This window comes from Choristoneura fumiferana, chromosome 18 (assembly GCF_025370935.1).
Source record: "Choristoneura fumiferana chromosome 18, NRCan_CFum_1, whole genome shotgun sequence".
Taxonomy (NCBI): domain Eukaryota; kingdom Metazoa; phylum Arthropoda; class Insecta; order Lepidoptera; family Tortricidae; genus Choristoneura; species Choristoneura fumiferana.
In genome coordinates this window covers 12,854,030-12,982,235 of record NC_133489.1, presented here as the reverse complement: position 1 = coordinate 12,982,235, position 128,206 = coordinate 12,854,030, and the positions used below count along the sequence as shown (strand labels likewise).

At 37.7% G+C, this 128,206-nt stretch overlaps 4 protein-coding genes across 6 annotated transcripts; 3 read left to right on the top strand and 1 right to left on the bottom strand.

Annotated features, from left to right (window-relative positions):
• Window positions 1-5,878: 5,878 nt before the first annotated feature.
• On the top strand, window positions 5,879-27,328 carry LOC141437944 (uncharacterized). The gene is made up of 5 exons (XM_074101544.1): window positions 5,879-6,162; window positions 17,382-17,548; window positions 17,970-18,805; window positions 21,003-21,147; window positions 25,290-27,328. Exons 2-5 carry the CDS (start codon window positions 17,395-17,397, stop codon window positions 25,424-25,426), a joined length of 1,272 nt encoding a protein of 423 aa, XP_073957645.1. The 5' UTR covers window positions 5,879-6,162; window positions 17,382-17,394; the 3' UTR covers window positions 25,427-27,328.
• A 4,517-nt stretch (window positions 27,329-31,845) lies between these two features.
• Window positions 31,846-85,380, bottom strand: LOC141437574 (uncharacterized). Its single transcript, XM_074101005.1, has 8 exons — window positions 85,123-85,380; window positions 72,806-74,594; window positions 46,908-46,975; window positions 36,057-38,383; window positions 35,719-35,844; window positions 35,553-35,637; window positions 34,729-34,899; window positions 31,846-32,651 (listed from the first exon to the last, which is right to left on the bottom strand). The coding sequence occupies exons 2-8, from the start codon at window positions 74,539-74,541 to the stop codon at window positions 32,488-32,490; spliced, it is 4,677 nt and encodes a 1,558-aa protein (XP_073957106.1). The 5' UTR covers window positions 74,542-74,594; window positions 85,123-85,380; the 3' UTR covers window positions 31,846-32,487.
• Window positions 85,381-100,101: 14,721 nt separating this feature from the next.
• On the top strand, window positions 100,102-115,543 carry nAChRalpha7 (nicotinic Acetylcholine Receptor alpha7). 2 transcript variants are annotated; one of them, XM_074101145.1, is made up of 11 exons: window positions 100,102-100,207; window positions 103,466-103,605; window positions 104,959-105,003; window positions 106,291-106,400; window positions 107,922-108,102; window positions 109,174-109,249; window positions 110,297-110,491; window positions 111,996-112,192; window positions 112,774-112,985; window positions 113,256-113,361; window positions 113,528-115,543. In XM_074101145.1, the coding sequence occupies exons 1-11, from the start codon at window positions 100,129-100,131 to the stop codon at window positions 113,678-113,680; spliced, it is 1,494 nt and encodes a 497-aa protein (XP_073957246.1). In that variant the 5' UTR covers window positions 100,102-100,128; the 3' UTR covers window positions 113,681-115,543. The 2 variants fall into 2 exon arrangements, with proteins under 2 accessions (XP_073957246.1, XP_073957245.1); XM_074101144.1 differs by having other exon boundaries at window positions 112,774-113,021.
• A 5,352-nt stretch (window positions 115,544-120,895) lies between these two features.
• nAChRbeta1 (nicotinic acetylcholine receptor beta1) lies at window positions 120,896-126,652 on the top strand. 2 transcript variants are annotated; one of them, XM_074101142.1, is made up of 9 exons: window positions 120,896-120,971; window positions 121,570-121,706; window positions 122,188-122,342; window positions 123,110-123,200; window positions 123,287-123,634; window positions 123,713-123,906; window positions 124,413-124,571; window positions 124,645-124,909; window positions 125,187-126,652. In XM_074101142.1, the coding sequence occupies exons 1-9, from the start codon at window positions 120,911-120,913 to the stop codon at window positions 125,349-125,351; spliced, it is 1,575 nt and encodes a 524-aa protein (XP_073957243.1). In that variant the 5' UTR covers window positions 120,896-120,910; the 3' UTR covers window positions 125,352-126,652. The 2 variants fall into 2 exon arrangements, with proteins under 2 accessions (XP_073957243.1, XP_073957242.1); XM_074101141.1 differs by having other exon boundaries at window positions 120,900-120,971; window positions 124,666-124,909.
• The last annotated feature ends 1,554 nt before the right edge of the window (window positions 126,653-128,206 follow it).

Here is a 128,206-nt window from a genome sequence, read left to right as displayed (position 1 = left end):
AATTTAAAATCCTAATAGTCCCCGTTTGCAATCCACTCATTCTTCATCCCATTTACCTGTAGAATGTTGTCAAAGGTCAGCCATAGCGTTTAACCTTGAATACAGACGCACTTCTTCGTAACAAATGATACAATACAACGTATACACAGACACTTGCTTTATGAGTTGGACCACACAATGCATCGTCCCGTGCTGAGCAAAAATGACCCTAACCAGATACCCTACTTCAACATCAAAGACACATAAAAGAACACTTACCGTAGGTCATATGTAACCTGACGCAGATACACCCTTTTAAATATATTTTTAGAACCTCTATGCTAATGTTCCTCGCTTCATTTACGACAAAAAGAGTGTTTGTACTTAACGAGAGGTGACAATGTACAACAAGGTGAAAAACAGATACTTAAGTAGTTAAAAAAATACTTACATTTTATGGCTCACTTAACAAAATTAGAGAGAACATTATTAGAACTCAATAGCTTCTTAAAAAATAAATAAATAACAGTTACGTGAGAATGATAGTGGTAATGTATTCGTAAGTAAAGCGGATGTAAGATGTGATACCTACCGTTTAAATTAATGCGGTGGTAGACCTATCTTAACGACGTCGCGTCGGTGTCGTATAGATTAAAATTAACGTCGTCTCTGTCACCAGGTTTGTTCGGGTTTTCGAAGACGTAACATTTTATGATACTAAGAATATATATCTAGGTAGCTAGAAAATTGCCTAAAAACATAACCTATTATTTTGGCAATAACTTAATAAAAAATCAATTTGCCGCCATATTACGCCATAAATGCTGTTTAGGCACATTCTACAAGAACTACGTAGAAAAAAGTTCTTTATTTGATTTTTTGAACATAGGTTCCTTTATTTTTTTTTGAAAAATCACTCGAGCGTAAATAATAAAAAAAAAGAAAGTAAAACCGACTCCAATAAAAAGTTGTAACTTGAAAATGTTTTTCTACTAGCTTGAAGTCGGTGCCTCAGCACGAGCCAGCAGGAGTCATTGAAGCCCAATATACAGTACGAAGGTGAGGTAGACTACTATAGTTCCCACCGACTTCAAGCTAGTAGAAAAATATTTTCGTTTTTTGTAGTTGGTTCTTTTTTTGTTATTTTTTTAAAATCTGTTTTACTTTTTAAACATTTTCTTTATTTCTTACTTTTTAGTGATTTGTTGTCAAAGTACATCTCACAACGATTCCATTAAGCGCAAACACGGTTTAGGTAGTTACATTGCAGCATTATTTTATGACAGAGTTCCGTTTTTTTAAATCGGTTAAAAAAGATCCTTAACTCTGACGTAGTAGTACTTGTTTTTCTTCCGATGAACTGTAAAACACCTTATATAGATACATACATACATACATACATATATTGTTTTAGAGTTCATTCGGAATATTTCAGCAGTTAGTTGAGTTAGATTTTATTACTCAAGTTTGACACACCCCGTAAATACCTTTTCAGATTTTTTTTTTTAATTTTCAATAATTTTTTAAAGCGTTGGCTCATATTAAATTACGAATCAAAAATTTTGATGTACTTAAATCCTTTACTTGTTCAGTCAAATTAACCCAGCCATCTACTGAAATATTCAGGATTCATTTGATAAAAATGCAAATACTTTTCGTCAGTCACAATAGCGACACAATTCCCGTGCTAGACTAGTGCACGGTACAGCAGAGGCATTTCATTCCAAGGGAGTGGCAGCGCTAGAATTCGTGGAACTGACGGCTGTGCGAGATGTTTATTTGACGTATCTTTTGTTACACTCCAAGACCGTGGGCGTCAGTTCGAGTGCTTCAAAGAGCGTGGACAAGATGGTTCTTCTTATTTTAAGTGGTGGAAACAAACAACCTTTATGCGATTTTGCTACGTTTAAAAATAACTGAACGAAAGTTGAGAAGGTTAAAAAGTGCAACTACGCGATATGCATATGAGGTGAAACCGTTAATTTGATTGATGGCTGTTGACGCTTAACCAATCGAGCTGACGGATTCGGGTTGCATGCAAATCATGTCACATTTGCGTCGAACATAATATGTATTGGTAAAAGACTTGAGTAAGTTTCCCCTTCCATGTTGTACCTAGTAGCGTAGGACAGTAACCAGCGTACCTATCCGTACAAACAAGTGGACATACTAAGTTTTATATCAATTCTGAACAGTAATTATGTGCACAGGTCCGTTCACAAGAGCTTGCACGAATGGATTGAACGAAAGTACTGTCACGTTACATTTTTGTTTGAAAATGACAGATGTATGACACACAGATACTTTCATTCACTCATTCAATCCATTCTTGCCAGCTCTTGTGAATTGACTATGTACTCGCATAAAAGAAAGGCTTTTAAGTTTTCTTATAGCATATTGCAGTAACGAAAATTTTCACAAGTCCCGCTGACGCTTTACGAGTAAATGGGAGATCTCATTGAAAACGTGCTGTGATTACCTACTACTTGTAGATAAATGGATATTTTGATGAGCTCAAATTTGACCAGTTATGTTTTATTTAATGACTAGTAAAATTCATCACGCTCAAACCTTTTTTTTACAAAACGAAACAAGGTTTAACCAGAACCAAACCAGGCTCAACAGAAAGTTTACCATAATACGTTTTCTATTTTAAACCTATACAAAATATTTATACTAGTTTAACGTCCGCTACGTGACCACGTGGGGTCGTTTACGTTACCGGCGCGATTACGGTCTAACGGCCCGGCCACGACATGCGTAAGTGACGGCGCTACGAGATAATTTCTTATACATTGCGTGTATTAATCATGAACCAGTCTTTCATTAGCCAATCGACTCCGCTATGAACACAAACATGTGCTCGCTGCGACACCAAATCGCACATTCGTGGTGTTGAGGTCTCATTACAACCGGCCTGCGCCGGCGCACGCGCCGGAACAATAACACGCAGAAACAAAGCTCCTTGTAATAACTGCCCTAAATCGGAATGCATAACGAAAACTTATTATTCTGAACAAATTCATGCCTTAGCAAGGAAGTGAGTTCTGAGGTCATTGTAGCGTAAGGGCACGGAAGGGTAGGCGGAGAATAATTTTCATTCGAGGTGTTTTTTTCCGCTAGTAATCAATGCAGTTTAAGAAGTACCTAACTACTCATAATCGAGATCGAAATAAGTTTCCTTTTAAATATACACATACTTCGTTTTTTTCTATCGATTTATTAAGAAAATCTTCTTAATCTTCTTAAAAGTCTTCTTCGGTTATACCACTGGCTGTTCTTTGTCGCCAAGTAGCAAAATTACCCTGTGCCACCATCAATATAATATAGTTAGCAACGTATAAACTAATCTTCGATGCACGGCTGCGGTGAGATAAATAACCTATGCTTCCCACAAAGTGATCCGTTTTTGAACCAAATTGAGCAGAAACACCGCTTTGATTGACACTTCTTAACTACTGGAGGGACTACGAAATACGAAAATCGAAGTTTGTATCGTATACCATCCCTCTCACTCTCGTATTAAATAATATAAGCGTCGGCGGAACGGCACGATACGAACTTCGATTTTCGAACTTCGTCGTCCTACCTGATCGTCTTACCACAACAAGTCTATTCTACACCGCACGTGATCCACCCAGGAGCTGTTCAATAAAACTTTAATGTCTTCTATTTACCTAGCAATCGATAAAAGCTAGTACATTTTATGAGAACGCCTGCGCTTAAAAGCTGTTTGAAGGGATACACACATAAATAATACACCACCCACACTTCCCAATCGTATTCATAAACCACAACATTATACAGCCTGATTAAATCTTAGAGATGAAGTAGTAGCGCGTGACTAAGAAGGGCACGGGAAGTGAATTGAACTCGTCGACTTAGCAACTTAGTAGATATTAGGTATTTTTCTTTTAAAGAAAAGTAGTTTGAGTCATACATCGGTCGTCTACTTTCAACGCATCCACCAAGTACCTATTGAGTACTACTAGTACCCACTAGCAACTCCGCATTCAATTCACGTCAACGGTGATCAACACTTATTTTGTCCTAAATTGGGTTTATTCCCAGTTCCCAGTAGTTTTATTGTCGTTGAAAATGCAAAGTTTAATATAATACCTAAACGTATGTAACTGGTAAAAATCCAACTGGGAATAGAACGTAAAGTACGTAGAAACGTTAATGTAATAATGAGTTTTCTTCAAACATGTCCGTAAACAGTTTTGACTATTATATTTAAAATATATGTTACGAGATCCCTTCGTGGCATTATCTATTAGTGTTCTGTGCGTAATTAATTCAACTTGTGAACAAGTGTTGTTGTCTACATAACCTCATTCAAGAGTCGTGACCTTTGCATAGGATTACGGCCCGTTTCTTTCGCAAGCAGCTGTCATTTCGATAAACGACCCACGGTCTCGTAAACGTTATCGCGTCTGGAGCACGCTGTATTTGGAACGCAATTACTTACCCAGTTCTACATGACACGCATTCTGGAAGTCGTGTTTGAGCTCCGTGGGGCTAGCACAGCAAAGTTCCTAGTTAGAAGTAGGTTTTTAATTATTCAGGATTGAAGGTGGGTTCTGGTCGTGCTGGCCCTACGTCGTGTCGTGCTCGCAGGAAGCACGCGCCGCTAACCGACCCACGGACGTTATGTTTTCCTTGCCTTAATAAACAAGGTGCGTTGCATTCGTGATTCATAACTTTAACACTGACTCGTGAAATCAAAACAGATACTTTTTACTTATTTTTATGTGTAATTAAATTACATACTATCAAAATAGCAATAAAATTTAATGTTGTGTCTCCCAAAGTTGGTATAAGGTAAGTGCAACCTTGCAGACGCGCTGGCGAGAGATAGTGTGTAGGCATTCGTCCTACACGAAACAAATGAAGGTGTTACATTCCCAAAAAGGTAGTCTTGTTGAACGAGTCGAAGAATAATAATAAAATGAAGTATAAGGTGTCTATTATCCTATAAAAGTAGGTATAAGTTAGGTTAACTCTCAATGAATTCAGGTTTAACGTGGTTTTACAATGGTACAAGTATAAATAGACAAAATGCAGATTTGTTTATATAACATTTATCATAATTCTAATTATGTAGATTACAAAACCTTAACATTAACAACCACTAGAACAGCAATACAAAGAGTAGCTAGGATTTATTGACGGTTTTGTTAGCGGCTGTTTAAAATCATTCATTCTTCACGCTTGAATGGTTTCTTTGGAAGGGCGGACCCCTGGGAGACGTGCAGGTACGTCTGCACAAACAGTTGACGCTCTTACATTTTTTTTATCTTCAACTTGTCTGTATTGTATATTCAAGTAGAGTCAAGTGAAGGAAATGTTTTGATATTTAATCTTTTGCGTTTATTTACATTGCACACGGACCCACGATATCCTAGTGAGTAGGTACCCTTCTCTGTTTGATATGGTGCGTAAAATATGTTTAAATTGCACTACAGTTACAAGTAGCACTTGCATATCTAACGATTGAATAAACAGTTATAAATTTTTCTCAGTAAATTTTGTTTATTTTTCAAGCATTACCTATTCGCTTCCATTATCGCGTTCGTACAATTCTTATCATAATAGGCGCGGCGGCACTGTGTTCAGCTATAAGAAATGTTAACCATGTGTAATGTGGATATTAACATTTTACAAAACACCGTTCATTTCCGTTATTGTTATTAACTGATATGCAAACATAACATAGGCGGTGCGAGAACTCTACGACTGCTTATTTTTGTTGATGGCCCCTATGGCTAGACAGCAACGGCAACTTTATCGTGGTACTGGGGCTCCCCACGCACCTTTGACAATCTTCGTTCTTTGTCGTTCATGGGGTTTTTCGTATTTCCTTCTTCTTCTTTACTGAACCCCATTACGGCGTACAGACAGCATAAAGCAATTTCTCGAGCGGCGCGCGCGTAATTTTGTTTGAGGTTATGTTAGTATTAATTCGTCATTCGCCTGAAGCGAACGTGCCGCGGTGTGCAAGTTACCGGCTGCATCTGAGTGCATCAGCTGCGTAACGATCGATATGTTTTAAGTGTAGTGCCAACCCGTGATTGAATGAATTTTTACAATAATCTAACGACTTTTAACATGATCGCGACCTTTGAAGTAAAGTGCCAAACGATCGCCAATCTCTACATGACTTGGATAAATTAAGACGAGGTTTGTGTTTATTATAAATTTTGAAATTAACGGTCACTTGGAATATTCAATACCAACTGGACCTCCAACTTCATCAATTGAGTGAAATTTTATTGACATTGGAGTTTGTAAAGCAAAATGAAGTGTTATTCGTGAGTTAAAGAACGTAGAATTTATATTAAAAGTAATAATAGGGTTTTAATTATTGGTATAAACATAAATACCTACGTAATAACTTATCTACTCGATTAAATTAGTTTTTTTTCCAAAGTTAGTCCGTTAGGTTTGCTGTAGGTATTATTTAACCCCCGACGTAAAAAGAGATGTGTTATAAGTTTGACCGCTATGTGTGTCTGTGTGTCTGTCTGTGGCACCGTAGCTCTTAAACGGGTAGACCGATTTGAATGCGGTTTGTTTATATTTGAAATCAGGTTTAAAGGTTTTCTAGCGTCGTTTTTAGAGATGTTTAAATCGGTTAAGCCGTTTCCAACTTTTTGTTGGTTAGGTTATTAATAATATGTTTTTACAATAAAAAACCAGCTGGAAAATTATAGCATCTGTTGAAATAAAATAAGAGATGGATAACTCTGCAGTCATAATAGATAGTAATTAAAAAAAACTTAATTATAAACACTCGGATGCATTACACAGCTATTGTTCAATTTTCGTCCCTCTGCATTACTAAGCTACCCCTTACCTTCGTTAGACCCCCGTCACACCGTCTGCTTTTTCACTCTATTTTTCGCCACTTCTGTGATCCTTAATAAAAGGTCTATAAGGTTCACATTGACTGCTATGGAACTTTAGGTACCTTATATGCAGGCGTCGTCGGCGTCATGCATTCAGCCACCCTCCGTAATGTCTATACCGTATGCATATTGCGGTATTGTGGATTGCGTCTATCCATTAGACGATTAATCCGACGTATTGTTATGCCGTTTATTGTTGTGTAAATCATGACTTAGCACAACATTTGTAATGAATAAACAGCGTTTGGTCGTGTTTTTGGCCGCCTGGCATAGCATTTGTGCTGTAAACAGGATAGAGTCGCCATCATAAATTTAGGAACTGTCTAGGTGCTCAAAATACCTCAACGTGCATTTATGCGTTTAACATAGACAATTCGGTCATATTCTGATAAGTACTTATATGAGCAATGATACATACAAGATGTCTTTAAATTCTTCCGGAATATTACAGCTCGATTATTATTATATTTCGATTAGTTTGACTGAACAACCATTAAAAAAATCACATAAAAAAACCTATAGAGAGGCGTTTAATCCAACTAACTCAATAACCATCTTGAATATAGACGACTAGGTAGTAAATATATTAAAAGAGATAGATATGTTGTTATCGCACCGAAAATTAAGCGTGAAAAGGCAAATTGGGAACTCTATGGCCTTATGTGACATCAAAGAAAGTGACAGCCGGGCGTTTTTTCATAACGGGAACAAATTAGGACATAAAGCGTGTACTCGTATTGTGTGTGTGCTGCAGCTGTGTTGGGAGCATATTTTTCGCTTGTTTTGTGAGCGTTTGACGTATATACTCATAAAATCATTGCTTTATGAGCATCTAAGCAGCTCTATGTTAATGATGGCGACTGTACCTAGAAGCTGATCCAGCACATATGCGGATACAAGAATATCAATATACACATAAAATGTATTTCAAAATTTAGACAAAAGTTTAAAAAAGCCGTCTTTACATTAATGTTAGTTACGTTATTAAAAATATTAAATCAATAAATGGAATAAAAACTTGCGAGAAATTTTGTTTCTAAGCATGATTGTTCTGGAATATTTAAATACAACAGCGACATTCGTCTGAGCAGCTACAGCAGTGCCTGATTTGCAAATAAGGTTTACCTTCAGTTTAACGCCCGCTTCTTCTGCCTGCCCTTTATCCAAGCTAATGACCGTTGGCACTAATTTATTGATGCTATTATTCTCCAGTCATAAAAGCACTTTCGCAATATTCGTCAAAATTATGTCCCAAAGTTCATTAACAGCGAGCCCGGTTTTAAGCCTTCAAATGACTTGAAATTTTAATATCTTCACCAAAATCTAACAACGTCGGTGCGCCTTTTAAGGCAACTGGTCTTATTAATATGATGCTCCAGTTATGGCCCGAGTCAAGTGTGGGCTTAAAGGATTGGTTTCCTAATCTAACTAACTACCTTCTTTGTTTCTTGGTTTGAAGGAGCTAAGTCCTTTGTTTGAGCACTAACTGAAGTTTATGTTTAGAAAGTTTTCAAGCACCTACTTTACTACATAAATGCTAATTTAATAATACTAGTTTACCTAATAATAAATCAATATTCATTAAGAATTTAAAATAAAACATTCAGGCCCAATTAGGAAATAGATAATCACTTATTAGTATAATTGTGTCAGGGAAGGAAGGTGATCACAACATTTTTCGTGTAGATCTGTTCATTTACAGTAATTTATTGTAAAAAAAAATCTCACGCCACGTAAGAGCATTTTATGTCTTACCTCACAATATTAGCAGCACAGGAAACGTTAAAGTTCAAGTGACTTTCGTAACGAGTTCACTGTATTGTAGATTGTCAGTACCTAAGCAGTGCAATGCGGCGGATGATTGAAATTATCCTTGATCTATATGAACAAACGCAGACACAATACTCTGATGTACCTAGGTTTTCAACCTTTGACGTTCAAAACATTTAAAAGATTACAAAGTATCGGCAGTATTCTTTGACACAGAACGCGGTGTAATTATTACGGATCACGATATAATCCACATAATTATTCCGGATCTCCCACGCGTAAGATAATGAAGTTGCTGGACAATGGCGTCTTGTAACGGGCGGCATGTGAGGGCTCAAAGACTCCTACTTGTAGATGAGGAATGCTTCTCTGATGGCCGACACAGGCGTCTTTGTTGGACTATAAAAACATTAATCGTACAACCAGCTACTACAGTACGCACTGCAAGTTAGACAGATTTTAATTCATAAAGTACCATAAAGAAATAGAGAATAGGAATAGACAAACAAAACTTGATGTAAGCAATACTTTACAGGCGAGCTCTGATAGTTTTTTAGCTTCAGGTTTCCGTCATCACTTTGAAATATTACATTCATTTTTATGGTGCCTTTTGCGAACATTTTGACTGAGTGTTTCGTACGAATTACTACTTACTATTTCTAGCCAGCCGACCGTTTAATGACATCCGCCGCAAAGACCGCCATAACAAAAGTAGTTAGTCACGGAACGTCCACGTTTCTGACGTTGCGAATCTGAGCGATAACCTTCTTCGATGTAATGCAATTTTGTAATATAGTTGACATATTATTGGTTCATATGTTAACACTTTGTATGACATGAATATACTAAAGACCACCAGTACAGTGGTAAGCAATCATCTCTTTATGAAGTAAAGTTATTTCCATTTAAGAAGTTGTCTGTTTAGTCACAGTCAAATTCACATCATTACTTTTAGAATTATTTGAACAACTGTTATTGTTCAAAACCTGGCCTTGAGTGATTTGGTTTGTTTTTAACACGTATATGTGTAGGCGTGATTGAATAATGGTTTTGTATTTTTTACAAAGTGCTCGTTTGGTAGTTAAAGTTATAATGCATTCCCACAGGTTGCTCACAATACACTTTTAGTTACATCATGGCGACGCCAAAGGATTTAAGTATTTTCACACGATCAAGTACTTCCATTGTTCATGAACTTTAACGCTGCTGACACGTAGTATTTCAGATTAAATGCCCCTTTTGCGAACGCTATTTTTATCTGCACTTCAGAATGAATACTTATAAATTACAAAGATAGCATCAGACATTAACAAGGTTGTTGAAATTTCACATGAAGAATCGCCATAGAATATGTGACTCTACCTTCCCGCTTGGTGCGCGGAGCACAATGATATAATTTGAGAGTTGCTTTAACACTTATAATGGAACCAGAACAAACCGATTTCTCCTGAGAAAAAATCTAAGAAAGGAGACTGAACATAATAGCAACGACGAGAAGTAATTTCCCAGATTCATTCGATGAGCTCGGATCTAGAGCAACGCTGATGGGTAGTTTCTTAATTCGATGGTGAACAACGAGCTGACGACAGCTGAGAACCGTGACTGCAGTAATGTACTGAAAGGCGACCTACTTCTCTATATTAATCATAAAATTGCTTTATAAATCTAAATTGGCTGAACCATCACTGTTTGTATACCCGTTAAAATGCCTCTATCTAATGTATTCTCCTAACTGCAAAATAAACGGCTCAGTTTCGTAGCCACACGCTTAATTCTTACGACGTAGATATCAGCTAGATAAACATAAGCCTAACGAATGAGTGTTGGGGCACATTCCGTAGGGCCCATTGTGCTACTATCGCTCTCATAGCTGCGCATAAATCCAAGTTTTGTTAATAAGTGTGGGCGCAACATGGGCACGAACCCGTTACCCGCGTCATAAATTCCTTACATTATGCCCTAGCAGCATACATTTTATAGTTTTTACTAGAATACTGAAACCTTTCCACACCTAAATACCTCCTTAGTCATTTAACCAAAATCAATGAGATGTTCGATTTAGTGAACTACACTGTCAGTCATTTCAAATCATCCTATTTAACTTTTTGATAGCAAACAATGGTTATTTATGCACTTGGCACAAATTTAATTTCGAGAGACAATAGGACTTATGACAGCAATAATCACAACAAATCTGAAGAATGCGTGAGTCGAACCAGCGAAATGAACTACTTACTGTGTTTACACAACAAAAATGTACTGGAAGATACTAGGTACTACATAATAGTACTAACTACTATACTGACAATTCGTTCTCTTCTTAATTGCAATTAATTGAAGCCGTAAAGGTTTCTCGTGATTCCCAAGTGATTTAGTGACGCTCTATTTGGACCTGTTAATTGATCCGCTGACAGCGGATACTGAGAAAAAGTCTTTCTGCTTCTCACGTGTCATTGTGTCGACCGAAGCACTTGAGAACATGCATGTGCTCGAGCTGAACTTTCCTGCTTTAATGGGGAGCCACTTGATCACAAAGCGGGGCCGCGGGGTGAGGACCTTTGAAGCACCTCTTCACTGATGCTACATAATGTGCATTTATTACTAGGTATGATAATGTAGCGCATTTTTTTCAATATTTCAAAGAGATCAGTGCACTTTTAATGATGCGTGGTATTGTAAGTTGGCAAAAGTGCCTGAGCGTTTGTTTTTTTTTTATCCGACTACATCATTCCTAATTTTATGATTTACAACGTTTCTGAAATGAAGATAAATATAGGATTCGAATTCCTGGTACCGTTCCGAAAAAACTACCACACGCGAACAAAACCACGAGCAAGCTTATAATACGTCCTAAGTAAATTAAAATTCATTGACGTTTATTTAACTTGCAGTGTTGGTATGTAAGTAGGTAAAAAAATGTCGTCCTGTTTCAATCTTGTAAGTTAATTTTGACCCACTTCTAGAATTCAGATAGATATCAATATCAATTATCAATATAGAAATAGAGATCTGATGAATGCAAAAAATAATGAACTTCATTTTGTAATACAACTGCAGTAAATACAATTAATACTTAGGTACTGTTTTTCTAACACAACTTTGTATAAAAGCATAGGTTGTCGGTTCTTGTTCGTTTTGCGTTCTTGTTATAAATAGAAACTCAATATAAACACTCATAAAGAGCTTCAGAAAGACCGCAACATGACAAATTTGTCTGAGTCATATACATATAATTCGAAACTAAGCTAGTATGTAGGTAGGTAGCTAGGTATTCTTTCAATTTGCAACGTACCAACTGTTTTTTTAGATCATCGCTAAAGTAAAATAAACAAATTAGGTATATACGTTTATTTTTGTTTCTTTAGTCTACTAGAAAGAGACTACTTTTACAGACGTGTTATTTTCAATCTAGATTCTAGACGGAATGTCTGTGATCTGCGTATTCAATTATGATGCATCTCCCTCAATTTGCATACAATCATGACTGCCAAGTGGTGCTTGTTGTGTGCTGGGAACTTCCGCTCTTGCCCTTTTATTGATAACTTTGATAAGAATGGAGAAGCTTTGCAAAAGTTTTAACAAAAAAAAACGATCGGAACTACTTTATTTCATGTTACTATGATTAGAGATAGTTCAATATAAACATCAAAGTTTAGAAATGTTGCTGTTGTCTCAGGCATGATAATCCTTTAAAATAATTGACATAAATCATGTAAATTTAGGACGAAAACAAATAGGTTCAATCATCCCATCATCATCATCCCAGCCTATATACGTCCCACTGCTGGGCACAGGCCTCCTCTCAGAACAAGAGGGCTTGGGCCATAGTTCCCACGCGGGCCCAGTGCGGATGGGGAACTTCACACGCACCATTAAATTGCTTCGCAGGTTTGTGCTGGTTTCCTCACGATGTTTTCCTTCACCGAAAAGCTCGTGGTAAATTTCAAATGTAGGTAATTAATTCCGCACATGAATTTCGAAAAACTCAGAGGTGCAAGCCGGGGTTTAAACCCACGACCCTCTGCTTGAGAGGCGTTAGGTCAAACCACTAGGCCACGGCTTCGTAAATAGGTTCAATAAGTCTATAAAATTTATTTGGTATCCAATGACGCCTTTGTTTTACAAAATGTCATGATATCTACCGTTAGAGTGCAATCGATACACGATTGGTCCGCAGAACGGAAGAGCAGTGACCACGGTCGCCGAATTCAGCGCGCAACGGGACCCGCCGGCCGCCGCGAATTAGCGCCAGCTTCCGACCAGTACAGCTAGACGAACTGTTTCACTCATTGTTAGCAAAATGGAACCATCAAACAAATTGTTCTTCATTATAGCTTGTGACACTATAAGTAACACGCAACTAATGAGCACAATAACAAACGGGTGACCTGTAACGCTATGACAATGCTTATTAAGATATGTTTAAATTCAAGCCGCAATTAATGTGTTCTGCGAATTTTTATATTGTTTATACAAAGCACAATTAGGTACAGCGACATCTATAATTCAGTCAAAATTTAATTATTGTCAACGCTGACGAAACACGCTCACAAAACGAGGTATAACTGGCAATTGACGTTTAAGTAAAGTTTTAGGTAAACCCAAATGAAACTCCCCTTTGTTTTTATATTGTCCTGAGATCGTTTATCAGCAATAAACATCGCCCCGGCTCGTAGGAACTCGGAATTTAATTACTCCCTAGTGTCCACACCGAAATACTTGCTCCCTAGAGATTAATGCTCTCCCGTCCTGCGGTCGACAACCACGCTCCCTATAAAATTACTGACCATTTATATCCTCCACGAATAGCCTGTGCGTCGTTACCAAATTTACGGTATCCCCAGCTACAAAATTTACGGTATTTCGAGCGATATATGTCAAGAGTGAGCATGATAATGGACTTGCGTGGAGTTGTAACGTAATACCAGTGCATTATGGCATTCTAGCGGTAAGATTAGTCCCAGCACGCAAGCATTTAATGCTTGCGCTTGATTAAGTGGTTGCAACTTTTTTCATGGCCAAAAGAAAACGTATGATAAGCATTAGAATGTACTAAATGTAAGGTACTTTGTATGAGGAATATGTTCGTTCGGGCGTCCGAGCGGATATCCGCAACGGTACCGGCCGGGGCGCATCGAATCGGACACATGTCTGCTTCTAATTATAACGAGATGCACCCGTGCTGCATTGACGACCGAGCTATCTTTATTACAGGTTGCGCATATACAAAATCCTAATATGTAATTATGTAGTAGGTACGTCTGGCAGTCTGGCCACAACGGTACGTCTAGAATTTCAACGACGTATTGTGGACATTTGGTTGAGGGAAAAAGGTGATCATGCTGAGTTCAAAATATTTCTAACTTAGAGTGAAATTTCTTAATCAAGTCTAATTATTGTACTTCTAGAATTTTTCCTCACAATTGGCATTACATAGATACACCTAATTATAATTGAGTAAATGAAGCATTCGTATTTTTTTTTGTTTGCTGCAACGAATCTAATTGTACTAGCAATATCTTTAAAAACCAGTATTTAATAACGACCTGTTTTATTTTTCCGGAAATCATAAAAAAAAATCATAAATCATTAATCGTTAAATACGATGAGGATTAAGTAATACACCTACTTATGTTATTTACAAACATTTAAAACTACGTATATGGTGAAAAAGTAAGTAAAGTACTTAATAAATTAAGATGATTGGAGAATGGATTTACCTACATTGATGATACTTAATAACTTATAGTGATATTTTTTCTGGCGACCTGAGGCCGTATTGTCTAACGTTTTTGACGCTCGTGATCGCAATCAAATGACAGTTTTTGTATGCGAAATCTGTCATTTCATTGCGATCGCGAGCGTCAGAAACATTAGGCAATACGGCCTCAGCTCTATCTACTTACTAAATGACAATCTGATGAAAACTACCTGGGGGCCTACCACGCTCTCTTAATACGATTCAGTTTAGGCTCTAAACTGAACTGCATCGCTATTTCGTGCCACGACGTTACTTTTGCGATTCAGTTCGAGCAAGGTTCAGCGACAGCGATACAGACATTTTCATTCACTCACTTCAAGCGGTTTTGGTACCATGACGCTTAACTTGAGTGGGAATTGAATCACTTCAGTGTCAAACTGTCAGGTGAACACTATTTTCACTTTGATTGCGAGAAAATAATAGTCAGCTTAGTACAAAAAGATCTAGATTTCGGCGGCAAAAGATTATCAATTATGGCTTTTGCTCTTTGCTCGACATCATAATTTTCACTATCACTTGACGACATTGTGAGAATAATCAATTTATTTTAATCGTTTACGATTTACGCTCTACAACAATTTCAAAGTTTTCGCGGTAAGTATTTTTTCCAACTAGACACAGATATAACAAAATCGCATCGTTGAAATGGTCCATACACTAACTGGAGAAAATAGAATGGCGCCACCTTCTATGCGGAAAAAGCATAGAACTAAGACAACGTAGACTAAGAACATAACATTTTCGTCACGAAAATGATCCACACACAATCTTATTTTTTTGCAAGTACTGGCTGTTTGAGTTTATCTAAGTCAAACAAAGTAAATCAAAAAATTAGTTACTTTTACTTCATAGGGACTAAAGTACTCAGTTTAGTCCCGCCTCGTAAGGCTATATTGACCTACTTTTAGAGCATGAGAAGTGAAAAATCGTTTTAGCAACCCCCTAACGGTTTTAAAAGACCTACATTATAAGATTGGATGAGAAAAAAAACACCCCTATTTAACGTCTATGGAAGGTACCTACTCTAAAAAAAGTTTTCTTTAAATTTTTTATTGTTTCAATTTGTCGGCATAGTTTACATAGATATTCGTGCAAAATTACAGCTTTCTAGCATTGATAGTCCTTGAGGAAAGCCGCGGATGGTCAGTCAGACAGACAGAGAGACATACATGGCGAAATTATAAGGGTTCCTTTTTTGCCAAATTGGCTACGGAACCCTAAAAACAGAAAAGTTGCTGACCCTTAGATTTAGAATTGGTTTTTAAACCTCTGTAATGAGGCCCTTCCTTGTGGACGCTTCGGGGCTGTAGCCCCGGATGCTATCTCCTAATTCCGGCTCCGTTCAGTTGTTGCAAACAGTGTGTTTATCCTGCATCTAATTCAAGCAAAACTGCAATTTGCGAACGGACGTAGCGGAAGTCGTGTATTTGTTGATCTAACTAAACCCATCCATGGCTAATGCCGTGTGGGTGTTAATGTCATCTGTAAACCTGTGGCCTTAAAACGTTTTGAATTTTGTTTTCAAACAATGTAAGTACTTCGGCAACATATTTTCGGATTGTGATGTCATTTTTTATTTAGACACAAGCACAACACAAGAAGCTACTGCCGAGCATCTTGTTAGATTTTAAACCATTTGGTAGTACTTACAGAATCACCATATCACCAGAGATTTAATTATTTGAAGATAGAGGTTTCGTTAGTTAGAACCGTTCTTGTTTTTAAATACAGTCTTATCTTATGATTCCGCCGTACCGGTTACGGGAGAAATTTTTCGATTCTCAATAAGGTTGAATACTAAATTAACGGAGATGTTTACCTCATAACATTACCGCTACTCGCAACTGCTTTTAATAAACACTTCAAATCATACCTAATTATGCCGTCAAGCTTCACATGCGCGTAAGCTGTTCCTATATTTAGCGATGCGTGATAAGTGTTGAGGGTATTGTACTGTAGATTAAAGGATGACGTACTTAAGTAGTTAGTTAAACTGTAACCGCTAAATCTAACTACATAATGTAGTTTTAATCTGCTCTGAATAGGCTGATGGTAAGAATTGGTGAATGTGATTTCAGTGCTAATTTTACATTGTAACTTCCAGTGCGGTGCGAGAGATAAATACTCAAAGGTGCGAGTAATTTGTTCATATAGAAAAGTAAATTCATATTTCATACTATTTTTAATAGCCTATTCGGTGTCCCAATTCTGGGCAAAGGCCTCCCCTTTCTCCTTCCACTCGTCTCTGGCTTCGGCAAAATGTTGCCAGTCCAGCGGGAACCGCTCCAAATCGTCCCGCCACCTACATATGATAACTGACAAATAAAATTTATTTGACATTTAAATATTGATTTTGGGAATTAACCTAAGACCCTTAGTAAAATGTAGCAAATTGTTGACAGTAGAATAGGAAAAAAAATATTTTCTTTGATAAATCTACAAATCAATCTTTGTTCAATTTTTTACTATGAATCAAAATTAAATCTCAGTTAGAAAATTAATTACCTAGTTGATCAATTATTTAATAAATTTTGTAATCATGTCGGCTTTATTGCCAACAATCACGCTAATTCGTCCGATCCCTTAAGAAGCCTTGTTTTTTTTATGAACGGATTAATAGTCAGTTTAATTTTTTTTTTCCCAGCGCTGGTCTCTTTTTCTGGTTTATCTGTGCATCCATGTCTTAGTTTGTATTTTCGTTATGGTTTCACGGAATACCCGTAAAAGTAACAAATTTGGAGTTGAAATAAAAAATACAAAAAGACTCCAAAAAACAAATCATATTTTTTTATAATTGACACACAACTAACACAACACACTCCTAATGGTCACATTGACCTGAATTTTTGGTGTTAGGTACATTATGTAAGGTGAATGGAAATGTATGTACAGTAGGTACAATCAAAAACTTATTTCTTTGCCCTATTTGTTTACATTAGTACGTGTGTACGTGTTTACAGTGTGTTAGCAGCGATGGGCGCGCCGGCGTGGGGCTCCCGCGGCAGCGACCGGCCGCGCCTCCTGCGCATGACGCCGCTGCGGCACAGCTTCGCCGCGCCCGCCTCGCCGCCCGCGCAGCCGCCGCGCTCCCACGACTACGCCTCCGACGCCGACACTAACAAGAAAGGTAACTTACTATACTCACGCCATGGAACGTAGGAAGTGTTAACCATAAGCGTACACTTTAAAAATTAGCTAACTCTTTCCTTCCCCACAAGTATCATCATCTCTAGCCTTTATACATTTCACTGGTGGACACAGACCTCCTCTTAAAACGAGAAGGCTAACTAAGGAACTACACTCACACCTTCGTGGTGTGTGCAATCTTTGGGCAAGCTCGTGGTACATTTCAAACGTAATTTTGCATAATATGCATTCCGAACAACACAGAGCTTCGAGCTGGGGTCTGAATACACGGTCCTCTGCTTGAGAGGCCATAGGTCAATCCACTAGGTTACCACAGATATAACATAAAAATACTGGAGATAAATCATTCGTAATTTCTGATGCAAATGACACAAATTAAAAACATAAAAATAACTTTTCAGAAGAAAGTTGGAATGCGAACCTGTCACAAAGGTGGAGAAAGTTGCGCCGGCGTTGCTCGCGGCTACGGCCTGGATCTGGCAACCGCGAGGCGAGCCCGGTGCGGTGCTCGCCGTCCCCGCCGCGCCCGCCGCCACACTGCTCACCGGCGCCGCCGTCCAAGCTCTCCTTCAGGCACCGAGGGAAAGTGTACACCACGGCATCTCTACGTGTCACTAATGGAGCGCCTGACATCCTCCGCGCCCTGGGCAAGCTCGGCGGCGGATTGCGACGCCGCGCACTCTCCGCGCATGACGTCCTCGCGCCACAACAGCAACAACCCCCAACATTCTACGTTCCTAGCCCAACGGCAGTCAGACAATCGGGCTCGCCGTCACCCACGCGACAAACTACCTTGCGCCGACGCTGTAGCTCGCCAAACGTGTATCGCGCTAAAGCTTCTCCCGCTCCACGTGATCGTGCGCCCCTGATCTGTCAAGACGATGAAAATAGGGACACTGTAGATTTTTCTTATATACCGGAACGAAGAAAGAACAGTAGTGAAACGAAAACTCGAAGACCTTATAGTGAAAATGTGGAATTTGATGCTCCTGTTTATAGAAATGGGTACAGTCGTTTAACACCCGAGCCAACTCAAAGATTGTGGGAAGAGCCTTACCGGCTGCCTCGAGTGCAAGCTCGGCAGGAACCAATGCAACAGCTGCGAAATGGTGTTGCTGAGCTACGGGTGAGCGCCACTCCGCGGGGTGCGCGGCCGCCGCCCGGGCCGCCCGCTGCTCAACCAATCAGCAAGCGACCGCCACCACCTGAACCTCGTGATGGAGTACATTCCTTTGAGGTCAGTATATAATAAGAAACCGGCCAAAAGCGTGTTGAACACGCCCAAGATAGGGTTCCGTAGCCATTACGAACAAATCAAGTAATATTTTTCTAAGGATTTCGTATTGCGTACGGAATCTTCAAGTTTAGGTAAGTATATTTTATAACTTAGGCTGTTATTTACTCTTAGGGGCTGTTTCATCATCCATTGATTAGCGTTAACCAACGGTTAAATGTGATGCCGTCTCCGTCTATTCGAACAAAACAAATAGAGACGGCATCACATTCAACCGTCAGTTAACACTAATCAATGGATGGTGAAACGTCCCCTTAAACTAGTAATAATTCTCATGCAATCTTAGCGGTTATAATTTTCCTTGAAAATTTGATATACTTACTAGCATCTCGAATTTTTTCAAATTTTTCCTCCCAGCAGTTTAGATTTTAGAGGGGGGAGGGGACACTCAATTTTAATGAAAATTTGCACTTTAAAGATGAATATTTCGCAAACAGATCAGATCATTGAATTGAACGTCATGGCAACCCCTGGTTTTAAAAGACCTATCCAATGATACCCCACACTATAGGGTGTCGAAAAAACAAAAACACCCCCACCGTACGTCTATGGGAGGTACCCTACAATTTTTTTTATTTTCTTTTATTTTACCACTTTATCGGCGTGACTGATATGTATCTTCATGTCTTGCTAGTATATACTAACGGTCTCTGAGCTAAGCCGCGAACGGACAGACAGACAGACAGACGGACAGACATGGCGAAACTATAAGGGTTCATAGTTGACTACGGAACCCTAAAAAAAATATTCCGACGAATTGAGAACTTCTTCCTTATTTGAAGTCTTTTAAAAAGCCGACCAAATGTGAGTCGGGACGGATCACTCAAGTGTCGCTCAAATTTAAAATATTAATTAAACTTTATAACTTTCATTTTTGCCAAGTTAGTAAATAACTTGCGTTGTTCATAGGTATAAACACAGTGTTAAATTCATCATCATAATTAGTTGTCAAGGGGAAGTACTCCAGAGGTATTTTAATGCGTATGATTTTATTGATCACCTAATAAATACGTTTTCGGCGACCTAATAAATAATATTTGTTCCTAAAATAGTAGATCTGTCACCTATGTAAATTGAATCACCAAATAATATTAAAACGGTTACCTAAATATTATTTAAAAATTACTCTGAAATAATACTGATCATCAAATAATTATATTGGGTTCCAAAATAATAGATGTGTCACTAAAACTGAATCACCAAACAATATTGAAATGGCTTCCTAAAAATTAATTATAATCACTGGAAAATAATATTGATCATCAAATAATTTTATTGAACTGAAATTTGACGATAATGATATACAATGAATGAAATAATAATAATAATAATATCTTCTCACAAATTACACCAATTGACCTGGGTGGGCCTGGCCCCAAACTAAGCAAAGTTTATGCTATGGGTGCTAAACAACGGGTAGACATACATAATAATAATATATCCCTACTTATATATACACAAACATACAAGACTCAAGTATCTACTACAAACATTTATATTCATCATACAAGTATTAGCAAAAAATGTTCCGTTCTGGCACTTCGCCGGCCGCTATCGCAGCACGCTCGCTTCGCTCGCTCGGCTCGTGCACTACCTAACACTCCTCCTCGCTTCGCTCGTCGTCGTATCTAACCAGACCTGCCTTAGTAGAATAGGTAGAAGCATCGAATTAAAAAACTGATCTATTTATTAGGTGACAGATCTATTATTTTGGTGATCGAATTTTGATGATCAAATTATAATTTAGGATACAGGTTTACATTAATCTGATGACTCATACTTAGAGACAGATTTGATTAATTTGATGACAATTATTATTTCTTAGGGATAGATATAATAATTAGGGTATCGCAGGTTAGTGATAAATCTAAATTTAAGTGACAGAAATTATAGTTCCCTTTTTTAATATACTAGATTGTCATATGAAAACACTTTCAGAATGTTATTTATTTCGATGTGTGTGGATTTATAAATTAATTATTTGTAAATAAAAATAATTATGTATTTCGATTTGATAGTATGTACCTTTACTTTCTGAAGATACTTGTGACGACGGGCGCATGAATTAATGAATGAAAATGCATTATTATACTTGTACTTACCTACGCATTATTGTAACAAAATATTGTCTGACTTTCAGGTTCGATTTACTAAGTCAGCTGGAGGGAAAGGCCTCGGTTTCAGCATCGTGGGTGGGCGGGATTCACCGCGTGGCAATATGGGCATATTCGTCAAGACCATCTTCAACAATGGACAGGCCGCGGAATCTGGTTTACTGCGAGAAGGTTAGTAACGGTGCTAAGAATCTAACTGTCCCTTAAGTGGTGCAAAAAATCGCATTTAAATTAATGATGCGAAGCGCGATACTCAGTATGGGGTACTAGCATTCCTGTGCAACGGTTAATCGGCAGCTGCAATTTATTGGTGTTTCTTGCCCCTTTGGCTTACAGCTGACTGTTTTGCGCTGTGTCCTACATGCACCTGCCTTTCGTAATAGCTCGATAAATGCCAATTTAAAGGTTACGTCATTATTTGAAAATGAGGATAAATTGAATGAAGCAAACCAGTAGAATTTTCCGAAGGTTTACCAGTAATTAAATATGCTCACGGTTAACTCGTAACTTTATTCTTAATTAAGTAGGTGTGACTACGGTGCTCCCAATAAATAAAGGATCTTGATTTATTACTTTTAAATGTTACAGATAATGTGATGCCGTCTCTGTTTATTTAGACCAAACAGACAAAGACGGCATCACAGATATCTGTCGAATAAAATTTATCAATTGAGTGCTGAAACAGGGCCTAAATATTTTTATTTTTAGCTGGTAGAATGACCTTTTTCAATGTCCGCCCGGATCGTTACCACCATCTTGCTCACTCTGGCAGCCGGTAGATGTACCTACTGATTGAGTTTTCTATCTTAGCCCTCCAAGCTGACAACACACCTGTACGTTCTAGTGTTGCAAGAGTCTAGGAATTAAAAAAATAGTTGTGCCCATTTACCCTTCATTTACCACTCATTCATCACTCTGTCATAAAAACTGGCCAAGTGTGAGTCGGGCTCGCACACCGATTGTTCTGTACATCTCTAAATAATAGGAAAAATAATACATTATTTGAATGGAGACCCCTTAGTGTTTTTATTTTAGTTTATTTCTATTATATTTGTTGTTATAGCGACAATATAAATACACATTATGTGTACATTTTAGGTGTCTATCTATTACGGTTGTCAAGATACAGCCCTTTGACAGACAAACCGACAACGAAGCGACAGTAATAGGGTCCCTTTTGTCACCCTTCGGGTATGGAACCCTAATATACACTCTTAAGCTAAGCTGTGTACTTTTGACCTTGTTTTTAGGTCAGCAAATAACAGATTGAAAACACCCACGCCCTTATTCCTAAACAGCAAATATATTGTATCTCCATATTTGTATGACTAAGACATGCTATACCTACATAATAGTGATGTAACAGATCTTTGTTATAGATAGGTACAAAATTCACGAATATGAAAGTTAATTTGGCGTCAACTAAAAGTTTAAAGCAGTTTGTAGTCATCACGTCTTAGTTATAGATTAATTTATTACGCCTTATTTACAAATTTGGCACTTTACGTCGCAAAATATTTTCACAATCTATAGCGATTGCCAATTATTCGTTGTATCAATAAATTGAAAGTAACATTTCATATACTCTTACTTATTTTACGAGTATGTGAGTAACCACATCACTAAGATCTTAATTTAGGTAGCCGATTACTCTTTGAGTCTTTACAAGTGTGATTAATGGAAAAGCAGTAGGTGTTTCCTTTAATATGCACGTAGGTGTAGTTCGTGATGTACTCGTACATAAGGTCACTCGGACAATCGAAATAATTGCTGTCAGCCTGTTTCCAAGGCCACCAATGAGGGCTATCGTTTTTTGTCTCACTAGATGGCGCACTGTTGCGTAAGGTTTTTAAGTATGGTTTTTAAAGTCTGTTATTACGGGCGTGGAAACAAAGTTTAGATTAAAATCATATTTAATACACCTTAAAACCGTACCACATAAATATCGAGCATGCCACAGTGTTGCATAGTCCCCGTTTTGTTCGGAAAAAAGGGAGGACAAAGGTTTCCGAAAGACAAAACTGTCTCAAAACACAGACATTCATTGCCCCGGAACGCATATTTGCCATAGTTAATTACAGATATTGCAAAATATTTACAAAATTATTCTAATTCTAAATAAACCCGCGTAGCTCACCCAAAAAGTATGAGATTTGACATTTCGGAGACCTCACGCTACACTAGCGCCTCTAGCGGCGAATTCATTCGCCCTCATTCTAGCCCTGATTCTTTTTATTTACTTAGGTTGTTTAAGTTTATTCGGATGCTTACTTGCACGATAACTGTTAACCTAGTGTGGCCTAGTTAACCTGGTATTTAATTTAAGATATCATCATATTATATAATTACTGCCGTTGCCCGCGACTCCGTACGCGTAGAAGTATGAAAAATGTTTACGTCCGATCCTATTCTCAGAACTACCGAATATGCACAAAAAAAAATATAAAAATCGGTCAAGCCGTTTCGGAGGAGTTTGGTTACAAACATTGTGGCCCGAGAATTTTATGTATGTATGTAAACTCTTTATTGTACAAATTAAGTAACAAACACAATTGACAGATATTGAGATATATGTACAAAGGCGAACTTATCCCTTTAAGGGATCTCTACCAGTCAACCTTTGAGTGGATGAGAGGAGCATTCAGCTAAGCACAGACAAAAAGTGAGTTTAAAGTTAAAATAGCTAGTGGAAGCTACAATACAATGCCTTAAATAATATAATATAATACACAAATCTATAATAGAGATAGGTTCTTACATAGAAATTTTATATATTAGATAATTAAAAATGTTTCGTTAGACGGTTAGACTTTCTCGTAACTATTACGTTTAATATAAATGCGTGTAGAATGCATTTATATAAAACGTAATCACTATAGGTAGAGTCATTCACGATGACGCGTGCCGTGGTTCTTATTACAATGTCATTAATGTCTAATTTTGACAAAATCACGCGTCTTCGTGGATAGCACTAGATATAGGTACCTAAGTATTTAGCCACTCGCCGACTTTGGCTTGTCTTCGTTGCAAAAACATGAAAAATAACAACTATATGTACATAGATAATGGTTTATCGTACCTACTAATATCAATAATGCGAAAGTTTATGAGTGTGCGTCTGTAACTCTTTCACGTTAAGACGTGAACAGATCTAGATGAAATTTGGTATAAAGCTTGGTATTCAACATGCGGCATAGATAAATAAATTACTTAATTATGTCTATAAATTAGTCAAATATAAGTGAGATGCTCAATTATATCGGGCCATGCTCTATAACGCCATTACTATCCCAGTAATATTTTAATATTATAAATGGGAAAGCTTGTAAGTATGTTTGTTTGTTACGTCATCAGGTCTAAACCATTGAACCGATTTAGATGAAATTCGGTATACAGATAGTTCGAGTCCCGGGGAAGGACATAGGATAGTTTTTATGCCAGAAAATTTCATAGTTACCGCGGGATAGCGATAAACGAATTCCACGCGGATGAATGTCTACTGGGCTCAAACTATCTGCATACTCACTTGACGCTGACTACACATTATGCTTAATGAAGCGTAGTCGTAGATAAATGGGACCATAAACAAGAGTAGCATCTGGTGCTAAGCAGCACTACTTTGTAAAAACCGGCCAAGAGCGTGTCGTACACGCCCAGGATAGGGTTCCGTAGCCATTACGAAAAAATCAAATAATATTTTTCTAAGGATTTCGTATTGTGTACTGAATCTTCCAAGTTTAGGTATATTTTATACCTTAGGCTGCTATTTACTCTTAAACTACTAGTTCTCAAGCAATCTTAGCCGCTATAATTTTCCTGGTAAATTTGATATAGGTATTTACTACCATTCTGAATTTTTTAAAAAAATTCCATCCAACATTTTAGATTTTAGACGGGGGGGGGACGCTCGATTTCAATGAAAATTTTCACTTTAAAATTGAATATTTCGTAAACAGATTACTGAACAGAAAAATTGTCTTAGCAACCCCCCATGTTTTTAAGGACCTATTCAACGATACTCCACAATATAGGATAAGTCGAGAAAATAAATCATCACCCCCATTAAAAGTCTATGCGAGGTACTAAAATATTTTTTTTTTACTTTTGTTTTATTGTACCACTTTGTCGGCGTGACTGATATATATTCATGTCAAATTACAGCTTTCTAGTACTAACGGTGTCTGAGCTTACCCGCGGGCGGACAGACAGACAGACAGACATGGCGAAACTAGAAGGGTTCCTAGTTGACTACGGAACCCTAATAAAAAAAAAGATAAATAACGATGCCTAATCAATGAATCTTCTCATTCCAGGTGACGAGATAGTCTCAGTGAACGGACGTGGGACGGCCGGCCTAACACACGGCGAAGCCATCCGGTTATTTAAGGACGTACGTGCCGGGCCGGTACTGCTGCGGGTCGCGCGCCGTGCGCCCGCGCCTCCGCGCTGACTGCCCTGCGCCTGCTGCGGCCCTGAGTCGCATCAGGCGCACTATCCCGACTCTTACTCCACTTTGTAAACCATAAAAGAGAGCGAACGTGCCTAATGGACAGGTGTTAATACTGGTACGCATGGCAAACCCATCTGGCAGCTCAAAGAAATACGCACCAAGACGACCACTACGCTGAGTGGTCTGCGTCTGCATTAAGTATCCTAAATCTTACTCAACTTTGTAAACCATAGAAGAGCACTGACCTGATAAATGGAAGGATTCTAAAAGACTTCCCACGGTGACGCCATCCGGCCGTTCAAATAGAGATGCACGCTGGACCGTCATTGCTGCACCTCTGAGGCATACTCTGTGACTCTTACTCCACTTTATATTGACTGTTGAAAAATAGATGAACTGGCCTATAAAGTATACACTAAGAACATACTCATTTTTGAGCCCGGCCTTTTCCGTTTTAGAACGATAATGTGATGAGAGGACCAAGAAAAAGAGCTGTTTACGTAATGAAATGATTATGGCGCGAATATAACGAATACAATACAATGCCAGTAAAGTTTTCAATTTGAAAGCTGACTAAGCTGTAAATTAAGTCAAAGAAAATTAAAATCTCGTGTGATATAAATCTACGGACATCTTTAAGGTTCGAGAATGTAACACCGTAGTAAAAAATAAAAATCAGTCTACGTGGATTTGTAATCTTAATGACTTTTTCTAACAATCATCCACGAAATACATTTTGATCAGGTTAATCATCTGATTGTAGAAAAACACTAACTACATTTTGTCTATCTTAATTACTGCCTGTCAGTTTGACCTAGGCAATTGGTGAAAGAACATTTAAAAAGTGGCGAGCACTTCCGGTCGATCCTCAAAACCATCTGTAACAGGTCGAACACGAATGCAATATTTAATCTAGATATCTATTGCTTATTTCACGCTACATTACGACGGGTAATAAAAAATATGAGCATAGCATTTGATACTTACTACAATGTTCCGGGCAACACTTTAAATTAAGAAAACTGTTTCTAAAAAGCAGCTTTGGTTTTTTTACATAATTATTATTAGGGCAGCTTTGTTAATTTATTCATCACAAATCATAGCAAAGTCCAGCTAGTGACTTTTTAAACCACTTCTTACCTTTATTATTTAAGTACGCTTAGGAGCAAAATGCAGTTCTAGTTATAGCTGTTAATTTTACTAACTTTTACTTATTCTTCAGTTTTAAATGTTGGTATGATATAAAGGTAAAGATCGCATACAAGTGAATTAACATTTACAATACAAATACTAGCACAGCGCAATTTAGATGTTTTGAACACTTGAGAAGTTTGCATGAATAATAACGCACTTATAAAAGTGCGTTATCAAACCTATCAATCCACTTTTATAAAGACAGTTCTAATTGTTTAAATGCGACCTTATCTGTTTCATTTAGTTTTCTTCCAAAGATATCAACAATGAGACAATTTAGACGTACGCCTTAAAAATGTTTAAACTTAAATATTATACCCAGTTATACTCGTAAAAGTAGACTAACTTTTTATACTAAAGATATGAAATTAAACAAAGAACTGTGCCGAAAATATTGATACAATTTCTAAAATTGTCTGTGATATTGCAATTATAAGCCAGGTTGCACAATGAATCATGAACATTGATATTTTACTGCATAACTTATTTTTATAGTTACTGTTTATAGTTGGGTAGATTAGTATATAAGTTTTTGTATGAAATATACCTATTTATATGAAATTTTAAACGTAGATTCTAATACATAAAAGTTTAACACGTAGGTATACCCGCAATAACAGTATATTATAAGAGATATTTTTTGTAAATCGTAGCATATAAGATGCGATATGCTTTATTACGAATAAAATACTTACTGGATATCACCAACGTTTTGTTTTGAATGTTGGGTAGTTCTTCTGGCGTTTGAATTGCTAACAGTTTCCTGTTGCATTAAAAATATTAAAGAAATGAGCCACACCCAAGGGAAGGTTTTTATAAAACGATACAGCGTGCTTGCAGTATAATTTTAATTTATTAAAATTTCTTTTTAGAGGCTTATTTGTTTAATACATGCAATTAGAAATTGATAACGTTGGAAACGCTCATAAAATTGCCCTGTTCCAACCTCAAAAAATCATTAAATATGTTTTCGAAATTCGACGTACGTATGTCGTCATGCGGCCGCTTGGCAAAAGTTATCGTGATTTTTGTTTCAAGTTTTTGTGCGTAGATTTTCTCACTTATATAGAGTCATGTGGGGTAAATTTACGCAGTGGATACGTGTACACAATCACATACATTACTGACTGAAATTGTATGGGATTGCGTACACTTACGCACTGCGTACGTTTACCCCACATGACTCTATCTTAACCAAGCGACCAAATAAGGTTAGTTCGAGAATACGGGTGCCAGTACTAATTGTAATCAAGTGACTGAAACGTCGAGGTAATCATTTCCTACTCGTTTTGCTAGCGTGATAGATCCCGGGTGCTGTAATAGCTATGACTTATGAACCTTCTTCTCTACGTATGTAATATTTGAACAGTTGTTACACAATATCAAATTTAGTAAAGGCAATGTAGCTTTTTTTAAAGTAGTTACTACTAAATAGTATTAGAAAGAATCAAACTTTGAATACCATTGAAAGAAAGCGCAATAATTCAAGCAATATAGACAAGCAAAATATCGCTAGATGGCGTTAGTATCGAGTGGTCCAGTGGGTTACAGTCATGCGATTAACTAATAATTTATGTAGATGTAGTTTTGAACATGAAACTACCGTGAGACTCACTCATATTAAATATAATGACCCGGATAACTTACGTCTTAAATCGACAAACATGTCGAGCTAAACTCGATTTAAGACGTGAGTTATCCGGGTCATTATATTTAATATGTAGATGTAGTTATTCGAACAATCACAAACGTGTCGCAAACTTCAAAGTTGTCGAACGAACCTCACCATCACCATGCTAGCGTCAACTAGCCTGTCATAGAAACCTTCATTGCGATCGATGGCATAATGCTACAAACAAACCGCCTGGAAAAGCGTTAATATTCCAGTTTCAGAACATTATAAATGCAACAGCAGTTTGAATCCAGTGCCAAACCCAATAGATAGTATGTAATTACATACTAGGAGTCCTAACTCATCATCGCCTAGCTGAAACTACTGGAGCCAGAGAGCTGGAATTTGGCAGACCTCGATTTGGATTTGGCCTCGAGGGTCTTATAAGTTACTATGAACCCTACAAAAAGATAAGTATACGCTTTAATGAATGAAGCCGTGGTGGCCGAGTGGTTTGACATATGGCCTCTCAAGCAGAGGGTCGTGGGTTCAAACCCCGGCTCGCACCTCTGAGTTTTTCGGAATCCATGTGAGGAATTACATTTGAAATTTACCACGAGCTTTACGGTGAAGGAAAACATCGTGAGGAAACCTGCACAAACCTGCGAAGCAATTCAATGGTATGTGTGAAGTTCCCAATCCGCACTGGGCCCGCGTGGGAACTACTGCCCAAGCCCTCTCATTCTGAGGGGAGGCCTGTGCCCTGCAGTGGGACGTATATAGGCTGGGATGATGACGCGATAAATGAAATCAATGTGGAGGAAGTCGCAAAAGTGTTCGTATTTTATGAAATACTAGCCGTTACCCGCAACTCCGTCCGCGTAGAATTTTGCTATCGCTATCCCACAGGAACTATGCAATTTTCCTGGTTTAAAACTATCCTATGTCCTTCCCCGGGACTCAAAGTATCTGTATACCAAATTTCATCTTAATCTGTTCAGCAGTTTAAACTTGATGAAGTAACAGACTTACAAACTTTCGCATTTATAATATTGGTGGCATCGGTTTTAGATGCAGGGCCTTTAATGTTGATAGGGAGCCCTCGTGATTCGTTAACATTTAGTTCCACTTCATCAGACGCATTGCGACGAGTTTCCTTAACAACTACCTAACCCGTGAAATACTTGTTATGGAGAAGTTCCGGTGGCTATCTGTGGCCATTCTCAATAATTCCACTTCAACAAATAGTAATTTCCAAAAGTAAGAGTCACACAAAATAATATGCTAATATATTATATTATACGTGATTTCTCCAGCATCTCATAGTGAGACCCTGATGTGGTAAAGGTATCCTAATTTATGGGTGTCAGTTTAGTCAAGTTTTGGCTTTGTTTTCTTACGAGGTTGCAAAAAAACTCCCATAATTTAGATACGAAACTAAAAAATAATCAAGAAAATAGTCAAAACACAGCTATTTAGAACCAACTTGTTGACGTCTAAATGAGTTGCATAACAATGACGACCAGATGGCCTAGTGGTTAGAGAACCTGACTACGAAGCTTGAGGTCCCGGGTTCGATTCCCGTGTCGGGGCAGATATTTGTATGAAAATACGAATGTTTGTTCTCGGGTCTTGGGTGTTTAATATGTATTTAAGTATGTATCTATCTATATAATTATATTTATCCGTTGCTTAGTACCCATAACACAAGCTTTGCTAAGCTTACTTTGGGACTAGGTCAATTGGTGTGAATTGTCCCTTGATATTTATTTATTTATTTTATTTAATGAGAAGGGCATTTTGTACAATAATATCGGTTACGTAGGTACGTGTTAACCTTACAAAAATTTACGGTAGTAAGTACCAACAGCCAAATACGTGGTCAACCACCCTAAAGCTGATAATCGTTTGCATGTCATAAAACAATAATGCCAATAGACGTGTCTGTCAACTTGAAAGTTCGACATATTCATTTGATAGGAACTTGTTTAAAAATTGGTAAACCACTTATTTGGCTGCCGGTACGCAACTTAGGTGTAAATAAAAATGTTATGGCAAATATAGACACCAATGTAAAGTTGTAATTTGACAGCTGGACGGATGGCAGACGAACTTGGTTGAATTACAATGGTGGTTTGCTTACGTAATCCCGAAAACCTCTCACGTTCTGCATAATGAATGGCACTTAATGACATTACATTAGCCTAATATTACATAAATTTAAACAGCTTCGATCGCGGTGGATGCGGAAAGCACAAGACCGGTCTGAGTGGAGAGCCTGGGGGAAGGCCTATGTCCAGCAGTGGACGTCTTTCGGCTGACATGATGATGATGATGATGATGACATAAATTTATTAAAGCGTCTATTTTTATTTTTTATTTTTTATAGTATTATAAGTATGTGATTTACATAATAAATGTTTTTAAACTATTAAAACTTAATAATAATAATTACAAACTAATATAAATCTAAAAAAGGCTCCTGCGGCATGGTTCCAAGAATGCTGGCAGCATTTCCTCGCTATATGACGATGCCAAGACGCAGTGCGAGGATGCTGCTAGCCCTCTTGTCTCCAGTGGCGTCGACCAGTCTCTTTGCCAGTTGGCTGAAGAGTTGCCTTGCTTCAGGGCCCCAAGGACCGAGCGTCTCGACGCCGAAGGCAATGAAGTAGTATCCGGCGTCAAGACGACTATATTAGCGCTTCTTGACAACTTCGGCCGCTTCGGCCGCTGCGCCGGCCCTGTGTATTGTACCGTGGAGATGAGACGGGGCTAAAGTGTCCACATAAATTATTTAAAACATTCAATTTAAATATTGCATTAGCGGGAAATTAGATTCGTCGAAATAATACGCAGACTTTGAATGAAAATAAGTTTATTACTTCAATACAAGAAAATAATAACATATTTAGGTACAAATATAAATATCCTTCTGATACAGCTCCATTGTCTATAACTGAAATATTTTAAGGAGATACCCTTGACATACTGTTACCTGATCTTGACGAATGTAATTGTAGCGGATACAAGTACGACAAAGTCAATATGCAATATCATTGCATACTTACTCTCTGTCTACGATGCACCACTTTTACCAGATCATTCTCAACAAACTGCAAAATAAATTGAAAGTAGCCTCCTTAAAATACTTCAAAAACCTATTCTACAACTTCTTTTCCCTACGATTACTATAAATTAAATAGGGCAATCAAGGCATTAGTAACGAACGAACAGTGAATAGAAATATATGAAGAGTATACAACGGATCATTATCTCGAATGAAGATAGTTAAATAGGCGTGACAACAATTGATAAAGATATATTTATAATGATGTATGTACATGCTTAATGTCTACAAGTAATTTCTATAAATTAGTGGTAAGGTAAGGGTTAAAAGATAGGCAAAAGGTTAGGTATAAGTACCTTATTTTTCATGGCAAGTATCTGCTATGAGTAATTACAAAAAACAGTCAAATCATGCGTGCATTAAATAAAATCTATGTAGTATAATTATAATTCACTATTTATAAATAGAAAAATTATAGTATCAAATATAGGATTTTATATTGCTAACATGTACTAACTGAAGACTGGAATATATATTTTTTCATTAGATGGTGATAATTTTCTAGACACAAAAGATGGCTCTCAACAAAATTGTGAATGCTCTTTTGCACATACTTTTAAGTACGGGCGCCAAATTGCAGGCAGTAAGCATCTCCGTTCGCCATTTCGCTGTCTAGACTAGCTGCTCGTAAAGGTGAATACAGTCCTTTCAACTACATCCGATCTGATTAAATTAATATTTTAAAACAATGAAACAGTCTTCGAGAGTTCCTAAAACGATAAAATGTAATCTTTCCATTAAGATAAAGTGACAAATTGGCACAACGTTATGTACATCGAATCTACTGACTAAATGAAGGGAGTAAATTGTGTTTGTACAAGTAGCGGGGCGCGCGGGCCCGGGGCTCACATCCGACGCACTTCGCTAAATTGAATGGAGTCAGTTAGCATCTTTTTATTCTCTCGTTCAGTAAACGTTCAGATAAACGGCTCTCGTTAGGCTGAGTGCTAACCGGATCCCGGGTGGCGTGCACGCGTCTCCGAATTAATTCAGCCCAAGGCCCTCCAATTACCTCGCGCCGACTATTCCAAACAAAATACTCGAATAGGGAATTTAAATAGGCCGCAAGTCTCATTCTCTTACGTATTTGCTTAATCACGTAGTAATCTTAATGTAACACCTTAAAGACTATTTCCCCACAGGGTTTCTTAATACTAAAGTAACAGGTCCGGCTGGAAGCGCTTTAAGTGCCGCCCAGGCTTGAGTTCGTGTGAATCCCTCCATCGACGTTCCTCCAGCTGAGAGAAGTTCAGCACCGACTAGAATACGCCCGCTTTGTGCTGCCGCACCACCTGAAAACGATTTTTTTTTATCTGAAACCTGAACTTCCAATTACATGGTTTAAGAACATGAAACTACCGTGAGAACTAATATTAAATTATATTGTAACGGATAACTCACGTCGTAAACCGAGTTTAGCTCGACATGTCTCGAGTTAAGTCGCGTGCTCCTGAGAAGAAGGGAATAGCCCGAAACATGTCGATCTAAACGCGGTTTAAGACGTGAGTTATCCGTTACAATACCATTTAATACATGGTTTAAGGTTTAACGTATATAAGACGTGGTAAACTATACTTGGTTTTGGATAGTAATTAACTAAATGTAAACAAAACAACGTCAATTGGTGTCTTAAATCTAAACATTTACATTTCTGTATTGAAATACACTAGACTGGTTTGAATTACAATTATAGATAAGTAAAATATTTAAAATCCTTAAATGTGCGAAATCTGGTAGCTGAAGTTTGTTTACATTTAGTTAATTACCTTAACGTTTGAAGCATAGTGGTTATACTTAATGGCCTCTCAAGCAGAGCATTATGTTATTTGGAACCCCGGCTTGCACTTTCGACTTTTTTTTTCTTCTTTTTTTTCATTTTTGATTTTTTTGTGCAAACTTACGTTTAAAATGACACACACACACACACACACACAAACATCACGCCTGTTTTCCCAAATGGGGTAGGCAGAGCATACGAAACGTTACCGCTTCGGAGCCACTTTTAGCAATTTTAGGTTTAAAGTTAGACAAAAAAGGTACAATAGTGACAGGTTGCTAGCCTGTCGCCTACGGTATACCTTAACCTTTATCCTTTTTATATATATTTATATCACACATTTCGCTTAAGAGCAGGGCTCCGCTAACACTGGATATTCATAGATATTTATAAATTGTACGGAATCCTCGGTGCGCGAATCAAGTTCGCATTTGTTACTAATTACTAATATAAATGTTAGATTATGAGAAAATATTGGACACGTAGTTTTTCTTTTATCAATTAAAAAAATATAAGAAAATAATATAGCCAAGCCAGTTAAAATTCCGTGTGTGCTAACAAGTGACGCACGGCGTGACGTCAAGGGCCTCCCGCTCCCAAACTTTGGCGCGCTTTATCTTAGTAATTTTTTTCACTTCTCATGCTTGTAAAGTTGGAATTTATGCTGGATCTAAAATTATGGACTAAAGTAAAATCTTCGTCTAAGACCAAGGTAATCAGATGTGTTGACAGCCACAAACAGAAAAGTTTATATATATTTTTTTAATAATTTTTATTTTACGTAAAACTAAAAATCAATCAAATCAATCAAAATAAATACACTAACACTAGAAAATCCATAAAAAATAAAAGATACCTAGCAAGTGAACAATTGTTTCCACTGTTGCTATTTAATTTCCTCTCAATCGAAGTGAAAAGCAGAGTATAAAACTCGACCATTAAACTCATTTTCCCCTCGACGTGTCTCTATCCATCCTTGCCGTACCAGCTCGGGTCACTATATGAACGCCTCGGGTAAAATGGCTCGTTTTATGCTCTTGTTGTCTCTACTATAATAGTATATTGTTTGATTAATAAAAAAATAAGTGTCCAATATTTTTTGATATGTAAGTAACGGACGATTTGAAATTTATCACGAGCTTTGCGGTGAAGGAAAACATCGTGAGGAAACCTGCACAAACCTGCGAAGCAATTCAATGGTGCGTGTGAAGTTCCCAATCCGCACTGGGCCCGCGTGGGAACTATGGCCCAAGCCCTCTTGTTCTGAGAGGAGGCCTGTGCCCAGCAGTGGGACGTATATAGGCTGGGATGAAGTAACGGACGGACCAAATATAATAATATTTTTTTACCCATGACACTACCCAATTCTCTTAACTATGTTAAAGCTAGCAAAACAAACTGTAAGACATAATACGTAATACGTATGTTCCAGTCGTCAGTATGGTTCCAACGGAAGACCAGTGTCGGCTGCAAGGTTGACATTATACTGAGTTGGGACCATTTCGAGACAATATTTGTCTCGCTTTACATTTTTCTTTTTATAAAAATGTCACGAATAAATATATTTCTTTCTTCTTTTAGTCTAATCGTACCTGCAAACAGTTTCTTGACAGTGAGCGGGCGGTCGCCTTGCGGCGAGTCCCGGCCGCCGTCGAGGCCGAAGCCAAGCCCAGCGCCGCCGCCGGCTTTGTCCACCAACACGCTCACCACAGACCCTCGGGCCGCGCCTGGTTCTGTGTTCTCATCATAAGCCTTCGACTCCGCTGTGCAATCAAAAAAATATCTTAAAAAAATCATTTAAGTAAGCTTTTTTACTGTTACTTAGGCAGTAGGTAATTTTAAACCCCCAACGCAAAAAGAGGGGTGTTATAAGTTTGACGTCAATGTTTGTTTGTCTGTCTGTCTGCCGGTCTGTGGTATTGTAGCTCTCAAACGGATGAATCGATTTCGAAGTGTTTCATTAGAATCGGTTTAGCCATTTTAGAGATATTGAACTTTGAAATGACCTTAGATGAATGATTGGTCTCGCGCGCTCGCTCGACTAGATACTGCCGGCGTACTTGTCAAATGCGGCAACAAATAGTTCGCCGAATTCGGCGTACCCGAGCCCGAGAGCGAGAGCGAGAGCGAGCGCGCGAGACCAATCATTCATCTAAGGAAATGACAATAAGTTTTCTGAGTTGAATGGGTTGGTATGTAAGTAACAAATTTCAGATTTGATTTGAACCAAATCCTACTCAAATCAACTACTAAATCTAATAAATTATGCGGGTAAACCCGTGAGTAAAATCTAGTAAACAACCTATGTTAAAGTCATACAGCGGTCGTAAGTACAATCCGAGTGAAATTAAATAAAAGCTTGCAAAAAGTTTATACTAATTTTGAAAACAAATGAAATACATATCTATTTACGTACCATTGTCAGAGCCGCATGTAATACTACTACTTGCATTGTCTTGGGTATCGTTCTCAATTTCAATTACTACCTCCAAGCGTTGTTCCTAAAGAAAAAAAAAATTAACAAAATGGCAAGATGCAACAGAACGAAATCTCTGAAGGTAGTTTTAATTATTTTAGCATACCTTAAGTATAGTTACAGTCTGCGCATGTGTCAAGCCTGCCATACTGCAGCTGTTAATGCTTCGGACTTTTGCGCCTCGTTTTAAACCGGCTTTGGCAGCCACGCTATCAGCTAATACTCGATGTACCTAAACAAATGAAAACTAAACTATAGTTATGAAATATACGATTAAAATATAATTAATTAATTTGACGCAATACTAAAACATCGATACTTATATAAACGTAAGAGTGCTGGTCACTGGCCCAATTAATATGCCGAACACTCGGACGCTTACCTTAGATACATACATATTCTTATATATTCTTATTTAAAGTTTTAAACACATGTGTTACGTACTGTGACATCCTTTGCTTCACAATCAATGCCGCCTGCCAGAATAACGCCTACACCTGAGCCGGAGCCTCTTTGCAGTCGAATAATCTGTGTTGATATTTTCGTCTCTTCTAATGAACTCAGGTCACTTTTGTCGCTCAGGAATCCGTTTCCATTACTAATAGTGGTAGCAGATTTTTCTTCTTTTGGGGAAATAGCCATAATTTGTACTGGAGGAGATGAAACTTTTGATATTAAATTTTCACTTACTCGCGTAGTGGCTACTTTATCGACTTTATTTTCTTGTGAACTAAGTTTTTCAACTGATGATAGGACTTTATCATGATTATATCTATGATTTCCAGGTTTCTTTATTTCTCTGACTATTGTTTCTGAAACAACTTTTGGTGGATCTTCTACTTTTACAGTTTCTACTACAATATCGTTAGCTTTTGATTTATTTGCGGAACTCGAATTTCTCTTCAGCCTTGAGTTTTTAAAGTCAGTCTTACGTTGCCGCACGTTGACTTCAGGATCACTGTCAGAATCGGTTTCAGCGATTACCTTGTTTCGACGTCTACTATCGCCTTTATTCGAAATAGCACTCACGGAAGACGTGAGTGTAGAAAGGCGATCAGACGCATTACGTGGTGGACTAGGTGACCTTTCGTGCGATTCGTGTGAGAATTTAGTTTCAACTACGGGTGACTTCAGCTTAGCATCTCGACCGCTCCTGCATTTGGCCGAAGCCAAAATGTTTCGTCTATTTATGCTATCTATATTACTGGCTTTTGGAACTCTTCTCTTGTCTGTGTCAGCGACAGAACTCTCTAAAGAGCTGCAGCTAGCTTGCGAGCCAGAAGTAGCTGCCGAACCCGCTGAAGAACTGAGTGAAACATTCGTGTCAGAGGATACCGATCGACACACATTACGCTTTACGTATTCTTCACAACTTTTCTCTAAAATGGAAGATTTTGGAGGAGTCGCAGTTTTTACGAGTGCACACGAGGTGTAATGTGAAATTCTGGGTGAGAGTCGGGAACTGTCCGATTCTATGCTGTCTAAATTGTGTAAAGGTGATGAAGCTGATGAACGATAACTGGACTGTGTGGAACTCATTGCAGAGTCGTTGTCACTATCTACAATATCAGTCATAGTGCATATTTTTATTTCTACATTTTTGTAGTCTATATTATTCAGAACATCTTTGTATTCAGTTGTGGAACTTTTGTTATTGGACGTGGAAAATTTAGGCGGCAGAGTAGATGTACCATTATTAAGATCCAATAAACTATGAGCAGGTCTCGAAGTAAAAGTTTTACTATTTAGTTTGTTCAGAGTATCCACTTTCTCATAGAATTTGCGTTCAGGTGTAGATTCTTTTGACAATGAAGAGGGTGTATAAACTTGTAGAGATTTTCGTTTAAAAGCTGGTGAATATTTCGGGATATTATTAGGTAAGAGATTTGTTTTCCATTTAGTTTCACTTAAATCAATAATTTGTTTTCGATTTGTAGAATTATCTGTAGGACTGTTCACGTTTGTATTTTGGTTTGATTTAAACAAATAGGATTTTGAAATTGTATCCTGCACTTTGATTGCTGGTAAATCTATTATTGGTGATTGTACTTCTGGTATTACCAATCCTCTCAGTTTTGACAAAGACTTTTTTCTTTGTTCAATTAAATACTCCAAGTTCGATTTGTGCACACTTTTATCTCCATTGTCATCACTAACACTGCGCGCATGAAACACTGGTTGACTAAAGGTTTTGTCCTTGATTGAAGGTAAAGTAGTTGTACTTCCATAAAATATTGGTTTCACATCAGTTTGTCTAGGAGCCATCATCTGGGTTCCTGCTAAACTCGTGGTAACCTTATTTTCTAACGCCCCTAAAACTTCCGGTCGCTCAGAATGTCTCTTATATGAACGGGGCACTTCATCAAGGTTATCTTGTGACTTAGTTAGACGCCTGTCTAACGATGAAACTTCGGGATAGTTTGTGTACGAAGCTGTAGTCTTTCTGGTGAGCGATATATTTTTCGGGAGTGTCCCGCAGCTATCCAACTGGTCTGAAGACGGTGCACGGTCATTTGAAAACATGGCTATTTTGTCTTTGACACTGGCTTCGCTTCTAGCATCTTGGGTCCTCGAGGTATAAGAGAAACGCGTCCGTGTTGTCGGCCAGCCAGCAGGCAGGCGCGGAGGCAAGCGTGTCGGCAGTTCCGGAGGCTTCTCCACGGCATCAGACGGAGTCTCTACCCCATCAGGTGGCTGTCGGGGACAGGACGGCAGAGGAGTCTCATCGTTTGAGAGACTTTTGTCTTCAGCATCGCTTTTAGTCACCCGATCTGCAAAAATAAAACGTTAAACATTATAATAGCTTATTATTTTTCCTTGAATATTCTGCGTAAGGAAAAATATGAAAGCAAAACTTTTTAATGATTATATTTCAAGCATGGAATAAAAAGTTGCTTTTAAATCTATTAAAACAGGCACGCTTTACGAATCGCTTCTGTTTGAAGAAAAGCTATTACGGACACGCAATCCTCTCCGCTGACATATCAGCTGTTTCTTCAAGCATTTTCCCTGCAGGTACTGTTCAACTTGACAGTCAATGCATATATTAAACTACAATGAGCAAAAATACACTGTTAGTATGCTATATAGGTACACTTACGACAAGACCTTGGAAGTGTCGTATGTAAAGACTAACAAAGAATGGAAAACCAGTCAGATAAGATGAATCACCGCTGGTGTCACTTTACAGTTGACCAACTTATTAGCTAAGATGATGCGTCACCAATTCTATTACATTTAGCGATAAAATTCAATAATTTTATTCGTTGAAGTTTTGTCATTAGCAGGACGGAACCAGCTCGTCGACTTTGTATGAACGATCACTAAATCATGCTACCTTCTCTTTCTTCTTCGATAGGATGTAGACACCGGGAATGACGAATTTTTACAACACTGTATGACTTCGTATCGAACACTATTACTCTTTGTGTGTACATCACGCAAAGTAACAAATATAGGTAAATTATTTTTCAAGCATGTGCGTACATATTGAAGTTCATGTTTCAACTGATGTTTTTCCAATATATACGTAAAAGCATAAAATACGTAAACGCAATTTATGTCTACATTTATTATTTATTTTGCGGATGGCACGCTTCAAGTTGTTTGAACAGATGTTATATGGTCACTGAAATTCAGCATTTTGGACCACTTTAAAGCCTTCTCTACAAGTGTTGGTTGGTTTCGTCATTACACCGGAACAAAGAGATTCGTTGATTCAATTTAATCAGTTGTGCAGAATTAGTGTAAAGTACTGAAAGTATAAGTAGAGTAAGCAAAGGCAGTGCAGGCGGCCGCATGCACGCACATAATTTGTAGGTAGGTACTGGCTCAGTTTACCATTGCATTGCAAACGTGCGCACACACATATACGTACAGAAATATTCATAGCCCAATATTCACTATATACCTACTTATTACTTTTGTTTTGTTATGTAAAACATAAAATTATTTACCTAGGTACATAATTTTTATTGAGGAAATTATGCAATGTCAACTAGAATAAAATGTTTATGTTTGCACATTCCAACATGTTTCTATGTATGTCCTCAATTTCGTATATATTCAGGATCGAAACGTTATTGATAGTATAGGTACATAACGGAATTTATGCAAGATTCGGAGTCCTAATCACGTTAAAACTGTTTTACTCTAATTGATTCACATGCATCATCTTATGTACCTATCCAACTATCTAAAATGTAATACAAATTGCTACCTCATGGCCATTGATTATATGTACTTAGTTAATTATTTGTTATTATTTTGTTAAAATCATACTTTTCTCTCATAATAATAAACTGTTTCAGAACCTAAGGACATGTGTAGATTGGTATCCAATCATTTGGCAACAAACGTTTCAACAAATATTCATTTAACACACAACGTTTCGCAAACTCTGGTTTCACAAATTAATCGTTTTATAACACCATATTTCGCAAATTGATCATTTCACAAACTCTTTATTTGGCAAAACATCATAATTATAACAAATCATTATTTGGCAAACTCTTCATTTATTATTTTCGTCATTTGTCAAAACCATGTTTGTCTAATCAAAGTTTGTCAAAAAACGTTTAATAGAGTGCATCATTAGGTAAAAACTTTATTAAGAATAATTAGAGATGCCTGTAGATCAGGTTACCTTGGTTAAGAAATAGGTTATAGAAAAAACGAACTACTGCCAGTACAGTAGGTTAAGTTAGGTTAGAACTGCAACTCATAGAAAAACTAACTACGGTAAGTACCTATAATAGTTGATTAGGTTAGATTAGTTTAATTATCCTGTCCGCAGCGCCATGTAATATGTAAATAGTTTTGACAAGCCATCTTATATGCCATTTCATCTTAATGAATAGTATTATAAAGCATCTCGTACATGCACCTTATTGCACAGCTTGAGAGTAAAGCCTACTCTCATGAAAGTTAGGTTAGAACTGCGACCTTAAGGAATGCAAAACAAAAACGGGCCATGAGAACCGAATTCTGCTACCAATTTAAACATGTTATGTAAATAATTTGTCAAATTATCATTTATAAATTGACTAGCTTTTGCCCGCGGCTTTGCCCGCGTGGAATTCGGTTATCGCGCGCTGTTCCCTCGGCAACTGTGCATTTTTCCGGGATAAAAAGTAGCCTATGACACTCTCTGGTCCATTAACTATCTCTATGCCAAAAATCACGTCGATCCGTCTCTCCGTTTCGACGTGAAAGATGGACAAACATATACACAAATACACACACTTTCGCATTTATAATATTAGTATGGATGGATGTTTGTAAAATAACTAATTTGAAAAATGAGTTGTTTGGGTAACATATGAACATTTTTTAAATGATGATTTATCAAGATATGTTTGTAAAGTGACAAGTTTGTTAAAAGTATATTTATTAAATGATCGTTTGTGATATTAAGTGGTTGTGAAATGAATAGTTTGCGAAACGTTGTTTGTGAATTGATCATTTCATTTGTTAGACGTTGTTTGCCAAATGATAGTAAACCATGACAATGTAGGTTAGACACAACTCTGTTAATTATGTGGGCATTTAGTATTCTTAGTTCTATTTAGGTTTATATCAAGTCATATTTAATTAATTATGATTAGATTAATGAAAAAAGATTTTGGATACGAGTATAGACCGTATATGATATACCTATTTTAGAAAAGACTAACGGGCTTCACGTATCTAATTATGTAGTTATGGTAGGAATAAATAGTAAATCCGTAGATATTTTTCAAGAAAAGTGTACTGACCGTAGAGGGATATGGAGCGCCTCGGCAACTTCCTCATCTCCAACATCGCGGAAACGTTCAAATAACTTCAGCGCCGGTCAATTGAACCAAAATATAACCACACACTTTCATTTACTAAACCAGTTTAAGTTCCAGTTCATTCAGAAAATGTTACTTTCGTTGCACCAACAGGGAAAACCACAAAAAAAATACACCCACATCTCGCGAGTGGAGAACAAAAGGCTGTCCACTTTATTTATTCGGCGATAAAACAATGCCGCAAATCTCTCGGGCCGGCGAAAGAGGATCGAGTTAAGAATGCGGAACCAGCTCATTGACGACCGAAATAACAGTTATTTAACATAGGGCGGTGCGTGCAATGTGCGCCCACGACACTGTGCGCGGGCGCCGGTCAGCGCAGGGCGATGGAGCGGCGAGCACGAGCGGCGAGCGCGGTGCCGCCGCGGCGGGGCGAGATGCACTGAGTCGCGGCGGGCTTGCACAAATTTGCAGCGTCGCCGCCCTTGACGGGGGCGTTGCTCCGAGCCAGGGACGGACACCGAGCCGCGCACGCGACGCTGCCCCGCATCCCACCTCCCGCGACTGCATAAGCCTTGCTGTTGTCGCACACCACCGGTAACCCTTACCCTAGGTAAGGTAGGTAGGTAGGCTAGGTACCTACTGCATTACACCACACATACGTCAATCCTAAAGAAAAGACAAACCTAACCGAACAACAACTCGGCGCCATCGCATTAGAATTTATAAACACTCGCCGATGCTTTAGCTTTGAAGTAAGCATCAATCAGTAAATCTGTGCTATTTTTAGCAAGAAGAGGCATCAGAGGGCGGCGACCGTGAGCGCGTAGCCGGCGCTCGCACAACAGATGTCAGGGTCGCGCGCCCGCGCCGCGCTGCACCCTGGCCGCCGGCGCTCCACTTCCGATTATAACACATGCCTTTTTATATAGCAAAATGCGACTGCGGACTGGCTTCTGAAAATGCGGACAGAGCGATCTCACTACTGCACTTTCTTTTCATCAGTACTGGGAGAAGAGAGAATAAGTGGCATCGCGGAATGCGCCATGCCATCTAGGTAGGTACCTACATAGAGGTGACGTCGCCGTGGCCGCGGGAGGTTGGAATGCCGCCGGTGCTCTCCGCCGAGCCGCCACCGCCGCCCCTCGCAATCCGGACGCGGCCTTTAAACCGCTCCGACGTGTTTGCAGAGTTGTTTGCACATTTTTTTACATTCCCGTCCTTTTATTAAACTCTTTATAATAGCCTCGATATAGATCAGAACGAGTAAAATTACTATCGGTACGCATAGATACAATTGGTTCTTGCTAGCCTATGTTTAGCGATGCACATAAACCATCGAGCGTATATCTCTAGTTTGATTAACAGCTTACGTAAATATTATGTAATAGGACATTGATTGACATGAATGTTCTTCGAGATTGACATCGTGCTGCCGAAATATAGAGAAACTCTAAAAACAATAGTCGGGGTTCAGTAAAATGTGTTCAAGTATTTGAATGACTGATGGGTTCCAGCAGCGAACTTTGAAATAGATAGGTAAGTGAAAGAAAGTGTAATCGATTTCACTTTCAAAACTAAATTAACTTTCTCCAGTGACATGTTTTATGTAATCTCAACGAGGCAAGACTCATAACCGCAACATTTGTATCTCGCAAAGGTCGTCGGACGACTCTTTTATTCATTCAAAACACTCAGTTGTGTTTATTAGTCGGACATCCATCTGACATAACGATCTCGTACGGCACCAACAACAACTGTGAGTAATGGGCGGAATACAGCGGCTCGCTGCTCACAAGTTGGAGCTTGCAACGCGAGCAGTTTGTGGTTATTGAGTAGCACATTATATGCTCATCACATGTTATTGTATGCGTGTGTTTCGCGATTTTATTTGCAAGCAGATAACGTTGAGTAAAGGCAGTTCATTAAAAATTAATCGCAGAATGCAATTAAGTTACGGCATGTTTTGCTGCGAACGAGGGGAGCGGCGTTCGCGACATTTAAGTCGAATAAATAACGCTTCGATTGCGGTATGCGACCGGCGACCGAGCGAGCTGACTGCTGCGAATCAAACCGGGCACGCCAGGAATCCGCCAAACGTTACAACATCCTTTCCTTCACCTGTTTTCCCAACAAAGACTTTATTACCTACATGGGAAGGTCCAGTTACATTGCGTTTAAAATATAAATATTTTTTGTTAAAGCCTTCACTCGAGGAAATTCCAGGACTTCCAATTTAAAATGGCAACCGGATAAGTTAAGCCCATCAAAATTTTTTGGTTCAAGGTAGGTATTAATGGATTCCGGGGCTTAATCCTAAGAACCTTAATAAAATTAAGTGAAGTAACTCTTGGAATTATACGGTCACCGCAGTTAAAAGTCATCCTACGTGTAAGAGGAAATACAGTTTTTTTCAAGTATTTTCCCAAAAAAATCCAGCGCTAAAAACTTTAAATTTCAAACAGACTGATACTACCACGCAAGTCACAAACAAGTGTAGGTACGAAACGATCAGCGGTAAAAGGCTTGCTCAGGTGCACTATAAAACTGCTAACCTCTTTTCTATTGTGATCGTATCGATCTAAAGTATCGACAATGGCTATCAATCATATGCGATAAGCATTCGAAATCGAATCTCTGGGATGCAAAATGCCGGTTAACAATGAAAGTTGACGGGTGGATCGTGGTTGTCAATTTAATGATCAACCAGCGGGATGTCAGAACAACTTTCCTTATAAGCATACTAAACTTATAACAAAAAAGACTACCACAATGTACAGTCTTATCAGCACCACCATTTTGTTATAATAAAACCCACCCATGAAGCGTAATCACAAGTAAAACCAGTCAAGTGCGTGTAGGGGTTGGGCCATGCGCAATATTGGGTTTTATATTTCACACTATATTTCACTCAATAATTGAAATTTGATCGATCATTAATTTGTAAAGCCTGTACCGCTGTAATAGTTGCTCTTCAAAATTCATAATAATACATAAGATAACTTTGTAACACTATTTTGTCGTCGTGATTATTATGTACATTCACGACAAATTACAGCTTTCTGGTATCAAGTCTTTGAGCTAAACAGCGGACTGACAGACATGGCAAAACTAGTAAAATAATAGATCTTTACTGATTACGAAACTCGTAAAAATTGTATTCATTGTACTTGATCAATCAAATTTTAAAAATGTTTAAATGTTATATTTAAACATAGAGTGCAATTAGATTAAAACATCGATTTTGTAATAAACCAAACTTAGTGTTACGCATAATCTCGCAATTAAATTATGTACAAGCAGGTAAACAGCAGCTCACCTAACCGCAGTTTCAAGGAAACTTCCGCAATGTAGATAGCCTTCGTCCAATCTCTATCACACCCAAAACCTCGCAAGTAGGATAAACATAAAAAAACGAAGCTCAATAATAATTATCTCGAATGGTATCCAGTTTACCCCCAGTACTTATAAGGTTTGAAAGTCAGCGGCACGCTCGCAATGCAGTCCAAGCCTTGCACCGAAACTGCATTACGGCATGTGCAAAGAATGAGCAGGTGCGACAAAGCGACCGGCGCGGCGCGGCGCCCTCAAGGTGCGCTTTCTCGGCGCGGCACACGCAAGGATTCCTACACGGCTATATATAACATAATATGAAAATTATACAACCGCCAGGAATGCAATAAATATAAAATTTCTCTATGGGTTCAACAGCACGAGCGATTAAGAAATTTACATAAACACGCTTTTGCAATGATTATGTATTTGTTTAGACGCGTAGAGCACGCCGGGTAGGCGTAACACGTTAGTCCAATTTCAAGAAACAATATGTGGTGAAGCATTCTGAGCTATTACAATTTCAAAACTTATTGTATTTTTGCAGTAGGTATTATGTTAACTGCGTATGGAAGGAACAGGCCCTTTCACTTCGTGTTTTTTGGTTTCACGTCTGTGTTATTTTATTTGTGCCATTGGGGTGTATGTATAAGTTTAAAAATATTAAGGTTTTATGTTCACTGTACTTGTATTGTCCATCCATACTAAATTTTCGTACTAAATTTCAAGTCGATGACATTCATCGTTGAAGAGTTCCGTCCTGCAGAAACGATCCTAGCCGGACTACCAGCATTTCACTACCAAATTATTATATTGCACCGGATTCACATAAATTTGCCATATTTCACCTCGATCGGACATCAGGAAGAGATCGAAAAAGAGTTTGTTCATTTTCCGGACGTATGTACCTACATATTTACATACAACATAAGTACGGTCGAGGACTTTAATCATGAGCCACCATGTAACCATTTCACAGTAAACGTCATAGTGACATCGCATTAATTAACAAGGAAAATCGTAATGACTTTTCCTTTGAAAAGGTTCCATGGTAGCTCATGAATTAAAGTCTTTGACCGTACACGTTAAATTAAATAAAAGTTTGTAATATACTTTACTTTTAAAGTAATAAAGCAAGTGTGTATGTTTTCAGCTAAATAATCATCATTATCATCATCATCCAAGCCTATATACGTCCCACTGCTGGGCACAGGTTCCACTCAGAATGAGAATGAGAATGAACGGCTTACAGTTCCCACGCAAGCCCAGTGCGGATTGGGAACTTCACACACACACCTTTAATTTGCTTCGCAGGTGTGTGCAGGTTTCCTCGCGATGTTTTCCTTCACCGTAAAGCTCGTGATAAATTCCAAATGTAATTTCGCACATGAATTTCGAAAAACTCAGAGGTGCGAGTCGAGGTTTGAACCCACGATTCTCTGCTTGAGAGGCCGTAGGTCAAACCACTAGGTGCACCACGGCTTATTAAAACTAAAAACTAAAAAAAATGTGTAAAATAAAAAAATGTAACACTGTAGGCTTTGCAATGATAATCACTATAGTCACGCTCTATTATTCATGAGTTTGCAAGCCAACAAATCTACTTATGGTAATCCTTTGTCTCATTCCACTTAGCAACAAGTCCCTCTAACTAATTTCCTTCAAATCTAATAGAACAATAGGCAGTAATTCCTACTATATCTATCCAGCTATATTGTGGTCAAGTTGTTTTGTGTTAGTGGCCATAGTGGGCACGGTAATGAGCTTCTTCTGATACCTACACGAAAATAATTAGCACAGGGTAGGTATGTATAATATGTATGTATATAAACTCTTCATTGTACAAAAGAAACAAAATACAATTGACAAACTTTGAGATACTTGTACAAAGGCGGACTTATCCCTCCATTCTTTGTGAGTCAAAATTACGAGCTTTTCCCAATCGAATGGTATATTTGACTCAAAGACAATTTCGTATACTTCTCTCATCCTTTATAAAACCGTTGCGTTTTGTAGTTAATATGATCGCGAAGCGTACCTTAAGATACAATGATTTAGACTATCGCAGTCAGTACTCATTTTATGATTTAAATTCGCTTGATTAAAATCAAGGTACGCGGAACAAAACCCGAAAATCATAAAATTAGTACCTTAAGATGCAATAGATAATTATTTTGGCGGTGCTTACCTTCCCAAAAGCTGTTCTCAAAAGTTGCTTTTCGATCAATTGTTTCGTTTTCGATGACGATTGGTTTCCTGTAACAAGACAAATAAAATAATTATATAGAAATATGTCAATAAAGAAAAAGTCTGAAAGTTGCTCTTGGATGATCGAAAACAGAAAAGATAACCTTAAGAGCATATATTGATTGAATTTGATTAAAATAAAAGCATACTAAATCTTTTTCTGGATAAGGATAAGTTATAATGCCAATACCAAAGTTAACGAACCGAGCCAGCGCTGATTGCATCTACTTTATACATCACTGTGTTATACGTGACGAACAACGATTAAAATTAACACTGCAAATAAATTGTCAGTAGAATGTAATAATTTTAAAAAAATATAAGATTTTCTTGATTTACAGAGTCGTCGACATCGTCCACTTCAGTGTCTTTGGTTAACGGACAAAGTTAACAACAAGTTTGTCCAGGGTTAATGTTTCATAGAAACAACCAATTTATCTCAAGTATAGTTATTAAGATGCCTAATAGCTTAAACGTCAGAGGCGCGCTTTTAATCCTACAAGTGTAGTGATTTATAGCAATTGTGTATAAGTGTCCAATTTGTGTAATAGCGACAATTAGGTGGAGGCAGCGGCGCGCCTGCCGACTGTTGCGCCGCGGACACAATCACAGCAGAACCAGGATATGCTGCGTTAGGGATATTCGAGGCGGGTCAGTTTTCTTTAAAGGAAATTATAGCTCGTACCCGTTTGCAAAAGGCTGTTATGATAAGTGTCAATGGCGAATAAAAACAGTACGCTCGGGCTAAAAGTCGGTAACCAGCGTTTTTCCAGAGCCCCCTACATAACAAATTTCATCGAAATCCTTGGAGCCGTTTCCGAGATCCGCGAAATATGTATATGTATATACTTGCTCGTTTAAAGATACCTATTAGATTTTTAAAAACAAGCTTTTATTAGAAAAAAAGTGAACTAAAAAGGAAATAGGTAAACTTAAAATTAAGTAACATTTGTCGTTATGTATAAGTATGTAGGTAGTAATATATTTTAGGTTCAGAATAACCCCTTTTGTGGTTACTCGTCATTATAAGAAAGCGTGCGTAAATAGGTAAATTCTAGAGAGGTATATAAATATATACGTACTTTCAAAATGTGAAGCGGAGTGTTCAAAAATATCTGACACGTCCTTCCGGCCCTAGAAATAGAGTCGTATCAGATATTTATGCACGCTTGTTGTGTCAGATATTGGTGCTGGTGACTGTACTATATGTGATTCAGGTTTACTAGTATGCAATATTAGTGCCTAAAAAAGGGGTAATCCTCAACCTAAAATATATAACTACCTACATACGTACAAATGTTACTAATTTTATTTCCTTTTTAGTTCACTTATTTTTCTAATAAAAAAAATAACCTGCTTGCTAATATGCTGCTTGTTTTTAATTTTTTATTTAATTTTAAGTTTAATTTTTCTTTTTAGTTATTTTTCTGTAACGGCTAGTCTCAAATAAATAGGTACCAGTTCACGAGCCTTCTGTAGAATTGTATCTACCCCGCGGGCTGGTCGCCACACCGCCCTTCCATTATCCGCACTTCACCACCACTATTTACACATTTATTAGAGCTTCACAGAAACCATACTTTACAACGATTTACATTGCATCTAGCCTAAGAGCTTCATTACAGTGACAGGCGACTCCTTAATAAAGGCAGGTGCCTCTTGTAAGTTCGTAGAAAAGCCGGGATGATTTATTTTGCAAACGGAGGACCTTACTTGGTGGTTTACTTTATTTATGAGTAGTTTCTTCTATTTTTATACTGGCATTTATACCCTATTTCACTTTATTTTCCGTAGTGAAATATGTATAAAATGGCTCTCCGTAATGATGGAATATTTTTCTTTACATGTACCATCAGCCGAATATGTGGTCTACCACCCTAAAGTTGATAATAGTTTGCATGTCAAAAAACAATAATGCCAATAGACGTATCTGTCAACTTGAAAGTTCGACTTTACCGGCATATTAATTTGATAGGAACTTGTTTAAAAAGTGATAGACCACTTATTTGGCTAATGGTACCACCATGTACCAAGCCAAATATGTAGTCCCATCCTAACAACCTAACATCCTAACAATAATGTCGATAAGACCTGTCAATCTGTAAATTTGATAGTTCGAGTTAAACGAATGTCATTTGATAAGAAATTGATCAAAACTAATAGACCACTTATTTGGCTGCGTTTACGCAGCTTAATTTTTAAGAATTGAAATATTATATGATATGCCAATACTTTGTTGTTAACTGCTAGAAATTAAAAGGCTTTTTTTTCATTTTTTTTTATTTACCTGTAGTCGGTTAGCATCTAAAACCTACTTTAAGAATAATAACTGTGACTGGATTTCTTATATAATCCAGTCTCTTCAAACCTTTGATTTTGAAATGCAATAAGTTTGAATTGCTTTTGAATCCTATATATTTTCCTTAATTTAACAAACAAATGCAAAGCACCAAGAACAGTATTGCAATTACAATAACGAAGTCACGAAAATGTACTTAAAATTAGGTACCTATATTCCCACGAAATGAAATCAGGTAGGTATAGGTAATTATCGAACTGGACTCAAATTATCGACAGTTATACGCATCTCGGCCGCATTCTCGTCTGCGAATTACGATAAAACACTACATTATTCCAGTTAGGTTGTATTGCGAAATTACTCACGTTTTGATTTTGTGAAGGTCTAAATCAATGTGCTGGTTTCCGAAAGCGCTTAGACAGACGTGTTTGAGGTTTTTAGATCTGGTGGTCAGTCGTCGCCACGTTTGTCAATGAAATGCGATCGACTATAATTTATCTCAACATAGTTTTTGCATTTTGGTTGAAATACCTAACGTAATTGGGACTGGAACGATAATTAAGACAAAATCGGTATACATGTGCGAAAGTTTAATAACGCGGTTTTTGCGGCCCAATTTTTCAACGGACTTCGCAGGCAATGATATAGACAACATACTATTACATAGAATGTTTAGATACACCAGCTTTTAACGAAATGTCAGGGCCCGCGCCGCGCACGGTTAAGCCCGGCTAGTCTCAGAATGCCAATAGACTCCGGCGCAGCTCGGCAACGCGTGGCAAATGCCGCTCACCTTGTCTTGTGCTTACGCCGAGCCCGAGACGTGATAAAGCTAAATTTTGCTTTGAAAGCGACCAATTTTCAATGTTTTATTTTTTGACCACTGTTAGTGTAAACACGTTCATAGACCTATCCAGGTGGCATCATACAGAGAATGATTTACACCTTTGAAATCTAAAATTAAACACCCTCCTCCTCATGATATTTTTGATACAAGCGTTTACTCACGGCGTCGCTCGCGTGAACCATTAGATCTGGCCATCGAATCGGAATTTACTAAAATTGGGAATTCACAAATAATAACACCTATAGCCTTAATTTACATTGAATTAAGAACACTAGTGCAAAATTTAATGTCTCTAAAGTCAGTGGTCGAGATTTTGGGATTTAACAAGCGTACCTACATTTTGATACCGACAGAATATCATGTTATGAAAACAGTAGCCTTTCTGTTATTAATGATCCAAATCCTTTCGGCCGTTTTAACGTTAAGGGTAACGCCCACAGACACTCAAACTTTCGCGTTTACGATATTACCTGTAGTAGGATATCTGCTTTGCACAGAAGTAATGATTGCGTACATAATGGTTTTAAAAGCGTGAAAAAACCGTGAAACTTTTTTGCTATGCAGTTACACTGCAACGTGTTGGGCGAAGGACAAAAGGATTGTGTTATAACGTTGCGTTCTGCTCTACTTCGCTCGTGTTGATGCACATTAGAGGTATTCTTGGAACCTGCAGTTCTGCAGCCTGCCTCGAAATCAAACACCCACTTTTTAGGTGACCTTATGCCTTAAGGCATACCAGTTGTACCATAATTGAACATAGTTTAAATGTTGCTGATATTATACCTACCTAAGAGAGTCTTAGCTACCTACCTAAAGTCAGTTGGAGTGAGCTACGCTAAGTTACTAACTATAACGATATCCAATGTCCAATCTTCGCTTAATTGAATTTTGGGTTGCAAAATTTTTCTGAATGGGAATTTTACGGCTGTATTTAGGGTGACACTATATACCGAACGTACAATACCGACATGGAAATACCGACCTAATATTTCTTGTACACGCCCATAGAAACTCTATAGTATTTATTACGAACTTTTCTTTAGCTTGTCCTGTTTATTTATTTATTCATTTATTTATTTGTTTTGGGCCAAATTCCTTCCAAAGCTAAATTTGATCCACTTCCAGCAATCCAATTGACTAGAAATTTGACATACTCGTATAAATTTGGTGACAATACAATAATCTGGTAGTGACATCTTGGTGGTCCTGCCAGGATCGTCTCCGCAGGAGGGAACTCCTCAATGGTTAATAGTACCGACTATATAAATTTGGTACGGATATGCAGTTTAAGTGGCAATGCAAGTACTGTCAACAAAAAGTGCAGTCAGCAAAAAAGCTTGTATTAAAAATGTTTTTTAACAGAAACCTATTATTTAAAAACAGAGACAAATTATAAACTATTCACCGAAGTATGTTCCAATACAAACAATGCTACATACAAGCAGGGCGGCTACTAAACCGGTTTTGGCTAACAAGGTGTCATGTATGTACCAAGTCAGCAAATTCTAGGTGTGAATGTTTGTACGACCTACTACCTATTTGTTGACGAGTAGTCTATAAAGTCAACTTGATTAATACATTCATACTTGAAAACATGTTATTACTAATACAAAATACTATCAATAATCACTTTCCAAAACTCGTTGTTTATTTGATTGCGCATTCATTTCTTAGCTCATTTTATGTACCATCAGCCAAAGTGGTCTATCAATTTTTAAACAAGTTCCTATCGAATGAATTATGTCGCTACACACGACACGACTATTGGCATTATTGTTTTATGATATACAAATGATTATCAACTTTAGAGTGGTAGACCACATATTTGGCTGATGGTACACAAGAATGTACTGCAACCTGTAACCCAAATATACAGTCATGTTCAGCCACTGAACAAATATTCCAGAATCCATGTCCCTCCCCCTTTTTTACATCTCTTACTAATAAATCGAACATGTCGTTTTTATACGTTTTTAGTAGATTACAATAGTCAACGATACTAACTACTCCTACTTGTCAACGATATCTAATTCTTTTTGAACCATTAATCTCTGCAATAAGCCATTTTATCAAACAAGGACTTCGCTATAGACGGAGATGTAGGAAAGTAAGCAATTGGCTTTACTATACCTCTACTGCTACTAGCTATTTCTATATCTCTTATCAAACATTAGTTCTATGTGTCCAGCAATAATAATTACTTAACTATACTGAAAAATCTGATTCAATTTGTGTCGTGCAACTATTGTAGAAAGTTCATAGTCCATCGCAAAATCAGACCAAACCGAAGCCGTTAACAAATTAAAACACCATGCAAACCCCAAGATATTGGTCGAATAATTTCGATGCGCACTACATTCAACCTTAAAGCGCAGTGTGTTTAATCAGTAGGTGGGTATTGAGAGCATCTCACTAGCCGCGAGTCGGGGCCTAACCTAGGCTAACCGCGTCGTGACCGCCGCCGCCTGCGCCCCGCCCCCCGCGCACTCCGCTTCAGCCTGCCATTCAATGTCCAGCGCCAGCCAGCTTTTAAGACAACATTAAGATTGGTTTTTTGGAATCTTTTTGTATATTTTATTTCAATTCCAAATTTTTACTTTTATGGTCATCCCGTAAAACCTAAATTGAAAATACAAACTGAAATATAGATGCACAGAAAAACCAGAAAAATAAGACCATCAGTGGTGTAGCGGTATAGCACGCGGTACGGAATACCGAGGACCTGGGTTGTATTTTCAATTTAAGACAACAACTTTCAGATAAAGCTTAATATTCCGACGTTGCTTTAACTACAGTCACCAAGTATCAGATATAATAATTTTTAATTTTTAAACCCAAAAAACCGGCCAAGAGCGTGTCGGACATGCCCGTAATAGGTCTCCGTAGCCATTAAAAAAAAAAGTAATATTTTTCTAAGGATTTCGTATTTCATACAGAATCTTCCAAGTTTAGGTATTTACTCTTAAACTACTAATAATTCTCAAGTAAACTTAGCCGTTATAGTTTTCCTTGAAAATTTGATATACTTTGATATACTTATCCTGAATTTTTTCAAATTTTTCCACCCACCGGTTTAGATTTTAGACGGGGGAGGGGACGCTCGATTTTCATGAAAATTTGCACTTTAAAGTTGAATATTTCGCAAACAAAGCGCTGAATCGAAAAATTACCTTAGCAAACCCCTAATGGTTTTAAAAGACCTATCCAACGATACCCCACCCTATAGGGTTTTTTCGGCATAGATATATATATATATATATATATATACGTGCAAAATTATATCTTTCTAGCATTGATAGTCCCTGAGCAAAGCCGCGGACGGACAGACATACAGACATGGCGAAACTATAAGGGTTCCGTTTTTGCCATTTCGGCTCCGGAACTCTAAAAATAGCCCATGTGTAATTCCAGACACTCAAATTCAAATTCAAGTCAGTTTTTCAGTAAATAGGCCGCAATGGGCGCTTTTACACGTCCTTTTAGCTATATACATACCAAATTTATAAGATGATAAGGTTCTATGGTAGCCTAGAATTTGATTTCGGGGTTGGTTGACCGTAAATACCTTTAAGCATCTAGTTTGCTCCGATTTGTACACTATGAAATGCACGACGGTGTAGTCAGTTGATTTATCCTTCTTTCACGTTGTGCAAGTATTTTGAATGGCGAACAATTTTTTGATTTGCATCCTCTTTGCTGTCGGTGGCTGATTGGCGCAAGTCCTTTGCCGCGCGCCTTCGATCGTGAAAAAGGCGGCAGTCAGCGGGACTTCAAAAAAAACTCTCGGCGGACATATTATATTGGTGCGGTTGTGCTCGGTTTTGTAAAATAAATATTAATTGTGATTATAGACATTGTAAATAATTTTGTGTGTAAATAGTAACAAACTTTATACGCCTTAAAACTAGCTAGTGAAGTGGCGGTGCGGACTATTGCGGCTTTACGGACTTTAGCGAGCGTCATACATAGAAGTCGGCTTCATTGAGGTATGTTTTTCATGAATTGTTCTCTAGACATAATGCTGCTCAGAAGAGCAAATAAGCCACGGCCTTGGTAACAGTCACTATTCGAAGGTTTAATTAACACACGTAATAATTACTTTCTCACCCACCCCCTGGAAAATTTTGTAGCTGTACCTAGTGCCATCCACGAAGACGCGTGATTTTGTCAAAATTAGCCATTAATGACATTGCAATAAGAAACACGGCACGCGTCATCGTGAATGACTCTAGCTATGTATATACGAGTACGGTATTACATTTTTGCTTGTAGAATGACAAAAGCTCTTACAAAAAGATGGCAGCATCTTTGCCACTGACAGTGATATAGTATACTGTATACATGCTAAATCCAAATAATAATATAATACAGCTACAACTGGGAATGGTGATCATTGTTACGTAGGAAGCAACTTGGAATCGGTGGGGGAGGAAGTCATTAGAGGTCTGCTGGACAAAACCAGTAATTGGTCAGTATTTCAGGGTAACAACTTTTGTATTATTAAGAGTCTGCTGGACAGTGAATGTAAGACTTTGCTACTAGCTATGCCGCGCTCGCTCAGCCTCCGACTCCCTCTTTCAAAAACCTTCACGTCACTATTCAGTTACAGATCGAAAGTACGTGTCTTGTTACTACCTTCCATTGCAGGACCGGTTTTTACACGTTCCTCAAGAACCTTCCTCGCTTTTATTCAATTTCCTACTCCGGATCTAAGGTTAAATCTTAATAAGGTATGGTTACAAATATTACCATACAAATAATCCTATAACGGTCTCTAATTACACGTTCTTTTCAAATAAATCTCTCCGATAGTTTCTCCGTATCTGTATTAATATCTCTTCAATAAAATATGTAAATTTTTAAAAGAAATGTTTTGTAAGATGTTATTTCTTTACGAGTACCAGAAAAAACTTCTGCGATCTCAACTCTTCTCCATGGAAATTTCTTTAATGTCCAAATCGTCACTTGAACTTAATAGTTCTTGCACGGGCAATCTCTCCAGAAATGAGCAAAGGCAAATCAAATCGAAATTGCTAGCAGAAGAGCAATCTATCACTGCGATATTGCAAAAGTTTGATCGACATTCGACATATTGCATCTGCTCACAGCTGCTCAATCTGCCCAGCATTAGGCATAAACTGTTTAATAAGAGCTTAGCTTGGCATATATAAAAAAACATTGATTAAATATACATATACTAATGAAACGCCTCACGTAACAAGGTTTTGTTTTAATAAAAAGAGAAACAGCAAAATGGGTTCGTTAAAATAAAAAGTAACGAGATTAATAAAATGTTATTGACGCTGTCGAACGAAACGCGGAGGGTGCGGGCAAGCTTGGCAAATGAGGTAGAGGGGGAGTTAACGGGCGAACACTCCGCACAATCGACTGATTTACATAAGCTCATAGTTTTACACTAAATTTATAGGCCGTTAACTTGTATCGTTTTTAAAGCATCCAATCAACGAGGTCCCTCTAAAAATAGGTATATTATACGAGTATAAATTCAACAGTTATACTCGTATAATATAAAAATATCTATTTTTAAAATGTATGCTGGCGCGTTACGTTCATACTAAATACTGATACATATACCGGATCACTAACACAACAATGACTTTTAGGCGTCGTCGATTAAATGGTCGTTTCTCAATATCTAAATGTATCATCGTACTTTTTTATGGAACTGCTTTCAGTGCCGTTTCAAAGCTTAATTACCAAATTCCTGAAACAATAAATTCTATTATTGGAATCGGATAGACAACGAATGATTATTTTTCTTTTTTTATTTGTTCACAGAGTACATATGTAAATTTTATTAATAAAGGCCATTACTATCCTACTGCTGCTTACAATTGTTTGGCAGAAAGTAATACCATTCCATTAAGCAGTAATGATCTCATAAATAACTTCGTCATCATCATCATCATCAACTCAGCCGTAGGACGTCCACTGTTGGACATAGGCCTCCCCCATAGACCTCCAGTTGCTTCCAGTTGTATAAATCCCACTAATATCATAAATGCAGAGGTCTGTAAGTCTGTATATGTTTGTTTGTTACTTCATCACGTCTAAACCACTGAACCGATTTTGATGAAATTCGGTATACAGATAGTTTGAGTCCCGGAGAAAGACAAAGGATAGTTTTGATTACGGAAAATTTCATAGCTCCTGCGAGATATCGATAAAAGAATTCTGCGCGGAGGTAGTCGCGGGTAACGGCTAGTAATTTAATAAAATTAAAATACTCAATATAATTTCACGTAAACTAATTCGTTAGAGTAGATTGTTCAACAAGGGACTAAAACAAGCCATAATGACTCGAGATGTTTAGCCACCCGAGTAGAGCAAGGGTGGCTATAAGTGGCATTATGGTTGTTTAGTCTCGCGATAAACACTACTTTTCACTTTGAATGCGAGGAAAATTAGAGAAAAACCAATGTTTTGTTCAAATTTACAATATTACTTTTTAAAAACGTACGCTCCACTAATGGACAGGTCATCTGTTCAAAATTCAAATAGCAAAAATAATTGGTTGCGCGGTTTTTTCTTTTCTTCTCTTGTTTATGAAGTGACGCTTTAAATGCTTGCATATTTAGCCAACAGATTCAAAATTGAAAACTATTTTAAAACTAATTGGACTATGCATAATAAAAAGAATTAATCCTTAATATAATTGAATAGATTCATATTCGTAATCATTAATTGTGTTTCACGAAATTAAATCGTGTTTTTTTTATATTTTTGCACAGTTGTCAATTTGAGGTTATTTCTACGCCCTAAATACCCTCTATTCACAAACACCGTGTTGGCTATTTAGGGGTTTTCAATGTATATTAAAATAAATACTTTAATCTCTAGAGAATAAAAAGGAGCTTTAGTCCCGATATGCAGAGACTAAAGTAACATTTTATGACCATGAGAAGTGAAAAATAAATATAGCATCTATAGACAAGCTAGGGAGTAGGTAAATCAGGTAAACCGTTATACATTACCGTGCCCACCCAACTAAATAGCTTGTCGGGAGGAACCCTTATGCGCGCGCGCAGCCTTACTGAAATACCACATATTATGTGCACTTACGAGGTCTAACGGGCCAGCACACTACTAGCGTAATCGATATTATGAAGACAAGGATACACACCGTTCATGCTTCATTGTCGGCGAACTAGAACTGGAGGAAAAGATGAATCGGTCGTTTATAATGACTATATATATTAGCAATAATACTTTTCACGATTGCAATTCTTTCAAAACGAGTGTACCTAGGTACAAAACTTCAAAGATTCATAATTCCGAAAGTATTTTTAGGTATATATAGCTTCGCATTTTTAACAAATAAATAAAGCAAATCACTGCATGGTTTCAGTGTTTTTTAACCGACTTCAAAAAAAGAGGAAGTTATCAATTCGGTTGTATTTTTGTTTATGTTTGTTACCTCAGAACTCCGCCATTTATAAACCGATTTCAAAATTTTTTTTCACTTCTCATGCTCTTCAAATGTTACTTTAGTCTCTGCATATCGGAACTAAAGCTCCTTTTTATTTTCTAGGGATTAAAGTATTTTTTTTTTAAATTTTGACTGGAAACCCCTAAACAGCCAACACGGTGTTTGTGAATGGAGGATTTTTAGGGCGTAGAAATAACCTCAAAATGCCAAATGTGCAAAAATATTTAAAAAAAAACACGATTTAGTTTCGTGAAACACAATGAATGATTACGAATATGAATCTATGAAATTATATCAAGGATTAATTAATTTTATTATGTATAGTTCAATTAGTTTTTAAATAGTTTTCAATTTTTAAACTGTTGGCTAAATATGCAAGCATTTAAAATGTCACTTCATAAACAATAAAAGAAAAAAAAACCGCGCTACAATTTTTTTTCTATTTGTATTTTGAACAGGTCCATTAGTCGAGCGTACGTTTTTAAAAAGTAATATAGTAATTTTGAACAGAACGTTGTTTTTTTTCCTCGCATTCAAAGTGAAAAGTAGAGTGTTTAACGCGAGCCTAAACAACCATAATGCCACTCGGACTATAGCCACCCTCGCTCTGCTCGGGTAGCTAAACATCTCGTGTCATTATGGCTTGTTTTATTCCCTTGTTGAACAATCTACTATTTTCGTTCGTATAGGAATGCTTTTAATTAGGTTCCATAAGCATCAAACCAGGATCTGATGATTGGATCCTAGGGAAACTGAGGGAACTCTTCAAATATTGTAGGTGCACCTATGATAATTTGGATACCTATATTTAGTAGTAACTCGTGCATTTGCTCTTGAAAATCATCATTTGGTGAAGTCGAACTGATGATGAAGACCACATTTGACCGGAGCTACTACTCAGTTGGTGACAAGTACTTAACGGGTTGAATTTCAATCACTTTAACAGTTGCTAAGCAATTTAGGCTTCTTGTAATGCATATGGTGAAATGGAATGGGTAGTGAAGCACCAGAACTCCTCAATAACGAACATCTCTGTATCGGGAAAAGCAATCTTTCTTATCTATCTATTTCTTTGTTATCTATGATAAAATACCTTACTATATACTTATTAAACTAGTCAAGCCTCTACATATTTTCGTATTTCTATGACTTTTCCAAAACCTACTTAATTTTATAGAATGACTTGCCAACCGGCATTTAAAATTTATAGATAAGTTAAATCTCGTTTTCATTTCAAACTGATAAATGGCTTCCAATTAATACAGAAACAGTGACATTTCAATTCTCGGAAATTCGGTCACCACTTAGCACTGCTATATTTAACGGTGCGATTTAGGTGAAATGTATCGTTTAGGAAAGTTTAATTAGTTCAATAAACAGGACGGCGAATGGAGAATGGGACGACCGTGTGAACAAGGTCGACGTATTGTCACTGCATCACTCGTAGTTATTTCCACGTAGGTACGTCGTATGCAGTTTATACGGCACATAACATAGCACAATGTGCAAGATCAAGGCACGCGCCGCGGCCGCCGCTTCCGCGTCGCGTAAAAGGAATGCCAGTCGCAAGAAAACTGTGTCGATACTGTTTAATTATATTAACAAAAATAAACAGTATTAACAATAACATACACGCTGAAATTCGTCACAAGCACATTTACTCTTGTCTAATTATTTACATCTCCCGAATAGAGTCGACAGACTATTGAAAAAGTAAACAAATAGGCTTAAGTCGTTGACATTGAAAATTGTAGGTACAGGATATTTTATTCTTTTATTGCTTGTTTATCTAGTCAATTAAATATGAACAGAAATGTAAGCTTTAAGGGTCACAAATATACTGAGCGGCAAAAAATCAGGCCCTTAAATGTATACAAAAATAGGTAAAATAAATATAATATAAGTAAAATGGGCCAAATTTTGTGCCGCTGAGTATATATAAAAGACTTAAATACTTAACCTATATAATTTTTTCCTTTTCACTTTTGAGAGCTAAACTTACTTTTTTCATTATGTATTCATTCGGTTAATAAGGCACTGTCATTATAAAACTGGTGCCACAGCTGAGCTGGCTCAAATTGGCCAATCAATTGACGCTTAAGAAGGGACCAACTATGAATACTAACTAAGCGGGGCGACGCAGCTCCTCGCTTTTATGCAAACTATGTCTGGTGACAAATAAAGTAATTGAACACAAAATATAAACAAAATTGTCGCTACTTTAAATATTTAGATAACTTTGAAGACCACGACTCTATTGCAATATTGATCGTTTATATGTGGCTGTATATTTTTGTGGCTTCAACAGCATGTATATTTATTTTCTTCTTCATGTTCATGAAAACGGAATAGTTATCTTAAACGATTATTTAAAGGAAAAATACAGATACATTCGTTGTTATTTCAACAAAGTTATATGTATGTCTCGTCAGACCTTCACGTGCTTACAGTCGAGTTCGTAAACTTGTGAGCAAAAATTTTATCAAAAATATCTGAACACGACTCTATTGTTAACGGCGTAGAAGCGTGTTAGGATATTTTTGAACAAATTTTAGCTCACAAGTTTATGATCTCGACTGTACATCCTTAGATTATTTTTAGAATTTGAAATTTAATATCAATCAAAGAAAAGTTGACATTCCAGACTTATGGCATAGAGCAGTAGGAGAGTTTTTTTAAATTTCTAGTATTACATTACATAACCAAGTTAATCGTGCATTTCTTCGTTGAAATTTGATCTTCAGTTTGACAGTTGATTGTAACTCAATACGCACTCGTATCAGCCCACAAATAAGTTTTTAGATTAACTTTCAAATCAAGAGCTACACCACCGCTGGCCGGTGTTATAAAACACATTCGCTGATTAAGTAGGTAAGTAAACCTTGCTCTTTAAGACTATTCGGTTCAACTAGCCCAGTGATTAAATAAGTAAAAGCCATCATTCCATCGTAAACATTATTAAGCTAAGTAGTTTGTTTCATTAGATATCTAAATGGTCATCAATGACGGCTATAGATGTGGGCGTTAAATTATTTAAGCTAAGCCTAGCAGAAAGGGAACCTCGATAATATAATCGCCGTGATCGATGTCGACGATTGCCATCACACCTGAGAGAAAGTACGACAAGGTACACACATAAATTTAATAACAGTATTAGATGTATTGGATTGCGGAGACGGCGTCTGCGGCGTAGGGTTACCTCCTATCTGGTGATGACTAAAACTGTTTTTTTTTTCTCTCTTTTAAAGAAAAAAATAAACCCGTATAAGGTCACTTTCGTTGTCCATCTATCTGTCTGTTAGTGTCTAGACCCTTTTTCTCAGGAAGAGGTGGTGTCAAGTTCAAATCAATATCGGTCTGCAAGCTCTAGGAGTTTTTAAATATATTGTTCATAAATTCATGCGATTACAGATATAACGTTTGGAAAGCGTATTTTAATATAATACCCGTAGGAACCAAAACCTGTACAGTAGGTACAATTCGAAATTATACAGGAGTACATCTCGATCCCATGGGAATTGGAAGTAAACTTATCCCTTGTGTTACTCCCGAGATCCAGTTAACTATCTATACATAGATACATACCTAGATAGCACCAAATTTCCACTTAATTTATCCAGCTGTTTTAGTGTGAAAGATTAACAAGCGTTCACACTCAATAGACACTCATACTTTTGCATTTATAATACGAGTGCAAGCCGTTGCCTGTGACTCCATCTGCAAATTTTTTATCGCTATCCCACGAGAACTGAGCAATTTTCCGGAATAAAAAGTATTCTGTGTTTCCAGGTTACAAAAAAACTATAACAGTTCAAAATTTTCTTAAAAACATCCAGCCGTTTACAGGAAAAGGGTAAGTAACTCACTTACTTTGCATTTATTACCCATGACGAAATGAATATTTTTTTTTATTAAAAATGCGATTAGGGTTAGAGGGAGGTTGTTTGTTTATAATAATATGTTCGTTGGGAACGAATGTTCCCATTTTAATAGCTGTCGTGAGCCATGATTTATCAAATTAAAAATTAAACGGTTCAGCTCACGATTATAACCGTCCCGCGTCCGAGATCGCACACACTCTTGAAAAAGATCTTCCGAAAAGCTCGAATCTAGCCGGACCGTACCTACCTAATTATAATGGTAAATCACATCATTTTTTAGTTTTATAAGTAAGATACCTAACATTTTAATAGTCATAAGCTTCTTACAACTTCTACCAATGTTTGGTTTCAAGCAAAACCAGGGCACAGCGTTCAGTAGACGAAAGTAAAGCGCGTACCAGGATGGAACCTTTTCGCAATCAATTATATTCACTCAGGCATACGATTTCGATTTAGTTTCATCGACTGTAAGTACTCTTATACTATGACCAGGGTTTCCATTGGCAACCCTGATTGCAGGGCCGATGATGCGGCGAATGTACCGTTAGTCTGCGCGGCCGCAGCCAACAGCCTGCGCCCGCGTCGGTCCGGGCGCCGGACGCCGCCACAAGAGACAACAGATGAACTAACCTACTTCACAACAGCATTACATACAAACGATTAGTATGCTGCGCATTAAATTAAACAAGCGACAGCTTTTCGTAGGACAAGCTTTTATTTAACTTGCAAGGTTTGTTTGCAAATCTTGCAAGTCGAGTTTAATCTAAGTACTGGATCGACTTGAAATTTAGTACGTACACGTACAAATATGTAGTTTGGGTGATAATTCAATTACAGTCTGAAATTAGTTCGTACTGTTTTTTTTTAATTTGTCTAGTTTAATGTCGTAAATAATTGTATCTAAGAAATTTGACCAAGTACATATATGTATAGGGTGTATCTATATACACGTATACATATGTCTCGTAGCACCTTATGGTGCTAAGTAGGTAATTTTGCTTGCCCAATAAAAAAATTGTATGTAGGTATGTATTTATATGTATATGTAAAGAAATAAAGGAAATATAAAAATAAAATAGTACAAAGGTCAATTTCCCCTTTAAGGGATATCTACCAGTTAATCTGTAATAGGATGGAGAAGCCTTTAGTAAGGGACCTACAAAGTAAGCTTTAAATATTATAATTTATAATAAGTAGGTACATAAACTCATAAAAAATAGACCTAGGTATTAAAAATAAACTGTTATACAAAAAATATATATATTCATAGTACAGTCAACGTCATAAATAAGTGATCACTTTTGTACCTTGTCGCTTTCAGTCGTTAAATGATTTCGTATGGCTTTTCAAACATGACGTTAAAGTGACAAGGTACAAAAATGATCATTTACTTATGGCCAGGGCCCGGCGTACTTTTGATGCCGATGACATCAATTTGACGTCACGCTGCATATAGGATAATTCCAATTTAGTATTGTCGTAATTAATTATTTGTCAACCTGTCAAATAATCAGTACAGGACGTCTTAGTAATTTTCGGGAATTCCCACGGGAATCTTGCAAAATCCCGGAATTTCAATTTAAATGCTGTATCTAATGACTTACGCGTGCGAAGCATGAATTGCATATATATCACGCGTAAGTCATTAGAGAGAGAGAGAGACATTTATTTACACATATTCGATACACATAAAAATACATTACATGGAAAAAAATAAAAATAACATCGAATAGTATAAAGTGGACCCCACTCAGCATAATGTTACGGCAAGCCGCAACGCTGTTTTTCAGTGGGACCCATACCCACTAGATACAGCAGTTGAAATGAAATTCCGGGATTTTGCAAAATTCCCGTGTGAATTCCCGAAAATTACTAAAACATCTTGTACGGATTCTTTGACAGGTTGAAAAATCATTAATTATGACAATACTAATTGGAATCACCTATATGCAGCGTGACGTCAAACTGATGTCATCGCCAACAAAAGTACGGGCTCTGTTTATGACGTTGACTGTACATACAATAAATAAAAATGAAAAATAAACAAAGAAGTATTCTCAAAAAGTTAAGTAGATGGTAGTGCCACACTTTCTTCGAACCTTCTCTAAACGATGCACTCAGTAAAATTACATAAAATAAGTACCTATTTTCTCCGAGTAAAACCTACTAAGGTACATCGGTCATTATACGCATTTAACAACCTGAACTGAAATAAGTCACTAATAAATATTATTATTTTTTATTCTAACTGAACAACAACTTACGTCCTCGACAGTTACCTTGTATTCAATAGAGATGCAATGTTTTCAACTCAGACATGATTTGAATGAACAAAATTTTAACAAGAGAAATATTGTATTGTGCAGCGCATTCATTAAACAGGTTGTCATTATAAATGCCAAGCGATGTCAATGAAGATGACAGCGTTTTCCACACGCAATGCAACTAGATAGACACCAGCCGTGGAGCCTCTTTTGACCGGAGAACGACTAATCGGCGTTACACGAATGCTCATAGAATAAAGCACTATTACCAAAAGGATGGTCCGTTACAGACTACATGTGTGACCTCGAACTGAGGCTGTCGCCGGCCTGTCCGCAGTGAGTGACTTGCACATTGATTTGAAACAAAACCGCGGACTAATAGATTACATGCAACTACCACGCCCCAACGCATTCTGGGGCAAGTCAACATTGTATACACTAACTGTCAATTACACTCAGTACCTATGCATTACGCGATGATCAATCGAAAGCACTGAAAGTCCATATCATAGTGCCCCGTATTCGTTATTGGTCATGTTTTCTCTCTCGCGAATGTAGGTCGAGTCGTGAACATTACTGCTTCTTTGATTGTATCGGAGAGAACATTGTAGCGATGTTGTGTTAGACCCGAATTCGGAGAATGACGCTTAATTATGTTGAACGCAAAGTTCATTAACGTATCGTGACAATTCAATGAAACATGGGAAATGGAATTGAATTTATATTTTTCGGTTTATTTTCACGAAAACTCGATTGCAAGTAATGTAGAAAATAATTAACTCCTGCGTAAATATACAGTTATTTGTTTGGGATCGTCAAGGCAGTTTCTTGTTACGAGTACATGCACTGGGAAACAAATCACAATTTCTCTTTTAGCTCTTTTTTTCACTAATACTTATTTATCACTGGTTACGCGATTCGAGACGGCTTTCAAATTATATCATCTTTCTTTATCGTTAAAGTTCCCTCAAAAATAAATTTAATTGCTCTCTAATTTTGATTGCGGCTTTGGTCCACTTTTTACAACGCATCTTACTTAGATGTAGCCCTGATTCGCGTGGGTGGGTGCTTTTTACTGAGTAGTTTACAATATTTACTCCACTTAAGCTGTTTTGCATTTTTTTTTTTTTATACGACTGGATGGCAAACGAGCAAGTGGGTCTCCTGATGTTAAGAGCTCACCACCGCCCATAAACATCTGCAACACCAGGGGTATTGCAGACGCGTTGCCAACCTAGAGGCCTAAGATGGGATACCTCACGTGCCAGTAATTTCACCGGCTGTCTTACTCTCCACGCCGAAACACAACAATGGAAGCACTGCTGCTTCACGGCAGGATTAGCGAGCAAGATGGTGGTAGCAATCCGGGCGGACCTTGCACAAGGTCCTACCACCTGCAGCTATCCTGCATATATCTTAAAGTCCATAAAAATCAAAGTTTAAAGAGGAACACGTATTTGGACCAATGACATTGATTGATGATTTACTTGAATAATTTACTATACAAATTACTTAAATACAAAAATGTTTCTTTCATACTTAAAAATATTATTCTCATTATTGCAATTTACCATATTTTTAAATAGCTTTAAAAAATAATGTGATTCTCAATTCAACTGTAATTTTATAGTCTTCACGTCACATAGTAGGTACCTACATTAATTAATTACTAGACTAGAGTATGTAGGTATATACTAGAGTATATATGTTAAATAATATAATCAAAAACAGTCCAATTTGTAAGATAAAAATAGAAATATCTACTCAATGAATATTCAAAAGCAATGGGGCCAAATTTTGAATACGTAAAGTCATTGGGTGTAGAGCCAAACCGAAGTTGTATATTTACAGTTACTTGGTCTGTGGGTGTAACACAGTGGCAATTAGAAATGCCGGTGCCGCATTCTCTGTTTAGCTTCCGATTTACTATTCACGAACAAGCTTGGTAAAACTTAAGCCGGCTGTAGAAGTTTACAATTACAATTAAACTGGTTGTTACAAGTGTACTTTGCATTCATTATTGAGCTTACTTATCGCTATTTCAGGAGGCTTTAAGTTTGAAAAAAAAATATGCCAAGTGTGGGTCGGACAAGTGAGGGTGCCGTTTAAATTGAAAAGAAAAAAAACTTAAAAATAAATAAAAAAGATAGAACGTAAATAAAAAGTTTTCCTTTATTTGTGTTGACGGACAGCACCCTATACGTACGTATCTAGGTTTCTCTTATGGGCTCTATGTTAAGATACACTTTCAAAACATTGTTTCTTTTGATCACGTAAATAAAAAACTGAATCTTTCACATCTGCTTGCAGGCCTGAATATTTAACTTGTAACACGCGAGTTCCTGATAAAAAAAATCTTTTAGGTACGAAACCCTAAATAATTGTTAGAGTGAAAGAGGCCTACAAAAAAAACAGAACCCTTATAGGATCACTTTGTTGTTCGTCTGTCGGTCTGTCAAGTCCCTTTTTTTCAGGAACGCGTAAATTAAATAAACATTAATATTTCAAGCCTGCTAGCCCATTAAGCAGCGATAAAAAAACTTTTAAGTCAACTCAATCAAAAGATAGCCATTAAAAAAGGTGTTTTTTTTACAGAATATATCAATAACTGTCACCTCAATCGAAAGTGAGCCAAAAAAATATAAGCCAGGATTAAATGAGGTCATCGGTATTTAATTGCAAATGCTAGCTCAGAGTAACTGTAACTGATTGGAATTACAAACTATAAAGTTACCTAAGTATAAATAATTACTCCGATTGGTTTAACTCGAAGCAGTTGGTGCTGAAATAACAGCCTCTTAATCAAACAGTGATTCAGTACTATTGTAAGTAAGGTACCTATAATGAATTCTATTAAATTGCATTGGAAATTTCTTCCATGGTTTAACTTGGAATTTCTTACAGCACAACATATCACTCTCTTAAGTTTTTTTTTTACTTTATATTGGAGATAAAGTAAACGTCCGAGTGTGCGACACGCTAATGTCCAATAGATGACACCCTGCTATCACCTCTACTGCTAATGACATAAAATTCAATATGGCAACTATTGGGACAGCGCTCGTACGTTTACATTTATTTGTTTCTTTGCTTCATCTTGCTAAATGATTTTGATGTACTTTCAGTGGTCGGATTAACTTGAAATTTTGTATATATTTAGTAAAATTTTCTTTTATATGTTAAATTCACTCTTAAATAAATGAATGAATTAGCTGTACACGTGAAACGTTCAGAGAGCGATCAAACAATTGACTTTCTATTTCATTATCTAAACCCGTGACCATTCTGTTCGTGGAGTAAGTATTCAGAAGCAAAAACAACACAATACTTAAATACCTGGTTTCACTAAGGACCTAAATGTCTAGAAGATGAAGAAGAAGAACGATGCGATTATTTACCAAATATATAAAACATTTTATCGAAAATATCCACGTGACACAGTATTAGCATTTTATTAGCTCCCTTTATGTGACAAAGAAGCATTTTGATAAAGGACCTCGCGCACTCTACTGTCGGGATACTTTCGATAATAAATTCGTCCCTATTCTATTCTTCACGCCCAGAACGCAATATTATTCAAATGAGGCCTATTTGTAAATCTGCTAGGATACTTCAGCAAATAAAATTACTATAGCTACTATAGTTACATCAGCCGAATAATGTGGTCTCCTACCCTAAAGTTAATTATTGTTTGCATATCATTAAATATGTTTTTGATATAAATTTAGTTTATAACAACAATTTTTTTGTTGACTTGTACTTGCATTGTCATCTAACTCTAAGCTACATTTCCGCACTAAATTTCAAGTCAATCCAACCATTGAAAGTGGGTCAAATTTAGCTGCCAAGATTAGAGCCAAATAAATTAACAACATAAATAACGGCTATACCCGTGTAAGGGAACAAAATATGCCCCTGACGTTATTAGTCAATGAATATATCCTATGTATTGGTAATGATGATGATAATGCTAGTTATGAATCTGCCAAGTTTTATCTCATAATTATTGACAGTTTCCTTGCAATGTCACTTGAAAGTTTTTTTACTTTTCTAAATATCTTGAAAACAATTGGTCCGTTTTTTTTTTGTGATTAACGTATGTTGTTAACCTGTCCTCTCCCAGAGGCACAAATTTGTGCCCAAATTCCTTTTATCCTGTTATCCTGGGAGATGACAGATTAATGGAATGAAGAGGAATAAATTCGCAAAACACAAGACGTCGCTAGGTCAATATTAACTTGGTCATTTTTGATATCAAATATTTCAAACTTTTTTTTGACACTTGTGAGTCAGCGACACCCACCATTTTTTTTACACTGGTCTGAAATCAATCGGCTTGGAGCAACATGGTGATTTTTTTAATAAACTTTAGGTGCCTAATCATCAATCCCTAGAATGTACCTACTCCATAACGGACTATAGGTATGCTTAAATAATCTGTAGAATAATGAAGATTTATATAAAATATCAATATACTCGTAGTACGTGTATACCTTGGTGATGTACTAGGCGTATACTCAAAATGAAACTTAACTTCTCATATCACATAATGTCTTAATATGGCGACAGAATTTTAAGAAAACTGAAACAAAAACCTAAAACTCGCATGACTTTCTTAATTTGTGGACTTAGCAAGCATAGTCGTTGTGATACTCATTGCTTAGCAGAAAAGTAAAGCTGTAGATTTTAATTATAAAACTACAAATACTAAAATAAATTATTTCAATCAATCCAGCCAGCCATCTAATATAGCTCAATCTACATTATGCTGACCTAAATTTCACAACCCTCTCTGACCCAGTCACTCAGACTGAATTTTCGAATTTGCTTATAATTGGGTACTTTATCCAAAGTCTCCACTAATTATTCAAGTTCTAGGGTCTACTCGAACTTGGAAATCTTGCAATCAATTTCACTTCAAGACTTTTGAAGTAGATCAATAAATTGTTAAAGTTGAACACATAAGTATATCTATAGATAAATATTTAGGTAATATAGGGGTGCATTTCTAGAGTGAGTTAGGGCGCGACGCCGGGTGCTGCGTCGCCCCGCGGGCCGCCATTGTTGCCTCTAGTTTGCATGAAAATAGAGAAAACTTTCCATGTGTGTCACTGTTCCGAATAAAATATTACATTTCTTTCTTTACGGTCTTTGTTCCTGTGCAACTGGCAAAAGTATTGTTTGCGGAGGAAACAATGAAAGTATTGTTGCATCGCTGATTAGCCCGCGATCGATGAAAATTTAATAATAACGGGTCAATGTACCGTCTTAACTTTTCTACTAAAATTGCACGTAACAATTTTGCTCTGATACTATCCAAGATCACCTGACACCTTGCGCTTAGTGTGGATCTAAAAAAAATTCAAGCATAATTTTCTTTTTATTTCCTATGAAGAGATCGCTTTCCATCTCATAGCTAGCAATTACACAACTGGCTTGAAAATATCTTGTCTATTTTCATGCTTCGTGGGCAAACAAATAACTATTACGAATAGGTATGCACGAACACTGATGATAGGTAAAATGATTCATTAATTACTTGGACAGTTTAGTTCTACGATAATTTGTAGCATTATGTAGGTACTACACACATGTGCACGGCACTAAATAAATCTGTGAGCATTGTTTTTGCAGCAGAAACTTATTAGATAAGTGTTCTTTTAGCTTCTTCATTACAACATCCCAATGTTGGTCTCTTTAATGTCCGTACATTTTGGCTATGAAAGTAGGCAGAAAAACGAACACGGGGCCCATCATGACGACCGGACGGCCAAGTGGTTAGAGAACCTGACCAAGAAGCTTGAGGTTCTGGGTTCGATTCCCGGCCGTGGCAGACATTTTTAAGAATAATACGAATGTTTGTTCTCGGGTCTTGGATGTTCAATATATATTTAAGTATGTATTTATCTATATAATTATGTTTCTCCGTTGCCTAGTATCCATAGTACAAGCTTTGCTAAGTTTGGGACTAGGTAATTGGTGTGAAGTGTCCCAGATATTTATTTATTTATTTTTATATGGTGGTAAATTATCACCAATCGTGCATGAGCGGGCACACTCGCTATACTTATACGGTACTTACCCGAAGGATAGAAATCACTTTACTTTACATATAAATATCCAGGTATTATGAGCGTCTCGTGTTATAAAAAATAAAATAATGAAAGCGAAAAGGCTTCTCTGAAGCGACAACGTCACCTATTGTTTAACTTGTAATTTTATCTTTGTGTACCTGCTTTATGTATCGCTTGTTATTTTGGGATTCAGTGTATTATTTGTCAAGTACCTATAATAAACTGATAAAATTAAAAACTTATAAAAATAATCTCCTGCAAAATACAAGTAACTAGCTTTGTGATCTCAATAGTATATTTTTTGGGACATGTTTTTTTATTTATTTATTTAATTATATTAGCACATACATAACAATATATTTACAGTACGCCAAACTGTAAAACAGAAACAGAACTGTAGAACAGAAAAGATATGTTTGAAATAATCATATCATCGATTTTAGTATCAATAAAAAAACTGCATTCATAGATTTTAAAAATGGAAAACTTTTTATTAGGTAGTAAAAATAATTACTTAATGCAAGCTTTTAGCTCATTGTACTTACTTGCACTGTCATTCAACCTACATACCAATACATTGGTATACTGTACCAAATTTCATGTTAATTCGACCACTAAAAATTGGACAAAATTAACTTTTAAAATTTGGATACCGACAGACAGACACCGGGACTGGAATTTTCTGAAAATTTTCAATACGACGAATTTAAGTCGACTGACTGCTGTTTGACTGACCCAGTGTGACTCATACATTTTTAATTTTTTGCTTAAATTTCCTAACTGTTCTTATTTGTAACAAACGTAGTGTCCAGCGTCCAGCATTAGTTCGAAATACAAATAAGGCGGTCACATATGTCCATAAGTCCCACTTACTAATGACGACGAGATCGTGCGTATCGACACAGATGCAAAGCGACCTAAATTTAATACACAGCTTTTTGAAGAGCACCGAAGTTACTATGAATCTGCTGCGATCGGATTAATATCCGATCCGAGAATACTAATGTATTCTGCGAGTCTAATCTCATTATCGTTATAAGATGAACGGACTCTTCGTGATTGATTATCCTTGTGACGAAAGGTTTTGGAATGACTTAATTGAAAAAAGGTAGTATAAAATTTAGACTTAAATCTTTATTTAGGTGGGTGGATACCTGAACTTTAATTTATCGAGATATGAGGTAAAACCATTGTTTATTAATATTTAACCTATTTCGGTACGTAAAGTATAGTTTAGTATAGTTTTTTGCAGGTGGTAGGACCTTGTGCAAGGTCCGCCCGGATTGCTACCACCATCTTGCTCGCTAATCCTGCCGTGAAGCAGCACTGCTTGCACTGTTGTGTTTCGGCGTGGAGAGTAAGACAGCCGGTGAAATAACTGGCACTTGAGGTATTCCTTCTTTGGCCTCTAGGTTGGCAACGCATCTGCAATACCCAGGTGTTGCAGTGTCTATGGGCGGTGGTGATCTCTTACCATCAGGAGACCCACTTGTTCGTTTGCCATCCAGTCGAATAAAAAAAAAAATATCTTTTTAATTCGCATTTGATGACCTTGACTGCACAGAACCGAATTAAACGTCTCTTTGGTTTAAAAGTATCTACATTCGCGTTTACCCCATGATGTCGTATGCAACTCAGCAACTGTTAGAAAACTAAAATAATGTTAGAATTGTTGATGAATAGAAATACAAAGAAATTGCAATTTGCACTTCGCGAGAGTTAAATGCACTTGTACGTATAGTGATCAGGCTTAGTAAACGGACAGTTTCCATCGCAACCAGCGATTACTTCGCCCAGGGTGAAAAGCTACTTTCCTTTGCTCACTACTTCGCGCATTGCAGCTAAAAAGAAATTTCTCTCGTGGGAAACGTACTGCTGCGTTTTGACGACCTCGTAGTAGCCTATTTGATTATTTTTTATTAGCCTGTGATAGTGTCCCTCAACTGAGCTATAGCTGCTCGGGAAACTTTCGAATAGGTACTTCGATTTCTGTAGTGTCTTGCTTACGTCGGCTAATGAACTCGGCTTGCGTGGCCCATTTAGTACCTACTTATATCTACATATTTTTACAACGAGCAATACAAGTTTGCAATCGATTTAAGACCATCGAATCGAAGAACTACCGACCTGCAAACCCCTTTGTGCACGACAGTATGGATAATTAGTGGAAATGGAGGGGAACAGCGGGTGAAGAGATTAGTTTGTACCTGCAAACACTGTTTCCACAACAACGACTTGCTAAACAAACATAATAACCTGTGTTCTTTAGCAATGTTTATTTATTGGTGTTTTACAGCATTGGTACTGAGGTTTCTCTAGCTATTTACAATGTCTACGTATTAATTATAATCAGTGAGAATTAAAATACATGGTCTCAAACTTTTACGATTTTCTCTCAAATTTATTTTCATATGCAGGAAATATACGACTAAGCCACCTAAACGTACGAGTATGCTAAATAACTACACGACAACTATGTTGAGTCTAATTGTGACCACGACTTCACTGTTGCAATGCGGATACGTTGCAATTGCAATATGACCAAAACTCCAAGGTAACTAAATTCATGTCTCTGTATGCGTAAATACAATAATAAACGGCCAAGCTAAATTGCGGATTTCAAGGACAATCTGTGTTTCTTGGCTAGTAAGATAAATTAATTTACACGTTTTGCTTTATCTTATAACCAACTTCATTACATAAATAGACATAGTTCTTATATTGTATTGTATAGGCATGTACAGTTAAATCTGAACGAGGAACATTTTATGAGGCAGACCGGGCAATTCACGAGGACGAATAGGCAGGTTTATGTCTGAATGGCTCGTATTTATTTAACAAGCAAGCAGAGCCGATGACAGATACACCGGAGCAAATCTTTTGACGCTACATTTATCGTACTCTTAGGTTTATTGTTCGCTAGAAAAGCATCCCCACTTCATGGATATTATTTTTCTAAGGATATTTAAATTACACTACAGAAACTTTAGGCACCTGTCCTGTATAGAACAGTACTTTACTTACGCGTTACTAGTGACGTCGGCCGGCTCGTCGAAATCTCCAATGGTGTCGAGAGAAGCACCGGATCCGTCTTCCCGAGGATCGATGGGCGGCGGCGGTGGTGGCGGCGGTGCTGTGGTGGGTCGCGGCAAGGTCAGTGTGCTGGTTTCACTTCCACAGTCTTTGTAATGGGGCTTAGTGACAAAGTCAATCAGCCGAGGGAGTGCTTCGGGTGCTGCTGTTTCTTCAACCTTTTCAGGTGGCTTATTCTTCATCTCTGCTTCAGAACGTTGCAACCAAGTCTCGATGCAGTTTTTCTTTGTTGGTGTGAGAAGGGGTTCTGGTACATGTGGTGGTGATGTTTCCGCAATAGGACTTGGTCTAGGTTTTTTCTCACTAACAGACCGCTCAATCCTTGTACTCCGTGGCATTGGTTTAGGTTTGTCTGTAACTGCTTCCACTTGGCTTTCAACTTTATCTGTTACTATTTTGCTATTTTCGCAGACTTCCAAGTTAAAAATATTATTTAAAATAGTATTATTATTATTTTTATCATTTGACGGAAGTTTTTTAAGAGGATGAACTAAATCTTCAGAGAGCTTACTAAGTTGCTTCTTAGTCTCAAGAGTACTAGATACTCTTGTAACAACATTCTTTTCAAAAAATTTGGACTCTTCTTTAATATCCATTTTACCCTTTTCCAAAAATCGTGTACTTGATATATCATTCAAAATGTTAGAATCTATGTTTTCAATACAATTTAAAACTTTTTGTATATCTATTGTTTTTTGCTGCATCGTGGGCGTAGAAGGAATACTATTTTCAACAGAATTCGCCATAGAACCCAGACGGTCTACTACTGTGGAAATTGAGCTTCCAGTATCATCTGATTCTGCATCTGCGAGTGCTAAGCATCGTTCCCATTCTGTTGATAGCAAGTCTATGTACACTTCAGCCTCCGGAGGCATTGTCTTGCCATCGGACAGTCTGCGCACAAGGCGTCTGGCTTCTTCTGGTGAGCCTCTCTTCAGATAGGCTATACCTTCTTTACCTTGGCGAAGTATGTGGCTATCAAAAGACGATTTTCTCGATAATTTCGTCAAATTAGAACCTACTCCGTTTTGTATTCCATTAACAGGATTTTCTTTGTCATGTACATTGTGGCCTTCACTACATAAAAACCCATTTTGTTCACCAACTGTCTGTAGAGTTTGTTTATCTTTAAAAGAATTTTTCTTACCCAATTTTCTAGGCGGCACTGGTGGTGGCAAAGTAGTGGGCCGTGTTAATTCTGTTGTTTGTTTAACTGGTACTACAGAGTCTGTCATTGCTTTATCTTTTTCAGGTTCATCTGTAAACTCAAAGTGCCGTACAAGTAACGTTAGTTTTTCATCAGAATCTTTTAGTCTACGAACACAATCTATTCTAGTCAACTCTGCTACTGAAACGTCATCGATAGCAAGTATCTCATCGCCTGGTATTAGTTTTCCCCAAGGTGCAATAGCATTCGCTGCAGGGCTGTCTTCTGCACATGATTGTACGAGTAACCTTCTGACCTTTTCCGCTGCAGCTGACCCTCCTTCGAACTTGAGTCCAAGCCCGAGGCGCGCCCCGCGCGGCCTGCGCACCACGACTTCGGCAGCTCCAGCCGCGGCGCCCACCGTGAGCACAGTGACGAAGGTGGATTCTCGGGCCGCGGGCCGACTCTCGCCCACTGGTACTATGGTTACAAAGTCCTCGACGGCCGCGTCCGCCGCCATGCCGCGTGCAACGCGCGACGGCGAGTTTTCGAACACCGCTTTCGGACTCGAATCTGCAGGCAAAAAATATTCATGAGGTTACGTAACAAAAATGCAATAATGGTTGGAGTTGCGCTCGCGACGGATGGCACGCGAGGACTGGCACAGCGAACCTCTCTCTTTCACTGTTGGTGCACTTGAACGCTACGAGCTGAGCTCGGTAATGATCTCCGTTATACGAATGTATATAATATACTCTACCAAATAATCCCTACGGCCAAACGATTTAACTTCGACATGTTTATCAATATAGCTGCCATTTTTTAATTTGTTATTCATTAATAATTTACAAACATTTGCATAATAGTATATTATGAAAGTGATGAAACTCTTTATTTAATCGCTCAATAAACAATTCATATGATCAATTTCGAAACATAAAAGTGTCGTGACGGGTTTTACTAATAAGTAACTATAGTACCTACTTCCCACATGTCATCACTTAAAACTTTCGTCGATCGATACGAAAGTATAACGAGCATGTTTGGGAATGCGTTGACCACAAACAGTCTCATCAGCGCGCGAGATGTGGGTTAGTAGCACCGGCGGCGCGCGGTGTGCGGAGCGACGCGGGCGCAGCTCAGCCACCGTTCTTGGAGAACCGGCGCATTAACATATTGCCCGGGGCTGGCGGCCCGGCCCGGCCCGTTACTCCCGGGTCCCGCTCCAAAGGGCCAGCAATTCTCACGGCTATTCGCAATTTCCCGATAAATATCAAAAATAAGTCAGCGAAATTTTAATAAAAACCTGTATGCCTTTCAAATAACAAAATTTAATCTTATTTGTACCGGTACTCATATCAATAACGACACGCCTTCCACAATAAATGAAGGCACTATCTACCTACCATGGCATCTAATGATGATTAATGGGGATATGTTGAACCATGACAAAATAAACCATCTATTAAATCGCTTCGATGGGTTGAGCCCGTACCTATAGCCGTTGCCTTCATAACTGGGTACAAAAGTGAAAATATACCTACCTATTTTGTATCTAAGCGAATGCTATTCTTCTGATAAATATTGTGTAATAAGACTGGCAAAATATGGTGTTATGTAATTACATTGTATATATATGTATAGTTGCATACCTATGGTGATGTAAACCTTATTGTATAAAAATAAAAATAACAAGCTATATTGAGAAACGTTAAGCATTAGTTGAAAAGTTTAAGAAAACAGATTACACAGATCAACAATTATCAACTTCTACCTACCTATATTTCTTCACCTGGACGTTGATTGTATAAAATAATCCAATTATATCGTTTCAGAATATTTTTTTTACGGTTACACATTATTTTATTTTACTAGTGTTTGCTTTTATCCAGTTTTAAAATAAATATTTCCTTGACTAATATAAAAAACAATTACAAAAATAAAACTATATATAAACTGAACTAAAATTACAAAGTAAAAAGGTCGTCCAGATTTTCTGCCACAGGCATTGACCCCAAGACACTGGCAGCATTACCTCTCTGAACTGCTATTGGCATGAATTTAGCTAGGACGTTAACATATTAATAAAATAAACATTGGTATATAAAAAATGTTCTTCCGTCCGTGCCAAGAAAAAAACTCACGTATGAAAATACAAATTAGTTTCCATACATACTGTACGTGAGGTTCGTGATAAATCTTCGTTTGCATACGATTCACCAATTGAGAGCAAAACCGAGTCAGCTTGTCACGAGCACCCTTATCGTGCACAAAGAAACATTGCGCTATCACATGTGGTATTGTTCTACCATATCTCATAATTGAATCTTTAGTACTCGGTACCTCGGCTTCGTACTCGTACATGAAGTGTTTTACAATTTGAGACGAGTTACCTACTTTCAATCGTATGTAGAAGATTGTTTGCGATGCCAGTGCAATCTTTGCCCATTAACCTGGAATACAGACATAAATATTATTTTTTATCGCCGGTCTGTATTTCATTCAACTCTCAAGAGTTCACCGATACATAACGCCTACGTCGAAACTAAACTAGAACTCTAGAAAACTAAATGGATAAAGTATCATAAACGTAAATTATATGAGCCGGAAACCATTTTATTGACATTTAATTTGCATCAGAATGAACAAAATGTAAATGTTGAGGCTTTACAGCTATAAAATAAAACCTGCGCGGATACATAAACTACGGACCAAGACACAGTAAATGTTCTATGTATCTACATGGAAAAAGAAACTGTTTATTGTTGGACACCTTTATTAAGAATCTTTATAGACCCATTAACTAAGCGACATAAAAGCTGAAAAAGTTTAATAGGTACATTATGCGTCTCCCAAAACGCGCAAACAAATGGGGTATTCGTTTTTCTCCGAGGATTCTATACCCAATTATTTTTTCCAATAATCTCCAAATTTGATTATTGGACCTAGCTGCCATAAAGTGTACTTTATTGCACCGGCCGTGGACACCGGTGCCGGCCCTGCCGCTGCGGTGCCGTCACGTTCACATCATGCATATTCAGCACGGGAGCGCCGCGAGCCACGAGCCGCAGTACCTACATAGACGCATCATTTTAAAGATTGCCAATTACACAGGTGTTGCACATCTAGGTGAAATGTAACATCTATTGTTTCTTATCTTATTTTAATATGAGGTCAAAACAAAAGATGTGGATGCGTTTGCAGTTTATAAAGGTAACGTTTAGAATATGGCAGAAGAGCGAAATGAGGTCCACACCATCTTATTTGACGGTCTGATAATTCAACAATTTTAAAATTAATTGTATCATACACTGAAATTTCCTAAAACATACGTTGAACGAAATTTAAATTAAAACTAAATCTACCAATTGCACTTATACCTACGAGCACGTATTTCTCACGCAAAACTTGTTTATCAACAATGCAATCACGAGCTGTGCTTCATTATCATTCCACTTAACTTTATCAGACAAACAAACTTTATCACAAAGATTTGCTCATTATCATCATTGTCCAGAAATCTAATTGTAGTCGCTTAGCTCATTAAAACAGTCTTAGTCAGATGCTTATAAGAAAAGGCTTAGCTGATGCTATAACCATCTAAACAAGTGCCTATAGAATTGGCATGAAATACTTTGAAGGATATTGAACTTGTCTTAAGATAGAATATCATTGTAACCGAGATTCGTTGTAAGAAAATTGAATAACCGTCTATTCGAAAACTTACGAGCTTTCTAACAATTAACCTGCAGCCGCGGCGGCGGCGGCGTTGGTGCGCAACGTTTAGCTATTTCACCTTCCACGGTGGGTGCATAAAAAGCGTGCAATACTCGTACAATATTCGTGGTACCAGTAGCCCATCGCTACCTACATCTAATTAGGCGATCCTCGCGCTTGTGCAAACCCGTGATATGGTAACAGCTCGTGGAACTTGCTCGCCGCTAACTGATTGCTTTGCTTATTTATTGCTTTAGTTCGTGTTGAGTATTCATTGCAGCGCTTAACCGAATACGGCCTGCTCTAGTTGTAAGCCTGTGGTAAACTCAGTTAAGGCCCTGAAAGTACCTATACAAGCGCTTCGAAGGTACTGTATTTAAAGAAGTTGCTTTAGAAATCAGTAGCTATGGTTTCGTATTTAGAAAGCGCCTAAATATATTTTAAGTATGATGCGCGAATTCGTAACCTCATCTTCTCTAACACCCGTTAAAATTATGTAAAAACGTGATTTTCTATATGAATTCGCCATGATAATCACATTGACTCTCGAACCTATGACTCCATCGGCATTCGACATTTACATAGCGGCTCGGCGAGTCGGCGCGTCATAAGCCACAACCACAACAGCGATATGTCAGCGTCTCTCGGTTCATCTCATCACGCTGCGCCCTCCTCCGCATTTATCTCCGACAAAATTGAAATAAGTTAGATAATATCTTATCTTAGTGAGAACCCGCCTCGAGGCGAGTGGTCCAGACGCTATCGAGATGTGTCGCCAAAAACAGCGAGCACAGAGGAATAACAAGTGATCCCGACTGCGATAACCTTTCAGCATTTTTATCGTTTTGTTCCTTATTGTGTTTGGTCGTTGTACTACGGGTCTGAGGTCACGGTAGTGGCGCAAAGGTGGGCTTTGATCGTCGACCCTTTTCTCAAAACAACTCTATCTTTTCGGTCTCTTGTGTCCATCTTCTCATAAATAGGAAAAAATTGTTTTCTAAAGTGATTAAATATGTTAATAAAAACTTTCAAGCACTATTTCATTCCCTTAGTTAATTTTATTTAAAAAACAGAAAGTCTCTTTTATTTGCTGTTTCATTATCGGGAAGATTTTGTGCATTTTTTACTGTCTCTTACATTCATATCAATCTGCTAGTTACCTAGTTTACATACTTAATTTTATAAAAAATATGTGAAACCATACGATGGAAATTAAATGATTTTTTTTGAGCTTTTAGAGTAGATGAGTTTTTCCACACTGTCAATATTGAAATCGCTTCATTACGTATAATGAAGCGATTCTGTGTTGCATGCACAGTTTTAAAGAATCATCCGTCACGAGCTCAGAGAAGTATAGACCTCCCTAAAGTGACATTATTTTGTAGAAACAAAAACTTATCTTAATCATACTTAAAGTAATATAAAACTTGAGTATTCTGTTTTGGTGGAATGCAAAACGGAAAAGTTAATAAGTTGGTCTCCCGCAGCGCAATATCGCCCACAAGCCTGGCAAATAAATTATTAAAACATAAAAACATCAACAGTGGCTGGCATGGACTCCTGATTACACTTCATCCTACAAGTAATATCATACTTACCGAAAATATAGATGACTTACTAAACTAGACTTAAAATTCGATTAAATTATATAAAGCTACAGAAAGTTTTTATTACCGAAATTTTCGCGTCTCTATGATAAATCGACGGACGATAAGAATGTAATTTAAGTGCCGTATTTTTAATGATTATTTTCCGTCTTCCGTTCTTAAAACAAATCAATATAAACATGATTTAACTTGACGCGTTTAGCATAAAAATATATGTAGTCGTAGTGGGTTATAGCACCGTTCTTAAACGGTATTGTTTGGCAAGTAGGTTACCTAAAGTCGTTAGTGTTTTCTAAAACGAAATTCATATTTGAATACTGAGCAATCGTTGACTTTAGAAAATAAATCAATAAACATATTCTACGGATATTTTTAAAATGTAAATGGCCATTAAGTGATAGCTAGGTGGCGGTGCAGTGGGCGGTTGCATGACATCAGCAGCTCGGCGCGGATCGTGCGATTCTTCGAGAGGTTAACATCCTACGAGCATCCGTGCCTGACCAATGAGCCAATGAGCTCGATTCCAAAGGCAAACACCAAAAAGCCTGTCTTGACAACTGGCTAGCTAACGAGTTTTCTCATATAAACAGGCAAAAAACAAGCCGTCTGCGACTCAACTGCGGCAGACGACGTGAATGGATTGTAGGCCATTTATTCTTTAGGGCAACATCTTAATCGTTACAAACCGAAAGGTAATTAGATTGACTGTATTTTTTCATGTTTAGTACTTACATTAAACACTAATATCAGTTTTGTACTTAAATAGTTAAGTTTAGTTATTCAAACTTTCTTCACTGGGGAATTAAAATTGAGTTTCAATTAATGTTATATGAATATTACTATATAGTTAACTAAATTTAATGTTTTTGTTATGTCTAGAATAGTCTGTCTATTCGTCTGCATGTACATGTATAGTTACAGTGTATATACATGTATGATGTATGTATGTACAGTCGAACCATTTGATTCATCGTAGAACGTTCTCAAAGTAATTGATAATTATTTTCCTGGTCAGGCAAAGCGATCACGATTCAGTTGACACAATAATCGTATTAGTTCAGCCCCTTAAAAGATATTTAAGATCTGATAAGGCGATAAATACGATACAAAAGGTATTTATAGTGTGGTCACAACTTTAAGTACCCTATCATTTTTGAAATTGGGTTATTGTAATCATTTTCATTGTAAATATTTACCGTTATGCATGAAAAACGGCCAGGCGTTTAATTTTCTACAAACGAAGGCATTATTCAACTTATTCTCTTAATTAAATGGTGCTAATTTAATTAAGTTACAATAAACAGGTGTAAAATTGATTTAAACTTGCAAAAGTTAAAGATTAAGTATTATTCTTATTAAATTTATTAATAAGTGTACGAACTTGAAGCTATTATTGCACAAAGAAGTCTCAGTAATACCTGTATCATAATCGGTACCTATCTATGCATTGTTGTCACAATAGCATGTATAATTAATTTGTTTTAAAATTTATCCAGAATAGAATACTTACAAGCAGTTGTTTAATTTAATTTAACTAAAGACACCACCCTGGTGAATATTTTCATAGGAGTTTTTTATTCGAAGTATAGTCAAACCTTTGATATGATACTTTTTTAACATTGAACAATTCATGAAAATTTTTGATAAACACAAATAAATTAAATAATCGTACGAGTGCTCGTCACTGTCCCAATTATTGACATCTTTAATTTTATGTCACTAGGGGAGGAGGTGATAGTACGGTGTCATCTTTTAGACATTGATATGTCGAGTACCTACTCGGACGTTTACCTTAAATTAATTCTATTAAAATCCTCAAAAACATTAACAAGGCTGTTTGAGGCAGGCTAACTGAATAAACTGCTGAAATATTCGTGATTTATTTTGGTAAAAAAACATTTCTACCCACAAACAGTTGAAGTAAAAGTGTATAGAACTGCCTGGGATTCATTTGTTGGAACCTTATATAATATATATATGTAAACATGTTTGATATGGAAACATGACAGTAATATAAAACGACCAAAAGTAACAAGACAACATGGAACACTACTCGAACCTTAACAAGCTATTGACTAATTACGGCTACTACACACTTCTTTATAAAACCGGCGAAGTGCGAGCCGGGTTAGCGCACGGAGAGAACGCTGTGCCGTCGTCAAGTTGCCGTTATTAAAATCGCTGAAAAATCGCTTTTGTGTAGGAAGTCCCTTTAGTTTTAAACTATTAAATGAAAAGAGGAAATTAATCCTGTCGTGGTAAATAAGTTCTGTCAAGTTAGTTAGTTCCTAATCCATGCTGGGACCGCGCGTGAGCTATGGCCCAATGCCTCTCATTCTGACTGGAGGCATATACTCGTATTATGCAGTGAGACGTATATAGGCCCAGATAAAATGAAACACTATCAGCCATACATACTCACAACACGAGAGGATTTCTGATACGAATATTGTTGTTATTTACTTGTTATAGCGAGTAAGTAATATGTGCTTAAGTGTCTACTTGTTATATAGAGGCAGTTTAAAGCATAAAAACTGACAGACAGCAGAGCCTTCGTGTTGGCACCCTTAAAGAAATAAATTAAATTAAATTAATTAATTAAATATCACGAGACAATTCACACCAATTGACTTAGTCCCAAAGTATAAGCTTAGCAAAGCTTGTGTTATGCGTACTAAGCAACGGATAAATATAATTATATAGATATGGATACATACTTAAATACATATTAAACACCCAAGACCCGAGAACAAACATTCGTATTTTTCATACAAATATCTGCCCCGACACGGGAATCGAACCCGGGACCTCAAGCTTGGACCCTTGGAAAGTTGGAACCCTAAAAAAGTCCACCAAAGTGGTACCAGTATTCATCGCGACAGTTTTTGCTACTCATGCAGTTAGGCTCGATCGACAACTAGATAATAACTATGTTTAACGTATCGTGGGAACCGCCGTCATTATGCGGATCATTATAATAAAAGCCGGATTAAACATCTTCCAGACAATTGAAATGACAAAAAAACTTAATTAGCATCTTAACATTCATAGCAAGTTGTGAAAATATTATGAATCATTTGGTACACGTCCGTCACTTGTTACGATTGTGCGCATTACACCGACATCCTTTTTTGCTACCTTGACACAGATTTAGAAAGTACATTCTTTACGAGGATGCGGTATCGTTGAATTTTGTTTTTGTTGCAAATTCTTACCACACCGTAGAATTTTTTGACACCAAATAAATGTCATATTTTTTATAACATATCAAAACGCTACTCCCCCGAAAATTTTGTTAGCCAATAACAAGCAGTGATAATTTAATCATCATCCCAGCCTATATATACGTCCCACCGCTGGGCACAGGCCTCCTCTCAGAATGGGAGGGCTTGGGCCGTAGTTCCCACGCGGGCCCAGTGCGGATTGGGAACTTCACACATACCATTGAATTACTTCACAGGTATGTGCAGGTTTCCTCACGATGTTTTCCTTCACCGTAAAGCTCGTGGTAAATTTCAAATGTAATTTCGCACATGATTTCATTCATGTTTTGAAAAACTCAGAGGTGCGGGCCGGGGTTTGAACCCACGAACCTCTGCTTGAGCGGTGATAGGCCAACCACTAGGCCACCACGGCTTTTTAATAATAATAATGATAATTTAATACTAGCCGTCTTCCTGTCAGTTTCGATTTTCTACAAAAAATGCCGAAGAGCAACTGACAAGTACAAATTACGAGTATATAATTAGAAATCTCATCCTCATAACTGCTTATTAATTAGAAACCAAGTAGGTAGGTATAATTCTAGACTTAGCATTTTTTTGATAATTAAGGTATTTGTACGGGCATTAATTCTAGACATTTTTTTGATGGATTAACGAGCAAGTGGGTCTCATTATGGTAAGAGATACCACTGAATAACAACTGCAACACCAGGGTATTGAGATGCGTTGCCACCTAGAGGCCTATAGAATACCTCAAGTGCCAGATATCACAGGCTGTATTTTTGAATTAAAAACTATCAGTGTGCAATTTTGCTGTTATTTCCAGTCATAGGAGAAAGTGATAGCAATCCGGGCGGACCTTGCACAAGGTCCTACCACCTGCAAAACTAAATAAAAATAAATCAGTTGGGGTGTCTGAGGTTTTCAGCGTAATAATATCATACGCACCACCACGCATTCGTTCCACTGCTAGGCAAGGTATCCTCTCGGATTGATACGTCTCAGGCTGAATAGTTTTGTAACTTAATTTAATTATTAACTATCTAGTGTGTACCCATATTTTTTTATTATTTCCAGAGTCATAGGTTGAAAGTGTTAAAAGTAAAACTCAGATGCATATTTTTGATAGTCCCTAATTCCCAATATGCTCAAAAAAAATGTTTGTGCCAACATTCTAAGAGAAAAATAAAATTCGTGCTTGTATGAAAATTGCGCATCTTTTTAAATTCATTCTGCTAAGCGAAGGTAATAAATAAACGAAACGCACCCTTTATCGCCTATCTCTTTTTATTCACAGCATTTACTCGTTTTTGCATTGCTTTATTTTAATTTTAATTATCGCGTTCATTTATTTTTATTTTGTGATTTTTATTCAAAAGAAATTAAATGTCAGCAAACAAAACCAAAACAAATAAATATCAGGGGACACTTGACACCAATTGACCTAGTCCCAAACTAATTAAAGCTTGTACTATGGATACTAGGCAACGGATAAACATACTTATATAGATAAATACATATTAAACATCCAAGATCCGAGAACAAACATTCGTATTATTCATACAAATATCTGCCCCGGCCGGGAATCAAACCCAGGACTTCAAGCTTCTTAGTCAGGTTCTCTAACCACTTGGCCATCCGGTCGTCATGATGGGCCCCGTGTTCGTTTTTCTTTCTACTTAACACTTACTTATTAAGTTTCTGCTGCAAAAACAATGCTAACAGATTTATTTCGTGCCGTGCACATGTGTGTAGTACCTACGAGTACTTAATGCTACAAATTATCGTAGAACTAAACTGTCCAAGTAATTAATGAATCATTTTACCAATCATCAATGTTCGTGCATACCTATTCGTAATTGTGACTAGGTATGTGATATATAGTTTGTAAACACTATACTCCGTTTAATTTAAGATTTGAACTAACGATCAAATTGTAAGACACGTTTCTCGATATTTCGAACACAAATGGACTAAAAATACCTACATGTGCATTTATTAGCGTTATTTATTATGTTTTTACTATAGAAGTTCACACAATTTTAAACAGTTCCGTTGTTTAATTTTAAAAAAGTGTGCATTTTTTACCGTAAAGTTTCAAATGTTAAAATAAATGGAATATAGTCATACAATTATTTACTATCAACCACCGCCTTCCTACAAAATTGTTGTAACAAGCAAAATAATAAATAACACTTAGGTACAAATAGATTTACAAGAAAACGCTTAAATAAAACTATAAAAACCGGCATATACCGTAAAGTCGCGCAACAAGGATCCCATAAATGGGAGTGAAAAACGCGTTGGGAAACGAGAGATTGCGGGCGTATATTATAGGCACAGGTGCGGCGGGCGGGGGCGCCGGTGTCGCGGGCGCAGCGAGGCGGGCACGGGACGTGAGGGATCGCGGCTCGCTCGACCGCCGCAGCCGCCCCTAATCTCATTACCGCACTCGCCTCGCTGACCTTAGCCTATTTCCCGAGCCGCAGTAACTCGCACCCGGCCTACTTGTTTATCATCTGTTTACAATAACAAATAATATAGTCAACTTACCCTATTCACTGGTCCGAATACAACGTATGTACACTCAACAACCGAACGTCCCGAATCACTTCTTCCAAAGTTTAAGCTCAACTCACATTAGCAAGGGTGTATGTAAAATCCAAGAAGTCGCGGTGGTGTGGTGTCCGGACTAGCGCACACGGGTGCGCTGCGAGCGAGCGTCGCGACGTCGGCGGCGCAGAGCGGCGTGTGCGCGCGCGCCGCTGCGGTGGGGCCGACCGGTCGCAACCGGGCCGCGCTCTCACCGCGCGCCCTGCCACAAAGTTGCTTATAATCGCACTTGACACCGTGCCGCGCACAATCTCAATGAAAGTTTCGCATTTCTCTATGTCACCTTAACCCGAACCGACGAGAGGTGGACTGGACTTCATTTTCTCCGTGCAAAGTTGTAATACAGATTGTCACAAGTTCGGATCCTATAACAATATAATATACCTATCTAGCAAAGAACGATGTTCTTGCAAACAAAATACATTTTCTCGGTATCAGAAGAAAAACACTTTTTCCTCGCGATCTTGCTCACCCGACTAACGAGGCGTAACTTACCTTCGTTTCTAAGCCGACTCAACAGCTCTAATTGAATTAGGTAATTCCGTAACACTTGCCTATTGGGTTGGCTTCGCTGTTCTCGATATAGGTACGTCGGTTGCATGTAAGTGCCCCTCGAACCACAGCATAACTCTTGATTAGAATATTTGCCACCCGCTTCCCGTCCCGGTCTGGGCCGAGGTGTTGATGAACTGAAAGACAGTGAAAGTAGATAGGTACCATTCTCTCACAAAGATAACACGAAAGATAACTTTGTATTCACTTTTCCTTTTTGTCGTGTCGGCCAATCAATTGCTAATTCAATCATTCAACGCTCTAAGTGCTAATACACCTTTTAAACAAAAAAACAAACACTATTACTTACGAGTATAGTAGATTCCATTACTGGTATACGGGTAGGTATAATCTACGTAACAAATAACGTAACAAGACATTGGCAGAAGTTTTGTTTTAAATTTCTCTCGAGAGTATCATGATGACGACGCGTTCATTTAGAGCTATTGTATGATTGGATGTTTAATTAGGTAAGAATTTTTAGCTTTCAAATAAGGAGCCTTTCTCACGGTGCGCTTGAAAATTCACGGTGTCATTGTCACGCAGACCTATTAAATATTTGAAGATTCAAACTACAATGCAATGTTAGAGTACCCGCATTTCTACTCTCGTCCGTTTGTTACTTTGTTATAATTACTCATTAGTGGAACGTTATATTCTTATTATAAATGTGATAAAAACGGAACACACGTGTTAGGATCAAAATGTATGCTAATAGATGGTTATTCATAATAGGTGCACAGTTATAAAGCTGTCAATCATATTTGTTTCGTGAATGGCGACTGCAGCGGCGCCAGCTGTCTCTGTCTGACAGGTCTTCTCAAGCCGAAACATAAAGCGCTGAACACTATCGAGGGAGGGAGGTATCGCATAATATTTCAACCAATTCCTTTTGAAAGGTAAACGACCTTTGCATATTTTTAAGCAGACCTGTTTTACAAATCACTAGTTTGTCTGCTTATATTAAGCATTCAAACACAAAACCGACAAACGCTCTCTCCATTTATTGACGTCCGCATTGATACGCGCATTAATTGGAACGCATTGTTTAATTGTTTACTTTTACGCCGATACGAACAAATCCAAATATATTCAATTAATTTTACTCTTTAGTTCGGCATTCGTATCCAAGGTTACTAGGATAGGACTAGGTAGCTATAACTTTAAAACGTTACCGAACCACGTATGTAAGTAAACGTTCCACATTATTAACCGGTAAGTAATTCCCCTCTAAATGGGGAGCAAATGAGGCTATCTGCATTTTTCTCATTTCAGGTTAATAAATATCGCCGACTTGCCCGTAACGGGCGAGTGAGATTTACTCAAATGCAGTCAATGAGAGAACGGCTGCTGTCTACGGTAGGTGTGTTTATATTACACAAACCGGCCTTAACTGTACTCTCGTAAAAAATCGGCGTAGGCGCTGCTTTAGCAATCAATGTGTTTTGACAATTTTCCGTGTTATTACAAGAACATTTACTTTAGGTACTCCTATGAAATATGAAATGAGTTCCGTGACATCAAAGAGAATGAAAGTAAAAAATTAAATTTGTTTAATCATACATAAACTATAAAATGCAATGGCTAGGTTCAACCTAGGTTAGGCTAGGTTTGAAGTAAAAATACTTAGCTAGAAGTTTTTAATTCGATTTATAGTTTTATGTTTTATTTTATTTAGTTAATATGAACACATAACTAACGCCTATAAGTACCGACATAATAAATATGTATATGTGTAGTTTGGTACACATTAATAATAATAGTAACTATTGTTCTTATTAAGTTTTTTAAATAAATGCGTAAAGTGTATGAAGTTTTATACAAAAAGATCCAACCACTTCCATGAAAGAACGATTTCTATGTAAACAAAACTAATTTTGGAACGTCTTTCACTACCAACCCAAGCCAATAAAGCTGAGAGTTCCCTGTGAAGCATCCGCTAAAACTTTCCCGACACTTGAAGGCTCATTACAAAGTGCTAACACGGGAGCTTCAACGACCTCTCAAATATATATATTATTCACTCGCACGTTTTATTAAAGGGGTAGACCTGGTGGCCAGTAGTTTAGTAAGAAATAACTGTATTTCATGCCATGTTGGGGAAACTTTACAGATTGGAGCACGGACATGCTGGTTGTTTTAAATAGTTGGGGTTGTGTTATTACCAGTGCGGAATGTAACGTGTGACGTATGGAGGCACTGAGATACCTACAAGATGCATGCTAATTCGATTCTTTAAAGAGCTTATACTAGAGCCAATTTTCAATAATGTTGGTCCAGTCAACTAGGGGTCTAAGTAGAGTCGTTTTCAAGTTATTTAATTTCTTGTTGTTTTTTTTAAACAAAAACCATTTCACCATATTCTTTTTAATAAACAAGCAAGTGATAAAAACCCAAAACGTTAAAAATAAGTGGTTAAATCACAAGTAATAATATTTGTCTCTAGAGCTCTAATTGATGAGAATTGAAAAATAATTGCTCAGTGAGACAAGTAAAAATAAATCTGAGTACATTTCTACTCACGCTCCAAATATGCGATCTGTTTTGTGTCCAAAGATAGGATCATTTGTCGATTCACAAATTAAATTTGGTATTAAAATATATCGAAAATTCCAAAATTAAACTCGTTTAAGTATTACTTTCTTAGTAATAGGTCAAATAACCAATCATCCTGTATGCTTCAGGATGGGTACGTATTTTCTGGATGTAGAGCTAAGTACCATCACTGTCTTAATTATATGTATATTATGCTTCTTTCAAAAGTGCAGCTGCCAGCCTGCCTCTGTAGTATGTACATAATATACGGCAATTAATTTCGAGTTGTTAATGAGTGATTTGTGATTTTCTATAAAATATGTAAGTATAGGTAGCAATAGGCGTGGTGGCCTAGTGGTTTGACCTATCGCCTCTCAAGCAGAGGGTCGTGGGTTCAAACCCCGGCTCGCAACACAACTCTGAGTTTTGCGAAATTCATGTCTCTAGAATTTAATTTGAGGAGAATATTATCTGCCCTCTAGACGCAACGCTTAGTGCGGTGCAGCGGTGAAAATGCATTTTTTGTGTCCAAAGTGACATTTCTCTCACAATAACCTTCAAAAGCAATTCAATGGTTCTTAGTAATAGGTCAAATCCAATCACTGTATGCCAGGTGGGAACTATGTAGAGCCAAGCCCTCTTGTTCTGAGAGGAGGCCTGTGCCCAGCAGTGGGACATATATAGGCTGAGATGATGATGATGAGGTAGCAATATATTTACAACTCTGAGCTGCATTTTTTTTAAATCCTAGCTCTTATTTCAAAAATATGTCAGTCGAGTAGTGACTACAATCATTCGAAACACGCACATCTCTGCCTTGAAAAGTTCCGTGTTAAATTGGGCTTCATATTGATTATGAAGTCTAGACCAAAATGTCAGCGTTATCCATAGAGTTTAGAAAATAGGGGCCTAGTAGAGCTATGGTCAGTGACCTTAATAATCTAACTAGACATTCACCACATTTTGGACGGCGTAAACCACGCGTATCTTGCCCGCGGTCAATTTGTCGGTATGATAAAATTTCTTCTTTAATCAATGGCACAGTTGGTCCATATTTATCACAGCGCGGCGCCGACCGCGGTCATCAATAAGTAATCAACGTGACCTGCCGCCACTGGCCAGCCAATAACGACAAAACCGTATAATGTTTCACAGCTTATGCAATATTGATGAAACCCTTCCAGCCCACATCAGCCGATTTAGATGATCGCTGTAATGGAATTGGGCTGCTGCTGTTGTCAACCCTGGGGTTATTCTAACTCGCAGTTTAGCACTTAGGTACGTTCGTATTGTGCCGAATGCTTTAAAATTTACATTTAATGAAGCAAAAATTAAAAATCGACGTAGTTTTTTAATTAAAAATCTCAATTGAGTTAAATAATTTTACGAGTGCAAATAAGAAAGAAACTATAACTTAGAAAATATTAAAGGAAGTAGGGTAATTGTAGGATAGAGTTGTTATAACCATTAAACTACCTAAAAAAAAGAAAATAAAACTTGACCGTTGCTCCATTCACAACAATTAAATTAATTTGATTAGTTATTTATTTATCACATTGATCATTAGACATTTAATAAGGACAAACTACCTACTTGTATAAGTTAACCTGTCAAAGGACCCATTAACAGCTTTGAGTTTTATACAGGAGTATTTATCAACTGTCATCAACTTATAAATAATTATTTCCTCTGATGTTTCTGATTTAATTACAAATCGACATACTGGCTGTATCTATCGACACATTAAGTGGTTTCATTCGTTCGCTCTCATAACCAAATTCTATGTACTATCAAGCAATAAACATTTTCTAATTTAATTGTACAACGCTCGACCAAATGTCATCCCTACCAATATTTGGTAACCGCATAAATGTTACTATGTTATGTTTTTCCACTAATACTTCATGTAGCATTTTTGCCTTATTTTGGCAAAGAATGACGTAACGTAACGCAGCGTTACACCATTTCAATATTAAAACACAAAACAGTTCAACATTACCTGCCTAAATAAAGCAAAATTTCACTATTTATCGATTTCCTTTATCGCTTCACAGAAATCGATATCGCTGGGCAAAAAATGTAACAGTTTCTATGGTCAGCAGTTTAGTTATGAAGTAATCACCAGGAATGCACTAATGGCCGGTTGCTGAGGTGAATGCGTGTAATGTGCAATTTGCGGGCAGCCATTGAGCGGTCACGCTACTCGGAGCGCCAGCGCAGCTTTTACACGAACCTGTGCCAATATACTTCGAGACCAAATTGTTTAACATTATGGGTATGTGCATTTGACGTGTGCCGCATAGGTACTTCGCTAATCGCATATTTTATACTAGCTTCTGCCCGCGACTTCGTCAACGTAGATTTCTATATTTACACTATACTCCATTGGAATGAGGTGAATGACCCGCATTGCCCGTTTCCGTGGGATTTTCGAAAAATCCCTTCAAACTACGGCTAAATAATCAGCTGAAAAATCTGAGCACCAAGTTTCACATCCATAATTCTCAAGGAATAAGATTTGAAATCCTCCCTTACTATTTTCCTACATCGAGCGATCTCAAAGATTGCGTACGATTTCTTTGGGATCGCAACCCAAACTCGCGGTGGCTTGCCGTTTCAGACGAAAGCGATGCGGCCTGCCTGGCTAGAGCGCCACTGAGTCTCTCACCGCAGTATTCCTCAGACTCCCGAAATCCGTTCAGCCGTTCTCATGTAATGCGCGGTCAAATAAACAGACAAACAGACAAAAAATCTCAAAACTGTTGGAACGTGTTCTGTTATTCCGACTTTTTTTCGGATATCTTCCATGTACAGACTTTCGACCCTCTTCAGCTTTATTATATGTATAGCGACCCGCCCCAGCTTTGCACAGGCAAAATAAATAAAAAAATCAGACAAGTGCGAGTCGGACTCCTACACGAAGGGTACCGTACCTACACAACATTAGGCATTAGCAAAAAAACGGCAAAAAAACACGTTTGCTGTACCTATAGGAGCCCCCCTTGAATATTTATTTTATTCTGTTTTTAGTATTTTTGTTATAGCGGCAACAGAAATACATCATCTGGGAAAATTTCAACTGTCTAGCTATCGCGGTTTATGAGATACAGCCTAGTAACAGACAGACAAACGGACTTGGTAATAATCTTGGTAATAGGGTCCAGTTTTTATTACCTTTTGGGCACAGAACTCTAAAAAGGTCTCTAATCAAGGGCACTTCATACATACTTTGTCAACTCCATTTCCGAAAAACTACACCCGACCCGCGCGAAGCCGGGGCGCGTCAACGTAGAGTAAATGCATTTTTTGGTTAGATTGATATGTTTAAATTCGTAATATATTTTAATAGAATGTCCGATTTGAATAATTCAAAGTAATCTACAAGTATTGAAACCGTCTTGAATATAAAATTATTTATTTGCATAAGGATTTATACAAAGGTATGGACAACATGGTCTGATTTTAGTCGGCATTTCTGTCTGTGTTTAAAATCGGTCTAATAGTTTTTGTGTTAATTCTTAACAAACATCCAAAAATACAAAAATCCAAATATTTCCTATTTACATATATTATAGAAATCCAAATCTTTCCTCTTTATATTATTAGTATAGATTAGTAATTTATTGTACTTATAAGTATTCTGGCAAATATAACAATTCTATTCTATTTTAATATCATGACTAATTATAATGATTATATGAATCTATTTAGAAATACGATAACCAATAATAATTATGAGAAAAAACTGATTATATTAAATGAGCATTTGTAGCTGCCACCATTATTCCAGTGTCCAATGTACCAACACACCACTGGCCGATCTAGGTAGGTACATTGCTCATTTTGATTCAGGTATTGCAAAATTTGCAATCACTAAACAACATGAACAAAACATTTTTATTTACATTAATTGTTATTTGTGGACAAATGTGTGTAGGTGGTATGGTATGGAAATGGAACTAAAAAAATAACATCGAAGTGCATTTCGGATTTACCCGGAATCCGGATACCGTATACAGATTTTCAAGAAACGCCAGAAAAGGCCTAAAAAACGTCAAACCATACTGTAAGATAGCTACTTTCTTCATATTCCTTTACATATAAGGTTTAATGTTGTATTACACTTATTGACGAAAGTAAGATATTTTATTCTGAACTATTTCATATCAGCTGAACGTGTTTTTTTTTAATGAGCTTGAATATGAGTGTGGATAAATTTTAAAGTTGGTATTTAAATGTAGATAGGTATTTGACCATCATCTACCTAATATACTTTGATACCTGAAAATGTAACAACCTACTCGACTCATAATATTACTACAGTCTATAATATTGCTTGTTCTCTTTACTACATCTAAGAGAAGTTAAAACATACTAACGTATTTTTTTCTGCATCAATAAATTACAATTCTGACTTTATTAGTTTACCAAATTTTAACGTCCACGTTAATGTGCAGATTAACTGGGTAAAGCAAAGAAAACCATTGAAGAAATTTCGTTGGAAGCACTTTAATGGATCAAAGTTTAATCTGCGGATTAACTAGTAGAAGGCGTCGCAAACAATTAAGTAGCATCCGCTTTTAACAGATTGGTTTTTAAAATGTAGATTAAGTATAATGTTTTAAGGACTATACCTAAATGCAATAGATACCGCAACAGAAATTTACGCCGTAACAATAAAAATGCCAGTGTACGAGGAACACTGTAACGAAAGAGGACCTCTTCAACTTCTATCCACGGGGCTTTTTAGCCGACTTCAAAAGAAGGAGGTTGTCCATCCGGTTGTTTAATTTTGTTCAGATCAAAAGATGTTTTGTGGTAATTTCAATTTTGTTTATTCCGCTTAGGATTGTCATCTAACATTCTGACTGCAAAATTGGCTTTTGAATTGGACAAAAAAGTTACAATGATAGCAAAAAAAATACAAATTCCACTTCTCAGTTTAACTAACTGTTGAGAGGGAGCATGGCTAACCGCAGCTCTCTTTCTCATTCAGTTCCTCTGTTTTCTTCGGACACCACTAGAAGAAGACACACCGATAGTTCCTCCTCTAGATAGTATTCTCCATCCAGGAGAGGTGGTATACCTATAGTACGACAAGCGAAGAAAATAGTCCGTGTTATCCATATTGACATAAAAGTATGATTCCCTTGCGATAAACTACAGCCAAAGTGCATTAAGAATGGGCATTTGCCTGGTTGCCTTAGAAGTCGAATCCATTAAAAGGTAAATTCTAGCGTTACTGTCTAAAGAAGTGAGTGCGAACATAGAAAGTTCTACAATACATTAGCGCTGAAAATGGTAACATAACTACAAACTAGGCAAAACAAAGTAACTAAAAGTTGCCCGGCCGCGGTCGGACGGAGAGTAAATTGGTGTAAACTACAACCACGATTTTGTACCTTTGCACGCGTAAACAAAACTTTTCCCAAATGGTTGTCGTATTTAACTATGGCACGAGCCCCATTAAAGGTTATAATGAAAGGCCTAGGTCTTATATAACACGTTCCTTTATTCCGTTAGAAATGGGGAATGGGAACGTATATAAATCAGAAACTAAGCCCGAGTTTTGGTATCTGTCGTCACGCCTTTGCCGGACCCATCTGGGAAATAAAGCTGTGACCGTACGTTCTGTAGGTTGTGTATTACGTGTTCCTAGAAAAAGGGAGTAATTTAACCCCAATAAAAGAAAGGTTTCCATAAAGTACTGTAAGTACTTGTTTAAGATAATGCTTTTACTTTACAAATGAAACTTTCTATTCGTTCAGCGCGCTGGGCACGAAGCCGATGTGCAATCGGCCCTCCGGGCTGCGCCCATAGAGCCCACGCCGTACACCCGTCACATTTAACCTTTACTTTTGACATTTCACTTATGGGCCGGTCATTATATCGCCTAGTTTCCAGCAAATGAACCGCTTTTGTTCTTAGCGACCTATTCACCAGCTTCTAGGCGCTTTCTCCAAGTTTCGCAAACTTCCAGACTGAACAGATTTGCCATTTACCAAAGATCTAGTTCACCTCATAAAGACTACGGTCGAAATTTCAGCCGAATCGTATTTGTTCCTTATATTTACTCGACAATTAATTTAACAACTACCTTATGGCTCTCAAGAGTCGTAGGCATTTTATATCAGATCAGAATAATTATATCGCTCTTGCTGCGAATATACATTTACCTAGAGTTTTACCACCATGTTCCTTCTTGTAATTTTAATTGTGTTTTAGTTAATTACCTGGCCGGCCTTATCTTTTGATAGGTGCGTTTTAAATGTAAATGTTCAGCTTTAAATTAATCCTTACTTAAAAGGCTTTACCGATTGGAAATACTGAGTAGGATCCTGCTATAAACAATGGATTGGATAGGTACGACTTAACAATATTGTGTAGCTAAATATTAAAACTCTGACTATTTACTTAATTGTTATTCAACACATTAATAAACTTATTATTTTTAGTCACTACACAGGACAAATAGGGTGAGAAAATTAACAAAATCATGGGAAGAAATACATGTAGTTTTGAAAATTGGTACAGTTATACCTACCTTGCAGTATCCAGATGAACATACTAAAAGTCCTCAAGGGTGGGGGCTGTGCTGAGGGTGTAGGGGGGTTGAAGGTACCTTTTTTCAGGTTTTAGCTCATATCTCGAATATTTGTTTAAGTAGAATTATGATTACTTCAAACAAAAGTTTCTACATACAATTTCCGACAAAATTATCTTTATTTTAGCTCTACCATCAATGCTTTAGGAGCTACAGGATGGGTAACATCAACATCGGAAGCCATAGCAAAATCAAGAGAAACGATGTTTTTGACAATATAATATCGTGCGCCCGTACTCAGCTTGATCTTAACAGCCATCGATACTTGCTTTTTGTAAAATTCAGCAGCAAGTCTAAAGCTGATCTCACCTCTCTCCTCCCTACTAAAGGGTCAGCAAAATATCACGCATTACAAGTATTCCACCAACTACAAGAGTGGCTGGGTAACAAAATGCCTCCCGAAATGTGGGGTTGGAAGCGAGGAGCCAATTACCACCACTGATCCTAGTCTAGTATGCTTCCACTGCTTAGGCTCATGTACAAACGATGTAGGTACATGTAGATAATATCGTAGAAGTGGAAGACGAAGATGTTGATGTAGAAGACGATGAATAAGATAATAAAGACAGACTGATTTGCTTTTTCTATTCTTAAATAAAAATTTAAAACTCATTTCGTTATTCTTAAATCGTCTACTTTTTAAATCTGTTAAAACTTACACAACCATTAGCTCCTAAAGCATAAATCCTACAGATAAAATGAATACCTATGACCAAATTTGTAGAAAATTTTATGTAGAAACTTTCGTCCGAAGTAATCATAATGCTATGTGTACAAATATTCGAGATATGAGCTAAAACCTAAAAAATGATACCTACCTTCAACCCCGTCAGCCGTCAGCACACCCCCCACCCTAGGTATAACAGTTACCTATTTTCAAAACTTCACGAGTTTTTTCCCCTGATTTCCCACATTCGGCTTTATTTGATCCTATATTAAAATGACTGTTACGTTCAACAAGTATTAAATACTTACTAGGTTATGCCCGTCATTTCGCTCCCATTACTGAATTCTCTATCCTTTGGGATTTTCACAAAATCCCTAGTTGTTGCTAAATGATAAAAAAGAAGCCCTTAATAAAAGTTCCAAGCCCTAGGGACTAACCAGTAATAGTTTGGTCTATTTGTAACTTAATTAGACAATCAGTTAGTTATGTCCAGGTAATATGGGGTGAGCCCTTTAACAGGAGCAAATAATTAAAACGTAAATCGTACTCATCCAACTGAACGACATATAATTCATCGACTTTTAAAAGTAATCGACTCTTTAGATTTTCCCTTTTTCATATACCTAAATTAAATAGTATTGTCAATGTTCGCCATAAACATCACAATGAGGGCTATCGTTTTTTGTCTCACTAGATGGCGCACTGTTGCGTGAGGTTTTTAAGTGTGGCTTTCAGAGTCTGTTATCGGGCGTTAAAACAAAGTTTAGATTAAAATCATATTTAAAACACCTTAAAACCGTACCATAAAAATATCCAGCAACCACAGTGTTGGTTAGTCCCGTTTTGTTCGGAAAAAAAGGGAGGACAAAAGTTTCCAAAGGACAAAACTGTCTCAAAACACAGACATTCATTGCCCCGTAACGCATAATTGCCATAATTAATTTCAGGTAATGCAAAATATTCAAAAAAAAAATCTAATTATAAATAAACCCGCGTAGCTCACCCAAAAACTATGAGATTTGACATTTCGGAGACCTCACGCTACACTAGCGCCTCTAGCGGCGAATTCATTCGCGATAGCCCTCTTTGTATCTTACATTACTTTTTCGAAAAAACTACAGTGTAAATAGAAATAAATAGAAAAACTAATAATTTTTAAAAGTCGCTGAACTAATGTCGTTCAGTTTGACGAGTACGATCTATGTTTTAACTATTTAAGGTTTAAGTATATTTATTTTTCCTAAGATTTTCAATCGCTTACTGAGAAAACATTTTTTTTTTAATAACTAAATAAATGCTCCTGTTAAATGGCTTATCCAGTATAGTCTTCAATATAAACAGTGCAGAGCGCAGACTTCAAACTTTTAATCATATGTACACGGCTGATTAACGCTGTTGCGGACCATTTCTTTTTCCAGAACATCACCCACGCAATGTCTGATAACCTGCAAATTTAGAAAACTCATAATTGAAGAGTAAGCCCGCGTGAAAGCGGCAAATGTCGGGAGCGCGTCGCGGCGCGGTAACGAGCGAACACCCTTCATTATCAGTTTCCGCGACATTAGCTCTGGATCTCTATTCTACACCTCCCAAGAAATATAAGAACCATGTGACAGCGAGATTAGTATCCCACTCCCACACATCGCGTATCGTACGTAAGAGTGAGATAATAAAATTATTGCGCGACGCTGCGGTGTAGTTTTGTCGGTGTTGAATTAAAATCCTCACCACGACATTCCACGACTGATTGCACTCGCCTGCGATGCAGCGTTTTTCTTCTAACTTGAAATCAGTAAAAATAAACGAAACCTTGCTGGAATCTTGAAATCCGATTTTGTTTCAGTCGAAACTGTGCAACATTGATCAATTTGGTGAAAATGTTAAGTTAACGTTGATTTCGTTAGATCCGGATGCAAATACAAACTGAAGACGGATTGTTCTTTCTTTGTCGAAACCATTTGGCAATGTGTCAGGCCGATTTTCATTTTACTGCAATGAAAAGTACGTTCTACCAGGGTTGTACCGGAGCTTTTAAAATATAAATTACATAGACTACATTTTATGTCATGCACCAAAATTTATTTGAAGGGCTTACACTACAGCTAGTTTAGTTAGTTTCTAATATTTAAGCGCATTTAGAACGCTTGGTCTACTTTCAACGCAATATCTTTATGTCCACAACAAAGATAACTTTTGTTTCTTATTCTTTGTACGATCCACGTACTTGTAAATTTGATATTTAACATTGCAGCCTAGAAAAAAAAACTAACTTTTGACGAAGCAATAATTTATGATCTCGTAATTTAAGCAGTTACTGTTACTAACTAAAAAAACGTAAAAAAATACCTAGGTATGTAAAGATATCTCCAATTTTTATGCAAAAGAAACCTGTACCATTTATGCTTCCTTGTGTTTTCTACGTAGTAAAGTGGGAATAATCAGGATGGCAAAGGTAAGGTCGTTGCTATTGACGGCTGGGGTTTACGACCCACTTGACACCTTCTATAGCGACCGGCGTTATTTGTGAATGTCAGCCAAATAGGTTCAACGGTGCTTAGCGCAGTCGCCTGTCACTTCACAAACTTATGAATCTTATTCTTCACCAGCTAAAAATATAGGCAGGCACACATACGCCCTTATCTTTGGAGACGATCACGTTACTTAATAAGCCGATGTTCCTCGTTAGGCCATGATACACGCCTATCGGCTGATAACATTGGAGTTAATTGCCTGGTGAATAGAGTTAAAGATATACGGTTATTGTATAAATAGATAGAGGAAGTCTCACTTGATTCTTAGCAGGTATCGAGCTGGTGTACCTTACGAGTATACTCGTTATTGTATCACAAAATAAAAAAAAATAAGTGATGGAACTTTTGTAAAATAGAGCTCCTTGTGTCGACCATTTATTTACAATGCAATATTCAACACTAAGATTCACCTCGTTTTTTTTCGACGCCGCTTTGTGTCGTAATGAACCCAACGTACAGATTGCCGCATATTTTACTTACTCGAGAAGTACTACATACACATATAGAATGTAGCAATTCGTAGCACTCCAAGTTTTCCTCGGCAAATGTTGCGAGTGCGGAAAAGTCGGTGATGGCAGGGGTTAAGGCAGCGCGGTGCGGGGAGCGAGCCTCATTGATCGCACCCGCGGCCCGCGCAGCATCCGCCCCCCCGCGCCTGCACCGCGCCGCAACCCCCCTCGGCCCAGTCAACACAACTGCCGGATTTTGGGAATACCACTAATAGCACAATATTTATAGTGAGTGCCGATTGCGTTGCAACGGGGCTTGGCGGCATTTTGTTTAGCTGAACCGGGCACTCATTGATCGTTTGATCACGATTTCTTTTCAATGCAATCATTTTTTTGAAATTACCCTCAGTTTAGAAAAATGGTTTTTAAACCTAAATAAAAAATAAACAGATTCAAAATTAGCAGTAACAGCTGTTTATTCATTCCCATGAGACCAAACGCAGATATTTTTTCAGTACGATTGATGTTTTAATAACCATCGCAGATACTTTTTGTACAAAAAACGAACTAAAAACCTACTATATTGTTATATTTAAATAATTTAATAGATGCAGATCAATTGTGTTTTGTTTTAATCATCATGCGCTACCTACGCATATCTACATAAGAGATAAGGCTGTGACAACTATGCTCGTTTAGTAATAATTAAACGCAAGCAAAGGCGTAAACCTATTTGAGAGGCAATATTAGCATAATTTAGTAGGCCGTGAGTGTCGGAGAATGCTCTTCGACAATGTGCGGGCTACGCGGTGCAGGCAAGTCGGCGGTGATGCCATGTCGTGAACCTGGCGTTCCCCGTAATTGTTTTTATTTTTGTTGCCTTACCCGAATAAATTTCAAAAATATTTTAAAATAAAGACGCTAGTATTGTTAATTTATTTCAGTAAACTACTTTGATTAAAAGCGATTGTTTTAACGTGCTATCATTGTGTTGTGACCTACTTTTAATCAAATGGTTTTTCGGTAGAGTTAAGTTTTTCAAAGGGGTCATGAAAAGGATACGCATGAAAGCCCAAGTCATCAAGAAAATTGCAATAAATATGAGCAATTGTGGTGAGGCAACGGGCAACCCCATCGGCTGCGAGAGATGACAAGGTCGGAGAGGCTGCGTGGTCGGAGGGCGGCAGCGGCGCGGCTTGAATGGGCGGCGGCGACGCGGCGGCGCGGGGAGCGCGGCTGCGCGCCCTCGGCGCTCCGCCAGTCCGCACACCGGCGGCTCCGCTGCCCCACGGTCGGCCGCACTCCGCTAAACAACAATGCTTTAAAACACACCGTAACTTCAAACCTCACCGTACCGCAGCCGGCGATGCTCGAACTCTGGGCGGCAAGCGACGCCGTCGGCGAGCGGTCGTGATCATTTTAATATATGTTAACGACAAAAGAATTAAATTTTAAACTGATCGTGTTCAACAGAGAGTCGGGAGTGTAGAAAGAGTAGCGCGAGCGTGGGCGTCACGCGGAAGCGAGAGCGGGCGCGGGCGCGCGGGCGGGCGATGGCGCGGCGCGGCGGGCAGGCGACGCGCGGCGCGGCGGCGGCGCGGCGCTGACATGGGCGGGCGCGCGCGCCGCTGTCTGCTGGCGGCGCCCGCGGGCCTGCTGCTGCTGCTGGGCCTGCTGTGGCCACGGGGTGAGTGCCCCACACGCCCACACACACGATGCCATTGCCCATGCCCATGCCATGCCCCTCAACACTCCCAATGCGATATCCAAAACGTTTACGTATGTTACTGAATATTACAGATATTTTCTATTAATACATATCGTTTGTACACAGAAAATTTTTCAAGCCATAAAACAGACTGTCGTTGAAAAAACGCCAAGACTCGCAACACAGTTTTACCATTACAAAAAAAATATGAGATCTCACGTAAAACTCAGTTATTTTTATATTAGTCAGAGTCTGTAGAAGCATCAAGCATCTATTAGAAAATGCTGTTATAAACTGTTATTTAAACAATTATAAAAAAATTATAATACCAATAACATAATAATAATTTATGTTTTATACCTATCGACGTTTATAGTGGCCGTATCAATATAAGTCATTTTAGTTTCCATAATAATAATAATGACTTTCCAATTACACGGCACCATAATTATTAAAAGAATAATCTACCTTACAATTATTAAGTTAATTTAATTTAAGTTAGTAGAGAATATATACTCTAGGTATTGTAGGTATATACCTACATGTCAAATATTTCCTTTTGATAAAGAAATGAAATGAAATTATTTATATTGCAGGATCATACACAGGTGTTACAAATATTACACATGTCAGAAATATTACTACTATGTGTAATAAAAATTCAAACTTTTTGCTTTATCCATAACAAAGTTACAGAGAGGTCAGAAATGCCATGTGTCGCTTTAAGAAAAAGATGGTACAGTCAACCAGCACCTGACACAACAAGCGTGCATAAATATTTGATACGACTCTATTTCTAAGGCTGGAAGGACGTGTCAGATATTTTTGCACGCTTCGCTGTGGCAGATATTAATGCTGGTGACTGTACGGCCGTGCTCAGCTTGGCGGGGCACGGCTGTGGCCCCTCATTATCGTGAAAAAAACAGTGAGATTAGTGAATAATTTGAAATTCAGAATTAAATTCTTATTTTAAGCTAAAATAGATTTGACAAAGAGCCAAATTCTGCAAAATTGCTGACTTCGGAAGATTATAAGTCTCTTAATAATCTGGTTCTTTATATACTTAACCGTAGTTCAACAGAAATTAGACTAAAACTGACTGTTTTTATGGATTTAATTTTTAGGAACGCATTAATTGGTTCCTAATATGATTTTCAGTTTGACTTTTTTCTGCATGAATGAAATAATACACAATAAACAAACAATAGTCTTATCATATTATCATAGCCGACTTCATTTAATTTTCCATAATTCTACAATCATAATGATTCTAGGAAGGCTATTACCCCTTTATAATTTATTTATTAGACCTTTATAATTTGCCCCCGCACATGATTCAATAGACTTAACACACACGCATACTACGTATGGAGCGTCTTTCATCTCATATGTGCGTCGACACGTCCTGCCAATTTTTCAAACAAACGCTTAGTCACGCACGGAACATCAAAGATTTTCGGGCCGGCTCAGCTCGTGGGGCGGAGTTATTTCACAAAAGACTGCCTTGAGTTCCACTTGATGAAAACAGCCTCAAGAGTCTTTCGGATAATGTACGTAATGAGCCCCTAAGCGCCCCCGAGAGTCCTATAGCGGGGTACCAGGATGCCGAAAGAACCTACCTACTTGAGCAGATTTAAAGACAAAAGGCCTTTCTGGCTGAGTTGTTACTCCAGAACTGTCATGATTGAAATAGCGAACGGTCATTTATCATTCTTTTTGAACGATGACCGGATGTAACCGATCAGTCAAAACATGTCGTCGTTAAAGTCTTTTGCCCGCATATAATTTGTTTGGTCGGAACTATCACAATGGTTTCGTTTATAAATAACGCTGTGTTTTCTCTGCTATTCAATACGTGACTATTGATCTGGATAAATGATTTGAACACATACCAATATGGTGCGATTTGCCATAAAAAGAAGACTGAATTGGTACTTTAAACACTGGAGGGGACACTGTAAACCACGTGAACGCGATGAAAGTTACATGTTACGTGTAGGTCTATGAGTTAGGTAAAATTAATGAAGTCTATGTAAAAATCTTGAAATGTTTTAGATATGCTTTTACTTTTCCTAGTTGTCTTCTACGTATTCATAGTTATTCGTAACATTTTCTATTAATGTATGTAGGAAATTCTCATAACTTATGGTTATCAGATAAGCAAATTTGACTACAGTGAAAGTTTCGTAATTTTCGAGACATGGGAACTTTATACAAATACGATCAACCAGGATTTGTGTAAAAGTGCAAAAATTATGACAACTATGAAATTTTTGCTAAGGTAAAATTCGCTTAATCCACTTTGTCCATTAAGTTTTTATGTTAGATCTTAGAGGCACCCTGCAGACTGTGGTGCGATATTTTTTGCATAAACTGTGTACTTGGTCATCACCTCAGGCCTATATACGTCCCACTGCTGGGCACAGACTTCCTCTCAGGTTGAGAATGCTTTAGCTGTAGCTTCCACGGGACCCGGACCCAGTGTGAATAAGGAACTTCACACGTACCATTGCACTGCTTCGCATACGCCTGTATGCAGCTTTCCTGGCTATGTTTTCCTTCACCCAAAAGCTCATGATATATTTCAAATGTAACTTCTCACATGAATTTCGGAAAATGTAGAGGTGTCAGGTGCGAGAGGTGCAGTGGAGTAAGACGTTAGTTACTAACGTTTCGGCTTCTTCTACTCTTACTATGCAATATAAGATTGACGTGGCGCCTTAAAACTTGATTTTCGCCGGGTTATCTAAAGTTTTTACAAGCCGTCTGTGTCGTGTAAAAATGTCGTGATAACAAATAACTAATGCAAAGGTTGTGTAGGAATTAGTTACATTAGGTATGTAAGTACGGTCAAGGACTTTAATTCATGAGCCACCATAGAACCATTTCACAGTAAACGTCATACTGACATCTCATTAGTTAACAAGGAAAATCGTAATGAATTTTCCTTTGAAAAGGTTCCATGGTCGCTCATGAATTAAAGTCCTTGACCGTACTAGGTAGGAGGTGTTGCAGGTGTTGCTGAATACACACTACTCACGCTTCTCTTACTCTCCTACTTATATTATTATTATTATTATTAGCCTACCTATTCTGCCCCACTGCTCAGCAAAGGTCTCTCCCCGATAATTCCACTGCTCTCTGTCCACTACATACACGGATCAGTCCTATCCTACTTACGTATTGTGAATGTTCACTCAGCGCTGATAGCATTAGTAAGTATGTGGTTGTGTCCAGGGGTGCGCGGCGGCTACCACGAGAAGCGGCTGTTGCACCACCTCCTCGACCATTACAACGTGCTGGAGCGGCCCGTGGTCAACGAGAGCGACCCGCTGCAGCTCTCCTTCGGCCTCACGCTCATGCAGATCATTGACGTGGTAAGACTACATGTGCAAGTTGCGGAAAGTTTCCGAAAAGTTGGGAATGTTCTCGGAAATTTCTGGAAATTGTCACAAGAAATATAGGAAGTTTTATTTTAAGAAACGGTGACTCCCCGCAGACGGAATAGTGAAACCTAATTGCAGATCCTAGGCATGCGTTATTGAAATCTCCTGTACCCCGCCTTTAACCGTCAATACATTGCTGTATTTTCCTGATTTCACACTGTCCAGGTATGGTTAATTAGCAGATAAATTGGAGTATGTGAGGAATGAGTGTATTTAAGTCGGAAATTGTGTGGTCTTACTATTTTTTTTATTGTAAAATATTATTATACTTACACATTTTACCATAAGCAATATTTCGCCAAATTGCAAAACAATTTGTTGGCGAACATAATATAAAATATACGGTTTCTCGCTAGGTTTTTTCGAAATTATGCTAAATCGATTATAATAACTAATAATTTAATTCGCGATATAATTTGTAAATTACTGTTTAGAGAATGCATCGGGAAATCGGGCCATAAATGTTGATTGCCTAGGTTAGTGCATATAGTGTTTATACCTAGTGCATGCGACACTTCACTTCCGAACAAACCAAACAAATAAAGTAATGTAATTGTTTAAAAATAAAAGTATCGAAAATTAATAAAAAAAAATACTTTCGGCTAGATTTTGCTAGGCAACCCTGTCGCGTTGTATTTGTATGACGCCATGTGTAACCTATTACAAAGTCACATTTCGACCTACAAAAGAAATAAGAAGGTAAAATGCCTGCTAAAATGTATTCCTTATTTCTGTCCATTGTAAAGGTTGCCTGGAAGAGATCGCTCTGAAGCGATAAGGCCGCCTATTGCTTACCTTAGAAAATCTCTATGTATATACTTGTGTTCTCTGTACTGTTTACTGTATTGGTGTGCAATAAAGAGTTATTGTATTGTATTGTATTGTAGGTGCAGAAATTTAGATGGAGCCACTTCTCACTGTTTTATGGGCAAACATTTGATTCCCACCATGCTTATTGCATGATAAATACTTGGGTGGTTTATAAATATGCATGTGATAAACAATTTGTTCAATAAATAAATTCACGGCTCAATTGACACCAATTGATCTAGTAAAAGTAAACAAAACTTGTGTTATGGACACTATGGCAATTGATGGACACACTTCTTATAGCTATAGATATTACCTACTTAGATATTTATTAAACACCCAAGGCTCGAGAACATAATACATTCGAATTCTCCATAGTTTATATCTGTCCTGACTCCTGACCGGGTTTTTTTAATGTTTCTACTCGTCCGAGGATTTATTTAACCGCTGAATAACCAAACTTTTTTTTCGCAGGATGAAAAGAACCAGCTACTAATAACTAACATCTGGCTTAAACTGGTGAGTATACCTACGTATAAAATTATTATATGAACACCTGATAAGTAGCTGTTTATCTGTTTGTTCAGCAATTATGCTATAAAATTGTCCATTAGCTATTGTTTGTTCAAATGGACGTTGATCGCTATGACATTATTATTATGGTACACACGCACGTGTGTATAAACAGGGTAAAAAAATATCTTCGATGCCCATTAAGAAATTACAAGCTATTTTTGATAAAGCCCCTTAGTTGATTGAGAAAAAAACAGTTTATAGAACAATGCACACCAAGTTATAGGTAGTGCCACCAGAGTTGAGGTCACACGCACAAGAACATGTCATGAAATGACAGCAGGATTTTGACATTAACTCGTTCATTTAATTCATTCTCCTTTTATGTAATCAGTTCTTTTTGTTGCTGCGTGTGTGTGTGTAATCATTTGCTTCAACTCTCGTGGCTTCTCAACCTATGCAAGTAGTTAAATGCAAAAGTTCAAATTAAATATATTAATTAAACACAGGGCAACATTTTCTTGTAATTTTCTCATAATGGGAAAACTATGAATATGTAAAACTGTACCAAGATTTATCTAAAAAAAGAGTAGCTATGTAGACTGACTGACAGACAGCACGCTGCTTAAACCATTAAAGCTAGAGAATTGAAACTTGTTAGACATTATTCCAAGAGGATCGTAAAGCTATACGAAGAAGCGATTTTAGAAATTCTCACGGAATAGAGAGCTAGGCGAGTTTTTAATCCTGTACAAGAACGAGGACACGGATTAAAACCAGATTTATTACATAGGTACAGTCAGCAGCAAAAGTGCATGAGCAGGTTGTAGAGCTCAAAAAGATCAAGGTACACGCGACTCTATCGCTAAGTTAAAAATAGGGTGGGTGTGTGAGCCATTTTGAGCTCCACTGCTGCTCATCCACTTTTACTGCACTGTGCCTGATCAAATTGTTACTCGTAACGTGGTAAATTAATAGAGCAAGATTTTAGAATAGACAACGTCGTTATTATGAACCTTTACTGTGTGGCTGGGCCAGACTTCCCTAGACCGTACAGTTTAATTCATGTTTTTGCACATGAAACATCTGAGAATGCTACATTCACCTATTTAAATCAAAGGCAAGGCTGGCCCTCTGGAAGAGTGATGATTTCATATTGATTAAAAAAGCAAGGGAAAAACTTTCATCATCATCATCATCGCAGCCTATATACGCCCACTGATGGGCACAGGCCTCCTCTCAGAAATTAACTTTGATTGTAGCTAAATGACGATTCTTTTTTAATCTGTCCAGGAGTGGAATGATATGAACTTGAGGTGGAATACTTCTGATTTCGGCGGGGTCAAGGATTTGCGAGTGCCTCCCCACAGGCTATGGAAACCAGACGTCCTCATGTACAATAGGTAATTTATTAAATTTTAACCGTATGATTTTTTAATTATTAAAATAGATACAGGAGTCACTCACGTATTATAATGGTCGAGGTATGCCTGACATATTTCGAGCCAATTTGTGAGTCCTTCTCGAGGTGAGCTCGCACAGAAAGCCAACCGTGAACTGCCTGCCAGCGCTCTTTCTGATCAGCTACTCAGCGTGGCCGTTGGCAGCAAAAACTACTCTCGTCTGCATCAAAATAATTGTCGCAAATAGGATTGCACGCTATACATACCACATCACTCTTTAAAGTATCGTCCACACAAATCACCGGCGCATCAATATAAGTCTTACTGGAGCGGGTTTCAAGGATTTTCCTTCTAACTTCTCCATAAAGTAAAGATATTAGTGATGATGGCAGTAATCAGAGAACCCATAGTCATGTTTGGCGTAGCGTAATGTACTTTTGTTGACCAAAAGTTTTGTTCATATGCATTTGTAATTTTGTAATCTGTACCATCAGCCAAATAAATGTGGTCTACCACCCTAAAGTTCATAATCGTTTACATGTCATAAAACAATAATGCCAATAGACATGTCTGTCAACTTGAAAGTTCGACTTTAGCGACATATTCATTTGATAGGAACGTTTAAAAATTGATAGACCACTTATTTTGCTGGTGGTACCTACCACGAGTAAGAAGTACAGTTTGTCTATTAAAGTAAAGTAATAATTTGATAAAGTTTTGGGGACGATTTGACAAACAACGTTTTTTTCATTTTAACTGTAGAAAATCTGCATCTTAAGTTTCCCACGGAAAGCAATATCTTCGAAGCACGTCGCTATCAAATTTACAATGAATTTGGTTCAAGTATTTAGCCGTAAAGAAACGTGACAAGCGGAAAGTCACTTGAGTCTTGAATCTTGAATATTATTTCCTGTCCAAACTTTTCGCTTTATTACATAGCACGCTCGTTCTTTGAATTCCATGCGATTTAAGAGGGCATAAAAACTAAACTCTATTTCCCAACTCATTCATCTTCATTGCTTCTACTTAGCACTGTAGAGTATTGCGGGTGTTGAATCACTATTCTATTAATTCATATAGACAATACGAATACAAACTCTGATCCCAATGGCATCATTAGGTCAAACGTCTGCGACCGCCTAACGAGCCCACCTTTTTTATAAATTAAAAGGTATTTTAATTGTATTGCCATGTTTTTCTGACTGAGAAATATAAGAAAAGAAACCTTACCCCTTTCTGCTGGCATCTACGTTACTGCCGCCACCGATTTCAAATAGAAAGAAATAGAAATAGTGAATGTTTATTCGCTTTTCCACAAAAATACATTAGACATACAATTTAAACAAATAATAAAAATAAAAACAAATTTTTGTGAAATTGCGAAGCGGGCCCAGCTCAACAAAATGTTGGCCGCGCAGGCCAACGCTGGTCTTCCGCTGTAAGCGCTTGGCGACTTCACGGGAGGACGGAAGGATTTTCTTGAAACCAACCAATTAAACCAATTTACCTTGTTGTATGAAGCGCGGACGAAGGCTTCGACAGTACGTATCCGACCAACGTAGTGGTGCGCAACAACGGCTCGTGCCTCTACGTGCCGCCCGGCATATTCAAAAGCACCTGCAAAATTGACATCACCTGGTTCCCCTTCGACGACCAACGCTGCGAAATGAAGTTCGGCAGTTGGACCTACGATGGATATCAAGTAAGCAATAGGCTAGTTTCTTAAGGGCGGTTTCAGACTAGTGTTTTATACGCGTGTATAAGCTCGTTTTTGAATGCTCGTGTACGCTGTACGCGCGCACAGATGCGGTTTTGTTTTCTTCGTGCGTTGCGCTCGTATAAACGGGAGAGAGAATATGTCCTTTCAGACCAAATACGAGCAAACAAGCGGAATGAGCGCGTACACGCGTGTTCGATTGAATGTAGCGTGCGTGTATGCGCGTACATGCTAAAAACTAGCATATACGAGCAGAAAAAAACGCTAGTCTGTAACCACCCTAAAGAAATCTTATAAGTCCGTCAGTAAGATTATCAGAAAATAATTGACACGTATTTTTTCTTTTGTCAATTTAAAAAAAATTGTGAAGATATAACCAGCTTAAATTCCGCGGGATATCACGCCATTCGAAACTTTTTAGCACAGCGTGACGTCAGGGACTCCTAAACTTTGACACGGTTCGTCTCAATAAGTATTTTTTTGTTTGACTGACAAAAGAAAAAATACGTACCATCAGCCAAATAAGTGGTCTATCAATTTTTAAACAAGATCCTATTTAATGAATATGTCGCTAAAGTTGAACTTTTAATTTGACAGACGCGTCTGTTATTATTGTTTTATGACATGCAAACGATTATCAACTTTAGGGTGGTAGACCACATATTTGGCTGATGGTACCTCTCCAATATTTTCTGATAATCTCACGTACTAAATAAAATACGTTATATACTTAGGAAACTACCAAATTGAAATAGCAGCTTTAAACCTTAAGTAGTAATTATTAGATATATTATTATTATATTAGATATATTTGGTACGGGATATAGACCCGTTTCACTCTACCTGATTACGAGCATGTAACTTAGAAGATGCGATGCGATATATCGCAAGCGAAATAAAATAATCACGATCTACATCCCGAAGTAAATATGTGTTTCGAATACTCATAGATCATGATCATAACCCACACAAAAATTGGTTACTTAGGTACTGCTAAATGGAATATACAGTAACTTAACCTAAGAACGTTTTCCAAATATTATTTATGTTTAATAGTTGGACCTACAACTTCAAGACGAAGCGGGAGGAGACATAAGCAGTTTTGTCACAAATGGCGAATGGGAGCTAATAGGTAAGTTGGAATTAATCAAATTCTGGAATTACAAAACTGAAATGAAATTAAATGTAATTAATAACATCAGTTTATAGAGCCAGTATTAAGGTAATAATAAGGCACCAATTTTAACCTTCATTTTGTGAGTGTTTATGAAGATTTTGGACGGATGCTCGGTAAAAAGAAGAAGTTTACCATTGTTTCACTTGAATGCCTGCTGAACGCTCACTAGAATACTCGTTAAAACGTTTCTGTTTATTTAATTTTGTGAATTTTACCTGTAACGTAACATTCGCTAGAATACTCATTACACGTTTATGTCAGCAGCTGTATGTGTGTGTATGTGTTCTCTAAAGACAAGTAGTAGTTTTGCCTAGGGATCACTTTCAATTCAATTCAATTTATTTATTTGAACTATTGATCTGTGCTTGGGCTTTACCACGGAAATATCTGACTCCACGCCACTGGTACATAATTATAATTATTAGTAGGCACTTTATTTAATCTATGTTACGTATTAGGTAGGTTTATATAAACACCTCCCTTCTACAGCAAGACTATCTTCTAATCATTACTTAGAATATAATGCCTAAACTACTTTGAACGTAGTTAAAGTTTGTTTGTTTACATAAAAAATAACTACGTATTTTCGTAAAGATGGAAGTCTAGTACAAAAAATCCAATTTTAGTTATTTTATTTTATTTTACTTATTTATTTCTAATAAAGACTTACTGCATTCACCACCACGTCTCTATTACTAGCTTAACATTTCATTATTTTATTAAGAAGCCACTGCCAGTGGTCAGCGGGCACATCAGCATCTGGGACTTGAGACCAATAGGTTCATGATATAACAACTCACTAAATGGAGGCTAAAACTTATGCATTTTTACTACTGTCAACCCTAAAGCCCCATTTAGACCATTCAAGAACTTGCATACAAGTTGCATTACATCGCAGACTATTGAGGGCCAATGAATTCAGTTGAGCAAACAAATACCGCATTGTAGTGAAACTTGCATGCAAATTCTCGCATAGTCTAAAGGGCTTAATGTTTCTCACAGGCGTGCCGGGCAAACGCAACGAGATCTACTACAATTGCTGCCCGGAGCCATACATCGATATCACGTTCGCGGTGGTGATCCGGCGCAAGACGCTCTATTACTTCTTCAACCTCATCGTGCCCTGCGTGCTCATCGCCTCCATGGCTCTGCTCGGCTTCACGCTGCCGCCAGACTCCGGCGAGAAACTCTCGTTAGGTACGCTCATCATCACCATCTCGGCCTGGCCTCCTCTCAGAATAAGAGGGCTCGCGGATTGCAAACACACAGCATTGAGTTCACAGGTGGGTGCAGATTTCCTCGCGATGTTTTCTTTCGCTCTAAAGGTCATGGTTCGTACATGAAAACGAAAAACAACGAGTGCTGCGACGAACTCATTACGGTTCTATTTCAGACTTTCGGAAACCTAATCCCAATTTAATTTCTTGTAGCATATTTTATGTTCATTGACATGCAAAGTTTATTAAGGATTAGCATTAAAGCACCTACGAAACGCCAGTGTTTCCGTGCATTTGACAGAGCCTGAGATCCGGACGCGGGAAAAACGATTGCTATTTAAGTATGTAATTAAATATATTTTGACATTTTATAAATTATTTTTTTTGTTTTATATATATCCTACAATAACTTAACTTAATAAATAAATAATTAAATATTAGTTTGTAAAAACAGTCTTAGAAACTGTTACACGTTTCTTTATTATTAACTAGGCTTTTCTTTAAGTTAATGTGAATCGTTGTGATAATAGCATTACTAAGATTTCAGTGAATGAGTGGTGCATTGATTTGATTTTATGTTGACAATCGGATTATTTTTCTTTTCCCAATTATATTAAGTCCTTTTATCCTTGGAATCGATTCAATATAATCTCATGCGGGTCCGAGTTTAAATCAGTTAGATGAGGGTTCAATTAAATCTCTATAAGATTTATTGTACCTACTATTTTTATTTATTGTACCCCTAAAATCATAATTATCATTTCAATTTTCTTTTGCATAGATTAATTCATTTAATTATTATATTCACTGACATTTGTGTTGGTCCGCGGTTAGGTATGGATATGTATGTACATACTCGTACAGGCTGCAATGGCTTTCAGCCAAAACTATTCGAACGGATTAAATAATTTTAAGCTTTAAGTATGTTACAAGTTAGGTTAAAATTTAAAAAAAGAAACGCTCGCTCTTTGCACCTTCCCCTTGCTTAACAAAATTCAGAATAGACTACTATATTTTTTTACCTCACTCACTAGCTGGAAAAGACTGTCTTGCTGCTTTTAAATCTTTGTGGAAAGTAGTGTGGAATAGTAGATTGTACAACAAGAATATACCTACCACCGTAGCGGATCGGGTGGCTGTATATATGGACGTCTTTGGTAAAATTGCTCGTTTTATGCTCTTGTTGTACAATCTAGTATATTGGTTGTAAATGTTTAATTATTATGTACAAAATTATTATTTTTCGATTTAACCAAAAACATAATTACCAAATAGTTTCTATCAATGAACTGTGACATTTATCAAAATTAACGGAAATCAATAAAAACACGGTATAGAGTTGGTACAATCGTTAAGTACTTTAAAAGTTTAATAAAAACATTTAAAACGTAATGTTCCAAAAACAAAACATGTGAAACTTAAATGTTGACAGTCTTTATAAACCCCTTCTAGAGATGTCGATCTTATCTTATTATATTGTACAGGAGTGACAATTCTCCTGTCGCTGACGGTGTTCCTAAACATGGTGGCTGAGACGATGCCGGCGACGTCGGATGCGGTGCCGCTGCTGGGCACCTACTTCAACTGCATCATGTTCATGGTGGCTTCCTCCGTCGTCTCCACCATCCTCATCCTCAACTACCACCACCGACACTCCGACACGCATGAGATGAGCGATTGGGTAAGCAAACGCTGTTGTTTTGCCTTGTAATTACAGTAACCGTGGTGGTAAATGCGATCAGTGCAAAAGTAGCAATAGTTTTCAAACTTTGCTTTGCTATAGTAAGCGGAAGAAGTAAAAAAGTTCATACCATTCATGCAGTTTCAAATAAGCCCCTTCATTATTAAACCATTTATTTGCATCACGACGTTACCTACACATTCCTTACTTAACACTTTTCTCACTCTCCGGGTCACCTGGCGAAAAAATGTACTCAACACCACTGCTTTTCATATATTAACTCTAGCTAGCTGCTAATCCAGGTTTACGGTCATTTTTTTGTTTAGGTATTACTTTGCGAATGTCCATATAAAGAAAAAAAGAAAGAAAAATGATTTATTACCGGTCCCAACAGTACCACCACCAAACACAAAAAACAATAATATATCAATCAACTACAATCTTTTATCTTGATTCTTCGCTAACAAAAGCAATATGATAGGAAGTGATTACTCGTACCAATTGGTAGCAAGAAGGTAGGAAGAGCAAGGTAAAAAGTAGTTCTTTAATAGATATGTATATGTTTGTTTGTTACGGGGTAGATTCGTTGCGTGTTCCTGTACTGGCTGCCGTGGATCCTGCGCATGTCGCGGCCGGGCTCGGCGGCCACGCCCCCGCCGGCGCGCGCGCCGCCGCCGCCCGACCTGGAGCTGCGCGAGCGCTCCTCCAAGTCGCTGCTGGCCAACGTGCTCGACATCGACGACGACTTCCGACACGGGCACGCGCAGCAGCCGGCGTGCTGCCGATACTACAGGTCCCTCGACGATCTACACGAACACTACTCGCCGCCGTAAATAGCACGGTTACGTTTTAACCCCCGCCTCGATCGTTCCGCAGTAAACCCGACCCTAACAGCTATTAGTTTCGATCATCATCTTTTTATCAAATTAGCTTTTCCATTGGGTCATGGGTCTACCATTATATTTTGATGAGCATAATTCCTGTAGTTCCCTTCAATCCTCGGTCCCACCTGTAGTGTAGTGCGCACGCGTCGGCATTGTCTACAGAGCCATACCTGTTGCAGGGGGGGCGGAGAGGAGAACGGAGCGGGGATCGCTGCGCACAGCTGCTTCGGAGTCGACTATGAGCTATCGCTAATTCTGAAAGAAATTCGAGTCATCACAGATCAGGTAAGTCCATAATGGTTTCATACTTATTTATACCACTAATTGTGACCATCTTTTATTTGTAAAACTATTTAATCAAGTCTAAATTAAATACCTGGTCCATGATTTGTTAGTTTTCGGCAAGCTTATATAGGTGACCATTAAATCTGACGTACGGAATTATTTGCAGATGCGCAAAGATGACGAAGATGCGGACATTTCGCGCGACTGGAAGTTCGCCGCCATGGTCGTGGACAGACTGTGCCTTATTATCTTTACCCTGTTCACAATCATCGCCACGCTAGCCGTGCTGCTGTCCGCGCCCCACATCATGGTGTCGTAGCGACCCGCCCGCTTGCGGCTGCGGCTGCGCGTGCGTAACGTTCTGTGATACCGCGAATACTTGTTAAGTTGTGATGTGCGAAACGGCGCGGGCGCCGATGCTGCGGCGCCGGAGTTGCCGCCGCCTGCCTCCTTGCCCGCGCCCCCTATAGTAATAAGTTAACGCCGATCAAACTGCCACCCTCCTGCGCTCAACCAAATACTGCCCATCTTAATCCCCTTAAACTTTTCTTCCTTTCATCGGCAGCTCTTGCTCTTGTTATCAGAAGAAGTAATAAAGTATTATTGGCACGCTAGGGGAACTAATGTCAATGACTGGTGCGCGCGAAGCACGTGGTTTACAGCGTCAGCGCTCACCACGAGCGGTCCCAAGTTCAGACTGTCGAGTTCCGGTGGAGCCACGGCATGAGTTGCGCCTGGCGGCCGGCGCGCCGGCGGCCGGGGCAGAGGCCCCCCCGGTAGGATAGTCGCAGTTAAATTTGGCTGCAAGCCATAACGTGGCCGATTATAAAAATGTTAGCACAAAAACGTCTTCCTTCATACCGTTGAACGACCTGGTTCGCATTTAAAATTTAAACTTTGTTAGTACTTTCTCGATTCTTGAAGTCTATTGTACAGTTTAGGATTTGGGCAGTAAGGCGATGGCCCTTTGTTTCCTTCTTGTTCGATTCCGTGAATCGTGGTTACGACCCTTACTTTATTTTCGGATGTATTTGTGTCCGTAGCTAGTATAGAACTTTACAAACAATGTTGATTCAATTGGTACAGGTTGTGATATGCCTCGTTGTGAACGAGTCGATATTGTTATAAATGGTAAAATATCCAAGGCTTTATAGCTTAATAAAAACATTCGTTAAAAGTTGTAGTTAAACAAAGTATTATTTTATTAAAATCGTACCTGGTCTTTCGGAGCGAGTTATACAAGTATTAAATTAACTAAAACAAACATTATAACACGTTTATACATCTTTTCAATACCGTTACTGTATCATTATAACGAGCAGTTCGTATGCTCGCAAATCTTAGCTTTTGCGCTCTCCATTTAACATTTTTGACAATTACTAAACAAACTATCCTATCAAGTAAATAACACACCTATCTATATGAACTTGAACTTAAATCAGTCACAAAGATTTAGCAGTCTATATCGATGTTATGTTTGATCGTATCCATGCGACTATACGTACTGCCGAGCCCGTGACTGGCGGCGTACCTAGTACAATAAACGAGTCAACGCTCAACATCACGCCCATTTCACTGCCACCGGCTATACCTCATCAAGTAACATTATTATTCTTAAGATACGATGCAATAACGATTGTTTGATGAATTATGTAATGAATAACTTAAAATCATGTAATAATGATGTTGTTCATAATTTATGTTTGTTTTTATGGAAACTTTGTGTCCCTACTAGAAGGAAAACATCACATTGGAATCGGAGCGAATGCGCGGATACACGTTTGGAAAACCAATGTACCCTCGCAACACTTCTCATGTTTTCTTTCTTGGAGGCGTAGCTGTGAGTAATCTTAAACGGTCCATTGGAAGTTGCGGACCGTGTATGATTATAAGCCAATGTTTTCCTTCAGGAATCCAGATTCCTTGTTTACTTATTGTTGTAAATATCGTATCATCAACCGCTCTACGTCGGTTACGTGACGAGTGGGAGCCGAGTGGTAGACGCCGCATAACGCGCTGCGCCGCGCGGCCGCACCGGCCCTTCGGTGCCGCTCGAGCGGGCAGCGAGCTAGCGGCCTCCCTCCAACGGCAACGGACGACCTCTGTCCCAATGATTTGTACAATTGTTAGGGTTAATAATCTGAATTGCATTTTGTTTATTAAATATAAACAAATGAGACAATTGTGAAGTTTTATTAACTCGACGACATCCTGATTAGTTTTATTGTACCGATCAACCCTGACCTGATTCCCGGCGGTTCGTCGGGTAGCGCATCGAGTACCGAGTGGTTGAAGACAATCGATGGTATCCCGTGGGATGACCGCACATGCGCAGCGCGCGCCCGCCGAGACGGGCCGGGCGCTCCCGTGTTGTAGCTCTAACTACTAAACCAGATTAACGCATTGCAGATGGCGGCTTTCATGTTTTCAATTATAACAAACTGGTTTGAGCGCAACTACAAGCAGAAAAATTATACTTAGGTATAATAAGATGTTCAAATTTACCAATTGCTTAGGTAAGGTAGGTAGGTAGACCTCGATCTACCTTGTGACTCGCAGACTGGCTCGACCCTTAACTTAAGGGACGACTTTTAAAATCGGTTCCGGGCTCTTGTTAGGTTAATTTATTTGGCTACAAATGGACAAGAATGCACAGTTCAGAGTTTTGTACGTCACTATATGAGTAGTAAACTAATATTATAAATGAAAAAGTGAGTTTGCTTGTTTGTTTGTTCCGCTTTTATAACGCTTTAAGGGGAAATAAGGGCGATCGTTACTCTATACCAGGGTTACTCAAAGTGGGGTACGCGAAACCCTAGGGGTTCGCTATTCGACGGTAGGGGGTTCGCGACAAGGTTTAAGACTAGCAAGATGATTAAGATTGGTTTTTGGACTCTTTTTGTATTTTTTATTTTTAGTTTCTACAACAGTCAATTTTATTACTTTCTTTTTGGGGGGGTTCGCTATCGTCTAGAAACTTTAACAGGGGTACGTGAAGCCATAAGTTTGAGAACCCCTGCTCTATACAAACGTATTCTCCTGTTTTTTCCCTGAATAACTACCAAAAAAAAACGTGCATACAACATACGCCATACAATCTACTCCTGCCATGTCCTTAAATTTTATAGTTATTTACTTATTTAGTTATTAACATAAATTTCAATTTCAATGAATTAGAGGCCTTCGAGGTGCAGCAATGCATATTTTCAGACATCCACAAATATGTATAATTAACGCATATTAAGAAGTAAATAATAAACGGCATAGACAAAACCTTCTTCATCGTATATTTGAAAGAAATATAAAAATATGTTTAATTTGGAAGAGGAAATATGGGACTTTTACTGAGAAATGCTGTTCTTGAAAGTTTTTACAGGTATAATCAGTCCGAATTATGCTCTTTTTGGAGGGACTTGATGAAGAGAACAATAAGTATTTAAGACATAAGTACTTCTTTCTCAAACGGTTCACTGACCGAATTTCCTCTTAACTACTAAACCGATTGCCATGAAATTTTGCGTCTTATTAGAAATCAAAAAAATATTTCGCAAAATTGAGCGTCCCCAAGAGGTAACTGAACAAATGTTAGTTTAGTAATCCTAAATAATCGATTAACTATTAGATAAATAGCCTATTTTACATATAATTTTGCTACTGTTAGCTATGTTAGATACAACTTCCATCCCGAAAAAGGGAATCAGATAATTAACTTCTGAAATGATAGTGTAAGTTTTAAAAATATATATAATTTAACGCGAGCGAAGCTGCGGGCAACAGCTAGCTATATTAAGTAGGTAATACATACAAATATTTTTCATAATATACACTTATTATTTAGAAAAAAATGCATTTCTTTAGGTACACATCATAAAACACTAACCGTGGCTAGCTGTAGGTAAAGATAACACACGACCTAAAGCATTGAATCCAGATACTTAAAATTTCAAAAGCAGGTAAAGTCACCTGCACCAATATCTGACACAACAAGCATGCATAAATACCTGATACGACTCTATTTGTAGGGCCGGAAGGACGTGTCAGATATTTTTGCACGCTCCGCTTTAGCAGATATTAATGCTGGTGACTGTACCTATTGCGGGGATGTGAAAGATTAATTTAGCAAAAATGCACGAAACATACACGAAACCAGATTCTTTCTCCGCTTGCGAGCGTTTTTAGCATAGTAAAAGAGAACAAGTAGGCTCACTATGAACAAAAGTACATCGCGCGGCTTAAATGTGTGCGCGCCGGTTGGGGCCAGTACGCACGCACCCGCCGCCGCACGCACACACTGATAATTTAAGGAGGATTAGGTTTTCTTTAGTCAAAGCTGCGCTGCCGTCGGCGCCGTACGTTTCGATTTTAGCTCGTTCGTCTTGCGCTCGCTTCGCGAGATGATTACCTTTTACGTTCGCGTACTCGTACTTACGTATTTTTTGTATTAAGTATAATATGTAAATTAGTGGTATATAAGTGTACTGTAATATTTTCGTGCAAGGGCACATAAAAAATAATAGATACCTACCTACCTATAGGTAAACCTTTTTATATTCAGTAATAATAATAACAGCCGAATATAAGCCGTGGTGGCCTAGTGGTTTGACCTATCGCCTCTCAAACAGAGGGTCGTGGGTTCAAACCCCGGCTCGCACCTCTGAGTTTTTCGAAATTCATGTGCGGAATTACATTTTGAAATTTACCACGAGCTTTGCGGTGAAGGAAAACATCGTGAGGAAACCTGCACAAACCTGCGAAGAAATTCAATGGTGCGTGTGAAGTTCCCAATCCGCACTGGGCCCGCGTGGGAACTATGGCCCAAGCCCTCTTGTTCTGAGAGGAGGCCTGTGCCCAGCAGTGGGACGTATATAGGCTGGGGTGATGATGATGATAATAATAATAATATGACGACATAGAATCTGTCTGGTTTCTATAGACACAGACATTAGACAATTTTAAATTAACTTTCATACTAAAATTATTTGCCAGTTGGTAATTAATCTAAAATAGACGTCGACAACCCTAAACGTCCGCGCCGGAGTAGGCAAGTCTCCTAAAGGGTCGGAGTGGACCTACTTGTTCTCTTTTACTATGGTTTTTAGTGAGGAAGTATGTAAGATAAAATTCGCGTAGGTCTTTCATATGGACCTTCGCAAGGTAACACTTGAACAAATCAATTGTTCATAATGAATAATGACAGCAAAAACTTAATTTCAAATCAATCCAACAATGCGAGTTTAAAATATAGGTTAAATTAATTTTAAAAATTCAAGACCTTTACCGATAACACAAAAAACTAATTGTGTTTGCAATGGATTGTCCTGCCGAAATTCCCGAATATAATAAGTACAAAATAATTAAATTCATTTAGGCTTTGCGAGACTTGCCGTCTGTCAAAAAATTGAATCGTTCCTTGCCGGTGGACGACAAGGCAAAGCGGCCTACTTACTAATTAACCAACTTAAATAAAAAAGGAGGAGTTTTACATTTCACTTGCATATTTTTCTATTTGTTACCTCTGGTAAATCCACTATTCATAGTCTATTTTTTGTTTGGGATGGTAGGTAACTTGTAAAGCAACTTACCAATAAGAATCATATAAAATGAAAAAAAAAAAACAAATACCAGCCCTAAGAGTGAAAAGTGTGTTTACAGGATGTTTTTTCTTTTTTCTACTTTTTTTTATGTAGGCAGGCTACCTATGCTTCGTTTTTTAACACGCTTTTATTAGGTTGACCTGTATGTAACTAACTATGTAATGGAATCTAAGCTAACTAATTTAACCATCTTCCAAGGGTCGTAGCGTAATGAATATTGGCAGCTGTATGTAGTTCTGATGACAATACAATAATATGGTACTGTCGAACTGATCTGACGATGGAGCTGGAAGATATGAACTGGAACTTCATGATGGAAAATCGTAGAATTAATTTTTAACAAATATTGTTACAACAATTTAAAAAAATCTGAAAAACATTTACAGTGATGTTCATAATATAGAATCTCCCCCGTTTTTGGTGTCGATTAAATAGCACGAACCTGCACAAACCTGCGAAGCAATTCAATGGTGCGTGTGAAGTTCCCAATCCGCACTGGGCCCGCGTGGGAACTATGGCCCAAGCCCTCTTGTTCTGAGAGGAGGCCTGTGCCCAGCAGTGGGACGTATATAGGCTGGAATGATGATGATGATGAAATAGTACGAAACGCTACTAGAGTTCATTTATAGGCTTTAAGGATTATTTTATGACAGGTAGGTACGCTCTAAAACGGCCTTTTAAAAGGTATGTTTAGAGGTATTCGTGAAGGTGTCTGCATTATGCATTTCAGTGACAAGTAGCAATTGGGCGGGCGGCGTAGCGATTCGAAGGGTTACTACGGGTCACTAAAACAAATAATATTTAATTAAATTATTACGGAAGTGAAAATTATGTTTTTAATAATAAATTAACAGTTTACGTTTACATAGGTATGTATTAACCAAACAGAGTTCTACGATCTTTATTGTGCTCTAAGTAAACTTTCAGTAATTGTAAAAAACAGTTAAAAGCTGTATAAGTTCAGCACAGACACACAAAAAAGGCAGGCGACGGTAGTAAAAAAATACTTCTGTTTCACCATGTAGAGATTCATTTTGTCTTATTTCTGGCTTATATGCCTTCCACTTCCTGGCACAGCTGGGCTTCACTCAGAATAAAGGAGGTAGGGCTTTAGTTTCAGCTCAGCGCAGGTTGGGAACATCACAAACACCATAGAATTTCTTCGCAAGTGGATGTAGACTAGCAAGGGAGATAATGTGGAGATAGTGAAAAAAAATCCAAGACGCTCTAAATTCATCTTTACTGACGAGCAGCAATAACGTTTCACTTTCCACGCAGATCCATTTAAAAATACTTCCGTTAAAAGTTTATCTCAGCGGATGTTAATTTAAATAAAAGCGTGCATATACGTATATTTTTCTCGTTAAGTCGTAAATAGTGGCAAAGGCCGATCCAGGGGGATCCTGGGTGTCATAATCATCCCCCCCCTCTGGGCCCTGGGCGGAGGAGGCTTAGATAGGTAACATTAAGTAGATATTTTTCTTATCTCATTGATTTTAATAAAATTAATATCTTTTTACCCGACTGCGAAGAAGGAGGGTTATGTGTTTGCCTCGTATGTATGTTTGAATGTATGAATGTCTATTCCTATGTCCTCTCGTAACTACTCAACGGCTGATCCGATTTTGATAAATGATACGTCATTGGATTTGTCTTGATAACGCGAGTGCCACTGGGTCCATAAAATTCTTGAAAAATCAAAATGGCGGATATTTGGCGCCAAATTGTGAGCTTTCAAATATTTTTTTAATTCAAACCCATCAATTATCAAATTTATTGTTTTATTTTATTATTATTATTATTATAAAACGGGATCTGCCCTTGCAGTGGACATCCTGAGTTGTAGGCGAAAAGTCAGTGAGTCGAGAACTTATCGAGGTGTATTCCCTGTGAGCCTCCTTGGGGTTGCGAGGCGGGAGCGGCGCGCGGCGCTGCGTGCGGCAGAGGCCGCCGCCATGACGGGCGGGACGCGCGCCTGCTTGTTAGCCGTCGCGCTACTCACCATCCTCTACTCAGGTCAGTTACGATAAATAATCACCCTGTATATAACCCGGAGCAAACGTGAAATAAAGGGGCTTTAAGTGACAGAGATTTAAAGTTTAGCAGTTTTGAAATCGGTTAAAAGTTGACATGTTTTTTACAATATATCAATTAAAATTTAAATCAATTAAATGTTTTGCAATAAATTCTTAACTGATGAAGGTTTTAATGAATTGACTGTCTTGATTAATTCTGATATTTGATAACTTTAAGTTCAAACGTATCGATGCCAATAGAAGTCGACTAAAAGAAAATAAATTTGTAATATACGTGATTAAATCGTGAAACACCTTAAAATTTGAATTGCTTTTAATTCTCAACAATTTTATTAGTAATGGAATTATTCGTATACGTAGTTATATGCACATTTATCTCGCACTCGCCCCGTATTGATCTGCGAGAACGCTGCAGCATCACGGTACCAAAGGAGTGACAGATAACGCTCAGATGATCCTGTAATTGCTATCTCAACGCGCTAACATATACAATTTTCCCCCCTGAATCTAACATTTTCAAAAAATAAATGCTTTTTATTGTAAAAGTAAATTGGAGTCGATTATTTTCCTTGGGACAGGATGGTGCTCAGAAGACGAAGAGCGCCTCGTGCGCGATTTGTTCAGAGGATACAACAAGCTCATACGTCCGGTGACCAACATGACCCAAAAAGTCGACGTGCGGTTTGGGCTAGCCTTCGTCCAACTCATCAACGTTGTACGTGACAATTCAAACTTTAACCTGAGATAAAAATCATCAAGCCCAGTGTAACCTACAAGCAACATTTGTGCATGTTGCATTACATTGCGGTGCTCGATTGAACACTTCATACTCGTAGGCTTTCAGCCTCGCAATGTATTGCAACTTGCACGATTTTTCTTGCAGGTCTAAACTGGACTTTAATTTGCACATTTTCACGCAAGTAGTTTGCATAAGGCAGGGAATACACGTGCTGTCGCTTGCACGTTTTTGTGCACGTAGCTTGCATGCTTATGTCAATATGTATTTGAATGTGCGCCAGCTACCTGCACAAGTTTATTATGGGCCCAATAGTGAAAAATATGATTTAATTGTGTATGACACACGCATGTCAGCTCCTTGCATTAAAGTTGCAAATGACGATATTTTGTATTACCGGCTATTGCCGCCGTTTTACAACTAAACATCACTTCTGATTAATAACGTTTATATATTTCAGAACGAAAAGAACCAAATTATGAAGTCAAACGTGTGGCTTCGATTGGTGTGGATGGATTACCAGCTGATGTGGGATGAAGCCGACTACGGAGGCATAGGGGTATTGCGACTACCTCCTGATAAAGTTTGGAAACCAGACATCGTGTTGTTTAACAAGTTAGTGGAACGTTTGATTTAATTGTTTTGAAATTTAAAACGTAGAGTTAACAGATAACAGTAAAAACTTTTTGAAAGGATACTGATGTTCCTAAGGCTCTACCGGATGTGGCCTGTAACCTGTAACACGAGCAAATAATTAAAATATAGATCGTACTCGTCAAACTGAACAAAACAACATTAGTTCATCGACTATTAGAAACAATGGATTCTTTGTATTTTCCCTTTTTCATACAAATTAAATAATGTTATGAATGTAGGTACGCCATCCTTAGAACCCAATTGACGCCGCCTGTCACGTTAGAAACATCAAACATTTTGCTTTACATTGCTTCTTCGAATAACCTATAAAGTGTAATAAAAATAAAAAATAAAAGAAATTATTTTTAAAAGTCTCTGAACTAATTTTGTTCAGTTTGACGAGTACGATCTATGTGTTACAGGCCACACCCGGTATATCCTACTTTTATAAAATTTATGTGAGACATATTTGAATAAATGACAAAAATCAAAAGGTTCAACTCACGATTATAAAAGTCAGGAACGGTACAACTAGTTTCGATCTTTTCGGAAGATCTTCATATGTAAGTGTGTTCATGACGGTGGCGCCCCCTGCGTGGTGAAGAAGATCGAAAGTCAGACCGTTCTTGTTCCACACTCATGATTATAAAATAACCGTTTAATTTTTGTGATCTTATCTACTGATTATTTTAATGAATGAACTAACTCATGGGTAGACAACTCATAACCTAACTAACTTGTCGCAGCGCCGACGGTAACTACGAGGTCCGATACAAGTCTAACGTACTGATATATCCCAACGGTGAAGTACTTTGGGTACCACCCGCCATCTACCAGGTATTTAGACAAGGTCTAGCTCATTATCGTATTATAAAATACAAGTACCTAGGTACTTATTTATCTAAATATTTTAAATTTTACAGAGTTCGTGCACTATCGACGTGACTTACTTTCCTTTCGACCAGCAAACGTGTATCATGAAGTTTGGCTCTTGGACCTTCAACGGCGACCAAGTGTCGCTCGCCTTGTACAACAATAAGAACTTTGTCGATCTATCTGACTACTGGAAATCAGGAACGTGGGACATCATTGAAGTGCCAGCGTATCTTAACATTTACGAAGGAAACCATCCCACTGAAACGGACATCACCTTCTACATAATTATTAGAAGGAAAACTTTGTTCTATACAGTCAACTTGATCTTACCTACAGTACTTATCTCGTTTCTATGTGTGTTGGTGTTCTATTTGCCTGCTGAAGCCGGTGAGAAGGTAAAAAAATACTTAACGAAAACTTATCTATTAATTTTTTTTATTAAAATCACTTATTTTTCATTTTTATTATTTTAGGTCACATTGGGAATCAGTATTTTACTGTCACTGGTTGTGTTCTTGCTACTGGTGTCAAAAATTCTGCCGCCGACCTCGCTTGTGTTGCCACTCATCGCCAAGTATCTTTTGTTTACGTTTATTATGAACACCGTCAGTATCCTCGTCACAGTCATCATCATCAACTGGAACTTCCGAGGTCCAAGGACGCATCGGTAAATTAAATATCTATTAGTATACTTGTACATCTTTAATGCGATTATCGACAGCCCTATAATATGTTAAAGATTTTAATTTAAAAAAATAACAGCTTAATTTTGATGAATTTTGACCCTTTCTTGAAGTGGAAACCATATACTGCTGTTCAGTAGAGCCTAGTAGAGGGGATATATTAGTACATTGTGTCTTAAGGGCGGTAAATAAGGAATTACGAACGAGAGTCTATTAGAAGCCCGAAGTCGAAGACTGGTTTCCACGGTTTTCATGACAAGCACATTAAAGTCGAGGGTTTTATTCTAGTCACTTCACGCGTTACGCGGTACACTTTGACACATTTATTAGCTAAGTAGGTATTATTGAAAATCTTGAATGGCAGCAAACCCACATAGTTGTTCAGTCGAAGTAACCCAACCATCTGCTAAATAATCCCGAATTATTTTTAAAACTAAGTATATATATAAAAATTTGACTTAACTAATAAATGTAATGAAACAAATTACAGCATGCCTCTTTGGATCCGAAGTGTGTTCTTGCACTACTTGCCGACGGCGTTGCTCATGCGGCGCCCGCGCAAGACGCGACTGCGCTGGATGATGGAGATGCCCGGCATGGGCGCCCCGCCCCACGCCGCCGCGCCACACGACCTCCCTAAGCACATCAGGTAATGAACGATATTAAGTACGCTAATCAAAACCTCTCCCGTTTCGCGAATGAACCTATATCTAACTTCACAGTGCTATTGGTGCAAAACAAAGCAAAATGGAAGCAATGGAGCTGTCTGACTTGCATCATCCGAACTGCAAGATTAATCGAGCGGCCGGTGGTGGTGAAATGGGGGCTTTAGGAGGTCTCGGGGCCCTAGGCGGCCTCGGCCTCGGCGGGGAAAGGCGTGAGTCCGAGAGTTCTGACTCGCTTCTGCTGTCTCCGGAAGCGGCTAAAGCCACTGAAGCCGTGGAGTTCATCGCGGAGCACTTGCGTAACGAAGATCTTTACATACAGGTACGTATGCATTTAAATTAATCCAGGAACTAATTAAAAATAAATAAATATTGAGCTTCGTTTAGATTACCTTAGCTAGTAACAGTAATAAAATCAAATGAGCAGGTACCTACTAGTAACTTTAAGAAGGAAACTTTTACTTATAGCACACTGTAACGTAACGCTACTCTCTAGCTATTAAATAATTAGTCCCTCAATATTTGTAATTACGAGTAATAGATGCCTGCCTGAGGTTCAGTGATCGATCATTTAACATTATTTCTAAAACTGATTACAGACCCGTGAAGACTGGAAGTACGTGGCCATGGTAATCGACAGACTACAACTATACATTTTCTTCATCGTGACCACGGCAGGAACAGTCGGTATCTTGATGGATGCTCCACACATTTTTGAATACGTTGATCAAGATCGCATCATAGAGATTTACAGAGGAAAGTAATTAATCAAGTAAACATATAACCACAGTAACATCGTTACAACATTTAATTGATTTAGCTTATAGCTAACGCTTGATATAGTCACTGCGACTGACTACAGAACCAGTGGCGTAGCTACCGGAGGGCTGGACGGCGCAGTGCGCCCCGGAGCCCCCAAGGTCAGGGGGCCCCTCAGACTCTGACTTACAAACTATAAATGACAAATCTGGAGTACATCGAATTCGCAACACGACGAATACGGAACAAACGATTTTAAATAGTTTAGTTGGGGCCCTACTTTATTTTTGCCCCACCCAGGGCCTTTGGTCACCTAGCTACGCCACTGTACAGAACTTCCAAAACAATGATTTCTTCCTTCAGTAAAAAAAAACCTTATAATGTACTATGTAGCTCAAATAATGTCAGAGTTGTTCTCGGCAAGATTATAAATGAACCTACCTACTTACTTTGTTACGACAGTCCTTCATTTAAAATACTTAATTGGCGAAATACCTACTTAGGTACTAAGTAGTAACACCTAAACAACGACATTTAAATTTTTACAACAGTAATGTACTAAAGGTACGTGGAACCCTAACTTTTGGCTCAAACTTGTCCCTGCAGGGCTACTACAAAACTCGAAACTCGAAGTCCGTATCGTACCGTCCCTGTTGCTCTCGTATTAAATAGTATAAGTGTCAGAGGGACCGCACGACACGAACTTCGAGTTTCGAGTTTCGTAGTAGCCCTGCTGTACCTTTTGCTTCGTTATTTTCACGGCACCACAAAGACGTGGTCCACCCAGCAGGGCTACTACGAAGCACGAAGTTCGTATCGTACCGTCCCTCTCGCTCTCGTATTAAACAGTATAAGAGTCAGAGGAACAGCACGACACGAACTTCGAGTTTCGAGTTTCGTAATAGCCCTGCTGAAGGGTTCACCTTACTTCTGTTGTGGTTGTGACAAGTCGATAATGATAGCTATTATTAAATACGTGGATAATCACCCACAAGCAATCTAGAGCTTCTGAATAACGAAGCCAAATATAATCAATGACTAATGCACTTGATACATATTTATTAAATTTTGTTAATAGCTTACGTAAGATTATAATAGGGTATTACAATAAATTCATAGAAATTAAAATGGCTGTGTTCGAAGTTTACCTAGTGTAAAAGCACAATACTGTTTCGATGTAAGTTTGTATTTTGAGATGTACCTAATTAGAGAAGAGATAATAAAATTAAGCGATATGTAAATTATAGTTTTAATAGTTCGTCTTAGAACAAGATTTCATAAAAAAACGGTTACATGAGTAATTATGTCTCTACGAAATATGAGAACTGAGAATTACCTATTTAAAAATATCGTACACGGTTTCTTGTTTTCTGTTATTCATTTATTATTATACATAATCTTCCTGTGCGTTGTTGGTTTTTTAGGGTTCCGGAGCCAAAATGGCAAAAACGGAACCCTTATAGTTTTGCCATGTCTGTCTGTCTGTCTGTCCGACCGTCCGCGGCTTTGCTCAGGGACTATCAATGCTAGAAAGCTGTAATATTGCACCGATATATACGAGTATGTAAACTATGCCGACAAAAAGGTACAATCAAAAAAAATTAAAAAAAATTTTTTTGGGCACCTCCCATAGACGTAAAGTGGGGGTGATTTTTTTTTCTCATCCAACCCTATAGTGGGGTATAGTTGGATAGGTCTTTTAAATTAGGGGTTTGCTAAGACGATTTTGCGATTCATTGATTTTTTTGCGAAATATTCAACTTTAAAGTGCAAATTTTCATTAAAATCGAGCGTCCCTCCCCCCTCTAAAATCTAAACCGGTGGGTGGAAAAATGTGAAAAAATTCAGGATGGTAGTAAAGTATATCAAACTTTCAAGGAAAACTATAACGACTAAGTTTGCTTGAGAATTATTAGTAGTTTTACTCTTAAATAGCAGCCTAAGGTACAAAATAAACTTGGAAGATTCCGTATAAAATACGAAATCCTTAGCAAAATATTACTTAATTCTTTCGTAATGGCTACGGAACCCTATTTTGGGCGACACGCTTTGGTCGGTTATTGTATTAATTATCATTATTTAGCAGTACTTACAACAGAAACGATGAAATAAAACGATCCTGGTCAAAAGAAAAAAGGGACAATTTTATTGTCTTAGATTAGATAAATATTCATTTGCCATATTATAATTCTCTGTACTTCTTCAGTATTTTAATGTCAAAAACAAATCCTTTCTTATAATCATATTTATTCATTAAACGTCAACTAGCTAGCGTAGATAATCTTTTCAGTAGTATGTATTACAATGGATGTTTTTAATAAAAAGTTTATTTCGTTTATATTATCATAGTAAAATTAATAGAGGTAGGTAACGCTATTTTATTTGTTGTAATAATTCCATGTAAGTATTTGTTAAGGCAACTTAAAAATGTCTTGCTGTAAGCTTAAAGGTATTAAAAATATATAATTATGTAATTATTTGTTCGGCCTATAGCGTCAAAACTAATCTAAAACTTGTCCATTCATTAATTTTATAATAACTATGTTGATTTTAATAAATTTTTACGTACAAAATATGAATTTCTTTCTATACTGAGCGGCAAAAAATCAGGCCCGCAAATGTATGCTATAATAGGTACTTAATTTTTTATGTATACTTGGTTTGGAGAAGTGTTTAACTTTTGCAGGTGGTAGGACCTTGTGCAAGGTCCGCCCGGATTGCTACCACCATCTTGCTCGCTAATCCTGCCGTGAAGCAGCAGTGCTTGCACTGTTGTGTTTCGGCGTGGAGAGTAAGACAGCCGGTGAAATTACTGGCACTTGAGGTATCTCATCTTGGGCCTCTAGGTTGGCAACGCGTC

Coding starts and splice junctions, on each gene's coding strand:
- LOC141437944 (XM_074101544.1), top strand. CDS start 17,395: ATGGGCGCGCCGGCGTGGGGCTCCCGCGGCAGCGACCGGCCGCGCCTC. Junction 17,549..17,969: donor CGCCGACACTAACAAGAAAG/GTAACTTACTAT, acceptor ATAACTTTTCAG/AAGAAAGTTGGAATGCGAAC. Junction 21,148..25,289: donor ATCTGGTTTACTGCGAGAAG/GTTAGTAACGGT, acceptor TTCTCATTCCAG/GTGACGAGATAGTCTCAGTG.
- nAChRalpha7 (XM_074101144.1), top strand. CDS start 100,129: ATGGGCGGGCGCGCGCGCCGCTGTCTGCTGGCGGCGCCCGCGGGCCTG. Junction 109,250..110,296: donor TGGCGAATGGGAGCTAATAG/GTAAGTTGGAAT, acceptor TGTTTCTCACAG/GCGTGCCGGGCAAACGCAAC. Junction 113,022..113,255: donor CACGAACACTACTCGCCGCC/GTAAATAGCACG, acceptor TACCTGTTGCAG/GGGGGGCGGAGAGGAGAACG.
- LOC141437574 (XM_074101005.1), bottom strand. CDS start 74,541: ATGGCGGCGGACGCGGCCGTCGAGGACTTTGTAACCATAGTACCAGTG. Junction 38,384..46,907: donor TGAGAACAGCTTTTGGGAAG/GTAAGCACCGCC, acceptor TTATTTTTGCAG/ATCGGGTGACTAAAAGCGAT. Junction 34,900..35,552: donor TACATGCGGCTCTGACAATG/GTACGTAAATAG, acceptor TTGATTGCACAG/CGGAGTCGAAGGCTTATGAT.
- nAChRbeta1 (XM_074101142.1), top strand. CDS start 120,911: ATGACGGGCGGGACGCGCGCCTGCTTGTTAGCCGTCGCGCTACTCACC. Junction 121,707..122,187: donor TCGTCCAACTCATCAACGTT/GTACGTGACAAT, acceptor TATATATTTCAG/AACGAAAAGAACCAAATTAT. Junction 122,343..123,109: donor GACATCGTGTTGTTTAACAA/GTTAGTGGAACG, acceptor AACTTGTCGCAG/CGCCGACGGTAACTACGAGG.